The sequence below is a fragment of the Musa acuminata genome, chromosome BXJ1-5 (assembly GCF_036884655.1).
Source record: "Musa acuminata AAA Group cultivar baxijiao chromosome BXJ1-5, Cavendish_Baxijiao_AAA, whole genome shotgun sequence".
In the NCBI taxonomy this organism is placed as follows: Eukaryota; Viridiplantae; Streptophyta; class Magnoliopsida; order Zingiberales; family Musaceae; genus Musa; species Musa acuminata.
In genome coordinates this window covers 2,458,783-2,589,251 of record NC_088331.1, presented here as the reverse complement: position 1 = coordinate 2,589,251, position 130,469 = coordinate 2,458,783, and the positions used below count along the sequence as shown (strand labels likewise).

At 38.5% G+C, this 130,469-nt stretch overlaps 11 protein-coding genes across 23 annotated transcripts; 4 read left to right on the top strand and 7 right to left on the bottom strand.

Moving 5' to 3' along the window:
• Nucleotides 1–5,855: 5,855 nt before the first annotated feature.
• On the bottom strand, nucleotides 5,856–10,264 carry LOC135672974 (protein NRT1/ PTR FAMILY 8.3-like). Its single transcript, XM_065181567.1, has 5 exons — nucleotides 10,107–10,264; nucleotides 9,158–9,239; nucleotides 8,697–8,914; nucleotides 8,039–8,580; nucleotides 5,856–6,805 (listed from the first exon to the last, which is right to left on the bottom strand). Exons 1-5 carry the CDS (start codon nucleotides 10,158–10,160, stop codon nucleotides 5,998–6,000), a joined length of 1,704 nt encoding a protein of 567 aa, XP_065037639.1. The 5' UTR covers nucleotides 10,161–10,264; the 3' UTR covers nucleotides 5,856–5,997.
• Nucleotides 10,265–11,962: 1,698 nt separating this feature from the next.
• On the top strand, nucleotides 11,963–16,323 carry LOC103984333 (uncharacterized). 4 transcript variants are annotated; one of them, XM_018826504.2, is made up of 5 exons: nucleotides 12,018–12,158; nucleotides 12,336–12,433; nucleotides 12,527–12,611; nucleotides 15,902–15,961; nucleotides 16,050–16,323. In XM_018826504.2, exons 2-5 carry the CDS (start codon nucleotides 12,339–12,341, stop codon nucleotides 16,212–16,214), a joined length of 405 nt encoding a protein of 134 aa, XP_018682049.2. In that variant the 5' UTR covers nucleotides 12,018–12,158; nucleotides 12,336–12,338; the 3' UTR covers nucleotides 16,215–16,323. The 4 variants fall into 4 exon arrangements, with proteins under 4 accessions (XP_009400097.2, XP_018682049.2, XP_018682048.2 ...); XM_018826503.2 differs by having other exon boundaries at nucleotides 12,020–12,158; nucleotides 12,303–12,433; XM_065181568.1 differs by having other exon boundaries at nucleotides 12,067–12,193; nucleotides 12,303–12,433.
• A 4,027-nt stretch (nucleotides 16,324–20,350) lies between these two features.
• Nucleotides 20,351–23,009, bottom strand: LOC135672973 (probable WRKY transcription factor 14). Its single transcript, XM_065181566.1, has 4 exons — nucleotides 22,852–23,009; nucleotides 22,211–22,768; nucleotides 21,519–21,659; nucleotides 20,351–21,022 (listed from the first exon to the last, which is right to left on the bottom strand). The coding sequence occupies exons 1-4, from the start codon at nucleotides 22,881–22,883 to the stop codon at nucleotides 20,506–20,508; spliced, it is 1,248 nt and encodes a 415-aa protein (XP_065037638.1). The 5' UTR covers nucleotides 22,884–23,009; the 3' UTR covers nucleotides 20,351–20,505.
• Nucleotides 23,010–33,449: 10,440 nt separating this feature from the next.
• Nucleotides 33,450–35,567, bottom strand: LOC135672972 (phosphoribulokinase, chloroplastic-like). Its single transcript, XM_065181565.1, has 5 exons — nucleotides 34,818–35,567; nucleotides 34,666–34,750; nucleotides 34,480–34,564; nucleotides 33,938–34,182; nucleotides 33,450–33,848 (listed from the first exon to the last, which is right to left on the bottom strand). The coding sequence occupies exons 1-5, from the start codon at nucleotides 35,372–35,374 to the stop codon at nucleotides 33,597–33,599; spliced, it is 1,224 nt and encodes a 407-aa protein (XP_065037637.1). The 5' UTR covers nucleotides 35,375–35,567; the 3' UTR covers nucleotides 33,450–33,596.
• A 499-nt stretch (nucleotides 35,568–36,066) lies between these two features.
• On the bottom strand, nucleotides 36,067–44,786 carry LOC135672971 (uncharacterized). 2 transcript variants are annotated; one of them, XM_065181563.1, is made up of 9 exons: nucleotides 44,423–44,786; nucleotides 44,213–44,308; nucleotides 42,882–42,992; nucleotides 42,484–42,793; nucleotides 40,229–40,319; nucleotides 39,307–39,643; nucleotides 39,083–39,231; nucleotides 37,525–38,064; nucleotides 36,067–36,199 (listed from the first exon to the last, which is right to left on the bottom strand). In XM_065181563.1, exons 1-8 carry the CDS (start codon nucleotides 44,699–44,701, stop codon nucleotides 37,557–37,559), a joined length of 1,881 nt encoding a protein of 626 aa, XP_065037635.1. In that variant the 5' UTR covers nucleotides 44,702–44,786; the 3' UTR covers nucleotides 36,067–36,199; nucleotides 37,525–37,556. The 2 variants fall into 2 exon arrangements, with proteins under 2 accessions (XP_065037635.1, XP_065037634.1); XM_065181562.1 differs by lacking the exon at nucleotides 36,067–36,199 and having other exon boundaries at nucleotides 37,278–38,064.
• Nucleotides 44,787–45,432: 646 nt separating this feature from the next.
• On the top strand, nucleotides 45,433–55,732 carry LOC103983844 (26S proteasome non-ATPase regulatory subunit 13 homolog B). The gene is made up of 6 exons (XM_009401154.3): nucleotides 45,433–45,733; nucleotides 47,708–48,154; nucleotides 52,539–52,619; nucleotides 53,784–53,980; nucleotides 54,112–54,211; nucleotides 55,230–55,732. The coding sequence occupies exons 1-6, from the start codon at nucleotides 45,581–45,583 to the stop codon at nucleotides 55,413–55,415; spliced, it is 1,164 nt and encodes a 387-aa protein (XP_009399429.2). The 5' UTR covers nucleotides 45,433–45,580; the 3' UTR covers nucleotides 55,416–55,732.
• Nucleotides 55,733–56,978: 1,246 nt separating this feature from the next.
• Nucleotides 56,979–61,071, top strand: LOC135581598 (6-phosphogluconate dehydrogenase, decarboxylating 1-like). 4 transcript variants are annotated; one of them, XM_065181560.1, is made up of 2 exons: nucleotides 56,979–57,137; nucleotides 59,407–61,071. In XM_065181560.1, exon 2 carries the CDS (start codon nucleotides 59,414–59,416, stop codon nucleotides 60,866–60,868), a length of 1,455 nt encoding a protein of 484 aa, XP_065037632.1. In that variant the 5' UTR covers nucleotides 56,979–57,137; nucleotides 59,407–59,413; the 3' UTR covers nucleotides 60,869–61,071. The 4 variants fall into 4 exon arrangements, with proteins under 4 accessions (XP_065037632.1, XP_065037633.1, XP_065037630.1 ...); XM_065181561.1 differs by lacking the exon at nucleotides 56,979–57,137 and adding an exon at nucleotides 57,143–57,166; XM_065181558.1 differs by lacking the exon at nucleotides 56,979–57,137 and adding an exon at nucleotides 57,180–57,328.
• A 1,799-nt stretch (nucleotides 61,072–62,870) lies between these two features.
• Nucleotides 62,871–74,653, top strand: LOC135672970 (protein AE7-like). Of its 2 annotated transcripts, XM_065181556.1 has the most exons (6): nucleotides 62,871–63,095; nucleotides 64,457–64,634; nucleotides 69,453–69,556; nucleotides 69,658–69,757; nucleotides 74,195–74,240; nucleotides 74,352–74,653. In XM_065181556.1, exons 2-6 carry the CDS (start codon nucleotides 64,509–64,511, stop codon nucleotides 74,453–74,455), a joined length of 480 nt encoding a protein of 159 aa, XP_065037628.1. In that variant the 5' UTR covers nucleotides 62,871–63,095; nucleotides 64,457–64,508; the 3' UTR covers nucleotides 74,456–74,653. The 2 variants fall into 2 exon arrangements, with proteins under 2 accessions (XP_065037628.1, XP_065037629.1); XM_065181557.1 differs by lacking the exons at nucleotides 62,871–63,095; nucleotides 64,457–64,634 and adding an exon at nucleotides 64,659–65,819 and having other exon boundaries at nucleotides 69,461–69,556.
• A 921-nt stretch (nucleotides 74,654–75,574) lies between these two features.
• Nucleotides 75,575–79,840, bottom strand: LOC135672969 (TOM1-like protein 1). The gene is made up of 4 exons (XM_065181555.1): nucleotides 79,683–79,840; nucleotides 78,474–79,028; nucleotides 77,755–78,003; nucleotides 75,575–76,192 (listed from the first exon to the last, which is right to left on the bottom strand). The coding sequence occupies exons 2-4, from the start codon at nucleotides 78,990–78,992 to the stop codon at nucleotides 75,779–75,781; spliced, it is 1,182 nt and encodes a 393-aa protein (XP_065037627.1). The 5' UTR covers nucleotides 78,993–79,028; nucleotides 79,683–79,840; the 3' UTR covers nucleotides 75,575–75,778.
• A 743-nt stretch (nucleotides 79,841–80,583) lies between these two features.
• On the bottom strand, nucleotides 80,584–106,182 carry LOC135672968 (glycerol-3-phosphate acyltransferase ATS11, chloroplastic-like). 5 transcript variants are annotated; one of them, XR_010513196.1, is made up of 14 exons: nucleotides 105,567–106,182; nucleotides 104,788–104,885; nucleotides 104,467–104,553; nucleotides 104,270–104,367; nucleotides 101,520–101,577; nucleotides 96,779–96,880; nucleotides 96,642–96,703; nucleotides 96,437–96,547; nucleotides 94,196–94,274; nucleotides 91,279–91,398; nucleotides 91,090–91,203; nucleotides 89,766–89,912; nucleotides 81,157–81,438; nucleotides 80,584–80,821 (listed from the first exon to the last, which is right to left on the bottom strand). XR_010513196.1 is itself a non-coding variant. In XM_065181551.1 (13 exons), exons 1-12 carry the CDS (start codon nucleotides 105,904–105,906, stop codon nucleotides 89,778–89,780), a joined length of 1,404 nt encoding a protein of 467 aa, XP_065037623.1. In that variant the 5' UTR covers nucleotides 105,907–106,182; the 3' UTR covers nucleotides 80,949–81,438; nucleotides 89,766–89,777. The 5 variants fall into 5 exon arrangements, 4 of the variants coding, with proteins under 4 accessions (XP_065037623.1, XP_065037624.1, XP_065037625.1 ...); XM_065181551.1 differs by lacking the exon at nucleotides 80,584–80,821 and having other exon boundaries at nucleotides 80,949–81,438; XM_065181552.1 differs by lacking the exon at nucleotides 80,584–80,821 and having other exon boundaries at nucleotides 80,949–81,438; nucleotides 89,770–89,912.
• Nucleotides 106,183–106,883: 701 nt separating this feature from the next.
• Nucleotides 106,884–120,059, bottom strand: LOC135672967 (uncharacterized). Its single transcript, XM_065181550.1, has 6 exons — nucleotides 119,892–120,059; nucleotides 118,834–118,934; nucleotides 117,690–118,207; nucleotides 117,414–117,590; nucleotides 107,510–107,642; nucleotides 106,884–107,255 (listed from the first exon to the last, which is right to left on the bottom strand). Exons 1-6 carry the CDS (start codon nucleotides 119,964–119,966, stop codon nucleotides 107,216–107,218), a joined length of 1,044 nt encoding a protein of 347 aa, XP_065037622.1. The 5' UTR covers nucleotides 119,967–120,059; the 3' UTR covers nucleotides 106,884–107,215.
• Between the last annotated feature and the right edge of the window lie 10,410 nt (nucleotides 120,060–130,469).

The following is a 130,469-nucleotide window of genomic DNA, read 5'->3' as shown; positions in this document are numbered from 1 at the left end:
GAAAAAAGTCAAACAGCAACATTTAATGTACATATAAGGCCCGTTAGCAACAAGGAATAGTAGTGAATGTGTCACATCTTTTCTTTTCTTTTTTTCGTATCTTTCTGTAGGTCAAGTAGATAAATATTATTTTATTTATCATTCATAAATATTTATTATAATTTATTTATTCATTAAATCTGAAAATCAAAAATAAAAAAAATTCAATCAATACATGATCAAAATTCAATCTAGTAGGAACCCCAAAAATCAACTCGAAATGAATACATGATCAAAATTCAATCAATCATCTCATTAGCCTATATCAAATACTCGAATGAGCATTCCCCCAACAACGGATAGAGAGGCTTTAATCTACGGGATGAGTTTGTGTTCTCCCAATAACGGATGGAAGCAAACTCATATCACACTCTCAATAGTGGATGGAGTGGTGTCCCTCACCCGCCAAAGTGGAGACACGTTCCTCCCAACAACAGATGGAAATGAATTGTAATAGAACCATCTTCGGCTTAGAGAAATTTGAGTCTAAATTCTTGAGTTATCTCCTTAATTATCATTTGAAGATATGTATCCTCATTCTGATCTTCTTTAATCTTTTTCACCAAATGTGATTGTGCCATCAGACACGCAAGAAAACCTTTATTTGTCTCTGATAAAAGTTTAAGTTTCAAGTCTGTCAACCCTGTCATCATAGAATTCCTTTGAATATTCATACAGGCTATAAGGCTATAGGTATTTCTGCTTAAGGCATCAACAACTATATTAGCCTTCTCAGGATGATAATTGATATTAAAATCATAATCCTTTAGAGAGTCCAATCATCTTCTTTATCTCATATTTAAATCTTTTTGTGTGAAAGTATATTTGAGACTCTTATGATCTATGAAGATTTCAAAAGTTTGTCCATACAGATAATACCTCCAAATTTTTAGTGCAAAAATGATAACAGCTAGTTCTAAGTCATGGGTATGATAGTTTTTCTTATGAAGCTTTAATTGCCTCGATGCATAAGCAATTACCCTTTCGTTTTGTATTAGAATACAACCAAGCCCTTGTAGTTAGGTGTCGCTATACACTACAAAACCATCTCCCCCCGAAGGAATCACCAAGATAGGAGCATTGGTTAATTTCTTCTTCATTTCATGAAAACTTTGTTGACATTTATCATCTCACATAAACTTTATATTCTTTTGTGTCAACCTGGTCAATGGTGCTGCTATTTTTGAAAACCCTTCTACGAATCTTCTATAGTATCCGACCAAACCCAAGAAGCTTCTAATCTTCGAAACATTAGAAGGTTGCTTCCATTTTATCACAGCTTCAATCTTGTGAGGGTATATACCAGCACTCGAAATTACATTACCGAGAAACATAACTTCATCGAGCCAAAAATTGCACTTGCTTAATTTGGCATATAGTATATCTTACCTTAGGACTTCTAGAACTGTCTTAAGATGGTGTTAATGCTTTGTTCTGCTTTTGGAGTAGATCAAGATATCATCAATGGACACAATTACAAATTTATCAAGATAAGGGTGGAACACCCTATTCATGAGATTCATGAAGGCAACCGGTGCATTTGTGAGTCCAACAGGCATTACTAAGAATTCATAATGATCATATCTTGTTCTAAAAGTAGTTTTCTGTATGTCTCCTTCTCTTACCTTCAATTTATGATACTCGAATCTCAAATTAATCGATCAAATAAGTTATATATTTAGGGAAGAGGATATTTATTCTTTATAGTCACTTAGTTGAGTAATCTATAATCGATGCATAGTCGCATAGATCCATCTTTCTTCTTCACAAATAGGACAGGGGCACCCTAAGGTGATACACTAGGTCGAATAAAACCCTTGTTCAAAAGCTCCTAGATCTATTTCTTTAACTCCTCCAACTCAATTGGTGCCCTTCTATACGGGGGTTTAAAAATAGGTGCAGTGCCAGGTAGAAGATTAATTGTAAATTCAATCTGCTTGTTTGGTGGTAGTGTAAGTAGATCTTCAAGAAAAACATCTAAAAAATCCCGTATAATGGGGATGTCCTTTAATACTGGCTTCTTAAATTCTTCTCAAGAAATAAAGGCCAAGTATCTCTGACATCATTTCAATAATAATTGGGCAGCACTCAAGGCTAAAACAATAGAATGAAACTTTTCTTGAATCCCAATGAACTTGAAAGATGGTTGATCTAAGGGTGAGAAAGTAACAATCTTTCAAAAATAATTGAGACTTGCATGGTATGCTGAAAGTCAGTCCATACATAAGATAGCATCGAAATCTTAAAATTCTAGTAGAATAAGATCTACTAACAAATCGTGACTTTCAATAGTAATAACGTAGTTTCTATATAACTGATCAACTATTAAAGAGTTTCCAATTAGTGTTACTACCATTAATGCATTACTCATTGTCTCATAATTTCTATATAGTTTTATAGCAAAATAAGGTAATATAAAAGAATGCGTAGAACCATAATTTATAAGCACATATGCTGGCATACCACAAAGTGTGATGATACATTTAATAATAGATCCTGAGGCTTTAGCATCTTGATGAGTCAGTGCATAAACTCTTGTCTATCCTCACATTTTGGGTCTTAGCTGCTGCTGTCTAGTTGTTTGGGGTGGAGCTCGACGTTGATGTTGCTTCCGAGGGCAGTCCTTCGACATATGCCTCGGTTGTTGACAATAAAAACATACACGTTGTCCCATAGGGCATGAGGTGGAAACATGATATGTCTTCCCATAGAAATAACATATTATAACGACTTGATTGTTATGAGCTCCTACTTGTTGATGCTAAAACTGTTTGCCTTTGCCATTCTTTGAGGGTCCAGAATATGATCCCCCGTACGTAGATGGTGGAGAACTAAAAGGTCGCTTTCGATCCTTTGTTTGTTGTAGTTCATTATCCAATTTCTCCACTACCAGAGCTCGATTTAATACTTCAACATATATTGATAAAATTAATACTGCAACGGACTTTCTAATTGATGATCGAAGACCCCTCTCAAAATGATGAGCTCTTTGACTTTCATTGAAAGCAATATGTGGAGAGAACTTGGCTAACTCAATGAAATAATGATTATATTCCATTACAGTTCTACTTCCTTCGTGGATGCTAAGGAACTCTTGTTGCTTCTCAAAGCGAACTGAATCAAGTAAAAACTGCTCATAAAATGCATCCTTAAACTGCTCCTAAGTTACCACATTACCTCCAACCTCTAACATCCTTCTTTTTTAGGTCCACCAACTGTTTACTTTCTCTTCCAAAATGAAAGAAGCGAAAGACACTTTCTGATCTTTCCTACATTCAATAGCTTCAAATGTCTTTTCCACTTGACGAATCCAACGTTTAGCAAAAATTGGATCTGGTTTGCCCTCAAAAACTGATGGTCCCAATCTCTTAAAATGATCTAAGGTATTATTCTTACCCCGTAGAATTCTATCTCGCTCCTCCTATCGCTCATAGTATCCTCTAATAGCATTGAGGACTCCGTGTATGTCATCTTGAGCATTGACGGGAGCTGGGGCACGAGGGGCATTTTGCAAAGTTAGAGAAGCTGGTCCATAATCATTGACAGGCGTACATGAGGATTGGGTTTGCTCTACAATGCGTGGAGCTTCTAAGTTATTCTTTGTTCGAACACCTCTCCGAGTGCGTAAACCAGTAGCATTGTGACCATGAGCACCCTGAGTGACAGGACCACTAATATCTAGAATTGACTCTATTAATCCTATAATAAGTTAAAGACAATCATCGGTTAGAGTCGATCAAGAGACCTAATACACCTAGAGGCCCTAGACCATGTTGTGATACCATAAAAAGATGTCACATTCTAATTTTTTTTTTTTCATATCTTTCCACGCATTTAGGCCAAATAGATAAACATTACTTTATTTATCATTCATAAATATTTATTACAATTCATTTATTCATCAAATCATAAATATAAAAGTAAACATAGTGATGTTAACTTCAAGAATCATCTAAGTGGTTTTATATAGCGGTAGAGGAATGTCCTCTCTCCAATGGAATCCAATTTAGCTCTAGAGGGAGACTGCTTTGAAAATTAAAAAACAAAGAAAATCCAGCAACGCTGAGTAAGAACACTAAAAGTCAACTCGAAATGAATACATGATCAAAATTCAATCAACCATCTTATTGGCGTATATCAAATACCCGAAGGAGCACTCCCCCAACAGCGGATAGAGAGGCTTTATCATACGGGATGAGTTTGTATTCTCCCAATAACGGATATAGGCAAACTCATATCACACTCCCAACAGCATATGAAGTAGTGTCCCTCACCCGTTAAAGTGGGGACACATTCCTCCTAATAACGGATGGAGGAACCGTCCAACCGCCATGTTTGACGACCCGCTAATCCCCAAAGGGAATCGTCATACCTACTCTTGGTAGGGAAATAACATGATCTCACACTGGTCATGTCCAAATCGGAATGAAATAATATATTTAAAATATCTCTTTTAAATATCATCAATATCAAATAATATAAATTTGCCCTCAATTGGCTTGAACCCTAGTTCAATCGATCTAATTGAACTTAATTTACTAGAGCCTAACTGAACCGATCTCTAATCCTCATTTTAACTACTATCGAACCACCCTAGACTAGTATAATTTAAATTATATTAGATTCAATTTAGGTTAAACTGATTTGAATAAGACAATCAATTCGGAATTACCCTCAATCGATCTAGGCTAATCAAGCCTAGTTTAGTTCAATCAATATTTGGGCTCAAATCCAACAACAATATTAGGCAAGATTGGGCCAGCCCATCTACTAATCATGTGCATTATACATGATTGGGCAATCATCACACAAAGCTGACCCAGCCCTGGCCTATGGACTGATCATGTGCGTCGCATGTAACCGCCCATGATGATTGGGCTGGGTTAACTTACGGGCCAAGGCCTGACCCATAGGTTGGGCCTGGCCTACAAGATAAGCCTAATCTACTGACTAGGCCTGGCCAAATGGGCTGTGGCCTGACCTATGGGTTGGGCTTGGCCTGTGAGCAATTCAAATCCAATTAATATTAAATTTCATACCACAATATATATTTATTAATAATATAAATAAAAATATAATAACGCATTAAAAGATTTATCAGGAGATAAACTTTAATACAAGGAAATATAATTCTAAATTTGAATAAAAATCATAACACATTAAAAATAGACCGAAAGATAAACTTTAATATAAGAAAATAATATTCTAAATTCAAATAGATTCAACATATTCTAATCAAATAAATAAAAAAAATTTAGAAAAATTTTAGATAACATATTTTAATCTAACAAAAATTTTAATCCAAATAAGATCAAAGATAAACTGTAATGCTAGAAAATATCATATAAAACACATAAAATTTTAACATGTTTAAATCTAAAATAAAAACTTTAATCAGGGTCAAAGAACATTATAAAAACTTTAACTGATTAACTATAATACAATAATAAAAATTTTGATATTTAAAAAATTAATATATTTTTTTTTACGTCAGGCCGTCTGTAACTTCTCATTTCTCGCACTGTTAGACTCGACTAAATGAGGAACGAAGAAAACAAAATCTCTCCCTTTATATAAGAAGAGATGAGCCTCTATTAAAAAAAGTAAAAAAAATATTTAATTTCTAACTTAATTATTTGATTTGATTACATAATGTGCAACTATTTAATTCACAAATGGTTTCTAATGACCTTTGTTAATTTGTTCAAATCACAAGACCATCCATAATCCAATATAGAACAAGAAATACATTTCTTAGACAAACTGCCTTTAGGAGATATTAACTAAATTAATTAGTGTTTGCAGAACTCCTTAGCTGATCAAGACATTGCAATAATGTATCACAAATATTACAGAACATTGCAGCATTTATGTCCAAACATGTAAGAATAGGAAGCTTTAAAACTTTCTAAGATAAGCGACCCAAGTTTCCCGGCAATAATTTTCCTCACTCTATCTTTAACTCTCAGAAATGACTTTCTTCAGCGTATAGTTCCCTGCAAAAGCAACATACACAAAGAAGTTCACTGTGGATATGGCTGCCAGCACCAAGAAATAGTAATCCAGATGCCCTTTGTTCAGATCATCTGGGATCCAACCCGTCACCCCTCCTCTTGATGTAACATCGGCAATGACTGTGATGATGAATGAATTCAAGTAATTGCCTAGCGACATTGAAAACAGAACCATTGCTGTGCATATGCTCTTCATCCTGTCAGGAGCCTGGGCAAAGAAGAACTCGAGCTGGGTAATATTATTGAAGACTTCCGAGCTTGCCAGGACAAAAAACTGTGGGAGTTGCCATGCAATGCTCAAGGTTTCACCACCTTTGACACTTTCCAATCTCCTGCTCTCATTGTAAGAAGCTGTTAGCATTGCCAAGATCAGTAGGAAACGTCCAATTCCCATCCGCTGCAGCTGGGAAAATCCCACTCCATTTCCAAAGTACCTCTTGGCTGCTGGGGATATGATGTTGTTGTAGACAAATACCCAACCCATGACACTTATAATTTCAAAGGAGCACAAGGATGCAGGAGGGATAGAGAATGACCCAATTTTGGTGTTCATTGCACTCCCTTGTTGAATGAAAGTAGTGAACATTTGAGCAAATACAGCTGCATAGACAATACTGTTAGCCCATATTGGTATCAAGCGTAGGAACATCTTCAATTCTTCAACTTGAGTGACAGTACACAGGCTCCATGAACTCTGAGGAGAACCATCCTTCAAATCCAGAGCAGAAATTGTAGCTGCTTTATCTAAGAACCTGAGCGTATGAAGCAAAATTTTAAGAAAGCTTCTTTTTCTTTGACTCTGAAGTTAAAAATCAAATGAATAAATGGGAAGAAGTGAAAATTGAACTAGAACAAGTGTAAATCTGTAAGAAATCTAACATTTGTTTAGAAGTGAATGATTGTTATCATTTTCTGAAAATCAATCTGATTGTCATACTACATAGTGTGAATGCTCGATTTCATTGTTGGTTGATGATTACATGGAAGCTCTATATTCTGTGTTGTGCTCAGCCAAGGGTCTTGCTTATGTCCCATAGTGGGGTGGAACATGTACTAATTTTACCCTCGATAGAACTCTAACATAGGAGTTGTATGATTTTATGAAGAGAGATTAGGGTTTTAATGCTTATAAAATATGTAAGACAACCTAGATCCATATAAAATCATCATTTATTTTAGTTCATAATAGTAACAAACACTGATATCACATTTATTGCTTCACAAAGCCAATGTAATATAATGGTTTCATACATGTGTGTGTATGGGTGGTAAATTGTAGCTGGTTTCACAACAAACCTAATAATTCTGTAAAAGATAGGAGATAAATGAATAAAAAGAGATGTACATCTCCCTCCCCCACCCCAAGCCAAATAATATACTTGGTTTTTTTCCCAATCAAGGAGATTGATGAAGCATGGGTGGATTTCCAAGTTACAATAGATCAGAGAATCTTAGTTTTTTCTCTCATTGACAATTGAAGCAAGTAGGGAGAAGAAGAAAATCAAGTATCACACTTTGTTTGATGCGAAACACATCCCTTCATCTTCAATGAATCATTTCTAAGAAAATCCTATTAACTGCTTGGTTTTGCTGTTCCTAGAACTAAGAGTAACAAGAAGCAAGATCTAATTCCAACTGCAGAAGTGATAATTACACAAATAGCAAGGTGCAGTAAAGAGTGATTTAATTAACAAAGACATATCTGAAACAAAATGATAAAGAGTCTGCATTACTTAAGACAGTGAATTAGTTTGATATATGGGTTTGGAAGGAGATATTGTTCTCTTACTTTTTCAAATGAGGGGTAGGAAGGAGTTTTCTTCTTTGGGTTTGGGTTGTTCTCGGGAATGGGTGGGGGATTGCCTATTCTAATTTTGAATCAGCTATGAACTAACTCAGCATTACTGAGCTCTTTATAACCAACAACATCTGATAGGCAGTCTAACTTGAATCATCGGCTCGAAAACTAACCATTAAAAACGTACCTGAACTCATTTGTATGTGCCAATCTCTGCTGCCCCAAATCGGATGAGTTCTTGTCCGCCTCGTACAAGAGACTGCTATCCCTGGAAGTTTCAGCATTCCTCTTCTTGTAGGAGGCAACAAGTACTTGAAGGATACTTTGCAAAGGGCTGCCACTTGGCAACCGACGCCGAAAAGATGGTGTTCCTAATACAAAGGCAGCTAAGGCTGAAGCCATGCAGAATGTTGCAATACCATATCCAAGCCCCCAGTCTATATTCTCTTGTATCCAGACTATGAAAATTCCAGAAGTGAGCGCTCCCAAGGTGATACAAAGATAAAACCAACCAAAGAAGGCCCCCTTTTTTTCTCTCTCCAATGGGTTCTCATCATCAAACTGCTCTGCACCAAAAGGAAGCAATGCTGCCTTGACGCCTCCACTCCCAATTGCCACAAGATACAACCCACAAAAAAGAAGGGAACTTGCTGTCTGACATGAGCCTCCCTCACATTGATAAAGCTTTGAAGATGCAGAAAAAGCAGCGGAAGTGATGGTGATCATTCCCTACCAGACAAGAAGAAAGGCATATTAGGAAAAAAGATATCTTATCTAAAGACATGAAACATGTAAACATAGAAATTCTTGAGGAACGAAAAAGAAGGGCTTTAAATCTGACTTACAAGGAGATATACTACAAGGGAGTAGAGTATTGTCTTGTAATTTCCCCAGTAGGTATCAGCCACAATAGCTCCAAACAATGGAGTCAGGAAACAAGTTCCGCTCCAGGTACCCACATTTGCTGCATTTGCAGCATTGTTTCCATGGAGGACAGTATGAAGATAAACAATCAAATTTGCTCCAACACCATTAAAGGCAACACTATCTAAGTATTCAAATCCTGCACAAAGAGTATATACATGATACCATGTAAGTGTCAGCTTATTCTATATGATTATGACAGAAGATCCAAAATCTTGTTTATAACACATTCCACTTGATTTCCATTGACCATTTTTAGCGGACTAATGTTTATTGAATTTACTTCTATACTAGCAAAATACTTGATAACTTCAGATGACTTCTTCTCCAACTTTAACAACTTAAGTACTCTGTTAAACAAGCAGGTCATATGAAACCTTACCCAAAATAATTGCCGGTGCTTTTGAGTTACTAGGCTTGTAATGCGATCGAGGTCCATGGTGGCTCGATTCATTCTCCACATTCTGAAAGCATAATCCAATTAGTAAAGTATCTCATTGACTACAAACACTACTGAGCTTCTACTTCTTAGGCCATCTCAGTGACACAGGATCTTTTATATTTGTGGTCTTTATTTTCAATATTTTAAAAATGTTCCAATCCAAGAGAGAAGAATTGCAAAACTATGATAAACAGAAATGAAAAGAAAAGTGGTTAATAATGAGTTAAGCGCTCTGAAAGGAAAAAGAAAAAAAGGTTTGGAGAAAAAAAAAAGATCGCAACACCGTAAGCCGTCTACTAGTACACAGCCAATTTCCAAGAAGTAATGAACACCTTTCTTTTTAATCCAAATCCGATATCTTCGTGAAGGGAAAAAAAAAAGGGGGAAGAAAAGTCCCGGAAAAATTCTTTCATCCACAAGCACTAAAAATGGTAATAGCTAGCAATATATTACAATAGAGGTACTCATGTCCTTCCAATCTGGATCTAAAGTGGTTCCAAATCTTTAAGAAAAAGGAGATCTCAGCAATTAAGAGCAGATATTTCCATTCATTTGGCAAGAAACCTTCACAAGGAGAAGCACATCGTCTCCATCTCATCCCCCAGACTCATCAGGTAGTAAGGTGGGAGATTCTCATCTCACTATACCTAAGAACACTACAGGGGTCTCCAAAATCCCTCTAATTGTGAACATTTAGCTCGAGGTGCATCTGTGCACACAATCCAGGGCACAATTGCTGAAGAGAGAAACAGAAAAAGAAAACCCTAAACGCTTCCAGTGCCAGAGGAAGATGGATCCTCTTTCTTCTTGCTTGGATACGAAGAAACGAACCAAGTGAAACAAAACAAAACAAAACGACGAAGCCCAAGAGATCAAGCAAGCTAATTACCAAAGGGAGCAAGGCCCTTCCTTCTCCGCTCTCCAGGGCGTCCTCTCTCTCCATTGCTTCGCCGCACCAGCTGATAGATCGAGAGGAATGGAGCTCTCGTTCTCTGCCCGCACTCGAGGTGGATTTTAATCCAAGCTTCGCTTGTTGACTTCTTGATGCCACCCACTCTAATGGAACAAAGTTCCACCGCATATAAGAAAACCTGCGGTAGGAGATTCTCCACCCTTGGTTCAAAAAATGAACGAATCCTAAAGCAGAGCACCTAAATCTAACGGACAAAAGAAACCTTCGCAGATGAACTATCTGCGGCCGACCTCGCTACTCCTACGTAGCAACATCCGACCGTTCAACGTCTGGTGAGTTTGGTGGTGGAGCTTTAAATCTGGACGGTCCAACTAAAGGCCAAGAGAGCCATCCGACGGTTGAAAGCTGAGGAGGGCCTTGATGGAACTGAGCAACGACCGTGTCATCGTTTAGCTTCGGCAGCTGCCATGGATCGGTAGCAGGTAGTCTGTGACGATAAGGAAGCATGGCTTACAAGTTAATATCTAATGCCAACCGTGTCTCTTACCTTTTCTTTTTTCTTTTCTTTTCTCGAGGACTAATAGTATATATTCTATACATTGATTAAGCAAGAAGAAATGTCCAAAATTATTGTGACAAAACTTGAAAAGGACTTTCCCAAAATCTGCCTACCAGTTAGGTTAGAAAGAAGAAAAAACTCATGCATGCTAGGCCAACTTTTTACGTTTGACCAGTTAAATAAGAAAAGTCAAATGTACACTTGTTATGATGTTCATTTCCTGCATGCTAGTTTGATTGAAGTATTGTTGGTATGACTGAAACAACCTGGATTCAGAACATAAATGATTCAGACTGAGATGTTAGAAAGGCAACATTGTAGGATTGAATGCATACTAGGAAGCAATGCTGTTTCTATCATCTACCAACAAGCCACAGGTTGAAGTTAGGTTCCAGTTGTTTCTCCCAGTTGGTTTAAACACTGCTTTTGGATGAAGATTCTTGGACTGTGATGCCATGCTAGGCATTGTTCTACTATAAGATCATGATTTGGAGATTTGATCATGGAACTCAGTATGTTTACAATAGTTGAGATGAAGCTTTTTTAATCAGACTAAGTTAGTGATGAGATCTGTTTGTACACAAGAATAATGAACAAAGAATGCATGAAGAAGACTGTAGCAAAACAATCACAAGGGGAAGTTTATTTTATGCAGAAGATTCTATCCCAGCATGCAACATGATAACAAGAATTCATCCTTTGGTTCATCTCTGCATCATTTTCTCTCTCAAAGTGAACTGTAAACCTTTGCAAGCACCCCAAATCATTTCAAGTCCTGCAACAAATAAACAATTGCGAGGACCTGATGGTGGACCTCCATGCTGCATGGGGGAAGCCAATAAGCTATCAGATCCAAGGAAACGGCATCCATCTTTCCTCTCACAACAGCTCATACCTTGTGGTGGTCCTGATGCAGAAACATTACAAGTATAAGGCACGTTTTAGCGAGTCAATCATCAGATCAGATCCATAAAAATGGTGTATCTATCTATCTGCGGCAGACATGCAGCCCAGTAACAAGATGTGATCCTGCATCTCTCATTTACGTGGCCTGGATTCATCATCATCGACCGTCAAAGGGTGTTCCCAACAGACCGTGCTTACTCTCTTGTGGGCGGGGGCGGGGAAACATTAATATGGGCCAAGCCCAATACAATCTAACTCGGTCCATTTATTACGCGAGAAATCAATTTGGTGCTCGTGTTAGATTCGGATCACACCAAACGTCGATCAACCCCAAGTGTTGGGTCGGATCAACTTCGTCTATTTTTCCCTCTTGTCGGGGAGCGCAGTGATGCAGGCCCGACGGTTCGTCGATCTCGGTCGACGTTTGCTCGCCTCTTCCCGTCCTGCCCTCTACCCCCTCCCTCCGGAATGCCTCCGATCAGTGGCGTTCCCCGTGAACCCCTCCAGCCTCAAGCCTGTTTGCGCTGACGTGCTTCCCCCAGCTCTCCGCAACCGGCCGCCAGGTTTAGAGTTTTATCCTTCCTCTCATCTCCTTTTGGTACGTTTGTGATCCTAATCTTTGTTCTTCTTGATCGATTTTTAGTAGGATAATGTTCCAATGTGATAGACTTGTTGATTCTGTTATTTACTTAAGTTTTAATTTTTAGGCCAGTTTCTGATTTGACTGCATGTTGTTAAAGGCGATGCAAGCTCGTTTTTATGCGGCAAAGGAAAGATCCAGAGCCCCGCTCACGCCAGTTACTTCTAAAGTGAAGAAATACAAGCTCAAGTCTTACTCGTATGTTTAATTATGCTTTACTTATTATTTGGGAGTGTTGCTGTATTTTTCTTATGTCCTCTAAGTTCTTTCTGGTTTTTTCTTTGTTTTAAGGACTTTTAAGTTCAGATTTAGGACCATGAACGATGGACAAATACGGAGATGGAGGGCTGGAAAGCGGCATAATGCACACTTGAAGGTAATGTGTTTCTGTCTGATCTGTTGATCAATGTAAGAGATGTCCTGATTTTTCTGTAACTAAAATGAGAAGCGATTGTTCTAGGAAACATGTAACGATCAGCATTTTTAGTGTTATAAATTTTGGTTAAAATTTGGACTTCTAGTTCTAGACTTCTAGTTCTGAGTTTTCTTTGCTGGAAACTAAATCACTAGTTCTTATTTACCAATTTAATGGAAGTTTTGATCTCAATAGTAGATCAAACTGGATGCATGCCTGTTTCTGAGCTGGACTACTGATTCTGTATGATTCAATTTTATTTGATGTTCAACCCTTGTTTGGGATAAGAAAAAAACCTTATAGTTACGGAACAACTAAAATTAAGTGTCTTTCTTGGTAGATCCTGAATGAAGATTCTCCATAGACAATAGTGCCAATTCTGATCCTTGTCCACTGAAGGAAGATAAAGCACTAGAGTATATCCCATTTGTTCTATGACTGCAAAATTGGTTGAAGTAAACTCTTTTACCATTACAAAATTTGTTCAAGGTATGCTTAATTTATCTTATTGTTTATTCCAATGGGACCATAAGTATAGTGCAACAATGACTTGGATTAGTGGTTCTGCAAAACTGACCATAAGGAATATTGTTAAGTACTGATATGTAATTCGTTGTGATGTGTAGCATATTTTTTTTTTAATTAATGGCTCAAGCTACTATAAAGTTGAAGAGTCCTTTGTGGATAAAACATATGACCACCATATCAGTATAACTTAAAATTTTGCAGGATAATTGACTATAATTGGCACTACTCATATTACACTCTTTTCTATTTAAGGATTTGACGTCCTCTTCAAGGGTTAGCATATCCTAGAATTAGACCCTAGCATGGTGCATGTGAGGTTTTGCCCAGTGATAGCTCCACATCATGATGTGTTACTAGATCAACTTTGATAACCGATCCATTAACTTGGTTCGGTTTGAACCAAAATGTTTAAGCCCAAGTTAATTGAAGTATTACCATGAAATCCTTATTAGTCAATTCAAGTTCTTGCCCACTTCTGATATGAGACTAAGCCGGGTATTACAGCAACTATGCCTAACCAAAGAATCTCTCTAGCAAAACCCCCTGTTGAGTTATTAAGGGAAATAAGACACTAGGAAAACCAAGTGTAACTTGCAGAAATATCACCTTGGAACAACAAGCCGATAGAAACCTAAAATGAATAATTTGGGTAGTTGTCTTCAAATTGTATGATTGATCACTTGACTTTCACTGAAAGTCTGAAATTCTCCTATAAAGACAAACCTATATTCGTTTTATCATAGCTTCACCTTCTAAAGGTGGTAGTGGATAAGTTGAAAAGTCAATATCCAATGCAAAGTTCAATATTCTCAATTGACGCCAAAGAGTTCTAATACTTGCACAGTTATTTAATCCTCTGGAAAACGAGTCTTGTACACATTTCATATTCTTCATTAACTTGTGATAACTTTTTTTTTTAATTTTCCATCTGGGATTAAATTTTAATTGAACCTATTGGTTCTGTTGTTTCATTGACTCTTCATCATGTTGATTGCTCATTTTAAGGTGTATGCAATGTTTATTTATGACAATCCTGATACTTATGTCTACAAGACATGGAACATAGTAGAGTCTGCTTTGCTGGCCACACCCCGAGCTTGTTTTTTCTGAGCGTTGCAAAATCCAGCATAGTTGAGTTGGATTTAATATTTTAAATCAGGTGGCAAATCAGGAAAAGTATTCATGATATTAAATGCTAACAGATATCATCACAAAGAATTTTGAAACTATTAGAGGTACATGTAACATACTTGGATTTAATATTTTAAAACACTTGCATGCTATGCAACTTTATAGAGCTATTGCATGTTCAAATTTTGGTTCCTTTAACACAATTATGGTTCAGCAAGTGTCTAAGTTGTCTTAATCAATTTTAGGTTTACATTGTAGTTGAGTCAAGTTGATTTTTCATTTTTGATGATTTTGTCAAAGGTTCTAGTTCTCATTAGTTCTATTTAGGCAACTATTTGGAGGTTCTTATTTTGTTGAGGAACGTCAAATTCTATGTAGTCAGTTGGTTTGGTGCTATGACTGGCCTGCCAAAATAGGTAGGCTATTTCAAGTACCTATTGCTTGATATCAGCCTAGTAAACATCTCTAATGGAACTTAAACTTGGAGAATCTAAGGTATCTAACGGGAATATGATAGTGTTACATGGCAGAATTTTCTATTTCTCCTGTTATCAATTATGTGCCTAAGAAGTATAAGCTTAAAGAGGTGAATTGGCAAACAAGTTCTGTTGATAAAATTTCAGGTCGCAGGTATGTCCTTTGACTTCCTTTTTTGTTCTACTCTATTTTTCTATCATTTGCATCTTCCTCTTCATATTTAATGTCTCCATAACCCCATATGCCTTTTGCTAGTTGTTTATTGGTACACCCAGAATAATTCCTCAACCATAAATAGTGAGAACTGCTGCTAGTACCATAGTTGTTGGCATAGACAAAGAAGAATACGTGCAATCAAACTTAAACTCCTGCTACTAGTGTAATAATACATAAAGACAATGATGGTTTATTGTCTCTTGAATTCAACATTATTGTCAGAAATTTAGAAGATAATTGTTGTTTTTGTTAATAGAAACAACAGATTTTCCTGAATACTTCCACAAGGTTAACTGGACATGGAAATATTTATGAATTTTTAGTGTCTCTTATCACTTCCACTCGACGGAATGGATTTCTAGGCAACGTGAAGTAGTGTTAATGGTCCATAGACAGTCCATGAACACTCTGTTATTTTGATTGATTGGTTGTAGAACCACACTTATTCAAAGTATGGTCCCTTCTAGGATAAGCATGACCTATGGAGTCTCCATCACAAATTCAGTTCCCATGCTCTTGCTCCTGTGGAAGACCTGGGTGGTTGCCCATAATTTTGATTCATGACATGGGGCCAAATAAACAAGCCATTGATCTGCCAGCCTGGAGTACATGGTTATATATTTTTATTTTCTCTCTCCTTAAGGTCCTAGCAGACGCCACAATAATAAGTAGTAAACTGCATTAAACATTTCCTGGACGAGCCAAATTCAGATAGATAACCAATTGAGGAATAATTTTAGAAGAACGAACCAAATTCATATAGAGAAAATACTTTATCTCTGTTTGAATTGGTTAGGGTTTAAGACATTTCCTGAAATACTTTCTAAAATGGATTCTTCTTCATCTCTGCAAAGAGACGTTGAATTTATAGCTAACTGGAATGATGGTGGTTCATGCAGTCAAAGAAGGCAAAACGGAGACTCAGGAGACCTGAGATTGTGCATGCAGCTTATGCAAAGGTTATGAAGAAGCTGAACTTTTGTGCTTAGGACCGAAAAGCGTGATTATTCTTCTGACAAAGATTGTGCTTCGATTAGTAACCCTCAGGTTGTCTCAATGCAACATATCCGGGCCAAGTTTAGCATTCAGCTGCTTAAAGATCCAGGACTTGGAATCATAACCACCCTCAGGTTGTCCCTGGGCTTTTTCTTATTTGAGAGGGAAACAATTAAGCAGCAGACTGTCATTTTGTCTTATATTCCTGGTAATTGAAACAAGTCCTTGTTCTTTAGTAATTTGATTGCAATGTGAATTGACATAAACTTACATATAGTCTGACTGTGTAAGCATCATAATGCAATAAGTGTTGACGTTGGACTCAGATTAGGCTCTTAAGAGCCACTGCTGGATCTCAATCAGTCTTTGTGATGATCAGGTATGACAATCTGTTTGTTCCAAATATGAATTTGGTTTTCTACGGTTCAAATCTCCAGGATCTATAGTGATTAGCATGGCAAACACTATGGAGTCGATTGTTCTTAGTCTGGAGTGACCGAGAGAACAGCATTGTGTCCGATGAAACAGAGAGAAAGGACACGAAAAGTAAAAGATCTTGCAATCCGACTTACTCGACCGTAGTTAGAACGAAACCTACCGACCAGTGGAAACACAGGCCTTTCTCCGAAACAATGAAAACGATCCATAGTTCCTTACTATGAGTGTATGAGATACAAAATTTAGGTAAGTTTACTCCTCATCAGAATGGGAAAAAGGATAAGATGATGCTTCGCATGTGATTAAAACTGCCTTAGGCATACATCACCAAGATATTATTGTTGGTGGAAGTGTTTAAGAATGCAGGACTAATTATATATTATCATCTATAATTAAATACCTTTAGTATTTCAATCTTTATATTTTCAAAAGTTCGACTAAGTACGTATTAATTATGTCTCGTTTATCACTGAACGCATGCGGTATTTTCATCAGTATAGAATCGACGGAAATGAGGAGAAACATAATTAAATATTTTATTTTTATAAATATAGAGATCATAATATAATTTTTAAAAGTATAAAAATCGGGATATTAAATGTAGCTAATTATAGGAGACAATATGTAATTAAACTAATATAAAAAGCCTAAGCTCTTAGATTCAATGTTACAGTTGAAATTTAATATAATTTTAAAAATATAAGAATCGAAATGCTAAAGATAGTTAATTAGTATAAAAAATCGAAGTTGTTAGATTGAGATCGAAATCTATATTTCAGCCTATTAGATTTTTTGTCGGCATTGCAAAACAGATTCATGTTTTACGTGTTGGATTGAGAAATATTAAGAAAATAAAAATTATGTTTCTTGTGAAAGACTTAAGCTTTTTGAGAGAATCTATTTTGATGTGGCTGCGGTGACATGACATAGAGTTTTTTTTTCTCCCAAAAAAAAAAGGTTAAAAAGGCAAATAAATAAATAAACCTCGCTTTAGATAAACACACAAAAAAAGACAAGAAGCATTGGGTCATTCTCCTTTCCATATAAAATTCGACAAAAAATGACAATAATAATTCTCGTCCACGCCTTCCTGTTTGGCGCATCGGAGACCTTCTCTCATGGCTGTCAGTTCATTATACAAACTCCTTTTTCTACTTCAAAACTTCCTTTGACATTCACCAATATGAGTTCTTATAATAAAATCAAAATCCTCCTCTTCTGAGCGATGCTCCTTAGAAGAGCCATCCGAATTCAGTTTGTGCGAACCATACTGAGGCTTGCTCTATTTCATCCTTATATGTTGCCCTCAGACATATGCAGTGGGGGTTGCAAGAAGACATGACATACCGTTACCTTGCGGTTGTAGCATGCATTTTAGCCCGTTGAATGACAGAACAAAATAAATGTTAATCAAGTCTTCTTTTATTGCGTCTCTCCTACCTTCAACTGTGTAGCTACAGTGGGTAAGTAAAGAAGGGGGTGGGGGTGGAGGTGGAGCAAGCTGACCATGTCCACTGACCACTGAACTCATCGCTTGATGGAAGTCTCTCATACCTTGTTTTGCTGTGTGCTACCTTTGGCATCTTCTACTGGTAAGCATCAATCCAGCATCCCATTCTTAACAGAAGCTGGAGGCCCTATCACGAACCTCCTAGCTGTTGTTCCATGTCACAGGACTCGTCATATTCTCTCAGCAGCTCAGTAGTACTTTGTGGTTTGTTTGTCATTTTGCTTGCTGCTACACAGACTTTTAGTCACCGAACCATCTCATCAATAACAGCTATCACGAAGTGAGATATCTTCATCTTCCATCAAAGATTCCGGAGAGGTGATTAGTTTAAGTTTTTTGTTGGGACTCACTCTTCCAAGGATACTTTAGCTCTTAGAAGCTGCCGTCCAATCGAGATGCTTTGGGCTCGGTGTCTTGCTGTGATCCTCTCTTTTTTATGTGGACTACTGGTAAATCGTGGTAGAGCAAATGGCAAACTTCAAGCACTTCTAATGGCTACTTGTTATTGCACGCCAGCATGGCTGATGTCACAACCATACACCAATGCATAACTATGATATCGTTGTTGGGATTTGGCCATGTCTAGCAACATCTTAAAAAATATAAAATTAATATTTACTATTATAAATCATAATTTTTCAGTACGTAAGGGATTCTGCACAAGTCGAGTTTAGTGTATGAACCTACAGTAGTACGATAAGGTCTCCTCCAAAAATTATATCGAGAGCGTGCCCTATAAAAGATTCATTCGATGCTTAAATTAAGAAATTAATTGAAGGATTCAAAAAATATAAAAAGTATTATCTACTAAGTCATGGGCTTTTACGATGAATTTTTAGTAATGAATAAGAGTAATTGATCGTCAATGTATAGAATCGTTATGCGAAATAAACAATCATTTGATCATGAGAAGATACACTAAATTGTTAGGTATTATGGTATGACCGATGACACCATCGATGTTGGTTCATCCATGCATCAAACTCTTATCAATATTAAATAGGGTTATCATGAAAAGACTTATGAGCATTTGATAATGAATATGACCTCTAAAATATATCTCCTAATCCTTATAAATAGATAGATAGAGGGATCAATAGTAGTAGAAAAAAAAAATATAATTGCTCAAGTATTTATTATATAAAAAAAATCTGTCTTCTTTACTAGGACAAACATTTTGGGGCTTTAGTGGCCTCTCTCACCTCGAAGATGACACAATTTGGTTACTTCAAATACATCATTAGATCGATAAGAATGCCACATAAAATTGCATGAAATAACTATATACATCAAACAATGTATTTTCCTTGATGGTTTTACATCTTAGATTAATAATATTTTGTTATTATTATTTGAGAAAGAAAGAGTTATACTCGTACGTATCGTCGCTTTCTTCCTATTTCGGAGTGCACTGGAAACTCGTGCTGCGAACATGTTGATTTCAATCAACAAAAGCCACCTCAACATCCTTATTTCTGCACCCAAAAAAAAGAAAAGAAAATTGTGACGAATATTGATATATGACGAGTAAAATGAAGGAGAAGTCACATCTGGGAGTTTGACCTTCGTTTCCTTTCCCTTTTCCTTGCAATACTACAATGCACGGGCATGTTATCTATGGTGTAAATGCACTTGCAAGACAGAAGGACAGAGGCCGATGTATCATGATATATATAATACTAGAAATCTGTTCCCCTTCAGGTCTTAATCATTTCCATCATCTTTCACCATAGGATAGGATGAAGGTCTCGGATGTATCTTCACGCATTTTTTACGTAGATGATCGAATCACTCGTCTGAAATATGCCCTCTTGCATCATTCATATAAACTTAGTCAAAATGATATGTGAGATGAAATCTTTAGATCCTCATTCACAATTATAATTTGATTTATTTTATTTTATTTTTCTCCTTGAATATTCTAAAAACCTATGAAATAATTAAATTGCTGTGTGTACTCGATCTCTATTTCTTGCTTGAGCCATCTTACTGTGCGTGAAGAGGTTCGTGCTCAAGCAAAAGCTCCAACTGTGTCCTCTTTTTGAAAGCTTGATCAGTCAGGAACTGTTTCTTTCCCACTTTGAAAAAGATGGTGAGAGGTAAAGAGAGAGGGTGAGGGAGAGAAGAAGAGAGAGAGAAAGAGAAAGGGAAGAGGAAAGAGCTCATCGAGATATGTTTCTTAACTTCTTCGTTCGGTCACATTTCGGACGTGTACTTGTGCTACTGTTTGAAGTTTCTGTTGCTCAGCTTTATGTCTCACCCTCCAATCTTCCGAACTCGTGGGTCTCTCTCCTCTCGTGTTCTTCCTCTCCATTCACCGGCTAACACCCGGTCCTCCTTCCTTTAAGTCTCGATCTTTAGGTAAACCAAAGAGCAGGAAACACACACGCAAGAAAGGTCATCCTTCGAAAAGGTTTATAGCTAGACCTTGAACGAGAACGTCTTTTACATTGTAGGATAACAAAGCTCCACTTTTTGTTCCTTCTCTTGTCTCCCCTCTACTACTGAGGTGAGTCTTTGCTGTCGCAAGGTCTTGGTATAAACCTTTCTTGCTTTCCTTCATGAGCTCCCTGCCCAGTCGAACATGTTGAAGGAGGGGTCGTCCATGGAGCCGTCTCCTCCCCCTTCCTCTGGCTTTGTTTCCATGAATCCTTTGGACAGGATGAGGCTCAGCGGGTCGGCCTCCAACTCCGCTAAATACGCGAAGAGGTCATCGGGCTGATCCGCTTCTGGGATCGTTGGCTCGTAACTTGGGTGGATAATTTGGTGGAACCCAGTATCTTTAGCTTGCTCAGTCGTCTTCCCCATCTCATCAGCCTCGCTCGACATGGTTGCTGCCTCCTGCGTCTCTTCCTTCGGAGCCGTGGGTGAGTTGAGAATGCTGCCACCGGAGCTCCTTGAGGCAGTCTTGGATGGGTGGAATCGTAGGGATCCTGCGAGCGCGTTGCGTTGCGTAGGCCATGGGTGGTTGTGCTCGGATGTGTAGGTGATGACCAACATGTTAGGATCAGTTCGGCAGCGCTCCACTTGCTTCCTCGCCGAGCATCCTTTGGAGCTGCTGCATCTGTAATAGCCCCTGATGTGCATGCAACTCATCAGCTTCTTGAAACCAGAACACACACATCATTATATACCACGCAAAGAAAAGCGTAACTTCTTGTTTTGATTCAAGAAGCTCAAACATTGATTGAACAGTGAGAGACTAAAACTCGCCAAGAATAATCATTTGTGTGTGTTTTCTCATTCAATGTAGGATCCTCAGAGAACAAAAATGATCTTGTAATGTTCACCATCATGATCAGTTTCGGTATATGCAATGATCTGAGAGGACAACCTATGGAACGGATCCAAGCATGTCAGAGTAGAGCAAGACAAGAAAAGAAAATGATAGAACGAGAGGTTTTTTTGCCTTTGGATCTCACTGCCACTTATTCTATGCGCTTATCTTTGCAGCAGCAATGGAAGGCCTCAACTAGCCAACAAAACATGGGAAGAAGTGAAAAGACCACAACGAGTCTCTCTTGCAGATGAGGAGACTAATATTTTAGCACATAAATGATGGGAAAATGTACCTTGGATAAGGAGAACCCTTGATTGGTTTCTGGCCATACTTCCTCCAAGCCCATAGATCAGATGGAACAACCTCACCGCTGGACCTGTTGCTGGCTGCTGCTGGTGCAGGAATGCACACCACCTTCTTTGCCTGGCTTTTTCTGCATAAACAAGTCCAGACAATCTCAACCACAATTGCACAGATAGGAAGAGAAACAACAACAACAACAACAACAACAGCAGATCTGTCAAATATAAAGTTAGAATGAAGGAAATTAGCTGATGTTCTTGATTGCCGAAACATGAACTTGTTCTTGGGACTCTGTAGGTGTCTGTATGTCACCTGAAAACCCCAAGTCTATTGGTGGTGTTACCAGAGAGAAAAAGAGCCTCCCACTTTTGATGACACAAGTTCTTAGATTGCTATCAATCTTTTGTCAGTTCGGACAAGATAATTCCTTTTACTTGCATTCCCATCGAAAGAAAGCAACTAAAGTAGCTGTGACTGTGCGAACGTATACATTGAAGACTCGTACGTATCAATAGAACTCTCTCTAGATCGTCACGATGGATCTTCTGAAAACAACCCAACCCAAGCTCGAAGGATTTCAGGAAGATCAAGGAAAAGAAGAAGATCAAGAGAGGAAGACAAGAAAAGTCCCAAGAACTAAATCCATAGGAAGATCAAGAGAAGGATTTGTCGATCTCGAACCTTCGTTTGATCCCTGGAGTCCGGGGGGACGAGATCTGCACTCCACCATCATTATCCACCGGTTCGGCTATGGATCCGCTGCTCATCTTCATCATCATCATCATCTCCCCGGCCCCTACGGGAGGCGGCGTTATCAGCCTCGGTGGAAGCGGGGAAGGCTTAGTATTGCCGGCAACAGGCGAGATCTGAAGAACCCTTGAGACGATTGTACAGGGCCCCTTAATCTCCTGCTCGCCGCCGGTTAGCATCTTGGGAGTTACAAGAAGCCGCTCTTCGCCGCCATGTCCGCTGCTGCTTGCTACGACCATACTGGCCGGTGCCACCATAGCTTCTGCGCCTTCAAACAACTCCGCTCCTATATACTGATTCAGCAGAGGGTCGCGGAGGTTGAGGAAAGGATCTCCGAAGTTGTTGGTAGGGGTTTCAGTTCTCGTAGGAACAAACACCGGCTCCGAAGGGAGCTGCCACTCGGCAACCGGCTCGAACTCGGTGTTCGATGGGCCGCTTCGGCCACCGGCTCGGACTATGTCCGCGAGGTCACCATGATCGCTCTCCATCCTGTACCAGAAACAGTCAGTCACACATGTCTCTAGCTAGTTAGCAGCGCCAGAGAGATTAATTAGGGTAAAGGGAATCAGTGCCTGATGGTATCGCACCCGACGCCTAGTCCCATGCTTCCGGTTCTCAGCTTTCCTCTCCTCCTTCTCCCTCTCGAAGCATGGGAGAGAGATCAGGTGGACTAGGCGTGTGAGAGAAAAATATAACTGGAGTCTCTCTTCTTGAAACCTAAGAAAAGTAGTAGTTACTGTAGCGGAGAGAGAGAGAGAGAGAGAACAATACATATATTATCTAAAGAAGAAGCAGACTTTTTGCCGATTGTGACTACAAAGAGACATGAAGTATACTGAAACGAGTTTGATCGATCAAGCTTGTGGTGACTACCGTGTCAAAAATCTACACGTCTGATCGATCATGTAGTAGTTTCTGTAGCTTTTTGCCTTGTTACTATATCTTGATGGATTTCTCCAACAGGAGATGGTGATGATGCATTCTCCCTTCCTTTGTTTAGTGTTCTCTGGGAGGAGACCTGTCAAAATGTCTGCTTAATTAATGAGCTGTGGAAGAAGAGAGGCGGCAAGCAGCCGCAGTTCCCGGCTTTACATAGCTTCCCATTAGAAACTGCTACTGCTCTCTTCCCATTCTCCACCCACTTCCCATCCAAGAGAAAGGCATAGTTAGGGCAGAAGCAGAGATGTGCTGATACTGCGTTGAGATCTCTTGTTGCATGGAGCTCTCGTTGTTCTATTGCAAGTTCACTTCCTTCTATGTTTGATACTACATTATCAGCTTATGCATATAAAGTCTTTCATGCACTCAACGACAGAAAACAAAAAAAAAAAGACCTAGAAAGAACAATTTCCTTCTTTCATTCTTTTATGTTTCTTTCAATGTTGATGGTGTCTCCGCTTGTTTCCATGAGAACAATAACGTGTACAACTTTATATCCATCTAAGCAACCCACAACCCTCTGATGACCAGCACACAGATCTATTTAATGACTGACACCAAGGGAGTAAATATGCTTTCTCTAACCTCGTGCTTATTACCAGGTTAATTACCATCTTAATTATTGGTTTCCCTGGTCATTTGTTTATTGTATATGGTAATGCAAGAAACATGGTGTTTTCTTTTCTTATAGACAAACCTAACTTGCTTAGCTGTGAAAGGATTAAACTAAAGAAAGGTCGCATTCTTAGGGAAGTTCCTATAAATTCTTTTTTTGTGTTTAAGAACATCATCATTTCATTGTTTATCTTCTCCTCCCTTTCCCGATTAGGGAATGAGGAACTCCTACAGCCAAAACAAGTTATGGTGAATCACCTACATTCTTAATCATAAGACTTTTATCTCAGGTTTTCTTCTTCATATTTGTGGATATGCACTATCTTGTTACCACCATTGGACAAAGTGGAGATATGTTAGTAATACATAAAATGGATCATTTAGCTTGGAATTGTCTGAACTGTTTGATCTATCACCTTAATTATCTTATCTTAGAAGAAAACTAGCATATTAAAAACAAGATGGTGAAGATTAATGTGCATCCATTGACTTCATCAGAAAAGATGTGTGTGCAATGAAGACCATTTCTGGCAATGCAGAAAGTTTTGCTTAGTTTTCTTTGGTCTGAGAGGAATTTGACTGTTCAAAGTGGTCAATACAAATATTGCAGTGAGATGGAACCACTTTTTTTTTTTCTTGGTCCTCAAAAGTTACAATTCCATGCTTTTGACTCTTTGAGTCAACCAAATGAGGGCAGTAGTCCTTTCGTGGGTTTGTCTTCGTCTATATTCTCAGCAAACACTTTCATACTGGTTGGGCATTGGCATCTTCCAACCAGCTATCTGAGAGAGAACTAATTGTTCTCCACAAGCTACTTAAAATAAATTGTCTGAATTGGTTGTTGAGCATGATATAGTTTGGCCAATACAGACACGAATTTGGTGTAAGAAGATAGAATTTGGGTGATTTTTAGCTTGCAATATTATCCAATAAAAGAGAAAAAAAAAAAAAGACAAACGAGGAACACAATTTTGTTCTTGGCATGCATTTAATTTGTGGTACAACATACAACAGTTAGAATAGGCTATGGTATTATTTTTGTCAAAATGAAAATGAATAAAAAGAAGGTGGTGATGTTTTCCACGTACTTGTAATCTAAGAATTTATGGGGTGTTTGATTGCTCTCAAGTGGATTGTTTGCAAGTCATATTTTGTAGAATGTAGTTAAACCTTAAGCATTTTATCTCCATAAGTAAGTCATTTACAACAAGTGTCTGTATGTGTGATTAAAGCCTTCAACTTTCTAGTTAAATTACAACCTAATGGTTTATATCAAAATTTTTACTAGCTAGACGACCTAATGTTTTAGATGAATTTACGGTATGAGATCTCAAACCCTCAACTTAAGGTTAAATAAAGTATACACTAATATTTCAATCATTAAATTTAATGAATAAGATTTCAAACCCTTAATTTAAGGTAATGAGTTTTATACATGATTACCATATCATCAAATATAGTTGGTGGAACTCTAGATGCAATTTTTAAATAAAAATGAGAGTATGATAAAATTAATTTGTGAAGATAAAAAAAAAATATATTTTAACCTTGCATAATAACTATATAATGTCCCAGTTTTCACTCAAAAAAATTATGATAAGAATACTTGGTGATGATCAAGATTGTACTTCTTTTACTTCCAATAATAATTGTATAATGTCCAAGTTTTATCTCTCTCTAAAAAGAGTATGATCAGCCCAAAAAAATTAATTGCCTTCTAAGCCAGTTGATTACTATCAATAAAACCTGTTCATTGTTGACTAGCAACACTAAGATTAGTCATTAGATCGCTCCGCTAAAGCTAGTTATTAATGAATAATCATTTGTTGTTAATTATTTTTTCAAACACTATAGAATATTTTTTTAGTACTTTGAGGAATTTATCTAATTGTCTCAATAAAAAAAAATTATCTCATTTTCGTTGAAATAATTAGATGGAGAGTATCTACATGTCCTCGGTACATAGTATCTCTTTAATTTCCACTGTGTCAGGTAGTGAAGATGTACTATTTGGAAACACTGGCAGACCTCCACTGCTGTGCATATAAATCTGACATAGTCTACTAGCAGAATGCCACAGTAAGATCCTCTGTGGCCCTATCGGACCTGGTGGGGTTTCAATATAAAGGAGCAGTGAGATCGTTATAGCAGGAAAACTTGTTACTGCTTTGGAAATCCAGTGATAAAAATTTGATCTTTGCAGAACTCGACACTGCTAAATCCATGTAGTTTGCTGGTGGAGTGAACATAAATACAAAAAGGACATATGAACAGCACTGCTTGGAAACTGTGGCATGAGCTTCTTCATGCAATCTCTCTTCGCATTGACTACCTCAAAGCTGCCAGTCCGAACGTGGAAGGAAGCTTGTAGCGTGGCTGGGTTCAAGTTCTTTGTCCATTGTGGGTGTGTTAACATGTGTTTTCGTAGAGGAAGGGGCAAAAAGGATCAAGACAGGAAGGATAAGTTTCATAGGAAGTGTGGTGTGCTGGCAATAATATTTATAGCTAATTCATTTTATGGTTCTTGTTTTGTTTAGTTAGTGTTGGAATTTTCAATGCACCAATGATCATTGAGAGGATGGCAGACTTCTTTTTCTTATCTGATGTGACCCTTTCAGAATCTTCTTATCTCATCAGCCTATCTCCTCTCTCTCTCTCAGATATGGGGATTGGGAAACTTTAGAACCCTCCAAATGAGTGCCAACTTATCCCCACTCTCTCACTGATTACCTCAATTCCATTACGGTCACATCCTCCCAAACCCTTTGTCTTCTAGCTAAATGATATCATCTCTCTCCATCTGTCACTCACTTTTGAGACCTTGAAATGAACGTATGAAGCAAAGGAAAAGAATATTCTGTAGACTTGGGAGTCACCCCAATTTAAAATAGTTGCTATATATATATATATATATATATTGCAATGTAGTAGACAAATGTGATAGCAAAACATGACACCATGTTTCACACACACACACACACCCCAATCGATGCATAAGCATCTGTATATAATTATCTGTAATGCTAGCCTAATCAAGGCATACAGAACACCCAAATCAGAGCCTCACCAATTGATTCTCTCTCTCTAAAAAATTCTCCACTGACACACTAAAGTCATAATTAAGGCACTAAACAACACAGAATTGGACAGATTAACTTTGTTTATTCCATGAAGTGGCCACTTGGCCATGTAGTTGCAAGCCCTATATATACTTCTTACAGGAATCAGTTCCCTTCCATTTAGTCATCAAAACCCTGTCATGTGGAGTTTTCTTACTCATGGCATTAATGCTCGAAAGCATATTGCCCACGTTCTTGCATGAAGAAACTCCCACTGGGGAGCAAACTCTCACTGGGATTCTCTCTCCCCCCCCCCCCCCGCCCCCCTCTCCACCTTTTCCCTCGCCCTCCTTCAGAGCTGGTATCAGAAGCATCCCACATGCATGTGATCCAAACCCTAATTCCAATAACCTATTACGATGTTAATACCAGCAGGGCCCATATGCCTGTACAGTGTGCTGCACCTCCTCTCCTTCTGTGATGCTGACAACGAGCATCGTGATGCTTAAACTAATCTGGTGATCAGAAGGGCTTATTAGCACCACGCCGACCAATGCACGGTGACAACCATGCATGCCGATCAAAACCTACGTCACCTGCGAAATTATGTGACTCATCAAAACATCAGCAATCCAATGTTTACATATCTTCGGTTGGTTGAATAGATACGTGCGTTAACGTTTGAGCTTTCCGATTTCTGGTTCGCCTTTTCAGTTCATCATGGTCTTAACTGGACTTGGTCTCCGAGATAATATGCTTCTGATCATCATGGTCAAAAGATTTACTCACCCTCTGCGTTCGATATTTGAGCAGCATACTAATCTTTCAATAGTAAAACTAAGCTAACAGTTCCAAATCCTGTAATCCACATAGTCAAATAGAACTCTCCAGCTAGGGTAACAAGGCATGTGTCAACATAAGGCTAAGAGAAGCACCATGCAGCTTAGGGTGCCTCGAGAACAGGAAGACTGTATATACAAATGCTTACTTGCAAGTGATGAAATAAAAGGGTGACTGTAAGCATTGGATAGTGTGGCATATGGTTATCTCACATGTGATTTGAGTCAGATCGGTGGCTTTTGCTTCCAATGAGAGCTCAGTACAGCTTTTTGCCTCCATTGTCAATTCCTTGAAATCTCAGTTAGATGAATCCAGGTTCCCACTTGAATCAGACACGGATGCTGCAGGTTCAACTCTTTGGATGAACTGTGTCCATCGATCTCAAGGATGGAATCATCGGATGAAGAGAAGAATCAACATCCTGAAACAAAAAGAGGATCACAGCAAACGCATAAAATCATGGGCGTCTTGTACATATTCTGGTGGACGGCATGCGTGTAGGAATTCGTGTCATCCTCCGGTTCTCAGTGACTGGTCACGTGAAACATCTATGGATTCGGATATATTCCAGACTCAGTTCTGGTGGGCATGCAGAGCTCAATCTCTGGCATGAACATCACTGCATCTTTTGCTTCTTTCTTCCGGTAGGCTCTTCAAGGCTGGTGTGCATGGCGCTCAAGCACAGTGCATCACGATTACCCAGTGATGTATCAGCTGAGTTGTTCATTATGTGCAGTACTTATGCTGTCGCTTGCTGTAGTTGAGTCCAAGAAGGTTACGCAATTGAGAAAGACGAGAGCACAGGCAACAGTGTGGAGTGTCTCAGTCCACCGGGCCATGGCGAACGGGTGGAGTGGCCCGCGCATGACAGTCACATGATCTGGACCGGACGACAGTGATAAGATGCATCGGCGCCTCCTCTCCGCTCCTTTTCTTCTTCTTCTTCTCCCTCACAGCAGAATCCAGTCTGGTGGAGTCCCTCCCACCCCACTAAACTCCAAAAGCCAAGAACACTCTTGCAGGCTTCTTTCCCAGACAGAATGATGGAGTTTGGCAAGCAATGCATGCAATTGCGGTGGTGGGCTGGAAAGAGCATGTCCAAGAATCCCTCGTCGAGGAAAACCCACAAACACATGAAGATATCTACCTGCTGTTTGACCTCACCAAACATGACAACTTCTTGTTCGTCCTTACGGCCACCATTAAAGAGTGACAGTCCTTTTCTTAAACGAGTGCGCTTGAAATGAATAAGGATTAATCGACACGTCTGAAACAAAGTTAATTGCCACTGCTATGGCTGATGAGTTTAGGTCCCACCTCTGTTGAGCCGTCACAAGGATTGTATACAGCAGAACAGCAGATTTGATCGTACATCCTCTCAAGAATTTTTGTAGCTGGGAGTAAGACATGGGAAGAAGTTAAAGTTGCAATTACTGGGTGAAGACTTTGTCTTGGATCGAGCAGATGTGACGTGACGACTGTCACCGGCTGGATTAACACTGTGACTCTTGCGAGACTCCCCCGGTTCTTGAGAGAGCTTTCTGGAGCACCTGAACAAAGTCTCGAGTCACCAGACGATGACATGATGAATGACCTCTTTGGCAATGTAAACTTGGTCTCCTGCTGTGCCAATCAAATTTACTTTCAGCACTGTTCTACTATTATTATCATTTGTGAGTGATGTTATCATTGTTTTCGGTAATCGATTAATGAGGATTTGACATATGAAATCTAATCAGTGGCTGCTAGACATGCTATATCAGATACCGGTGTTATATCATCCAAATGTCCCTTTATCAAACTCGATTATAAGAATAAAACTATATAAAATGATCTAAGAATATTTTCATTTAAAAACTTACTAAACAAACACTTTACGAACTTTATACGCCTACAAATGCATACTTAACTGTTGGAATAATTTTACTATAAAACCCCGATATAGTCTTTTGTATGTTGGAAGTAAGATACAAAATATGGGCATCATATTAAAGTGGGACGAGAGACAAAATATAAATATTTTTCATCTTCGATAAAAATTTTCTCTCATTCTAATTCCAAATACTCAACAATTCTGGACACAACAATACTCAGGTGGACAAGGTTGGTCCAATTTTGTTAATTTGAATTGACGTTCATATTTGACCATATTAGATTGAAGTTAGAAAGAGAGCTTGAACCTTTGTCCATACTGTTAACAACCATTATGTTTGGCTCAAATAATAGCATTGACAAAGTTCCTAGAATAGCTTAGTTAATAAGATCAAATTTGATCATTAATTTAACATAGCCCCTTTTTAGGTATCATTTGTGATCCCCTAAAAATCCTAAATTCAAAATAATTGAAGCATTTATAATTAAATAAAAAAATTCTATCTCGAGTGGAATATTTATTTTTTAAATTGAATTTGATGATAGAATGATCAAATAGAAGGTTTTGTTGAACTTGATAGGAAAAAGGAATATGATTATCACATAAAGGAAGAGTAAGACAAGGTAAGATATTTTATCTTTCTCTCAAAAATTTTTATAACTTTAAAATTGTATATATTTTATGACTCAACATACATACGGTTTATGTAGTTCCCAAATATATATTATATTAATTATATTCAAAATGAATCACTCTCTTTCAATAAATTCTTTCAAGAACCAAAATTCTTTCAAGAACCAATAGCTAATTTGGCTTGTGCTTCGATAGGGATTTAATCTATTTCTCCTCTTGACATAATGAACGTTTCTTTTGATGAAATTAACTTCTTTATGATACTTTAACAAGTCTAATTTTAATATTCTCTCTTTAAACTTGTTTCATCTAACATGTCAGGTTTCTTTTGAAGTTATTAAAATATTATAAATTTAAGAAGTTTTGTAAGCATATCGATCACTTATTCACTTGTCTTCTTATTCATGAATAATAAAAACTAAGGGATTATTGAAAATATACATCTTCTTCGGTCACTCCATTAAGAAATACTAATTTGAAATCCATTTATAAAATTTTTTATTTCATTTGAGTTACTAGGAAGATAAGTAATCATATTATCTCTAGTCGAGTAACTAGTACAAATACTTCTTTATAGTCGATCTCATATTATTATTTGTATCTCTTTGCAATCAATTGGGTCTTGTATTTTTTCACCTCCTCTTGTGTATTTCTTTTTGTTTTGAAGATCCACTTAACACTAGTTGCTTAGTGGTGTTTTGAAAATGTAATAAGTTCTCATGTATCATTTTTGTTAATAGCATGAATCTTCTCACTCATAGCTTATTGTCATTTATCTTCTCTATAAGCTTCTTCGAAGGTTAATGGATCATATCATGTAACAAGATAAATAAAAAAGGTTTATCATTATTAGTATCAATCATTCCAATCACATCATATAGCTCCTAAATCGATCTTATCCTTCTTATAATCGGATTTCTTGAATCATGTGACCTAGCTATTAAGACCGGAGCGACACTAAGAGGGGGAGGGGGGGTAAATTAGTGCAGCGGTAAAGTACGATAAACTTTTGACGATTTAAACACTTTCGAAAACTTCGTACGATAAAAACAATGTTTCGTTTGAAACTGTTTCGATTGCATTTTAACATGAAGGCATACTTAAGAAGGAGACAAAGAAGTAGAGCATCAAAGTGAAGATGATTTGCAGTAATATAAATGACAATAAGATAAACATAGGGTATTGTTGGATAAAATCTAAACATAATCTTTTACTAAAAGTGTGAGATAGAGATACAAATATTTTTTTGTCTTTAATAGAATTTCTTTCATTTTTTAAGTTTTGAATACTCAACTATCTCTTTTTCAAGCACATGACAATGTTCAAAAATTACGGTAGATTGTGTAATTTCATCAAATTAAATTACGGATCAAATGATTATGGTTATACTATTATCAATAATTATAAGGACATGAAAAACATATTATCTTATTATTAATGATTAATTTCATCAAGTTATTTGGTCAATTATACCATCAAACTGAATTATAACAAATAATATTATTATCAACCTAATATTAAACATGGGGAGAGATTTAAGTATAAAATAATTATCTATAAATAATGACAAAAGCACATCACTTTGTAAGAACATTACAAGATTATGATACTACCAGTTTATTCTGATGATACTGCAAGTTAGGTGATACTTGAATTGGTCTAAGGGTTTGATACATATACAACCATTAACTTTGATTTAAATATTTTTTTATCAATAATTTATCAAATTAGTGGGTCAGTTATCTCCTTATGCTAAATTATAATAAGTGGTATTAGAACTGATTATGAGAAGGGGGTATAGGTCCATCATTGGGTAAGTCTGATCATCGTTACAATAACTTAGTTTGGTGAGTTCTCATAATCTAATTCTAAAATTCTCATGATCTGATTAATTATAAATATAATTTATATAATTCTAAAATTTTCATAATTTGATTGATTATAAACATTAATTTATTTAGTTTGGTGAGTTCCCTCTCGAGAACAATCTTCCCAAAGTACCTCCACTAGTGTTATTTCTTTTGTAAGCCAAAAAGACTTGCCTAGTCGAGATAGTTTATTGACTGTGCCCGCAAGCTTTTGATTTAGCCTTCTTAAGATAGCTTTTGACAGCTTGTTAGTGTTCATAGCTAAGAATATAAAAGTGTTGATGCTCATGGTGGCATAGTGGGCTCCAATGGGCCAACAATCCATTTCTCATACCATACAATGGTTCTGAATGCCAACATCTAGATGTCAATCTTTTTTATCTATTAGAAAAAAATATTATTAATGTCATTAGTAAAACATGATCTTGATTAGTACGTGAGGAGTTGTCCAGAATAGAGTGTGGCCTCTCCAGACTCATTACCTGTATAGAGTATAGAGACTGAAGGGAAGAGTAACTTCTCGAGTCGATCCTTCTAATGCTTAAGTAAGTCTCGATGTGCCTCAATCTAGTGTTAAGGGTGTGTTTTATACTAACGAGAGTGAATATCCCATAAATGTTCCACGAGGAAGATAATTCATAATCGACCCTAGCTGCCTCTTAAATTTTTGAAATAATATTCGTATGAATATTCCATAGAGAAGCAGTTCATAACCAATCTAAGATACCCTCGGAGTTTCAAGAATATTTCTACGAATATTCTACAAAATAGATAGCTCAGTGACTCGATAATTAACTTGTGATTCCTATGGTAATCTTTGTCTTTTAAGCACCTTTCTTTCATTGGCTCAAGAAGCTTTACATGGACTCATGGATCAACTATTCTTACCCAATTGATGCTAATCTTCTTGACAATTCTTCCAAAGAAACACTAATCAAGCATAAAACAGAACAAGTGCAGGCATGTATACAAGTGAAGCAAGCTTCAGCATTGCCCAATTCCTATGCTACGATTTAAATGTAGGTTTCGATTCAGATCTTGACATATTTCCATGTTCATCAGCCAGACATGCTTGATGTGAAAGTAAATATGCAGATTCGCATATTTTCATTCTCTCTCTCTCACCTGTTTTGCCTGCATCTTTTTTTGTTTTTCCTTCACTTGAGAGAATCTAGAGAAGTAAAACAGAGATATTTGATGATTAGTTCATTGTGTTTCTGAACAAGTTTGATTCTTGATAGGTGAAGAGTGATTTCAGTTCGGACAATAGAATCTATACTGATAATTCTAAATTATTTATATGCATGCCCAAAGTGCATGCATTTCCCTTACTTGAATCTGTCTAAAGAAACGCACAATTGATTGCTGAAGAAAGTATTCCATCTCTCCTATCTTACAATTCCAAGTAAATTACATGACGTGAGAACATAGATAGCCATGTGTAGAAGAACAGCAGATGATAAGACTGGTCTTTGTAATGGCGACTGCTCTCAGACTTTGGCTGCCTCAACGGCGGCAGCCGCCCTCTCGGCAACGATCTGCTCATATAAGTCTCTTATCTTCAAACCGATAATGGTCTGGAAGAGGCCGGTGCCGTTGTTGCTGCCGGGGAAGTCGGCGTGCTTCAGCATCTGCTGCGTCACCTCCCCGTAGAACTTAGTCGACAGGTTGCTCAGATGGCTCTCCACATAGATCAGCTCATCCAACCTGTCGAACTGCCCATCCATCTCCAACACCGAGACCTGGCCACGGACGCACACACGCAGGCAGCAAGAGGAGGGTGAAGCAGCTGGCGATGGTAACATCGATGGAAGGAGGTGCGACGGGTTACCTCGTTGGAGTAGTAGGTGTCCGGGCCGTAAGAGAACTGGATGCCGGGGTACGAGCAGGTCAGCTTCCGGCCGCAGGGGATCCAGGAAATGGTGGAGCCTTCGTCGAAGAGGTAGACGGGGCTGAAGTGCTTCACCCCTTCCTTCATGATCAGCCTCACGCGCAGCACCTTTCCTTCGTTGTCGTCGGGGATCAGCCGGGTCGGCAGAACCTCGATGACGGCGTCGGCGTACTGTTTCTGTGGATCTGTCAACAACGCACCCCCACTGAATCCTAATCATCTCATACACACATTCTCTCGAACGATGGAGGAAGAACCAATTGCACGTCACTAAGTTTTTTAGATTGAATTGATATCCGATCTCATTACGTTGATAGATTGATGTTGGCCAATTTAACTTTGTTCCTTAACAAAAATTTCTACTGCAGTGCGTATACTGTGCTAATATGGCACCAATCGAATGCCATCTCAAACATACTCAAATGTACGCTTCCGAATGAACGAACTGTGGTTTGCAGCTCATCTAATGGAAATGGAAGTACCGATATAAGCGTCGAAATCAGGCTTTCGAGCTTCTATGCTAGCTTTGATGCTTTCAAGGCTGTGCCCACGTTCCGCCATATCTCTCTGTGATTCACAACACCCGATGGATTAATGCAGAGAGCATTTCACCAGTAATCTTCGTTCATCGTCACAGAACTAGCCAAGATTTCTAGTCCTTGATTTACCTGAATCTTCCATGCAAACTTGACCTCGTTGCTGATGTCCAAGTAGATGCTGAAGTCCAACAGGTCCCTCACCCGGGCATCGAACCTACAGATGGTGAAAGATCCATCATCAGACTGTTCGCTAAATGAGGAAGCATCAAAAGCTCGCTCACATTGGGTGCAGTCCTTCGATGACCAGAATCTTGGGTGGATTGATGAGCTCAGGGGGGTCAAGCAGGCCGGTGACATGGTTGTAGATTGGCTTGTCCACGGCCACTCCTTCCTTGAGAGCCTTCACTTGGTCGTACATGAGATCGAAGTCATTGGCCCGGGGATCCAGGGCAGTGACTCCCTTCTCCTTCCTCCCTGTTCTGTCCAAAGAGTGGTAGTCATCCAGGCAAATGACAGTGGTGGTGTCACTGATCAACGTGTTGGAGTCTGGGTTGCCTCCCTTGGGCGGCTCCGCCGCGCCTCCGAACACACTCGTCAGCCTCCTCATGAAGGTGCTCTTACCACACCCCGAGTCCGCCGCCAGTCCTATCACCACCGTCTTGGCCTCCGCAGAGCAGGAGATCTCTGAGCTACTCCTCCCTCCTCTGCTGCCGCTTCTCCTCCCACCGGTGAAGAAGATGACCTGCCTTTGGTGGAAGCCCAAGTAAGTCTTGGCCGGACCGGGGAAGGAACACGAGGAGTGGAGGGAAGGAGCAGGGTAGACTGTGCAGGTTGCCATTTTCGGTGTCTTGCTCAGGAATGGCAGCGGAGCTGCACAGTTCTTCTCCCCTACGAGAAGGTGAAAGGCGAAGTCTGGGGAGGAGGGAGCATAAAGATAGAAGGATGGTGTGGTCTGCCTTCTTCTATTCTTTGGTGGTGGCCATGGGTTTGGACACGTTTGGAGAGGCTAGAAATAAGATGAATCACAAGCATGTAAGATCTTTTTTGTGCTGGGTGTGTGAGTTCTGCAGGCTTGGCTGCAGTATGGTTTGTGGTCGATAGGATGAGGTTTTTGATGGTTAGGATGGGGTGGAGAAAGCTTGGTGGACATTCCATGATAGAAGATGTGGTTGTGCCACACGGCACAAAAGGCATGGCTGGTTAGAGATTAGGGAATGAGAGGGGTGGGATTTGAGAAGATAGGGTGGCCATGTTAAATTATTTATTTGAATAAACTTGGCATCTATAGTCTAATTAGCTCCACGGAGGGGAGATTGCATTTCATTTTACCCTCGAGGAAAATAGAAATGGAAAAGAACATTAACATTCTGACTTTAAATGCTTAACAATGGAATTTAAATTTGGATAAATTTTCTCCCAAAAAATACCTTATTTTTACTTTTTTTTATTAGTGCCCCTTTTTCATTTATTCTACCTTTTATTTTTTTAAAAAATAAAAATAAAATTATCTCTGACCTCTATTATATGATCCCTTGTCTTCGTCGGTGTTCTCGCCCATGCTCTCACTGTCATCCTTACTTATGCACCCGCATCTTCGTCGTTGTCCTCACTCACTCGTGTGCTCACATTCTCGTCGTAGTTCTCACTTGTGTGCCCTTGCCAGCTGAAAGAGCGAGAGAGAATACGAGTGAAGAAGGTGAGAATATCGATGGGGTCAAGGTCGATAATGATGCCACGGATGATAATGTTTTAGTCATTGATGCTGATGGTGGGATGAGAGTCGAGCAACAGACTAAAATTATTGAATAGGAAGAGGGTATAGAATTAAGATGGCACTTGGAACGAGATAAAAGACGATATAGGAGGAAGGTGATAGGGTGGAAACTAAAGATAATTTCAACTTCTATCTTTTATAAAATAAGAGACAGAATATGAGAATAAATAGAAAAGAGGATATTAATAAAAGAAAAAGTGAAACTATAGATTTCTTTTTTTTTTTTAGAAGTTAGCCTTGAATTTACCTCATCATCTTTTCTTTCTGGACTAAAAAAAAAAATATTTTCTACTTCATTGCATATACATTCAAGTCCGGTATCAGAAAGCAGAAAGATCTTCACTTGTGATCAGAGTTATATAAACTCTTGCCATCTTGCTAAGGGCTTGTGTTAGTGATTCAGGTATACTTTAGAAGAAAAGGTAACCTATGGTGGAACTTGCTTCTTGAAATTTTATAGGCTGGAAAATATAGATCACCGATATGGTAGAATGACAATAATGATACAAAACAGACATAATATAATTGAAGAAACAATTACAAAAATCAAAGCAGTTAAGAGAATATCTACTTACGAAACAAAGCAGACAAATTTTTTTGATAATAATAACATGTGACATGGAACTTCTGGTTGGAGATCAAATTTATTGGACTATTTGAGATTCTGAGAAAGATTGGACAGAGTTTATAAACTTGCTTTACCACCTCTCTCCGATCCATATTGTATTTCATGTGTCCATTGGGTAAGTATCATTAGAATTCTAATTGGTGTTATTGAACTAATTGGACAAAAATCAAATCCAAAAAACTCATGATTAAGTATGTTTTTCAACTCTTAAGAATTCCTACTAAATGAAAGAATTTCCATAATTAGATATGATTAATTTTAACATTCCAAGAAAAGGTTCCCACACAAAACAGACAAAAATTTGATGATTGCTGTTTGCCATCCAAGAACAAGAGCAGATAAACAAACTGACATCATCTTTGCATAGAAGTGTGTCTCCCCATACACCTTGGTAACTCATGTTGTTGTTAGAAGAAATACAAAAAGCTAGACCGGGGCTAATCTTTTCATCATGGTGAGACAAGATAAAAATATAGCAGTTTCCTAGTTCGCACTTGCAGTAAAAAAATCAATTTAACGTAACAAAATTCCCTGAAAAGGGCTGATAATATTTATTATTCTAACATGAAGAAATCAGAGAATATACCTGTTTCTCTTCTAACAAGGAAAAAGAAAGGATTAGGCACCTCCCTCAGCAGCAGCAAGTTTTCTCCTCTGTTGATGCTCTGCAGCTTTGTAATCCACCACCTCCCTGAACAAACCAGAGGTGAGTTCACAGTCCTTGCTTCCGTAAACTGCAGCCTGGACGCTGGCCATCAACTTAGCAATTTCTCTTCCAGAGAAACCCTCGGTCTTAGCTGCTGCTTCTCTAATTACATCATCTGATATGCCTTTGATCTCTATTATCTGTGGCTTAGGCCGAAACAAACTAAACCAACTGGATTTGCTTTCCCCAGCCTTTGCAATGTATTTGTCCATATACAGCTTTATTAGTTTGAACCGCTCCTCTTCCCTGGGCAAAGGGAACTCAAGGACCTCATCAATGCGGTCAGCAACAGCAGAGTCAAGATCACCAGGTCTGTTGGTGGCAAGGGCAAGCACAATGTCCTTAGACTGGTCTCCTGTGCGGAAAAGGAGAGCATTAAGAGCACTCCTCTGGGCTTCACTCATGTATGTCTTGTTGCGCCTAAAAAATGAAGTTACATGTAAATGAGATACATCATCAAATGCAGTAAAATGCAAGGAAAAAAAATGGAGCATTTCAAATTCATACGTGCACGTGCACACACACACGCATGATGTTATAGACTCAAAACCATGGGTTATGCCATCACTGCTTACCCACTTGATACAGTAACCACAAGAAATTAGTGCATAATGCCTTCAGGATCTCAATATTTGCAACTTTTTCTTTTGATTGAACCCCTATCACTGGCAAGAGGTGGTCCTTAATAGGAATAAGAAGTCGGTGGAGAAGAGATCACATAGTAAAGAGAGAACCACAGGTCTTGAGTGAAAAGTTATCAGAAACAGCAAGCTAGTTTGACCAGAAAAATCAGAACTAAGCCTCGGGTAGCTGGAGGAAACTTGCTTAAAAACAGGCCTAAACTGTTAAGATGCAACTAGAAAAGAGGCTAAACCCTCAAAACCTACTTGAGTAAGTCACTGAGAGAACCCTAAGTGGCACTCCTTTTTTTTGTTCCAGCACCATCCTTCCTCCACTATACCACTTGGTCTTCTCACATCAAGAGTCATCTCCTTTAGTATACTCATCTCTAGTCTATAAATCATTATGACCCTCCCATTTTCAATGTGGGACAAATTATAGTGGAACAATCTCACCCGCTTAAGAGGGTTTGACAACCTCGTCACAAGGCCCAGTGCAGACCTCAGTATCAGTAACCTAGTGGATCACATGAGCTCAGTATCAATATGCTCCAGCAGCAACAAAGGTTTCGGTTTTTGGGGGGTACAGTTTGATAAAAATATGCTATGCTTCTTCAACTTCTTTTGTTGTTTTGTGCTGTCACAACTCACAACTCAATACCCCAGCAAACTCCATTCCAGCAGCCAACCAAAATGGTCTGTACCACTGGACCTTCTGATTGTTTCAAACAAAAACAAAAGCTTAATCTAGGACAAACAAAAAGTTGTTCTAATTCAGTTATTTAAAAACAAAAACACTGGAATGGGAAATCACTTACTCGCACAAAAATGCATCTGCTTCATCAACAAAAAGCAGCAAACCTTTTCTAGATTTTTTGGCCCAATCAAATAATTGATGTATCTTGGTAACTGCTTGTGATCCCAATGGTGCAACATCACCACCGGTCATCAGCGCATAATCCAGGCCCTGAAGAACATGAAACAATCAATAAAAAATGATCAACATATTCACTCAAAAAAGAGAGTTGTAAGAGCAACATACAGATTGACGAGCTAATTCTCGAGCTGCCATAGTTTTCCCTGTACCAGGAGGGCCATAAAAGAGCATGTTACGAAATGGGGCCTGATGGGCTTTCGTGTTAGCAGTTGCACTTGCAAGCTGTTCAACTCTTTTTTGAAGGGAAGGATTAAGAATCACATCACCAAAACCATTTTCATTTTTCCCACTATTGTTTCCTCGGATCATTTTGTTTGATGTGGAGCTAAAGGCACGAGCAAAGAAACCGGACCAAGGATATTTCCCTCGAGATGACTCTCTGATGAGAGATGGTTGACCTAAAATCCGATCGACATATCCCCAGACCACTCTAGCACCTTCTCTGGTATGAAAAGCACACAAAAAAAACCAGAAGTTCTTGTCAATAAAAAGGCTCTCACAAAATAAGTGAAAGAACAAAAAAGGTTATGCCACAAGGTTGTTAAGAAGCCTAGCAAATTGTAGCATGAATTGAGGTTCACACAACTTACAAAATTGTCATTTTAGGACAAATATGCAAAAGTGATCTATACTCTGTGAATGGAAAAGGTATTCGAATTTGTGTTACTTCTTTTACCAATAACCATTATGTAACTGGGACCATATTTCTTGTTAGAAATATGCTTTATCTTTCTCATGTATATTAGATATATGTTTGGACTCTGCAATCCATCAAATACTGACCGCATAAAAAGTTAACTTACCACATTGACAGGTCCCTATTAGCATCTAACTAATAAAAAACTTGAAAACATTTGTTTAGTTTGGCTCTAGAATACAGCCTTTGTAATTTCTTCAATTTTTTATGTTTCAACTTCTTTATCTCCTCTTAAATACAGTAACCACGAAAAACATCAAATATATTCATATGGCAACTGCGTGGAAAATAGAAGGCACAGAACCTTTCCAATGTCTGTTGAAGATATACCTTGTTGTGTATATCCCAGCAGCAAGAGCTGTTACACCACCAACAGCTACAATTAATTTGTTCTGGTCAGTAAGTATTGCCCGCAAACCACCTATAGAACATTAAAAAGAACATAGTTAAGCAACCAAGAAGTAAACGAGAACTCATACTTCACTAGCAGCAAAGTAAAAAAAAATACCTTTAGCATCATTAAGAGTCTATGATGTTATTTGAACATTACAAAGTATTGTTTACTACTCATATGGTCAGGAAATACTACAAGAAGTAAGAAAAAAAAAGATCATAAAATACAAAGGAATGAAATAGAGCTGAGATAGATCAGTGGGTTGGATTATTGGACAACATCGATTTGTCATAATGGTGCTAGATATGACTACATAATTATGTGTCCTAGGATAATTATGTATTTTTTCCTCATGCATATTGTCATATATAGCCACCTCAAACCCAATTTGGATCCGTATTAGTTAAATGTCAGATTCATACCCACATATATATTAGTATCTGCCGAATATCTACTTAAGTTGGCATCTGGAAACTAAAAAGTGGATATGACCATAAAAAAACACTTTACCAAGATATAAGATATCATGACCCGAACCTGATAAGCTAATTGGCCTATCAACCTTGTTTGACCTAAATCACTGGTCAAAATGCTTAAGCTGAAATTGATAGTAATACATTCATCAAACCCTTACAAGTCAATCTCAACCTTACCCACTTCTCATGTGGGACTAATCGAGATGTTACAATTTTCCCCACTCAAGGGACTATGACGTCAAGGCTTGTCATAGTCCAGATCAAACCATAGCATAGTACATGTGAAGCGTAACTCAATGGTAGCTCCACATCGTGATGAGTCTTCTGACTCCATCCACGAGTATCCATTTCCTACTTAAGGCCCCTCACTATGCCGAAATACTAGGTCGGCTTTGATATCAAATATCACGACCTGGGTCTGATAAACTAATTGGTCCATCAATTTCGTTTGACCTAAACATTAGTCAAAATATTCAAACTGAAGTTGATAATAGTACACTCATCATACCCTTATGAGTTAATCTTAGTCTTGCCCACTTCTGATGTAAGACTAATCGAAGTGTTACGCAAGCTACATCAATAATTACTTCCATAGTTTACTTACATTGAGAACAATTTATAGACAAAATTACAATAAATTGACAAACATTCTGTCTTAATCTTCCCATGCAATTGGCTCCAAACCAACTTAAATATATAAAAGTTTGAGGAAAAATAGTTGAAAAAATAAAACGAGCTGATAATGAGCTAGTCACCGACTTGTTATGGTAACATTAAATATTTACCATCACCAAGACACATTCAGGTCAAGGCCAATAGATGCATCATGAAAAGAGAAAATATTTCTTATGGGCATCATGCTTGTTCAAAGTTGTTCATATGGCAAAAACTAGAAGACATACATTAATACATCATATGCAAAACACAATTTTAAATGATGGTTTCAACACTTTGTGATGTCGTCAACCTCACAAAGTTTTTAAATTAACAGCTTTAAATATTGGCCATGCCAATGTAAAGACATCATAGAAGAAAAAAGCATATATTTTCTTTAATAGCTAACTTTAGAATACAATGTTAAAGCCTAATTATAAAGTCAATAAAGCAATGTGGCCACTCCTAGCATGCTCCTCATAAATGCTGCCTCTTATAGCAAGACAGTTTTTCATTAAGAATAACAGTGTAAAATCTAAGCAATCATATAGGCCACATTGGAAGCCCCATTGAGGTGATAAGTACTAGTAGGACCTGAACATCCTTTGACAGTTGAATAGAGAAATTGAAGAACTGGGATTCCAAAATCTGCAGTTCCTACTTCTATGATAGTGTAGTTTACGGCCTCATGAGTTATTTTCTTCCAACAGCAACTTCAGTTGACTCTCTTTCACTGTCATTAAAGAGCTCCAACCTCCCTCAGTTATATCTCGAAGACGCTTTCTCACATTCAAATAAGCAAAAAATTAATGTACTTATCATAAAACACATTAAAATGCATTCATGCATGTGCACTCCATCGACACCCTATTTAGGAATTGTTAGGCCAACCACAAAACTGAAAACAAGTCACCTATTGGCATGTATATCTTTATCAGTTGCTGCATACCCTAAGATTTGGCTGTTAAATAAAAAAACATAACAGCTGTAGTACCAAAGAACTTGACTCTATTTTGCAGCATAAGTTTTGGAAATTTTAAAATACATCATTGCAAAAGTACCTCCAATATGGTCAAAGGTTGTGTTGATTGCTGATATCCATTTGTCTCTCTCTGCATTAGCTCGCTCTACTAGCATTCGTCTATTTACCTCTTCAGCTAATTTTGCTTCATGTGCTCTTCCTTCTGCTTCAGCCAAGGCTCTCACTCTGATCGTTTCACGTTCTATCTCTGCCTTTTCCTTTTCTGTCTGTCTTCGCTGGGCTTGAATCTGTTCTTCAGTAGCACGGCGAATTTGTTCCTGCCTGATGGATGATTCTTCTTGCATTTTGACAAGTTCCTGATTTCTGCCCCTTTGACTTTCATGCTCCGCCTGACAGAGACAATCGAAGATGCATGATTTTACTGGAATGGAATAAATAAAGGGGTCTTTCTACTAGTCAAAATAAAATAAGGTTTGCCTGCATTCTCTTCCTGGCCAATTCATCCTCATATCTAGCCATTTGGGCTTTTGTTTGTGCCTGTTGTTGAGCTAATTTTTTCTGCTCTTCATAAATCACACGTTGCCTATCCTGCAAGAGAACGTGTAAAACTACCATGACTAAGAAGGTACATGCATCCAAGGCAAATATATAGAATAAAAATCAACTTCAGGAAGAAAATAAAGCAGCCAAAATTCAATTAATATATAGGAAAAAAATGAATAATTCTTGCATATAGGAAGTATAACCCCTATATATAATCCAAGTGTCACTGCATGGTTCACCTTCATTGACAGGTCAATTTAACTATTTCATCACCTGAAAACGATCGTCCTCAAAAAACCACTGACAATTCTTCAAGCAAATGTATTCAAATGTTTTGTGACAGTTAAGAGATAGAGGTAGTATTCTATCAAGCTAATAACGTCCTAAGTGAGAGGATATGATTTCGTTTCCTTTTCTTAAGCAACAAGTTTGCAATATTTTGAAGGTTCCATTATATGTGCATGAGCTTAAATATGCCATTCACAATATATCCAACAAGATATTTCATAGTTGTATTTGTCATCTGATGAAGTTCTGTTTTGCTTTCTAGCACTCATGGATTGCCTTACCAAGTATAACATACATGTACACTCGAGTACTGGTTACCCTGCTATAACTACCTTGATACACCCTTACAACATGGTTGGCTTAAACAGGTGGTCTTTTTTGTACTATATTAACATGTAGGCTATTTGAAAAAAAGGCAATCCCTAACTAGGACAACTTAAGTATGATGTTATTGGAGAAACAAACTCCATCTAGTTATAATCTTCACTAAAAGAATATCATTATAATGTATAACTGCAGATAGTTGATTTCAAAGATTCACATAGACCATAACACCAAGAATAAATGTAAGTTAGTACAGGTGAACACGGAGAATAAACAAACACCATGGTTGCAAAAATCACATGCAACAACATACTTTATCAAATATAGATTCGTAATGAGTTTTTCAGATTAAAGTTACATTCAATTCAAGATACACATCAAGGAATATCGTACAATGTGAATCAACATTTAAGAAAGGATGTAATGACAATCCAATACTGTATAAGTTTATAATCAGAGGATTAAATTCTTTCATCATGGTATGTCCTTGTGACCAGATCAGGCAGGAAAAGAATAAGCATATTATATTTCATCCACCAAGAACGTTATGTACCTATTCTTATAGTGTAAGTCCTTAGAGTGCCTGATTCCTATAAGGACGGTCTCTAAGGACTTGCCATCAAGTGATGTACCAGAAGTACGTCCAAACTCACCGTTTCATGCTGAGCCTGGATTGCCTGGAACTCCGCCTTCTTTGCAGTCAATTCCACCTGCCTTGTCTCTTCTTGCTTCCTCATCAACTCAAACACCTAAGCCATCACCAGCACCAACCCCAAGTTGAGAAGCCGAACTCACATTGAGACTTCTCCTCACACTACTAGAACGAACGCAAATGAATCAAGTTCAACCAACAAAGATGGCACCTTTTTGGCCTGCGACGAGCTGTTTATCTCCCGGAGGGCCCTGGCCCCCCTCTCCAGCGCCTCGGGATCGAACCCCGCGGCAGTGGTCCGAGGGTTGTCATTCCGCACCCTAGTTTCCTCCTTCACAACATCGTCCGGAGGAGGGCCACCCTCCGCAACCGACTGCGGCTGCGAGGAGAAGGGGAAGAAATTGAAGGTCCCGTCGGCATGGACGTGCTCCGCCGCCATAATCGCCGAGGCCAGGACGGAGGCCGCAGCCGCAGCTCGAGACATCACCATCGATTTCGTCGGAGACGGTAGACAAATGAGAGGAGAAAACCCCCAGGGCAGAAGAGTCGAGGGGCCTCTTCTGCTTTGGGAAAGAGTCGAGGGTTTTGGAGTGGGAGGCCACGAAGGGTTTTAACGCAAGGAACCGAGGTGGTCCACTGGGGCTTTGCAAGCCGTCGATTGATGTTTTCGATGGTATCGGACGGTCCGGGGCTCTGTTGTTGATGTGTCTTGCGGCGCAAGAGGGACGGGGAGGTGGGTAACTCTGACCGTATGGCAATTCCATACACTACCTTAAGATCCATCCATAACCGTCCATTACCCTTTTCCCTTCTTATCTCGTCCCTTACATTTTAAATCAGATGATACTTCAACGGACAGGATTTGTTGATGCGATGGCATGAGCACACGAGTTCCGGCTCCAGCGCTCGTCGGCCCGTTCACATGCGGCGCACGTGCCCTAAGCTGGAGTTCGCAGAGGCATCGCTTGGGCCACAAGCAACCCCGGGCAGGGAGAGCATCACGGTGCCTTATACGGCAAGCACGTGCGCTCGCCTTACGTGTCGTCTTCATCTCGTTTCGAAAACGCTGTTAGCTGTTTAAATTCTTGCAGCTATCCAGAACCGCCTCCTTCGTTCTTTGTGGGGTCCACCGATTCGGAGCGTGTGGATTCGTCTGATTCCTTATCGGACGACGGTAAATCCCCGAAGACGACGCTTTATTAATCTCGGTTCGCTCAAGGGCGTAATTGTTGTTGGAAATAAAGAGAGAGGCACAGCCGAGAAAGGGCAAAGAAAAGAATCGAACCGAAGAACAGGCGGAACTAGGGTTTAAAGATTTCGTCCGGCGTCGCACCGATTTCTACTTGGGAGGAGCACGATCGGTCCATCAATGGCGGGAGCGCTCCAGTATCTAGAATCGCAGCGCGACGCGCAGCCGGAGCTTGCGGACTGGTACAACGCCCTGGCGGATTTGTACCAGAGGAAGTTGTGGCATCAACTCACCGTCAAGCTCGAGCAGTTCGTTGCCTTAGCTGTAGTCCAGGTCGTCCCCTGCTGCTACTCTGTTCTTCTTTGTTCGTTGCTAGGTTTCCGAGTCATCAGTTTGTTTGTATTTTCATCTTCTCTTTTGTTGTCTTCTCCCCTGGATCTTGAGATCAATCTGCGTTCTTCCGGTGATTCCTTATCCAATTTTCACGTGTCGTTGATCCATCGCGTGATTGGTTGTTTGATGTGAAAAAAAAGTCGATTCAAGGTAGAGAAAAACTTCGCAACTATGAAACTTGCAGAATATGGTTCTCGAGGACTTTATTGATCAAACAATTTTTCTTTGAAGCTGATGGGTTTTTTTTTTTTGCCTACTTGGAAATTCCTCTATAAACGACAGGGTTGAGGTGGCATTACACGATGGCAACCATGTCCTAGGTCGTGAGTGGTGAACCTCTTTTTTTTTTCTTTTTCTTTTTACTGGGTGCTTGTCTTCTCAGTTCGTAGATGCACTTTAAGGTATCAAGGATGCCTTATTCTAGAATAATAATACCGTTGTCATCTTATTTTACCTTTGCAATTATTGAATTTATAATTCGGTGATTGGTTGAAGAATTCAGTTCTACAAAACTATTCTGAACAGACATTTATGTTCATATGTGTGTGTAACACACATTTATGAATTTATTCTTGTAAGGAGACCAATAAAAACAGCAATTTTTCAAAATGTTCTAGATCTCTAGCTTTTGTGCCTGGCAAATAAGATCTCTTTTGCTTTCTTCTTGAGCTTGCATATGCTCTCTTGGTTTCTTTGATCACCAAAGTTCCAGTTTTGATGGGTGTGTCTCTTTCGCATGATTGTTCTGTTTAGCTATCTGATCAGGTCATCAAGATCGTTATGATGGTAGAGTGATCCATTAAAAGGATATTTGGTGTGAACATGGCCATCTTCTATCTATAATGTTTGTTGCTCGCAGTTTTGTGTCAATGAGAGCAGGTAGATGAATCCCTTTAAAAGGTGCCTATTATTTCAAGTGTAGGTTTAAGATAGTTTGGATTCTTGATTTCAGTTATTCAATTTGACTTTGATCATCAATTGGTCAGTCTATCAATAATTTGTACTAGGAAAGTAACTGATAAGGATTTGACTATGCTTTAATCGGGATAGAAGGGCTGCGAATGACTATCCTTAACAAATACAAGATGAGTATATCTCTACTGATGCAGATATCAAAGAAAGGAACTGCTTCATACATGGGTATTAAAAAAGTTCATCTGCCTGTTGAAGAAACTCAAGCACACCTTAGGAGGTCTTTACTTGATTTACCTTGGCTGCATCTGATTTAACTGGATGTGATGCTTCTAATCTTGCTTTTAACCTTAAAGTGCCCCTGAAGTCTTTGACATTTTTCTAGTTCAGTGGTCAAATAGCGATGGTTGTCAACTCAAGCTTCCCTCAACAATCCTTGCTTAGAGCAACTCAGTTGACCTTGTATGACTTGTCTTTTGATGTAATCATATGAATTCGAGGGATCCTAATTCATACAGTGTAAGGATTTTGTTTTGAAGTGCAACATAGTTGTTCTTGTTGACATATTGTGTGATGTCATTATATGTAGTTTGCAGCATTCTATTCTGATTCAGAAGCAGCATATGGATTTTGGTTTGAATGGTATTGCAAGCTTTCACCCTTTCACAAACAGCTCAGTCATCTGTTGTATGGGCTTTCTTAGTTATGTGAGTGTGTCATCATTCTAATTGTTATTGTTGTTGTACTTGAGTTTAGTATAACAGTATCTATTTTAGGTATACCGTCAAGATAATTGTCTTAGTTTGCATGTGTTGTTCATGATAAACAAATTGTACGATTCAGAAAGTAATGTAATTTCTTTACATTGCCAGAGCAGTATTGCTAGCAACCTTAATTGGTTATTATGCCAATTTCCCCATGTCTTTGTCCTCATTCTTCTCAGTCTAGTTTTGTGTATAATGTATAACTGAGTAACACAACCTTTTCTTTTACATTCTGTAGGCGGGTGATGTTCTTATACAGCTGTATCATAACTTCATTATGGAGTTTGAGACAAAAATCAATCTCCTGAAGCTAGCTCACTTTGCTGGAGTAATTTCACGTCAGTATTCAGAAAAAGAAGCTGCAATTAGCTATCTTGAAGGCATAATTGAAAAACTGCATGCTACTAAAGAGTTACGGATTGAGGAACCTATCCTATATGTCAAAATGCAAATTGCCGCATTTAATCTTGAAAAAGGGAGTCAAAAGGAGTGCAAAAAGCTTTTGGAAGAGGGAAAGAGCATGTTGGACAGCATGACTGATGTTGATCCTACTGTTCATGCTAGCTATTATTGGATATCTTCTCAGTATCATAAATCCCGTCAAGAATTTGCGGAGTTCTACAAGAGCGCCCTTCTTTATTTGGCTTACACTTCAGTAGAGTCTCTTTCAGCGCCATTCAGGCTGGTATGTTGATTAACTACTTACGTTGATGAACTTCAAGATGCAACTATTAATTTTTCAATTATGTAACACTGTTATTTAATAACTGATGTATTTGGTCATTTAATATTATTAGTATTGGAGAAGGAAAATGGGATGTGATCAATACATCATGATCATGAAACTATGTTTTTGATTTCATTAGTTACTTCTTTTCATGTGAGTTAGGATGGTGGTGGTGCTGATGACAGAGGGTAGATCTTGATCAGAAGATGCATTTTCCTACAGTTCACTAGGAGTAGAAGTCTGAGCTTTAAAATCATTAGATGGAAGTTTCAAATAAAAGGTGCTCCTAAATGAATAAGCTTGACCTAAAGGAAAGAGAACAGTGTGAACATTGTGTTCCGTAACAAGTTCTGTACCCAAAGTTACAATCTTAAGTTTCTTGATGGTCATATCTATGTAGTTTTTCTGCTTGCACAGATGTGAAAAATTGCATTAATACGTGTGGAGTTGAGGCACTTCTGATTTTGGTTGATCGATCTTCGTGCAACTAATTTATCTTGTGAAGTGTAGACAGAAGAGTTTATTAGCATGTATTTCATATAATATGTTGTTTTCCAAAATTTTGCTTATTAATTTTTTTTTATAGAAGAATAGAAAAATTAGAGGAGTCTTTTCCCTCAGCAGTTTTGACATACTATCATGTTATTATGCTCTAATACTTACATGGCCAAGTGATAATAAGGTTTATTTAAGTTGGGCAATGAGAATTATCCCGTTTTTACCTTTATTTATGGTATCTTGAACATGAGATGTATTGAATAATGAGATCTTATGATAGCATACATGGTGGTTGTTTTTTTTTAATTTCAACTAGTGATTACAATAGGTGCTCGGACGATCGCCTAGGTGCTCGGGCGAGGCAAGGCCCGAGCGCCTCGCTTCATTTTTAGGCGGTGCGCTTCAAAGAGGGGCGCCGCCTGGGCGCTCGCCCGAGCCCAGGCACCGAGCGCTTCGGGCGAGCACCTGGGTTAAACCAAGCGACCAAATCAGATATTTAGGTTTGGTTGGTCTCTGGTGCTTTAGTTGGTTCAATCGAACCAACTAAATCACCGATATCATGCTCCCTCTCGCGATTTCCTCGACTTCCCCAACCCTAACACTCACGATTTTGCTACCGAGATTTCTTCTCCGCTGTCATTGCTCTCTGCTGTCGCTGCCACTATCGCTGCTCGCCGCTATTGTCGCTACTCGCCACTGCCACAATTGTTGCTCGCCGACTACTCGCCACTGCCACAAATGTCGTTCGCAGCTCTCGTTGTCGCTCGCTGCTCTTGTTGCCGCTCGTCGCTCCCGTTGCCGTCGTCGCTCCCGCTCCAGCTACGGCTGTCGCCTGCTACCACTGCCGTTGCCTCAGCAGCCTCGGTCTTCTCACACTCTTCTCACTATACGGTTAACAGTATATTAATAGTATACTGCTAACTGTATATTAATAATAGTATTTTTATTTATTAGATTAATAATATATTATTTTGATTTTAAAACTATTAATTTTTATTTATTTAAAATTATTGTTAGGTTTCAGAATAAATGGCAAGTGTTCAGAGCAACTCAATAGATTTGATGTAAAATTTTATTGTTTTGATTTTTGAGATTTTTTATTAATGTGACATTGTGATTTTGTATCTGATTTTCTTAATTTAATAGCATATTTTTTATTTAAATAATTATATTATATATTTTTATATTTTAGCGTCTCGCTTCGCTCGGGCAAGCGCTTAGCGCGTCGGGCGTTTTTGGACCTTGGCGCCTTTTGACGCTTAGCGCCTTTTAAATCACTGATCTCAACTTAATAGGTTTGGTTTATGGTGTTCAATTGGTTTAGTGATATACTTGCTCTATGGACTACCACTATATAATGGTGCTTGAAAATTGCATAGTGACATAAAGGAGCAAGGCTGTAGTTTTTGGTTATTTGATTGTTTGATCAGTATATTTTGTGTAAAAGTCCTACAGACTTTGTGGGCCCACAGGGCCCATTAAGATCATGTGTGATCACATAAAATATCAAATATATGAGTTTATCAACTTATATTTGTTGTTCCACAATGATCCACCTTCATTTTTCTTGGAGCTTCTCAGTGGATTCAATTCTTTTAAGTTTCTGTTGGTCTCAAATTTATGTAAATTCCTGGAATTTTATTGGACTTGTTGCAGCGTTTTACCTAGGTGAAAAAATCAGGTTTATAGTTCTACAACATTCTTTTACTTCTCAAGCAATCTGCACTTGTCATAGCCACCAAATAGTTCAATGAGCAGGTTATTTATGTTTGTGAAGATAGGCTGTTTTTAGACCAAATGACATTATTAGTCTTGGTCTTTACTTCAGAAGTTAATGCCTCAGATATATATTTAGCTCAAATTGATCCAGTGAACACTCCTGATGGATTTTCTATGTTAAGGCATTAAGATGCTGGTTGTATGAACATTCCTCGGGCAAGTGCCTCGAGCGGTTTGAAACCTTTGCATCTTTTAGCATAATATTTATGTGCTGAAGATGAACCAGATACAACTAGTGCATATCACTTGAGCTTAATAATTATGCATATGTATTGGCATGTGAGAGATACAAGACATGCTACTTTATGTACCTTGTGCAACTTGATGTTTCAGCTGATACCAATGTGGTTCAGTTGAAATGCACTTTCTATGGCTGATGCTGATCTAAGACTTAGATTATCAGCTCTGGCTAGTTGGTGGCCCTCGGTCACAATTGATTATTTATTCATGCTGTTAATCATGATCATAGTTGGTTCCAGCTAAAGCTAATTAGTTTTACTTCTAAATTCTGTTTTTAATATATTTATGTGAAGTTGTTTGTGCTTTTACTAGATTAACATACTTTAATCATTACCATGTCTAAAGAAAGCTAAGAAAAAATGAGTTATTTGATGAAAATTGAGTTTTTTTTTGTGTCCAGTTTAAGTTTCAACTGCCCCAAACAAGAAGCTTTTGTTTGAACTTTAGGCCTTAGTTGAGGTATTAGAAAATGTTTAGGTTTAAGATGTAGTATGATTTACTTTCTGTGGAAAGTTAATTACTTTGCTATGAAGTGTAAATTGATTATACTAAGATTATGCTCTTTGCTATGAAGCTGATGCTAAATAAAGATAATTTGTGGTTATCTTAGATGCTCTTTTTGAAGCCAGGGGTTGAAAGTTATTGGCTGAAATGGAAAGAACGTGTAGGGGCAAGGAATGAGGATAGGATAATGTAAATTAAGGGGTTAAAAAAAGAAATTGTTGCCTGTGACTTTATGATTTTTCTACAACATAATATAAAAGTTCATGATCAAACATATAGCAGAAGTTTGCAACTCTCATTTCCTTGATAACTGTGATAGAGAACTACAAATTAGCCAAACTTATTATCTGCATTGCATGTCTTGATTGACAAAAGTCTTGAAACCTTTATAGTCAAAAGTCTGACCCAATCATGAGTTTGGACTGATATGTCATATGATGGTGTGATAGTAGTAATGATTAAAGTAGTATTGAGAGAATGGATTTTTCATTGGAAAAGTGTCCTAGAGACTTAACTAATGTCATTGCTTGGACGGATGTGATAGGAGGGGTTTAGTTGCAACAAAGTATGAATTTATTGGAAAGATATATGTACATATGTTCAAACTTTGTTAGTCGGTCTACCCCGCATGTGGAGGCACCACTTAGCTATTCTGATATGGCTGAAGTACAACAAAAGTAGAAGAAAAAATTGTCATAATTACTCTCATTATTCACATAGATCGGATTGAGTAGGTAAAAAAGGAGGAGAACGATTTCTGTGGGTTTTATCACAAAATGTATTTTACTTCTGGGTTATAAACTATTGACTTTATGTTCCACAATAGTGGTAGGGATTTAAAATCCATCAATTAATAGTGTTTTTAATTAATATATAAATATTAAATCTCAAAATACTGTTAAACAAACTGTTGTCTATACATGGAACATTGGTGTCAGCTTGTTCAAAATAACAGTTACTATGGTAGGATATGCGTTTACTGATAAAAGCAAAAAAATGTTTTCCTTTTCTATGAACAAGTCAGGAATTATACAAATTTTTACAAATTTTTTGGTTGATCATCATATTACAAATTTTTAATTCACATCCAGTATGCTATTGATCTATTGTCTAGAAGAATTTTTTATTTTCTTGCTTCTTTAGTTAATCCTAATAGTTAAGATAAATCTGGCTCAGATAAATTACCTCTTTTACCGATCTTCCAGAATATCTTATAATTCTTTGATTATGAGAATTTCAGTGTCTTCTTTTGGAAATGTTAAAGCAGTATTTTGGTTTATCAATGCTTGTGCTTCAATTCTGCTTATTTCCTATTTTTCAGGATTTGGCCTTTGACCTTTCCCTTTCTGCATTGCTGGGAGATAATATATACAACTTTGGGGAATTGCTTGCCCATCCAATTGTAAGAGAAATCTTTAGATACTGTTTTGTATAATATAGTCAATTACTTGTTTCTATTGAGTTGAAGAAACCCATTCAGATGTTATGGATTTAAACTTTGAATCGCTCATTTAAACAATCAATGTTGACTGTTTGTTTATTGATTTATTCGTTGGGATACATCATCAAATCTTGATTGTTTGTTTAATTGCCCACATTTATTTCTTCTTTGCTTTGTGGATGATGTTTATGGATTAGGCCAAAGACTATGGTGGTCATGAATAGCTCATCAGCATGTCTTTAGCACTTGAGTGATTGATCATGTGTTTATATGCCTGAACCAATCCTGTAGGGTTATAAGTTATGGACTGGTATATCTGGTTTGTGTCACTGCCTAGAATGAGGTTGTTTGAGGCAAGTAGTGCTCAATTTAAGAGGTAAACAACACTGAGCTTATAAAGAGATGACACTAATTACTAAAAGTGGCTGTTCTCCTTTTCCTTTTTGTATTGAACTAGAATGACACTGCTGTTTGGTAGAAAGCCAGGTATTTCTGAAAGGTTGTTTCAGTATAATTAGTATAAATATTTTCCATGGTAAATTTTTGGCTAGTTGCAAGTCTGACTAGAAGAGTGTTATCAGAAAGACCAGCTGATATTATTGGGGAGCTTCATTTGAGAAGAAATGATGATATGAATTGAATGAATTAATATGTTGGACTAAAATATGGTCAAATTACCTAAGATATTCAAAATTCACTGTTCTCTAGAAGGTGGGTTTGTTCGTTCGGGACATTAGGCAGTCTGAGAGTGCTCAATGGAAATTACACCAGATACTCCAGACTAATTACGTAATGGTTGATCAGATAGAGTTTTAGATTGAATTTTGTGTTCACTGATATCAACTTGATCATTTTTTTCTAAGCCTAGTATTGTATATGATTTTTTGAACTCTCTGAACAGACAGATGAATTCTTTCTGTTTAAAAGTGGAACTTAAATGAGATCTTAATGCAAAGACTAAGATAATGTGTCAATATTTTTGTTGGTTATTTTCTACTCATACGTACAGTTTCTTCTAGGTTCTGCACATGGGTATATTTAAACAGTTCCTCTTTTTATCTCAGAATTACCTTAATTGGAATGTACCATCTCAAGTTACATTTCTGATATCCTGATGCCTTGCAGATCAACATTCTTATTGGAACAAAAGTGGAGTGGCTTTACCATATTCTTCAGGCATTTAACTCTGGAAATCTGGTTCGCTATCAAGAACTATGCCGAATCCATAATGCTGAGTTGAGTGCACAACCTGCATTTTTACAAAATGAGAGGAAGTTACTTGAAAAAATTAATATTTTGTGTTTGATGGAGATTATTTTCAGGTGAGGACTACACAATGATCAATTAATCTAGGATCTTTGTTAGTACTTCTTATGCTCTCTTTCTCTTCTATTTTATGTGTCATTAATACTTTTTCAATCATTACCATATTGATATTATCAATTTTATGCAGTCGGCCATCTGAGGATCGAACCATTCCATTAAGTATTATTGCTGAGCAAACTAAACTTTCTATTGAAGATGTGGAATATCTTCTTATGAAAGCCCTTTCCGTAAGTCTAATCTTGTGTCTCACCCTTGCTTTTGATTCTGTTAACATCAAATTTGGAACAAATTTAATAACTACAGCTTCTCATGTTTCTTCTCCCTTTCCATTCTTTTGGCATGCAGAACTATGGTAATGTATAGTGGTAATGGGTAACTTGTTTCCATAACATGTAATTCAACTCCTTTAGATGTGCAGTTGATCTCTAGAAATGTATCGTGGTAGGAAAATAAATGTATTCTCTTTTTGGATTCACTAGGTTTCTGAAGGAATTTAATTATTCTTGATTATTTCACAATTTCTACTGAATTTACAAGGTGCTCTCTGTTACTTTTCTGATTGCTACATTAGTGTCTGTTCTGCATTTTCTTCATTTTGAATAAAACATTTCTTACTAATTTGTAGATAATGCATTAGCTTCTTTTCTTCATATTTGTTGATGACTTGGAGCTTCTCAGCTCACTGACATTAGATTTCTCTATGTACTTTTTAGAATTAACTTTTAACATGTTTGTTAAACATGATCAGAGTCATATTTTTTTTGTGGGTATTAAAAGAGTCATGTGGGTGCACAATTAGAGGTCCACCAGAACTCTGTTACTGGCCTTGTCAGCATATGCGACAAGGAGAAAAAAAAATTCATTATTCATGGATTGTGCCACTTGTCATAGCACTGTCTTTGTTAAGATTTACCTTGGTAAAATGTATGCAGTAAACAGGAAAAATAGCAAATCACTGGTTTCCTACTATAGGTTTCGTGGTTGGGTTGGTCAATAGGAGTGTGAAGGTAAGCATTATATTAGCCTCTGCTAGTTTCCAATATTCTCAATTGAATCTTTGAAGAAAACCGAATTTTAGCCTGCTCTGAAGCTCTAAGTTGAAGCACCATAATATATCCTGAAAAAAAATAATCTTTTTTGGAACATTTAGTTGGTTAGCAAATGTCAGTTTGAATTTGGCTGAGTCTTGCTACTGCATTGAATACATTCGTCGAACTAGAGTAATTTGTGGGGAGCTTGCTACAGGTTCATCTTATTGAAGGCATAATAGATCAAGTCGAGGGCACAGTATATGTCTCATGGGTGCAGCCAAGAGTTCTGGGGATTACACAAATCAAATCTTTGCATGATCGTTTGGATGGCTGGGTGCAAAAGGTGCGGACAGCCTTGTCAACCGTCGAAGCCGAGACACCTGACCTGGTGGGTTCATGATCTGCATTTTAACATCAGCTGTTCGACAATCCTGATGTAACATGGCCCAGCTCAGAAGACCTCAGAAAAGGAAACATTGGTCCTGCCATTATTGGGGTGCTACCTCTCTTATTTCCTTGATAAACTTTGCACGAGGGGTTAGCAGCTGAATGCTGGCTGAGTTATGTTTTTCTTTCCTTTTCATTGTTTAGAGTATTTCGAACTCCAAACACGCCTTGCAATCGTAACGATATATAAACTGTCTCTAATACTTGAGTGGTTTCAGATTCAGATAATTTATTTATTTTGTGATTAAGGAATGATGCCTGTTGAGCTTCTATGCTGGAAAATAATTCTCGTGTTCTCATGCTCTCCCCGTTTTACTCGTTTGGTTTGTGATTGTCGTTTCTAAAAGTCTGGCATGATCTCCAATCTTATACTGGTATCACAATACTGCATCATGGTCCGACACTCAAAATTATGAATCTCTATGATTGTTGTCTTGGAGATCTCCATACTATTCTACTGCTTCTTTTCTTATCTTGTATGATTGTTAAGTAACTACGCCTGTGTTCACTATAAGATTGTTATGTAAAGATAGTACACGTCTTCGTTCTTGGTTCCACCTATTCTTGCATGAAGCTTCCCAAACTATTTCGGCTGAGTAGCTTCAGGTGATGGATATAAATCCAATCTAAAATTCTTTATAGATATGAAGAAGGTGTTGGTGTTTGCTCACTTGTTTACACCTAAAACATTAGTCTGGAACGAGGATTTCGGTAGGAGAATAAATTAGGAGGATATTGACCTAAACATTTGAAAAGGCATAAATGGCATGAATCACACCTTTTGTGTGTGTATATATATATATATATATATATATATATATATGTCCTATTTAATCAATGATTTGACCAATGATTTGATGATGATAATAGCAGTATTATGAATGAACTTGAATTGAAAGATCATAACTCGACCTATACAATAATTGGAGAAACCTCCTTCCCTAATCTATACGCTTATTTATCTCCTATTATTGCGAGCGGCAACAAAAAATTGTCTTTTTATTTTATTTTCCCGGTCCACCAACCGCCGCCATCACCAACCTCTTTCTCTCTCCCTCGCCTACCTAACCACGAGAGCCACGTGCCCTCCACGACTCTCCCTTGGCAGCCCCGGTAGATTTGTCGCCGACAGAATCTTATATCGTAACCACTGATCTCACTTGCCTCCGGTTAACTAGGTTGACTTGGATCGCACATAATAAGAGGCCATTTCGACTAGGCATAGACTTGCCATCGTGAACATTAAGATCACAGACGGTTAACATAAATATGACATTGAAAAGTCCACCCTTTTACGCACCTTGGGCCAGCAATGTCAACCCGATCTCCTCCGTGTTGAAACCGTAACCTGGTCGAAGCCAATTCCCACCTTGGAAGAGTCCTTGAATCCCGTAGTTAGGTGAAGAGATGCAGCGGGGGCCTTTGATTCCATCGCTCACCGACTCCACCAACCGCAATTCATAAGGAAATTGAGCAGCCGCGATTATGTGAAATCACAATGCTAAATCATGCCTGTCTTTGACTTTTTGACTTTGACCAAATTAACGACGGGAAAAGAAACATGAAATAGAGGGTGTAGGGTGTGGTGTGTGGTGTGCCCTCTATTTATGTAGGCTGCCCCCGGAAACCTCTCCCTCACCTAACTGGGATCGCTTGTGAGGGAAACACTACCCAGGTTTGATCTCTTTTTCTCTCTCTTCTCAGGTCTGTTATTAGCTCACATTTGAATCTGTTAGATTTTGGTGCTTTCATGTTTGATGGGCTTCGCTTGGCCACGAGTTTTGGAAAGATCTCTTTTTGTTGTGATTTCGGTGTAGTGCTCATCGAAGACGAGCGCTTTGGTTTGGGTGTTATCAGAAATTTCGTGTAGGGTTCCGTTTTTCTTTGTCTCACAGAGTGTCCGTGTCATTTAGGCGAGAAATTATTCGTTTGTTTGCGTTTTATCTACTTTTACGCGATAATCTTTTGGGGTTTTTACTAGTCGGATTTGGAGATCTACTAGTAATATGATTATCAGTATCTTCGGATCTTGTCGGCTGATAAAGTTTGTTGATTTCTTCTTTCTATTTCACTTTCCTTGACCAACCTGTTGCTGTTCCAGCATATAGGCTCCTGTGGCTTGTCCATGACATCAGTATGTTTAGGTATAATATGGATCGGGGAGAAGATCTTGTTGTTGCTTGATAGCATCAAAAAGTTGGTTTTGGATCCAAACATACATTTGTTTCTGATGACAAATTAGAACAAAAGACAAAAACAGCCTCTGCTTGCTACTTCTGGTTATGGTGCTGGATTCATTTAGAAGTTCATATGGATTACTTATTGGACCATAGTCTCATTCCATGCCTCCAGTATGTTTAGTGCTGTTTAATATAATTCAGGGAGAAGATCTTGTTGTTTCTTGATAGCAAGGTTTGTAGTTTATGGGTCCGACACATACATATATGCAGGTCAGGGTAAATTGGGTGGTATGCCAGGTATAGGCCTTGTACCATCCGGTACAAGGCTTATACTGTCCGGTATGCCGGTCCTGTACCATCTTGTACTCAGTCAATTTGTCAATTTTTTAAAAATTTTCAGTTTTTTTTCCAAAACTTGATATGTATCCATGTAACCGGTGACACTTGTCCATCCATATGGACTGGTACGATATTGATTCAAGCCTTTAGTATCGATTCACGAAATTATGAACCTTGGTTGATAGTATCTAAAAGTTGGTTTTAGATCCAGACGTACATTTGGTCCTGATGACAAATCACAACAAAAGGTGAAAAAGCCTGTGATGGCTGCTTCGGTTTCATATGTTGAATTAATTTAGAAGCTCATATTGATTACTTATTGGATCATAGTCTCATTCCTTTTACATTGTGATCCTGTTTGGGTTTCTTCTTATTACAACAAAATGTTCCTTTTTCTGACATTGAGTTCCCTCTCCCCTATATTTCCTTTCCTTTTTCTTTAAATACTATGGAATAAAGAAGTAGTGACTTCTGTTTGGTTGAGATAGCAAATGGAACTTGCATTCTGCTAAGTTCTATGTTAGACACTTTTTGTAATTTTTTCAGAACCTAATTACTTTATGCTATATGTTTTTGTTTGTTTTTTGGTTCTTCTCTTTTGGCTGTAGGCTGTGTTTTGTTAAGGAATAGGACTGTCTTTTGTGGTTCTTATGCTTCATAGAATTAGATGTATGAATGATGCATAGAAGCTCACTGTTATTACGTTCTTTGTTCATTTTTTACATATATGTGTCGATACATGTTCTAGAACCTCTATCCTGATTGAATAAAAAAACTGGTAAACTCACCGTCTTTTATTTAGTATATGATGATAGATTTGTCTAACATTCTTACTAGGATCTAAATGAAACCATGTGGGGCCTACAAATTATGGTGATTGATCTAGTTGTAGTTCAAGTGTTCAACTATGTTTTTTGTGAGGATAAAAGAAAGTGGTCTAGGAGTTTGTATTCTATTTCACTTGAAGCATCTTTTTGGTGCAAATTCTCTTTTTACTTGGGACATAAATACTTGATTTGGGTGCCTCCAAACACAGCTGCCTTGTCTCGGCTATTATGAGGTTTTCTCTCCAGTTTTAATCAGTTTCGGAGTGTAATAATTCTTTTCTGTTCTATTAGAACATTCTATTATATCTTATCTGGCATTGGAAACTGGCTTCTTGAGTTGTCAACAAAACTTCCAATCTTTCCATTGACTTCACATTAATTTTCTCAATCCAATGTTTCACCTGGAATTTTCTAGTATGTCGGGGAATATCCTTTTCATCTGCATTTTATAATGTTTGCATCTAACTTGGTAAGAAAAACCCCACATATCTACAAAAAGCATGATAAGATTTATGAGCTCTACATGTTTATGTTAGTTTTATTTTTTTCGCTAAATATGTTTATGCTTTCTCAAACTCCCATCAAAATTTCATACCAGGTTAAACATGGCTCTCACAAGAATTGGCCTTGCTGGTCTTGCTGTCATGGGGCAAAATCTAGCCTTGAACATAGCTGAAAAAGGCTTTCCTATATCTGTGTACAACCGGACCACCTCAAAAGTTGATGAGACTGTTGAACGTGCCAAAGTCGAAGGAAACCTTCCAGTTTATGGATTCCATGATCCTGCATCCTTTGTCAACTCGATACAAAAGCCCCGTGTCATTATCATGCTCGTGAAAGCTGGTGCACCGGTGGATCAAACCATCGCCACACTTTCAGCTCACTTGGAAAAGGGTGATTGTATAATCGATGGGGGCAACGAGTGGTATGAGAACACAGAGAGGCGCGAAAAGGCAATGGCCGAACTTGGTCTCCTCTATCTTGGAATGGGAGTCTCTGGTGGAGAGGAAGGTGCACGAAATGGTCCTTCATTGATGCCTGGAGGTTCGTATGAGGCTTTTAGGTACATAGAAGACATTCTTCTCAAGGTAGCTGCTCAGGTACCGGACAGTGGCCCCTGTGTTACATACATAGGCAAAGGAGGTTCTGGCAATTTTGTAAAGATGATTCATAATGGAATCGAGTATGGAGACATGCAACTGATTGCTGAAGCTTATGATGTACTGAAATCTGTGGGGAAGCTCACCAATGATGAGTTGCAGCATGTTTTCTCTGAATGGAACAAAGGGGAGCTTCTTAGCTTCTTGATCGAGATCACAGCTGACATTTTTGGGGTCAAGGATGACAAGGGTGATGGCCATCTGGTCGATAAAGTCTTGGACAAGACCGGGATGAAAGGTACTGGTAAATGGACCGTGCAACAAGCAGCTGAATTATCAGTGGCTGCTCCAACAATTGCAGCATCTTTGGATTCCAGGTTTCTTAGTGGACTAAAAGAAGAAAGAGTCCAAGCTGCTAAGGTTTTTCAGTCTGGTGGATTCAGCGATGTCTTGGAAAGCAAGCCTGTCGACAAGGCTAAGTTGATCGATGACGTGAGGCAAGCTCTTTATGCCTCAAAGATTTGTAGCTATGCACAAGGCATGAACCTGATTAGAGCGAAGAGCACCGAGAAGGGATGGGATCTAAAGCTGGGTGAACTTGCAAGGATATGGAAGGGAGGTTGCATTATCCGTGCAATTTTCTTGGACAGTATCAAGAAGGCCTATGATCGGAACCCAGAACTATCCAACCTCCTGGTGGATCCCGAGTTTGCAAAGGAGATATTAGATCGCCAGTCTGCTTGGCGCAGAGTTGTCTGTCTTGCTATCAACCATGGCATAAGCACTCCGGGTATGTCTACTAGTCTAGCTTATTTTGACACCTACAGGAGGGAGAGGGTTTCTGCCAATTTGGTCCAAGCTCAGAGAGATTACTTCGGAGCGCATACGTACGAGAGGGTCGACATGCCTGGATCTTTCCACACTGAATGGTTCAAGATCGCGAAACAGTCAAAGATCTGAGACCATGTTAACGAGTTCTTTTTCCTCAAGAGTCAAGTGTGTTAGTAGTAGTAGTACTTTGGGTTTTTAGAACCTTTGGAGTGAGCAAACTCTTTGTTATTTGAGCAAAATAATGTCCAATATTGGGACCTGATAACCCATTAAACTATTTACATTTCTAAGAATGCAATTCCAACGGTCTTCATTCGAAGGCCGGTCACCAATGTCTTTGGGTCATCTAATGTCATGGTGAAAGGAGTTCAATGATTCAGCTAAGTATTCTTGTTGGTTTCGCCTATTTTTGTGACGAAAGACCAATTTTTCATTGAGTTACAAAGTTCTTCTTGTCATTTATTTTTATAAAAGAAAAAAAATACTTTGTACTTTTTCCTGAAGACAAATTCTATGTCAGAAGAAATCATAATTACCATTTATATGATTTTCTGAAGACAAAATCTTGATCTGCTAATTCTAATAATTACTAATTATTAAAAAATCCTAATAAAATTACATTACATTAATATGACCTAATAATAAAATTATACTACTAAGTTGGCTACAAAAACATAAGCATGAGTTGATGTAAAATCTACTATATATTTCAACATTTAGCAGAGCACATTTTAAAATTTTAATATGAATTTATGTCCTAATTCGATTATAGAGCTTCAATTTCATAGAAAAATCTAGCAAGAATAATGTACCACAAATATGCCCTCAACTTTGTGGTTTAACCAAAGAAATAAAAGGCTTCCAGATTTGAATACATAACTATAGGTGAAATAGACATACAGACTTCAAAGTTATGTCAAATAAGGACAATACACAAAAGAAAATAGCCATACATCTTTCACTCAATATTGTATATCTGATGTAGAAAACACTTGAATTATAGACTTCAGTTCCATATCGGCCCATGACAACCACCTCTAAGAGTATGAATACCTCCGGAATCATATACACTGCTTGTCTTGACTGATCTTTTAGCAGTTCTTCTTCCTCAGAACCTTACTCTGCCTGGAAGTAACTCCAACCGCAAAATTGCCTCCATCTTCTCCAGATGCATTATACCTTTTTTGCGCAAACTTGATCAATGTGCAGATTCCTTGTTCATCTTCTTTCTTCTATGCCTCTTTGAGTTTTCTTTTGAATCCAAACCGAGCCATAGTGTTATTTATGCATAACAAATGTTGAAAAGCCACTTCCACAGCACAGTGCAGCTTCATGCATCAAAGACGGATAAAAAAAGAGTGGAGATATAGAAGAAACAAAATTGTAGCATCATAGGCTTCAGAGAAGAGGAAAGGCATACAAGGGATCAAAGGAAGAAAGAAAACGCCATTCCAGTGCATAAAAGAGACGACGGACATTAGACAAAAAGGTGTTATAAAGGGAATTGAATGGTTATTATAATCAAATCAAATCAAAAAGGTAATCAAACAAATACGAAGCAAAGATGACTACTATTTGCATATAAAAATTGGAGTCGTCCTCATCTTTCCTTTCATCGAACACCCCCCCTCGGAATACCACGATTCGATCACGTCCTCGCGTATCTACCGTCAATTCTCGGGGGGCCCATCAGGTTAGGACGGAAATGGACGTGGCCTATCATAGACGTCCGTGATCTAAGACGATGAACAATGGACGTCCATGATTTGAGAATAGAAAACCCAATCCAATCACGTGGTTGTAGAGGAACCTCACGCGGACAAACAAGTCATATGTTCCCAAACTCGTTTCATCGACTCAGACCTACTCGCCTTGAGATCAGGAGCTGCGATGCCGCTGTGGAGCCCCTGATACCGCTAATGATAAGGCAGGTTAAGTATCGGGTAAATAAGTGCTTGGCCGCAAATTAAAATAAGGCTTGAAGCATCCCTCATATATTACCCGTTTGAATCACCCATCTGGTGATTGGAGGCGGCGGTTCTTGTGGGCCCTCCTGGGCCGACGGGAAATACGAGAACTTGTCGTTACGCGGCCGTTGAGATACGATTCCTGACGATATATGGATGCGCAGCGTGCAAAACAAACCCCAATCCCTACTTGGACCGATCTCTCCGCTCCACTTCCTCTTCCTCTGCCGTCTCGGATCCAAACCACCGGGCGGGGCACCCCTTCCCCTCTTGGTTCTTCACCTTCGGCCGCACGGCAGCATAGGCGGTGGCAGCCGACGTCTCTCCCTCCTTCCCCATAAAACCGATCTGCGTTAAATTCTCGCTGTCTTTTGACCACGGTTCAGAAGGTTTGTGATTTCCCGTTAGTTTCCGCGCCTTAATGCAATTGGCTTCCTTTTATTGTGTGTATGTCTTTTGACTAGGGTTATTTCGATGAGATTGTATTTGTTTCTATCTTTCGTTGGGGTTATATTTTTAGTCTTGTGGTGATCTGGTCACCGAATTATTATAATTTTTTTTTGTACATATAGGTTGATATTCGACAAGCACGCTGGATTTTGATGGCTATATGGTGAATAGCCTTTAGTTAGAATTGAGTTTTTCTTCATTTAACTGAATTTATATCTGTAAAGATAATTTATACACGTCTGGGAGTTCACCTTTGGATCTTGGAAAAGGAAAAAAGACATTAAGTAAAGAAGGATTCTATTTTATAAGTAGAGAAGAATTATTATAATTTTATTTTGTACATATAGGGTGATACTTGACAAGCACGCTGGATTTTGATGCCTATATGGTGAATAACCTTAAATCACAAATGGGTTTTTCTTCATTTAACTGAATTTATATCTGTAAAGATAATTTATACACTTCTGGGAGTTCACCTTTGGATCTTGGAAAAGGAAAAAAGGCATTAAGCAAAGAGGGATTCTTCATTGAATTTCAGTAGGAGAGTAAGTTGAATCTAGTTAGATCATATGATTTTGACTAGTGATTCAGAATATTAGAGGTTAAAAGTGTTAGGGTCTGGCTTATTTCTTTGAAGAAAGATGTCCAACTCTGTTTAAAAAAAAAGAATTCCATTATTTAAAAGTAAAGACAACAGTCTGTTTTGGATTCACAGTGATTCAAATGCAATCCAATGTTTCTTGCAAAATTTATCAAGAGACTTCTATTAAGAAAAGCTAAACAATTATTTGTTTGTATAGATTTACAAGAATTTAGGTCTGAGTAGAAGCATGCTGGAATAATTTTGTTAGCTGAGGATTGGTCTAGCCCAACTGTGATCCACGGTTGAGATCCACGGTTGAATTACATTCGATTTCATTACAAAATACAAAAAAATAGATAGTAGTTATATGTTTCATCATCAATTTTTACGTTATTGTTTGATCACTCATGGCATGCACAAAAAGGGGTTACAACTTACAATGACCTCCTTGAGATGTATTATGCTAATGAATTTTTTATGATATTAAATGTTCAATGCTGTTAGAAGCTTGAAATTATACAAGTTAGAACTGTTAGAGGCTTAGGGAGAAAACTTCTTGTAATAAATATTTGATTGATTATTTTGTTAGTAAATATATTATTAAAGAGTTTAATGAATATCTGGCTTGTTGCCTCATTTGTTACAATTCGACTCCTATTCATAACTTTTCTGTTAACTAATTAACTAACCATACTATTGACTTTTTTTTTTTTGAAGGCGTATAAAGAAGTTGGAAATTTCATCAGGTTTTCTTTTGAATTAGTGGAATATGGCATCTGGATTGATAAATGCTAATCCTGTAGTTTATGAAAGAAAAGAGCGCCAGGTTCGGAGTGTGCCAACAATCATTGATGAGGATGCTGAAGAGCTAATTGATCAACAGGAAATTTTTGATATCCTAATCTTTAGAACTCTTTTAATAATTTTCTTTTGGGGTTTATGTCAGCAAAGGGTGAATTCAAGTTCTTTCATATAATTCTTTTGGTTGTTGTTTTTTTTTGGTCTCAATGACTTAGAAGTGGGGACAGAATGCTCTATGCATTTTGAAAAATAAATGTTAAGTGTCTAGCATCCCAGAAATTTGTTTTCTTTATTTTTTTATTTCATTATTCATCAAGGATAAGTTGAATTTAGATCTTATAAAGGGATGACATCCAACTTTCTTTATAACACATTTAGGCTCAATAGTTTTTGGAAGTTACATTCTCAAAATTCAGCTGAAATGTTATTAATAACATATAAACATATTGCATCTTCTTTTACTGTTAATTTTGACCTGAAGTGATGCTTTCCGTAAATGGAATTCAGCTTTGACTTAAATCTTTTTGTAACTTCTTTAGTTTCAGAAACTTCAGATAATTTGACCTAATAAATAATGAGTTTTGGCCTAGCAATGGCTACTTTAGTCATTGACTTCAGCTAATGCTAACTGGTTTTGTTAGAAACATGGAAAAGTAAATGAGGATACTCTATATAATTTTTATTATTGACGTTTTGGGAATGAATGTGCTGATGGTGATACTTTGAGCATTATGAAACATCATGCATTATTGTACTTGATTTTTACAATTTCTAAGTGAACTCATGCTAAGACTACCACTTATTCTGTTTATGCTACAATATTGAATCTTAGTACTGACAGATATCTCTTATCAAATGCTTTTTCACTATTCTGAAATTTCAAATTGCATTACAGCCATGTTTGTGTCAAGAATGACTAGGATATTATAACTTTTAAATGTATGGCAATCTGCCAAAACAGATTTTAGATGTACTGAAGTCATTTAATTTAGCTTAGAATGTGGTACAAGCTTTCATAAGTTAAACTGTAAAGTTTGATTGGCTGATTAATGATATGAATCATTACGAGTAGCTTACACAAGAACACATTTTAATTCTCTTATTGCAATAGTCTTTATATCTCATTATGTACGGATGGATGTTTCTAGTAGTTCAAGTTTCTTCTTGTTTTTTATATTTGTTATCAAATTACATGTGTTTTGGGCAGCATTTTCAAAAGCGCTAGGCGCCAAGGCACCAAAATGTTTGAGGAACTAGGTGCCCACCCGAGCGAAGCGAGGTGCTTCACAAATATTAAAATTTAAGAAATATATTATCATTAATAAATATGATAACAACAATAAAAATGACATTCATATAAAGTACCAAGTTTCATTGCAGAAAATAACAACAAATATCAAAGTTGTGATATTTCTACATTAACATGATTTATATAGAGGTCCTGCATATACAAATCCAAACCACCAACAACACAAAAACAATCTCTCCACATGGAGATACCTTAAAGATAATAGTAATATTTAAAATAAAGAAAGATAAAGAAAGCTCCAATAAAGAGAATAACATGGGTATGGTAGCGCCATGGTACCGTAATTGTGGGACTTCCGTGGAGTCATCGATCCCTTGCTCTTATAAAGGGAGAGCGCTCAGTCGTGAAAGTACTGAGACATGGTTGAAGAGCAGAGGCCAGGGAACTTTGTAAGACCGCTGTCAACGGGCTTCTCATCAAGATAGCTGAAAGTGGAGGACTTCGGATCGATGCAAGAGTGCTTGACCAAGGAACAAAGTAGGCACTGCTTAGAGGAGTAGGCGGTAGAGATGATGGAGAAGATGGTACAATCGTAGGGGCGACCAAAACTATTAGAGAGTTGCTCCAAGTTGGGGTGAAAACTTCTTGCATTCCAGAAGTTCGATGACATTGAGAAGGTGAATCATAATAGCTAACTCAATGCAAATAGTGCAAACACTTCGAGTGCTTCGGAAGTGTGAGCAAAGAGCAGGCGAAGGCTAGTAACCAGCTCGATATGGGGAATATAACCCTTGAGGAGGCAGGTGAAGTCAAGTAACCTTTACCTTTTCAATTCTTAAGAGAATGGGTGAAACCGAGTACCTCAATTCTCTTATCTACAATAGAGAAGCTCTGTATAGATTCAAAGATCTTTCGAAGAAACCAAATGAAAGACAATAGTTATCAAATCATCACCAATGGTGATCAGTGCTACTGAGAGTAGATTGTCCGCTTCATTTCCCAACAGAATGACAATCGAAAGCGGAACTGATGCGAACTTCTTTAGTTTCAAAGTCTGCGAGGCAATACTCATTAAAGCTCTAACAAACATTCACCCAGTTCAAGCGATATGAGGCATTTGAGAGGCTAGCGTATACCAAGGATAGTCTTTTCCTTTATCTGAAGGATCTGCAGGAATCAACAGGGATTAGCACAACTCAATCAACCCCACACCAGAGTCAAAGTCATTGGCGAGTTGAAGCAGCATGACAGATCAAAGTTTGACTACTCAACAACAACGGTGGAGTGTAGTTAGGAGCCAAGAGGCATGTTGTAGTTGTAGCTGAAGATTAAATACTCGGCAATGGCGAGGAGATGCAACATCTGCAAAGGCTTCGACGAGGACGTCGAAGGAATAAGTGGGGGTCAATGCCACGAACAAAGTTGTAAAAAGGGTGTTTGATGTAATGCTCATGTATGTCCGTGTTTTTTAGTTTTGTTCATGCTTTGCACAGCATGTAAAAGGCTAACACTAGGCTTAGCAACCCCATTTTGGTTGGCTTTAGTGGTCGTTTTAGGCTTATAAACAAAGGTTGTGTCATGTGGGCACTTGTGGGGATTTCGGTTTGTAGTGGATCATTTTGAGCCCTTTGTTGTGCGACCGTTCAGAACTTATGAAGTCTATATTTATAATTTGCATTGACTATGAAGTGTTTGTATGGTTGCTTGTGGATCTCGAGTGAAACGTTTTCTTTGACCCGTTTTATCTTTTGTAGGTTCTAAGAGACCATATGAGGTTTCGGGGAGGCTGACCTTTGCAGATAGACTTACAAGGGTGCTGCACGACTTAGGCAAAACCAGCTAAGTTCGTGATAGTATGTCCGTGTTTTTTAGTTTTGTTCATGCTTTGCACAACATGTAAAAGGCTAACACTAGGCTTAGCAGCCCCATTTTGGTTGGCTTTAGTGGTCGTTTTAGGCTTATAAACAAAGGTTGTGTCATGTGGGCACTTGTGGGGATTTCGGTTTGTAGTGGATCATTTTGAGCAAGGTTTGCCGTACCGGACTGTACCGCCCGGTACGGGCGGTACGTACCGGTCCGACAGGCCAGCGGTACGCGGACCGCCCCGCCCCGTACCGAGTACTGTAGCAGTGTACAGTATCACTGTAGCAGTGTACAGTGCTCGGTACACGTGAGTGTACCGCTCGGTACACCTGGGTGTACCGAGCGGTATACCGTACCGTACCGGTACCGAGCCTGGGTCGAAACGCCGGTACGGTACGGTACGACGAACCTTGATTTTGAGCCCTTTGTTGTGCGACCGTTCAGAACTTATGAAGTCTATGTTTATAATTTGCATTGGCTATGAAGTGTTGTATGGTTGCTTGTGGATCTCGAGTGAAACGTTTTCTTTGACCCGTTTTATCTTTTGTAGGTCCTAAGGGACCATAGGAGGTTTCGGGGAGGCTGACCTTTGCAGATAGACTTGCAAGGGTGCTGCACGACTTAGGCAAAACCAGCTAAGTTCGTGACAGTATGTCCGTGTTTTTTAGTTTTGTTCATGCTTTGCACAACATGTAAAAGGCTAACACTAGGCTTAGCAGCCCCATTTTGGTTGGCTTTAGTGGTCGTTTTAGGCTTATAAACAAAGGTTGTGTCATGTGGGCACTTGTGGGGATTTCGGTTTGTAGTGTGGATCATTTTGAGCCTTTTGTTGTGCGACCGTTCAGAACTTATGAAGTCTATGTTTATAATTTGCATTGGCTATGAAGTATTTGTATGGTTGCTTGTGGATCTCGAGTGAAACGTTTTCTTTGACCCGTTTTATCTTTTGTAGGTCCTAAGGGACCATAGGAGGTTTCGGGGAGGCTGACCTTTGCAGATAGACTTGCAAGGGTGCTGCACGACTTAGGCAAAACCAGCTAAGTTCGTGACAGTATGGTGGAGGAGGCTTACAACCTGATGATGTGGAGTGGAGGAAGCTTGTGATTTGGTCACTGTGTAAGGCAAAGGAAGCTCGAAATTCAATGGTGGCAAAGGAGACTCGCAGCACGACAACGTAGAGTGGAGGAAGTTTGCGGTCTTGTGGCATAGTGCGAAGGAAGCTCATTGTAATAGTTGGTTCGGTTGAGCCAACTATGTCAAATAAGTTGAGTTCGGACTTGTTTTTGATCGAGTGCTCAGCTGAGTCGTCCATGCTTGGGCCCAGGTGCGCGCTCGAGTGGAACCTGGTTCACATGCCTCGCCCGGCCCAGTTATGAGGTGCTCGAGCCTCGCCTCGCTACCCAAGCACCTAGGCGAGCACCCAAGTGCCTTTTGAAATTACTGGTTTTGGGTGTTGTGTTGATATTAGTCTTGTAAAAATCATCATGTTTTAAAGAAAGGTAGAAAAGATTTAGGACTATAAATGCACTGGTTAGTCGAGGCAAACTTATTAGCATTATTCTGCTACAAGACATAGACAGACTTATGAATATCATCAAGAACAATAAAAAGAGATCTCTTAGCTCATAGTTTTTCTAGCAATGTCAATAGTAGGAAAAGATCCACATAACCAACGTTGAATAATTGGTGCTCATCTTTATTGTTTAGCTTGTAGTCTTATCGCTAATGGGGCCTTCTTTCTTTGCCTTATTTCTTGGATGCCTCCCTCAGATTAACTAATATTCCTTAACATTCTTAAATTATATTAGAGATATACAGGATCCAGAACACCCATATACACTGGAAGAGTTGAAGGTGGTAACAGAAGATTCAATTGAAGTGAATGATAAACAAAGTCATGTTAGGTGAATGCATGTCTTCTTTGAAGTATTGAGTTTTTCTTCTGCAGGATCTTAAATTTGAATATTTACCAGGCTGTTCTAAAAATTATTTACCTTTTTTTCAGTGTTACTTTTACACCAACGGTTGAGCATTGCAGTTTGGCAACTACTATTGGACTTTGCCTTCGTGTTAAACTTATGCGTAGTCTCCCTTCTCGTTACAAGGTTTTTTTCTTTAATATCCAATACATCTAAATTGTTTCTATAACTTGTCTGGCGATCTTATTGTGATAGGATTGGCACTGAAATATCAATGTTACATATAGAAGCTGCTGTGCTGATGATCTGGATAAACAATTAATTTATATATTATGTCAACATTTCTTAAGATTGTTTACTTTTGAAATAGTATTCACCATTGTGCTTGTTTCCTCCAAGAATGGATAATACACTTTGAAGATATTTTATATGGTAAAAATTACTGGAAACTGTTTGATGATTTGATTTTCATCTGATGATCATCAAAACAAGCTAATTTAAGTTGAACTAAGTAGTTATTTGGAGTAAGGGTCTTCAAGTCCAATACCGGAGAACAATGATGGTGCGATTGATGTTGTTGTGTGTTTAAGGTCATAAGTGTAGGGACTCCAAATGAGCTGAGGTACATTCTAAGAAGGTCAATTTTAGTTGAGTTAGGGTGCCAAAAGTGGACAAGTTAACGGAGGAGCCTATCTTAACTTATATTAAGAATTAATTGCTTTCCCTATTTTGTAACTTAATTTCTTCAAGCTCCTAATACCCACATGTATCCTGTGGACTTCAAAAGGAAAAAAAAATTTATTGACAAAAAAGTATTTAGTATTTCAGATGTCTTTTACTTATGTCAAACATTTATTTTCTACGCTTCAGTTTATTTGCTTATCAAGTCACTATTGACTGACAGAAATACCCACTCAATCCTAGTGTTAGGGAACATGGATAATAATTAATATATTCTCTTTAGTAAGCGTTGGAGATGTTTGGGCTTTTGGCATTAATTTCTAATCAGTAAAATTGTTATTGACTTCCATTTTCTTTGTCATGTTTAGTGATTGGGATATAAAAAGTGGTCTTATTGAGAAACAATAATTTATTGTTTAATAGAAGTGGTCTTCTTGTGATCTAAAGGAAAATTATTCTCCCTTTGATATATCTTAAGATCTACATTTGCTTTAACATTTTTGTTGTTAGTGCGTGTAATTTTAATATGTTGTTGTATTTTGTATTCCTAGACTTGTGTTCCTATTTTAGATTACACATTTATTATTGAGGCACACATTCAGAAATATTGTCGGAGTCTATTAAGTACATTTTATGCCATACAACTTCATCAGAAAAGGCTTATTGTCTTTTATGAATACTTTAAATCAGGAAGGTTTTGGTTCTTAATGTATTGTGATCAGTGTTGTTAAAAGGCAACTGTTCGCCTAGGTGCTTAGGCGAGGCGAGGTGAGGAGAGAGTGCCTCACACAATGCTCGAGCAATGCGCTTTAGTGAAGCACTACTTGGGCGCTCGCCTCAACCCAAGCGTCGAGCACCTCGGGCAAGCACCTGATTTGCGTTTTGAGTGACGCAGGAAGCTTCGATCAGGGAGAGACAACTAAAGCAGGAAGAATCATGTTGGGCCGGAGCAAACATGTTAGAAGATTGGACATCGGGCCGAAAGATCGGTCGACGTATCGATAGAAGGCTTCGGGCCAAGAAGAGCGGATATTGCAGGATATCGGAGTTACGGAGGTCAATTGGCCGATTGGGCAATTGGCCGCAAGAGAGGACGATGTGCCGAAGAATCGGACGAAGCATCGATGGACCAATGACATGCCGGACAACATGATTTATACTTAGTAATAATTATCTAGATCGAAGTGTGTTTTATGTGTGCAGGATTAACTACGATAGCAAGACAAAGCAAAATGAAGCCTCGGAGTCAAGAACATAATTTCGTTGGGAGTTTGAGAGTTCGTCGGAAGTTCGGATGTTCGTCGGAATTTCTATCGGAATTGACCGAGAAGTCCAGGAGCTTGCCAAAGAAGCTCATCGGAACTCTCTAAGAAGATCGTCGTGAAGTCCAGGAGCTTGCCGGGAGTCCGCTGGAACATTGCCGAGAGATCGTCAGAAGTTTGCCGGAAGATCGTCGGAAGTTCACAGGAAGAAACCTAGACTTACGGACTTTGTTTTAGCTTAGTAAATGTCTTAAAACTCGTAGTTAGCACATAATTGGGATTAGAATTGGGCCAACCTAATTAGGGGATAGTTGGGCCTAAGTTTGGGCTGTGTTGGGCCAAGAGAAAGGCCTAAACAGTGACCAAACAAGTGAAACCGTCGTGGCACAGTCTCCGAGACTATGTCAGGCGCTAGTACCGCCGAGACAGTCTTCTAGGCTGTGGTACCGCCAAGACTAGGTGGTGGTACCACCCAGTGTCAGACTACAGGCGATGGTATCGCCCAGTGCAGGCGATGGTATCGCCCGTACCCTGAAATTTCGGGGGATTTGAATTTTGACTCTATTTTTGAAGTCATTTGGGGTCTATAAATACCCTAGCTATTCCTGCATGGAGATGCAAGAAAAGTAAACAAAAACTTTGTGTTTCTAGAGTTGAAAACCCTTGTAAAGTATAGAGTCCCTCCTCCTAAAGTTTAGAGACCATTCTAAGGGAGAGTGTGAGGGTAGCTTTGTAAAAAAGGGGTGTAAAGGTTCTCTCCTGAGCTTGCAAAAGGAGAATAAAGTTGTAAGAAGGAGGTTGATCTTCGCCTATTAAAGGAAGATCGTTAGTGGATGCCGGTGGCCTCGACAGAAGAGGAATCGGTGGAGTGGATGTAGGTCACGACGGCCGAACCACTATAACTCGGTTTGCATTTACTTCTTGCAATTTACATTTACTGCAAATTGCCCTTCTTTACTTGCTTTATATCCACTACACTCTTCCGTATGCTTTCAAGCTAGTATCTTCCGAAACGGGTTTAATCGCAACGAGATTTTCAAACCGATGTAATTTTTACCGTTGTACTAATTCACCCTCCCCCCCTCTTAGTGCCGACTCGTTCCTAACATAAACCCCTCCCCCCAAACGACCCACACACACACAATAAAACCCTAATTACTATCACCTCTCCCCCCCCCCCGATGCACCTATGCTTTGCCATCGCTACCTCCTTGCGCAGCTCTCTTCGTTGTCGACGGACAAGTCTGATGCTTCCTCTATCGTCAACGGATAGGTTCGAAGCTCGCACCGCTACAACTCTCGTGCGTAGTTCCTTCCCCCGTTGCTGCTTTCATGTGCAGCTCACTTCGCCGCCGAGGGACAAGGCCACAACTTCCTCCACCTACGAACACATCTGAAGCTTCCTCTGCCCCCGACGTCATCGTCCACAGCTTTCTTTGTCATTGTTGTTGTCCACAACTTTCTCCGTCGCTCGTAGCTTTGTCTATCGTTGTTGTCACCCTCCATTGCTTTCTTTGTCGTCGTTGTCACTGTCCGAAGGTTCCTCCATCATCGTTGTCCTCTTCTTCCCCACCTTCCATCGTCGGTGACTCTTCTTCTCACTATTGTACACTATTAGAACTGTTAACCCTATTAATCCTTTAAAATTGATATTAATCTGTAGAACTATTAACCCTATTTAGAACTAGCAATCCCTATTTAGCATTGTTAATCTCTATTTATTTAGAACTATTATTAGAATATGGACATTATGACTTGGTACTTTATATATTTTCAATTTAATGTTGTATTTTTTATTTTTATAATCATATTATATCTTATTTATATTTTAATATTCTAGAATGCCTCAATTTGCTCGGATGTTATTTATATGCCTGGGCTAGCGCTTAGCTCCTTGGGTGTTTTGGGACCTTGGCGTCTTTGGGCATCTAACGCTTTTAAAAACACTAATTGTGATGTGACATCCAGAATCCAGAAGATCAAGAAATTAATTGGTACTTGTAATGTGGCATTATAGGATTTTTCTGGTGAATATACAAATGTGCCACTTGTCTGGAGCAAACATTTTATGGTTAGCATCATCTTATGTGATATAAAGTTCTAATATTTGTTTGTTGTCAAACTATATTTCATGTTATATGATAATGATTTTAGACAAGCCTGTTGATTAAAAAAAAGTAGTGTCTGAAATGAAAATCTGAAAAATTTTTGATCTGCTTAAAAGAGCAAGAGAGTGTGGGTTGGGTATTATCTGCGACTCTGATCTTCTAGTTTTTTGGCTTTCCTTAATTTTTAGCAGTTTAGACCTTATATTATCTGTTAGGGTATGCAAAAAAGCAGAATCTTCTTCGACACTTCGACTATAAGTTGAGTTACAAGCTTGATTATGCCCTGATATGGCTGGCATATGTTCTGTTTGTGGCAGCAGTATATCATATTATGGTACGTTGTAAAGAATATAAACTGGTACTGATGAAGGATGAGGTTGATACAATGAAGCCTTTCTAACTGTAGTTGTATGCAGCCAACTGTTGCCTATGCAATGTCCTTTATTGTCACTACAGCTTCAGTCGCTGCAGTAGAAATTCTTGGAAAGCAATTGTAATTTTGTTTTCATCTTTATAACATTTTGTTTTGACAATTGCTCCATTAATTGATCCACCAATCTGTTTTCTCATAGGTGGACATAAGGGTGGCACCTGGGACTCATGCAACTGAAGCTGCTGGTACTGCAATGATCTTGTTTGTGTATCTGCCTATACTGCTATCCCATTCTTCTCTTCTGTTGGTGGTTTACATTTCTGCTCCTGAAGTCGTTTAATTTCTTGTTTTCTCAGTGAATAAGCAGTTAAATGACAAAGAACGGGTAGTAGCAGCTCTGGAGAATCCTAATCTAATGTACATGATCGACAGGTGCTTAGAACCAACCTTTTATTATTGATCTTGGTTGGGACCTCCTCCCAGAATTATAGAGACCACTGTTTGTATGTTTCTCCTGCCTTCTATCCCACCACTTTATCTTACTGCTGTTTTGAATATTTCAAGGATCTCACTTGTATAATTGTATTGATTTTTGGGAACTATGATTATTTCGGAACATAAAAATTCCTGTGATCAATAAAAGCAAATAGTTTTGACATATGTTAAGGTAATTGAGAGACATGGCGCTCTCACAATTTGTTTCTGTGAAAGAGCAGCACAGTGCAATCTAGGATGGCATGCATGCATGCAATCGTTGTTTGTCTATAGATTAACATGAGGAGAGTCAATGTAAGTTTATTCTCCTATGTGGCAAAGGGTGATGATAAATGATATTTATTTTATTTCCTTTTTCATCGCATCTCTACTCTATGAAGTCAATTTAGTGTTATTTATTTATTTATTTATTTTTCATCGCATATGATTTCAATCGACAAATCCAAATATCTTAGCCATCCAAGAAAGTGGGCAAAAAAACATTTTCTCAACTTGTGTACAGAAACTAACGAAAAATGAAGCTTTTTTTTCTTCTAATATTTAATCTGTTCCTTTGTCTGTCGTGTTTGATGAGAAATCGAGTGGAACAGAAAAAGAATCACCTCATCGGCACAGATAAGTGGCTCTTAGTGTTGCTAATTTTGAGGCAAACAATAACAAAGAGCGAACAGAAAGAATATACGATGCTCCGCCGGTTCCGTCCATCTGATTGGTGTTCTTAATGCACTTAGAAATCATGATCATATTTCTATCTAATATTTTTTAAAATTAATTTTTTTTATATCATATTAAATCAATTCGTATGAACTCGAGCATGAGACTATAGATTATCTCAGTAGAGATGGCACTGCACACGAACCTAATTCTCGACACCCTTGTTGGATTCGCAGTTAAAAGGCCAACCAAGCCAAATTTGCATTCCGAAGAAATAGGCCATTAGATCTTCATTTTTTTTGTTGATACCTAAAAGATTTTAGGTCGGAACTACAACCTTCGGAATGCAACACACCTAAAACACAAAGTGTGAAGTCATCTGAAGCGGCAAACCAACACTCAAAATGGTAATGAGAACGGATCTGAGTGCTTGTCTCTCACATTGTCAACAATTATTTATTTCACTACTATTTAAATGTCATCGTATAGGGCCTGTTTGGTAAATCCACTACGGTAATTTGCATACTCTATACAAACAAAGTGTGCAGACGTTCTTTTTCAAGCCCAATAGTGGTAAAATAAATCCATTCAGGCATAAGATCACAGATTCTTCGTGAAGCACTGATGATACCAGCTAGAAGGTGATTAGATTGCTCTTCTGTTGCTTATGCTGTTTTTCAGGATTTTGATCCTCAGAAGTGCTCCCTCCTATTTTACCGAAGATCATCTCATCAAGATCAAGGATGCCATCATCTCCACCTGACCTTGTTTCGGAACCTGGTGGTTTTCTGATGAGGGCATCTTCTCTGGTCGCTCGAGGAGACTCCTCAGGTTCCACGGCAACTGGTATCACTGCGGGCTCTGGTTCAGAATTCACAACAGGAGGCTTCCGCAGCTCTTCATACTTGGAGAGGATCTTCTGAAGTTCATCATTTACATTCAAGGCCTCGAAAAGCACTGCCTCATTATCACCTGCTGTCTCTATAATTCTTTGGACAGTGCGTTGACTTCGTTGGCATTGCTGAAAGAGGGTAGTCGTCAAATCATCCTGAAAGCAGACGAAGAATGATGACATTCAGAGACTAGACAAAAGTATCAACATGTCAACAGGCAGCAGAATTTGTAAATTATTATTTTTAATCCTGTATAGATAACTATGACAATAATTTCTGAACAGCCAACCGAAAGGAATTACAAGAGAAGTCTGTTGTAGCTTAGAATCACAAAACTTATCCATAACACTTTGACCGTCATTACCACTTCTAAAACTCCAGCTTCATCAAAATAATGCATAGCGTTCAGTTGACCTTTCTTTATTAGATAACTTCTTCTGTAAGTCTCCCTTCTAGTAACAAATATACTAAAATCCCTATATGCAGGATTGCTCTAGCATTTTAAGAATCAAAATTTGAAAAGATAAGGAAAAACAAATTATTTCTGGTCATATCCAAGTTTATGTCAATTTTATTAAAAAAATAAGGTCTTGATTGCATATTCTTTCTGAAAGCCCAAGCAATGATAATGCAGTATGTCCCCTAGCATGAACTCATTTGTTCTAACATGACTAATGTAAAGAAAAGGCAGGGAACCAACAACAAGGAAGGCATAATCCATGCTTGCATTAGTTGGCTCTAATATGTACAAGATGTGTTAGACAGAAACTGATTCAGTAGTGGCATGTCATGTATTAATCCTTGGATATAGCTGCAAAATCATATTCAGGTTTACTTGCCACCAGCTGCTCAAAGGATGTGTTTGAACTGACTTCTCTCAGTTCAAACATATCTGTAGAAATTCTATTCAGGCATTAATTAAAGTAACTCTAATGTTATGTTCAGTCGTAAGATGACCGGATACTAATACTATTTAACTCTTGCACAAAGGACACTAGGACAGGTAGTATGTCTATCCTTAGTATTCTAGAAAACCATATTCTTCATGTAGTTAAAAAAAGCAAGAAACAAAATAACAATATGATCACACAAATTCATACTATGGCAATGGCGGGAAGGGATGAATAGCAGAAACACAGGCTCAATAATATCTACACAGTTCTATATTCACAGAACAAAATGCCCATAAGCTATCCCCCTGTTCTCATGCAATTAATTAAAAACATATGAAATCAAATTAGTTTTTATTCGCTAATTATTTTAATACTCTTATGTAATTCACCAGATCTTCCAAATCAATGGTAAAACGGTGAGCTAGAAATGTTGAAAGTTCACCATTGGACTCAACAAAATCATGTTTCAACAAGTACAACCATGCACCATAAGACAGTGCAAAAGAACATATATGAATATAAGGAAAGATCAGTTCGAGAATCATAGAGCCTTTATCATGTAGAGAGAGCAAAAGTATCGAGAAGAAATAAATTGCAAAACATAAACTAGGAGTCTAAGACGAGAGCTATATCAATCAACTTGTATTGGTAACAGCTATGTGCATAGCAGTTTGCTATTTGCTGAAACAAAGCACAGTGCCAGAAGATGTATTGCTAGTTAGATGAACAGTGGAAAGTAAAAGAAAAATAATATAGGACATATCTACTGATTCCACTGTCCAACAGTTTAAACAAGAAAGCATGGATATTAAGGTTTTAATCACCTGTAAAGCTTCTTGATGTGGCGAAGATGATAAAATGGTGGACAGAAGTTCAATGCTGTTGCGAGCCACATCAAATGCTTCCTTTGTTTCTTCAGCAGTGAAACTATGCACATGAAAATCATTATATGTTTGCTGTTGAATAGCACTGTTATATGATTCTGTCTCTGAAACTGAACGTGGAGGAGTAAATATCGGAGCTAAGCTTTCGACATCTCTTCCAGGAAAGCGAACACCTCGAGATTTCAGGCTCTACAAGAAAAAGATAAAGCTGCTCATCAGGTAGAATATACATAAATATTGTACAATATATGTCATTAGAACAAGAGTGTGAGTAATAATCAAACATGGAAGCAAAGACAAAAATTGAAATATCGATTATTCTTTTTATAATAATAATAATTTAATTACAAGGCACAAATTAGTCCAAAGCTAAGTGGACAAGCAAGCTGGACCATGACCAAGGAAACCATAAACTTTCTTGATCTGTTTGTGGTTAAACTATAGATAGCATCCATTGTATGTGCTGTCCAACCGATGCGAAAAGATACCTTTTACCATTAAGCAGCATGAAGCCTACTGCTGCTACAAGTTACTAGCGAAGCTAAATTATTGCTAGATACTTACCATTAAGTGCGAGGTTCTAACAGCTAAAGAATTAAATCCACAATATATGGAAATAAAGAAGTGCAACTTCTGATGCAATACATCAATAATCTAACCTTGTAGGTTTCTTCAAAGACTGGCAAGTATCTGAGTTCCTCTCCAGATTCCCCCCATGCTTCAATCATGACAAGAGCCTTGTTCCTATTATTCACTACAGTCTGTGGATCATCAATCAACTTGACCATCTCATCTAGGACTCTCTCAGCAGCAACCTCAGAAAAAGCCTTCTCACAGTTTTTCACACAGGTCTCAAGGAGAACTAAAGCAAGATATTGGACAGTGGGATTCTTCAACATAATTCGCTTTTTGATGCCACGGATGAATTCGACGCTGTGGAACTTTTCACTGTTAATCATGTCACAGATCTCAAGGTTGGCAGACCAGTTAGGACCATCCAAGTTTTCTGAGGTGGCATCCTCGACTATTTTCTCAACTTGGTTTTGAACTTGGAAGAAGTCCTTCATCTTAGAACTCATAGAGCTCATGCCAGCCGTCATCTTGCGGCTTACCTCAGACCCGCTAATCTTCAGACGTTCGCCAAAGGCGCTGACCTTATCCATGAGGTTGTCACCCATCCCAGGATGAGAAACAGGATTCGTATAACAGAAGTCCTGTAATTCAAGAACAAAGCATTCACCTCAAAGTTCAGAGTTTCAGAAGCAGAGGATATCAAGCGTACATCATAAACCTTTTCGATATACTGAAACAACATGGACCAGAAAATAAACAAAAAAGAAAGGGAAAAACCAAAATTTATCATAGAGTTCCAATTGCTAAAGCGGATTTTTATGTCCTCGATGTAGAAAAGTACACCTGAACTCCAATAAGAAGACTACCACGAGTTGTTCGTGTAATACGAAAGATAATCTATGTTGTCGGATTGGTACTAGGCGATCGAAGGAGTCTTTGACCTCAACGATTGAGGAACTTGACCACTAACCCCTCTTCAGCTTCAGTCATGTGAACAACTGAAGAAGATTGTATTCCGAAGCAATAATCTATGGTACTTGATGGAAAACTATCAGCTTTGATTAGCAGTGGAACAGGGATTCTTGGTCCGAACAGACAAGAATTTGAGATCTCTGTTCCGGAACCACAAAATCAAGGAAAAACAATTACATTTATCGAGGAATCAATCGATTCGCTTAGCATCATGAACGATGCTTATACTTATACTTAGAAACAACCAACCACGGAGCGGTTGGGGTTCCCAAAGTCGATCACAAGTACGGGGAGAAGAGAGTCGCCAAGAAGATAAATAGTACCTCGGGATCAGAAGGCGATGGAAAAGATAGATGTCTTCTTCTTCTTCTCCTTCTTCTGCTTCAGCTTCTTTGCCCTTTTGCTCTTCCGTACTTTTCTGCGAGTCCTTATTTCTCGTGCTGCCCGCTGCCCCCCCGGCCGTGGACTTCTCCTTTGACGAGTCAGGTTTGGACTTTGAATAGTACAGGATCACTTAGAAAGGGTCGAGGGATTGTAGCCGTTGGATCAAGCACGGGGCTTGCGGATGTACGGCATCGTTCGATCTCAGCATACACTTGGACGGTGGAGAGAGCCGATGACGAAAAGGAACGCCTGTTGGTTGAGTAGAAATGAAAGCGAGCAGGCTTATATTTTCTTTTATTATTTACGGAATCAGCGGTACATAAGATGATTAGTGCCCTTATTCTATTTGTTGAGAATTCTATGAGATTTTAGATATTTCATTTTTATAAATTTTTAACGAAACCTAACTAATATTAACTATATCTAATATCGGTTGATAGAGTTTATTGAATTTGTAAGGAAAAACACCAAATTCGATATATATTTTCCTTTTTGCAAAGGAATTCTATTCCTCAGTTTAAAGTCAAAAAGGAATTCTTTGACAAATAAGTCAGCAGACGTTTTCTCATATTTTTTTTAAACCGCTGTGATAAAGAAAATCTCTACCGAATATTTGAAATTTAATAGAACCCCTATTTTAAATAAAGTGCGTTATAAGAAATTAATTTATCGATTGGACATTTAAGAGCCAAAAAAAATCATTAATTAAATTATTTTTAATAGTTATTAGATTTTTTTATTTTCATGAACCTCCTCCTTAGGAATCATAAAACAATGAATTAAGGCCGAAAATATATGACTGTAAGAACAAAAAAAATGAAAAATCATATTAAGCCCCTCACCACCCATCGATGCATAGTAAATTTGTAAGGAAAAACACCACATTCAAAGATGTGTCGACACAGTTTCTTGTCTCGACAGTTAGTCTTCATACTAACTGTCGATCTCATCCTCAATAGAGTTCAAAAAGATCCCAGCAAGAGGCAGAATCAATGAATCAGCATAAAAGTTCTTACATACGAAAAGCGGGATTGATTGGGCTTTGGATCCCATGAGCTTTTCAGCTTCAAGATTTTATCTGCTTTCCATTGTCAACAAAAAAGAATAAATATAAATAATTTGAATTAAACGAATAACAGAATACATAATTTGAGAACGATTTTCTAAAGCTTAGGACAGACAGTCTTCAGTCAAAATAAAGAGAATCAAACAAACTCGTTAACTCTCATATTTGACTGGAAAACTAAATCTTAGTTAATAAAAAAAGAAAAAAGAAAACTAATGCATCTGACACCGGCAGGAAATGCTGTCATATCTAATTCATCGAGAAATAAGAAATTGACATGTACAGAAGGAATTTGGTCATGTTAGCATTAATACATGTCAGATATATGGATCCTTAGAATGTCTTACCCTCGATAAAAAGAATAGAGCTGGCGCTGCTTGTGGACAACGCGCCTGGAAACTACTTTATACACGGTCCAGCAGTTGATGCAAACCGCATTACTTGTAGAAAATATATGGCTCCTGACTCCTGCTCAATATTCTTCGTTAATGCCCTATTACTTGTGTCCCAGCAGAAAAAGGCCCGACGGCCCCCCCCTTTAAAGGCCCTTCACCTTTTAAAGGGTGCAGAATCTGTGCAGAGATACCATTAGCATACTTGGTGCAAAAGTTTCGGAGGGCAAAATTGATCTGTCAGCCAGAAGAGGAAATTATTTTAGTATTTTGTAGTCCCAAAGTATTGCACACAATGAAATTCTTAAGAAAGCATGCATAGAAAATGATGAGTATCTAAACAAGCAGACTTGCCATAAAAAGACTATATACGCTTCCATAAAATTTATAAGAGCACATGTAGTGACACGAGGGAAGAATGTTATAGATAATGAGGATGACAAACCATCAGGCAGCGTCAGAACTTTACGACTAATTCCAAAACTTGCATGATCAAATCTCTCCTTGCTTTCATACTAGGCATACAATTTTATCCAAAGAATTTCAGTTATCACACTGTATAATCAGTTAGTTGGACATCAGAGGACCATGAATGTTTGAATGGTATTTGATCTTATTTACCCACAATCTATAGGATGTCTATTGGTTGTAAAAGCATGGTATTACAAACTGGTGAATACTGGATGATACATTGTTTCTTTTCTTGTAGTCAATCTTTTAAGTAGTGTCTTTCAGACAGTTCAAACGATGGACAGTTGGAAACAATGTCAAGAAAACTAGCGGAGTTTGATTCAGCAAATTTAAGTAGATCATGAAACGAGAAGTTTGAACATAGCACCCAGCATAATAGGATGCTAGTGATTTATGATGGCTGTATAGGAATTGTCCTGTTGAAACTGAAAGTGACAGGGAATATCCAAATTATCAGTGGAAAGCAGCAGGAAAGAAAAAGATGTAATTGCTTCAAGAGTAATGGAAAACAAAATCTGAACAGACTTGAATAGCTAAAAAGTTCACATGTAGCCATCTCAAGTAGTTGACTCAACAACTTGACCAAAGTTTTGTTTCAGTGCAAGTTTATTCAGGTCAAACATGTCATGATACAGAATGTGGTTAAATTTGTCGGAAGAGGAAAGAAACTATAATTTTAGTCCAATTGACATCTTTTCCACTAGATGATGTGGAATCTGACAATACACACAACTATGCCAGCATAAACATAAAAATGTGCCTTGACAAAAACTAAATAGCAGAAACAATCCATGTAATGTGGAGTCTGATGATGCAAAGAATTTTGCCAGCATAAACATGAAAATATGCCTTCACAAAAACTATATAGCAGAAACAATCCATGTCACCACCCCCAACTCATGAAAGTCAACATGGTGTTTTCCAATTTTGCAAGCCCATTTACATTTTTCAGGTCACATGGTAATAGATAATGTACACCATTAATAACAGTAAAGCACAACACCCCAATGGTCCAAGAGCCTATGTCTAACAATACAGCTTTCATTTGCCATTCTATTTGTATGTTTTCTATTCTTATAACATCTTAGCAAATTGCTCATCTTCAATCTCTATGCTCATGATCAACCTTTCTAAAGAGTTTGCGGTCATTGGTTATCACAAGTTTAACGCCGATGCACTTTTCTGTTAATTCCAAATTTGATTGTAAATCTACCTTAATTCTGTGAAGAATGTTCAGCATATTCATACATATAAAAAGAAGGAACAAATGTACGAACCCTAATATCTTCACACTATTTCCACGATCCTTCAAGGAATTTTAACATCATGAGACCTACAACAATGCTATATCCAATTAGTTTTGTCATAAACAAATCAGCACTATTTCCTTCACTTTTCTTGAGTGTTTCCAAGCCTGAACTTAAGCCTTTAACCCTACGAAAGAACAGGATTCTCTTCGTTTCCAGTTCACACATCCAGAATGCAACACTTCACTATTGTATGACAAATTGAAGAATCGATTTGGAGAGCAACAATACTGCCTGGCATGGACTATCGTACTGCCTGATGTGGTATTAAGCAGGTGGTATATACTGGTCCCAAAGCTGGTTAAGGTACGGATCAGTCCGCTCCAATTTGTCACGGGCAAATCTGTACAAAGGGTGTTCGATGTAATCAGTAATTTAAAAAGGCGCTCGGGCGCTTGCCTAGGCGCTCGGGCGAGGCGAGGCGAGGCCCGAGCGCCTCGCTAATCTCCCAGGCGGCGCGCTTCAAACAGGCGCCGCCTGGGTGCTCGCCCGAGCCCAGGCGCTGGGCGCTTTGGGTGAGTGCCTAGGTTAACCAAGGCGACCGAAGCAAGATTTTAGGTCTAGTTCGGTCTATGATGGTTAGTTGGTTCAATCGAACCAACTAAAACTGATATAAGTGACAACCGAACCCTAACCCTCGTCACTGCCGATCCCGATCCCTATCCCGCTGCTCGCAAACGCTGCCGCTATCGCTGCTCACAAACGTTGCCGCTGTCGCCGCTCGCGCCTCCCGCTGCTCGCCGCTCCTGCTCCCACTGCCGCTGCTCACCGCTGTCACTACTCGCAAACGCTATCGCTGTCGCCACTCCCGCTCCTGCTCCCACTGTCGCTACTCGCAAACGCTGTCGCTGTCGCCGTTGTCGCTTCCTCTTTTCTCAGTCAGCAGGCTTAGCACCCCTTTACACTTCCTTTTAATAGTATACGTATACTGTATACTGTTAATATTATTAAGTTTATTTGAAATGATTAATTTTCAATACTGTTAATAGATTAATAATATATTATTTTGATTTTAATACTGTTAATTTTTATTTATTTGAAACTTTTTGTTAATGTGATATTGTGATTTTGTATCTTAGGTTTTCTTAATTTAATAGCATATTTTTAAAATTTTAAATAATTATATTTATTAATTATATTATATATTTTTATATTTTAGCGCCTCGCTTCGCTCGGGCGAGCGCCTAGCGCCTCGGGCGTTTTTGGACATTGGCGCCTTTTGGCACCTAGCGTTTTTTAAATCACTGGATGTAATATTTGTGCATGTTCGTGTCTTTGGGTTTTGTTTATGCTTTGCACAACATATAGAGGGCTTAATAGCACCGTATTGGTATGCTTTTATGGTCATTTTAATCTTGTAAACACGGATTGTGTGCAGTCGTCGAACAATGGTAAAATTGCTCAAAAATATACCATCCAGATAGTCATTTTAGAGGTTTTCTAGCTCTACAGAGTGGTGCAGAGTGCCAACCAATACAATACCATAGAGCTACTTGAGTGACACATGGCTGCATGGGCTTTTGGGGTATTGTCAAGGGCTGGTTCGTTACATTATTTTGTAGTAGTGTCATGTAGGCTCTCGTGGAGACTTTTGATCATGGTGAAGCACCTTGGACCCTTTGTCACGCGACCGTTCATAGCTTGCGAAATCTATATTTGTAATTTTCATTGTCTATCAAATGTTTGCTGAAATGTCTGCTTGTGGGATCCCAAGTTAAACGCTTTCTCTGACTCATCTTTTCTTTTGTAGATCCTTAAGGGACCATAAGACATTTCGAGAGAGCAGCTAGCATGGACGACCGTTTAGGGAAAACGAACGTAAAAACATATGGAAAGAAGTCACTCAAAGGAACAAGCATCCGAGATTGGTATTCACAGAAATGGTTGACCCTCTACACAAGAGGTACCAGGAGGACAAGCGAGTTAGGAAGAACGTGTAGCGCATAAAGGTTGTGATGGCTAAGTTCGAGCTACGACTTGATGTTGATAACCAAACTTGACGGTGCTCAAGGCAAGCGGAAGTGTTTGACAAAGGATAAGACAGTGCAAGGAGAGATGGGTTGCTCGGCGACTGAAAAAGTTATGCAAAGCTCATAAAGGCGAGGGGAAATGCTAACTCGTAGAATTTAGTACTCATGCAAGGGCTTGTATATGGATGATGGATTGTCCGTGGCCATCCCAAAGGGACTAAAACTCAGCACCATAAAACACGAAAACTTTCTCTTCGGCATGGGAAGGATACGTTTGTAGGAGGCTAAAGTGTTGTAGGTTCAGTATGTTGCTAGGTCTTAAGGGGCATAGCGAGAGCTGTATTGGTGAAGAGTCACAATCTACCTAGTGCATTCATGATGGCAGAACAATACATAATTTGTTCAGCAAGGCGGAGTAGTCTAAGAATACGATGGCCTCCGAAACTTCTAGAGGAAAGGATGTAAAGAGAAAAGTTGCTCCAATAGGACAAATATCTAAGAAAGATAAGTCTCAGTTCTCCAAAGGAAGAATCATGTGCAATGGGTCGTACGTGTTAAGGGGGATACCTCAAGACATCTCCATAATGATAAATAGATTAAGTGAGCGACGAGGAGTCGTAGCATAATCTCACATAAGATAATATGTTGGTGGCCAGTATTGCGAGATCAAGTGAGAGAGTGACCCTAGACAACACCAAACGAAGGCACACTTAGAGCCAATATGGAGATCAGACTCAACGAATAGCTAACCCGTAGAATGGTGGGCACTAGAACCACCATCAATTTAATACAAACTGAGGAACAGAGCAACTTGGGTGGAACTTAGTTGATTGCCCATACCGCATAAAGGGAGTCAACATAGAAGATGGAACATGGAACGGAGGCGCGAAGCTTTCCTCGGACAGAGGTCAAGGACATAAACTCTTGCAGAGGTAAAAGCGAGATCATGTCATTCCAGGGTTCCTCGTTCTAATGGAGCGAAGAATGGAGCGAATGCATCTTAGATGGTGCCAAAGTCGAAGGGAGTTTCGAGGCACATGCACCTTATCTCGGCAAAGCAATTGATGAAGAGACTAAGGAGACTCAACTTGTGAATGCAAAAAGGATGCAAAAGCGAGTACTTTTAAAGAAGATACCATAGTGCTGTCATTCAAGTTACTATAAAGGAAGCTATGAGCAGTGGAGATTATGCTAAGGCCAGGGGTCTAGGATCCAAACGATGGTGTACAAATTTCAACGAAGTCGACGGACTTCGAAAGCTACTCGACGACGAACTATCATAGAGTTCGCATTTTGTCCGTGTGTGACCCAACTCCCAAGAGCCGATGGTTGAAGATCGATTACCAAAGGAGTAAACACAATCGAAGGTAGCATAAGCCCTATGATGTGCTGGTAAAGGCCACACATGAAGAGATCGCAATCCGAGTTTATCCTACAAAGATCATAATGCAATGAAGATGTTACCAGGAGAAGACATGGTGTAGTGGATCGTGGTGGAACGGTTCGAGGCAATGCGACACGGGATGTGAGAGACATGATCATATGTAGATATGATCGGGAGCTACTGGGAGCTCCACTTTGGTAAGCAACACCATAGTAAGAATGACTATGGATTTAAAGAGTGAATGTCATGGTACCACAAAAGGAAGGTCTTCCTTGCGTGCATCGAATTTTGCATCGAATGAAAGTCTTTGTCATCAGCATATGAGAGCTGTGTACCACTAAGGGAGATTTCGGATGAAAGCCTTGTTCTAAGTCGGGATAAAATTTTGCTCTTTTTGGTAAAACTTCTTGCATTCTTGAAGTTCAATGGCAATGAGGCAAATTACAGTAGTTAACTCAACGTAAAGAAAGCAAATACTTCGGGTGCTTCAAAGGTGTGAGCAAAGAGCAAGCAAAGACTAATAACCAACTTGATTCATGAAGTACAACCCTCGAGGAGGTGGGCGAAGTCAAATACTTTTACCTTCTCAACTCTTAAAAGAATGGGCAAAACCAAATATCTCAATTCTCTTATTTATCCAGTAGAGGAGCTCTGCACATGTTCAAAGATCTTTCGAAGAAACTTAGTGGAAGACAATAGTTGTCAAATCTTTACCAATAGTAATCAATTCTACCAAAAGTAGATTTTCCGCTTCATATCTCAATAGAATGTTAATCGAAAGCAAAAATGATGCAAACCTACATGGAGGTCACAACAAAGTAGAAAAGGAATCAATTAGCAAATTTTTCAAAGAAAGGATCTTAAAAACTTCAAAGTCTACGAGGCGATACTCATTAAAGCTCCAATAGGCATCCATCCAGTTCAAGTGATGTGAGACGTTTAAGAGACTAACGCATAACAATGAAGGTTTTTTCCTTTATCTAAGGGATCCACAGGAACCAACAAAGTTCAGCACAACTCGACCGACCCCACACCAAAGTCAGTCACTAGCGAGTTGAAGCAGCATCAGTGGATCAAAGTTTGACTACTCAACAACAGTGGTGGGAAGCAACTAGAAGCTGAGAGAGATGCGTTACAGCTAAAGTAAAAGATTGAAGATTCAGCAAAAACGAGGAGATACAACGTCTGCAAAGGCTTCAATGAGGACATCGAAGGAATAAGTGGGAGAGAATATTATGAACAAATATATACAAAGGGTGTCCATTGTAATGTTTGTATATGTTCGTGTCTTTCAGTTTTGTTTATGCTCTATACCAAGGATTGAAATTTCGTATCATATCGGAATTTCGATATTCGTACAGTACGGTACTTACTATATATCAAATGATATTATAATTATATATATATATATATATATATATATATAAGTTCTCCACAACATCGCCTCTCTTCTCCCCACGCGGGAGCGACGTCGTAGAGGTGACGTCACAAAAAAAAAAAATGCGATGTCGCCTCGGCAACATCGCCTATATATATATATATATATATATATATATAAGGTTTTCGCCGAGGCATCGCCTCTCTTCTCCCCATGACGCCGATGATTCTTCTCCCCGCGCGCAGATGAAAAGTCGCCAACAAATGAGGAGAGCAGCGTCAATCTTCAGGTTCTCCTCTTCTTCTCCCTTATCTTTCTTCCCCTTCTCGCTCTTCTTTCCTCTTCACCCTCGTCTTTCTTCTCCCTCGATCACCGTCCGATTTAGGACGATAACGGAGCGAAAACAACATCGATAAGCCTCAATCGACAGTACCGCTCGATAGCGAGCGATCCGTGTACCAGTCTGTTGGCGAACCTATACGTACCGCCCAATACGGGCGGTATCATTCGGTATTGCAAACTTTGCTTTACACAACATATAGAAGGCTTGCAGTAGGCTTAGTAGCCCCATTTTGGTTGACTTTTGTAATCGTTTTAGTCCTATAAATGCAGGTTATATGCAGTCATCACGTAGAGGCAATACTATCCAAAAATAAGCCATCCAAGCAACCATTTTAAGGGTTTCTAGCTTTACGAAGTGGTGCGGAGTGCCAACCAGTACAGCACCATAGAGCTACCAGGGATGCACATGGCAAGCCAGCTTGGACCCTTTGTCACGCGATTATTTAGAGCTTACAAAATATATGTTTGTAATTTTCATTATTTATCAAGTGATTACCAAAATGTCTACTTATGGGATCCCAAGTTAAACACTTCATCTTACTCATTTTCTCTTTTGTAGGTCTGTAGTGGATTAGTACATGGTAAATGTGAGGTGTAGCGATCGTGCCTCACTATCGCCCAATATGATTGAATTCTGACCATTATTGACCCCTACCAATCAATAATGGTCGAATTTCGACCATATTGGTATTATTTCAATTGACATCGGGCCTAGTGGTAAAATGACTATTATGAGCTGTTTTGGCCTTATAAGAGCCCTTTCCTCCCCCTCTTTTATGCACTCTCATCTTCACTCTATTTTTTACTCTTTCTCACTCATTAAACTTGTTTGATCTTTCTATTAGTGATTAATGGAAATCAACCCCTTGATTTGGATAACGGAGGAATTCAAACCGAAGGTTGGATGGAATGTGTCTCCCACTGAACGTATTTAACTTCTCTCTATGTTTTCCTTATCATGTCATGTAATTAGCATAAAGAATATTGGTAACTCTTGACTGATTAGTGACTAATAATTAATGAAGCCTAATTAGAGGAATTTAAGAATAATTAGCATAGATTAACCACGTACTATCTTCTTGCATGATTTACGAGCTTATTCTATGATGTTTTATAGGCAATTAGAAGCTTATTAATGCATGTTTAGGTATCAAATTTAATTTTTATATCAATAAATTAGGATAAAACAACCCTGAAATAGGGTTTTTAATTTCAGCTGATTTTTCAGCCAGTACCAACAGGTCTAACTAGGGACCGATAGACCTGGTCGACATGAAATGATGAACCATGTCACCTAGTATGGTAGGTATGGATGGGTACCTAACGGTTTGATAGCCTAGGTGGTATACAGCATGTACCACCTGAAACAGGGCCTGTCGTAGGTAGTAATTTTTTTAATTTTTTTAAACTTTTTCGGAAACTCAATACGTACCAGCATACTGATGCATAATATGCCGATACAGCTTGGACCCATATTAGTCCAAGCTAGGTGATCATACCCTCCTTGCAATCATCAAACAAGTCTCTCACAAGTGCCATAAAAAGGCCAAACTTGAAAATTCTCTAAGTGCCTATGTCATGCAAATTAGAATAAATTTATCAAGAAATAAACAAAATAATATCTTAAATTTGTCCAAGGAAACCTCCTTGTAGTTATGAAAATCTTAAGCAACTAAAGCAAGGAAAAATTAATGCCTTAATGACAAGAAAACCTGCCAAAAGATTCATAACCATGGCTGTGAAAGTGAGACAATGGAGTTTGATGCATTTAGTCCTTTACATCCATATATAGCAGTTTCAAGAACATTATAATGTTCAATCATGGAATCATATGCAGCCTGAGAAAAGACCTCCTTAGCCTGCAAGTCAAGAACGTAATAAAAGAATTGACATGACAAATAATATGGGTTGATGCAAAGAACTTCCAAGGAGAGAAGAAATTTGGGCACCAAATGTATATTTGACTAACATGAAAGATTCTTATTACAGGAAGGTTCAAAAACAATTAAGAATGGCTATATGGATTAGGATGTGCACATTTAAATACCAAGTAGAAACCACAAAAGTTCAAACGGAATTAGATATAGATCAAATGTCAGTACAGGAACCATAATTCATGAGAACAATTTCAAAATAACAACTAGTCAGCTTACAACCCAAATTCTTGAAATTTATTAACATTTCTAATCCTTCGGTTGTTTCAGTAGGTGAATATTCTGTTAATTCTGTAAGCAAATTCTGATCTAGAAGCTATCATTTGGTGCTATAACTCAAAATATGGCATTTCAAGGAATTACACAATAAATTAATTTTGTCAAATCCAACACTATGCTATCTAAAGAATTTTTCATCATATTCCTATTATAGCATATCTTACATTTAGAACAAGTTTTGAAACCCGAGCAATGATACTCATTTGCAACATGGGGATCAAGGGTTTGAATCATTGAAGCAACTTCACCTATAAGGGTAAGGTGCACCAATTAACTCTCTGCAGACAACTAACAGAAGCCTCATGAACTGAGTCACACTTTTTTTATTATTTCTATATTTGCAACACTTGCCCATTAGCATATATGTGCAGTCCCATTAGTTCAAGTATCTCTAGCTACTTGAACTAATTCTAGCAATTGTCTTAAGACTCTTAACACAATGTTCAATAGTTGGAAATAAATTAATGGTACATGTTTGAAGTTCAGGTAAATTATTACATAAGTCATCATCTTCAGAACTTTTTTATGAACCTCAAGTGCAAATTGTTACACATGGATATTAACTGTCCCCATGCTTGTTTTCTATAATCAATGAAAGTTTACGTTGACTTAACACCTGAGAGATCTTTTTCAACAACAAACCTTAATAAATTGCACATCAATTGTAGTAGAAATCTAGCCACATCGCAATACAAATTAATATAAACTTTAGCTAATTTTATCATTAGGGGCATTGAAATTTGATATTAGAACAAGCACACAACTATATCAAAAAGAACATGTAAAATCTGTAGGATAGTAAAATACAAAGATTATCACTAACCTCATCAGGGTTCTCACAACCAGCTGTGATTTCAGCGAAGTTGATTTTTGGAGCCACGGATAACCCAATTCCATGAAAAGAAATTTTTCTTCTCTCACCAATTTGCTTTTCTACCTAAAATAAATAAATGTTAGAAGATCATGATACAGTGTGCCAAGTCTAGACCACAACTCTTTAAGTAGATCATACCTCTCGTGGTGGAGGCATAACCTCATAACACAGCAATGCTAGGGGATACATGTGCCCAACTACACCAGAATGGTCCAAAAGCCTCCTCATATTGTCCATTGAAGATGCATCAAATGGTGCCTGCACTCATTATTATCAGCACAAGTGATCAATTGATGAAGAAAACAAAAACAACTGGGTCCTAAAAGGAAATATCATTAAACATCAAAAAAGGAAGAAGGATTATTAGACTATCATATAAGTTGTATGAGTCATGTTAAACCTCCAGCATAGACCAAAATGAACATGCTAAACAAATTAACAATAAATATTTAATTAATCCTTGTTTTGAAGTCATTAGTCTTTCTTACAAGAAGCCTTTTTGCAGTTTGACCATGCATTAGATGGGTTTTTATGATATTCAATTCTTTGCCAAGTAACTTTTAGTCAAGTAGGACAAATATAACAACTGATACTGAGAATCTACTTGTGACCTAGTCTAGGATGAGTTAGGGATATATAACTTGAAACCCGCATGGTCATGCCTGACCTGTTGTAGCACCCCTGTAGGGATTTCTTTATTTCTAAAGGGCAGGTTGTCATCTAAAGTTTCCCAGATGCCCATATCTTGGTGGGTGAAAGACACCTCTCAAATTTGAAAAGGCTTCCACAAAGCTAGTTGTAGGAGGTTTCACATGATCCACACCTCAACAACCTCTATGTCCCACAACAGACAAAGCTTATAGGGCAAAAAGATAGGGCATGACCATCGGATTTTCAAGAAATTGTGTCTACTTACATCATAATATAGATGAATATAAAGATTCATAATTTCTTAGAGATCTAAATGATGAATGAATCCACAATAAAATTTAAAATGATCAATTCAAAGCATAATTTAAACCAAGGATTGACGTAAAGCTCGAAATGGTATGATATGGTATAGGCAATACATACCAGTCCGATAGAATACTGAGACTTGAACTGCCCTATATCAGGCGGTATATATATGGGGGGGTTGTATCAGGCGATACAGCCTGCGTAATGGGTGAAACAGCCAGAATTTGATCGATACCAGCCTGTACCGATCGACAGTGGTCGGATTTCAACCAATATGGATCAACAACTGAGATTCATCAAAATCCAATGGTCAATTTGACTGTTGGACCTGCGTAATGGGTGAAACAGCCAGAATTTGATCGATACCAGCCTGTACCGATCGACAGTGGTCGGATTTCAACCAATATGGATCAACAACTGAGATTCATCAAAATCCAATGGTCAATTTGACTGTTGGACCACTTTCAAACCCAATTTAAACCTTCACCCTCCCCCTCTTTCACTCTCACAACTTCTGAACTCTCTTTTTCACACATTCTCACTCTTATTCTCAATTAAAGCTGATCTTTGGTAATTAGAGCTTCATCTTTGAGGATTAACGCATTCTAACAAGTGATTTAGAGAAGGATTACTCTAATTCAAAGGTATGTATTCTCTTACTACTTCTTGGTTAACTTCCACATGATTAGCTCCATATTAGATCCAATATATCTAGTTAATGATGATTAGGGTCAATGACATATTTTTAGTTCTAAATTAGGGGTGATTAGACATAATCGCAGCTTGTTAATCATGTGATTAGTGGCATTAATTTGAATGAGAGTACTTTTAGAGTTTTAGCTAGCTTTTGTCATGATTAGATCCATAGATCCATAATAGCACCATTACATCAACTTATCAAGTTAATGATGATTGTGGTCAATCTCTTACTTTTGGTGCCAGGTTAAGGGTATTTAGACCAAGGTTCGTCATACCGTACCGTATCAGCGTTTTGACCTGGGCTTGGTACGGTATGGTACCAGTGTGCTGGGCGGTACATCAGGGAGTACCGAGCAGTACACCTTGGTGTACCGAACAATTTTATTTTATTTTTCATACTGTAACAGTGCTACAGTATAGTACTGTAGCACTGTACGGTACTGGGCGGTCCGTGTACCGGTAACCTGTTGGACTGGTACGTACCGCCCGATATGGACGATACGCTTCGGTGTGGCAGACCTTGATTTAGACATAAATGCATCTTGTTAATTGAGTGATTAGTGGCATTAATTATGTTCCACGCATCATTAGGGACATTAGTATACTTTTAGTTAGTTTTTTATATGATTAGCTCCTTATTAGTTTCATTATATTAAATCAATGATGATTAGGGTCAATCACTTACTTTTAGTTCAAATTTGGGGGTGATTAGGACTAAACGCAACTTATCAATTGAGCGATTAGTGTTCATAATTTGAAATTAGGCACAATTAGGGTCAATCAGCTTACTTTTAGTGCCATTTTAGGGGTAAGTAGGCACCCCAAATTATTTGATTTGTTTAAATCATAAAGTTTTGACACGTAATTTAACACTTCAACTCGTATCTTTGTAGATGATTCAATATCAATGGAATAACCATTCAGAACGTGTCGTAAAGCTGCTCTTCAACGTCCAAAAAAGATAAATCCACTATCCCTTCCTCATGTTGGATAAAATTTATTGAAATTGTACCAAATTTGCATTAAGTTCTAATTAAAATGCTCTCATTTATGTTTTCTTCTATTTTCCAGGTTTTTTATATAATTTTTTAGCCTTTTTTGGATCTTTTGGCACACGACGTACTAACACATGGTATGCTGGTACAAACTAGTATGTACCGATCCAGCCATGGACCAACACCATCAGTCAGCATGAGACTATAGTCCTTGATTTAAATGCTAAAAATGGGCTGAATTTGCTTTAGAATTGATAGAAATATGCTGAAGATAGATAGAAATATTATGCTTTTAAGAGAAGAAAGATATACTATACTACCCATTTGAAAGCTAAAAAATTATGAAATGAATCAAAGAGCAATGTATTGAAGAGGTGAAGCACAAGTTTTCCAAGAAAACATACTGGATTCCATTCCCCTGTGAGTGGATCAGGTCGGTCCCTACCACCACTTGGTGCAATCCATATTACCTGTGATCCACTCCTATTTGATAATTTTGAGTCAGTACACACAAAAGACAAGTAGAAAAATACAGTCAATTGGATTTTATAAGATGGACAAATAGAGATAATTATTAAATGTACCAAGCAAGATATATCTTTAAGATAAAATTCTATGCTTGAAATGTATCTCAACCTTAGAGGAAAAAGAATCTAATGACAAACTCAGTCAATGCTAAAGCTTCCAAGAAACTATCAACACATTGAGAGAAACTCAAAAGCTCTACAGATTGCATATACAGCCGTCGTGCAATTCACATTAAAATTTAAAAAAAAGCCACTGATTTAAAAGGAAAACTGATCAAAGATTAGAAGCAGTAAGAAAACAAACATCAGATCTTAATAAACAAAATTTACCTTGATGATGGAGGTGCGAATAATGAACCAAGTAACTTGCTACCAGGAACTGTATGCAGTGCACTTTGTCTGTGTCATGAAATGCTTAAGCCCGATAGATCATTTTAAGTCGAGTACACAAGTCTATCTTTTCTTTCCTGATGTCATACAGATAAGATACCAACCACATTGTTTACCAATTCTTTTAACAGATTATTCTCCACAACCTTTTAATAAAATCAAACTCTCATATTTGTCTCACAAACATATTAATTATGGTACCAAAAGGTCCAAAACTCTACTTTTTAATTGGTCATTCTTATAATGTTCTGGCATATATATTCAAACCAGAAGTAACAAACTATGAAGCCAGAGAAAACATGAAAATACAGGTACAAGATATGGGCATGGGAAAATGGCAACTTTTGAAAATTTATCATACAACACTCGAATAATTTGTTAAAAATAAATCACATAAGCTTATGTACATGCATACAACTTATTATTCTTATTTTAGCTTAGAATATGGTCAATGAGGCATATAAAAATGTGACATCAAGTAATACTAACTATTTTTTGGTGAAATCAATTAATTCAATAAATTACCATAGGTTGTTACTACATTGGTTTGGGAAAGGCTGTTGCCAGTGGCACACCAACCCTGCTATATAAGAGATATTGGGTTTGATTATATTAATGAGCCTAACAGGATGCAAGCGACTCATGAGGTGTCAGAAGTATAAAGACCACTTCTAATCTATCCTTATCTTTATCCAAAAGAAACAATGCTAGTAAAATGTTTCAACTTATTATAGCATGAACTCAACCATGCATGACATTTAGAGCAGCGTGTAGCACGACCCCTTGGAAAAACATTAATCTTTATCCATCAAAAAATTGACAGGAAGTAAATGCATTTACTACCTGTTTCATGACAGGAAATAAACTTTTGGTGCCTAAATAGCCATGCCATATTATCCTATACATGTGATTTCGTCAATTAATTAAGGAAAAGAAAGGGAAAGTGAGACACTAAGGAGGGCATCTCTCTCATTCTTTTTCAAAGATATCTCAGAAACTCATTCTAGGATTAATGGCTTAATAAGGTGTTCTGTAGTTCATACACTCAGATCTCTGTAACCCTGCAAATCTTTCCACTGAAGATACCGATATGTCGGCATGCCTCCTATGAGGCCCATGTATATTTCCATCCAATAAAACCATTACATTCCTTTATGTCTTTGCCTAGTTGCAATCAAGAGGAACAGCTCATGCACAATAAGTTGACCAGTTGCAGAGTGCTGACATTTTCTTTGCTGCCATTGAACTTGATAGTCTCTGAAACAAGCAAAAATATGTAATAGATCTGAGGAGATCACACATCAGATTGTCAAACCAGAAGTGTCTATTAAATCAAGTAATCAAAATTTTAGGTGTCTACCAAAGACCTATTTCATATTTCAAAATATACGTGATGCAGAATTATGAAACAGGATACCCAATAACATTATCAATCATCACCAATATCATCAGTATTATGAAATGAAACAAGAAATTGATGGATAATTCCTAATGTCTAAATTGTTCATTACCATCTTCATAACACTTGCAAATTTAGGCTGCATTCATTTCAAGTACTCTTTTATGGAGCTAGCATCTGCACGAGTTGCTTAATAAAAAGAAAGAAGCCCAACATGCAAAAGAAGGCCACATTTTGAGAACACTTAATAAGGAGAATCTTTGAAATCTTTTATTACCAAAGAATCATATATTTCGCTTCTTGTAAAGTGCATCAAAACACAAGCAAACCTCAAACGCAAAGCCATTTCCTTTAAGCTTCGAGTATTTGCTCTCCTTTTCATTTCAATAAGCTCAGGAACATCATGCATGTGCTTCTTTGAGTATACACAAATAAGATTTCTGGCAGACAAGCAATAAATGAGTAACTCAAATAACATTAAGAATGTTTTACAAATATTTAGTGGTGTTGAATCATAAAAGAAATCACAAGGACCTTCCCATGCTGAAGGGCTTGCAAAGTGGATCTGTAACCACCCTATCTCCTGCCACAAACGCCTGAGGTATAAAATAGAACACTTTAATAGAACTGAAAATACTTGCGACAAACAATTGGCACTATCATTAGCTTACCATTTTCTCAGCAAAATATAAATTTGTTCTTTCAAGCAACAGTGAAATGAGTGCTGGATCTGCTTCTGTCTGATGGTTGGAGAACAAAATGATGTTATGGCCCTACATAATTCAGAAGATACTTATTGATCGAATATCAAGATACCAGACAAGAAACATCTTAGAAGGAATGCCCAGAAAGTAAAAAAGGACCACTAGACCCAAAGCCAGTTTATCAGAATCAACAGCTCATAGCAACACTAAAGAAATGGTTGTCTATTAAAGAATCTAACCGTTGGGCAGAAAAAAATGATTTGGTCATTACAGTGAAAGCAACAATTAATAGACAAATACCACTAGTAATAAAATGTATTTGCCAAACATTCTACCACAGTCCCAGCAGGAAATTAATAAAGCAATGTCATGGTCATACATATTTCTGAAGATATTTATTGATCGAATATCAAGATATCAAAGCTGACTTCCAAAGGTTTAAATTGTGATTAAATTATTTTGTTTAGACTATAGTCCATAAGCTAAGTTTTGAATTAATGATATCAAGTAATAGCTAAGTTACATGTGCTTAAGCATACTTGGAAGCGACTTATACTTACTTGGATGTGACTTACAAAGGTTTGATGATAAATGACCACTATAAATTATTTTCTCTTGTAAAAGACAAATTTTGAATTAATGATGTGTGATTTTCAAATACACAACAGTGATTTAAAAAGCGCTAGGCGTCAAAAGGCGCCAAGGTCCAAAAACGCCTGAGGCGCTAGGCGCTCGCCCAGGCGCTCGCCCGAGCGAAGCGAGATGCTAAAATATAAAAATAATATAATATAATTAATAAATATAATTATTTAAAATTTTAAATTAAAATATGTTATTAAATTAAGAAAATCTAAGATACAAAATCACAATGTCACATTAACAATAAGTTTCAAAATTCAAAACAATAAAATTTTACATCAAAGTCATTTATCATAATCAATATTATCGTCATTTTCACATAAATCATCTTCATTGAATTCGTCTTCTTCCTCTTGTCCTTCGACTCTTTCCTCTTTATCAAGATATGTTCCATTCTCTATGCCTTCAAATAATTATACTTCCATGCAGAATCTTTTTTTGATGTTATTGGAGACTCTATTAAGTTGCTCTGTACACTTGTCATTTATCTTGAAACCTAGCAATAATTTCAAATAAATAAAAATCAACAATATTAAAATTAAAATAATATATTATTAATCTATTAACAGTATTAAAAATTAATAATTTTAAATAAACCTAATAATATTAACAGTATACAGTATACTGTTAACAGTATATTGTATACTATTAACAGAAGGAGAAGAAGGAAGTGTAAAGGGGTGCTGAGCCTGCTGATTGAGAAAAGAGGAAGCGACAGCGGCAGCGGAGTGTAAGGAGGCAGCGACAGTGGCGAGCGGCGACAGTGGCGAGCGGCGACAGCGGCATCGACAGCGGCGAGCGGCGACAGCAGGAGCAGGAGCGGCGAGCAGCAGGAGGCGCGAGCGGCGACAGTGGCAGCGTTTGCGAGCAGCGGCAGCGGCGAGCAGCGACAGCGGGATCGGGAGTAGGAGCAGGAGCAGGAGCGGCGAGCAGCGGGAGACGCGAGCGGCAGCGTTTGCGAGCAATGACAGCGACGAGAAGCGGGATCGGGAGCGGCAGCGGCAACGAGGGTTAGGGTTGGGTTGTCACTGATATCGATTTTAGTTGGTTCGATTGAACCAACTAACCACCGGAGACTGAACCAGGACCGAACCAGACCTAAAATCCTGGTTCAGTCGCCTTGGTTAACCCAGGCGCTCACCCGAAGCGCCCAGCGCCTGGGCTCGGGCGAGCGCCCAGGCGGCGCCTCTTTGAAGCACGTCGCTTGGAAGATTAGCGAGGCGCTCGGGCCTCGCCTCGCCTCGCCCGAGCGCCTAGGCAAGTGCCCGAGCGCCTTTTTAAATCGCTGATACACAACCTAATTTGCATTTAAATTGTGGTAAGATGATGACTTATAGATATTCAAAATTTTGATAAGGATTCAAAGAAATTATTGGAGACACAAGGCCCTCTTGAAACTGATCTTTCACATCCATCACGAATCATGTTACCATGCACATGTCAGAAAGACAAAGGAACAACAAAGTAAGTGTTTCATAATATATCTAACATAAGGTGAGTAGCTGTAATTCAAAATGGACCAAGCGCTGCAATAAACCTAGATATACATAATAAAAGCAACACTAAGTAATTGTTTCATACTTTATAGCAAGGATCGTAATTTCGTACAACACCGGAGTTTTGAGCGTAGCTCAGTACGGTACAGTACAGGTGTAACGCTCGGTATATATACATGTATATATACATATATATATAAGTTAAAAAAAAGGCGATGTCACCTCCTTTTTCTGCCCACGTGGGGAGAAGAAACCGAGGTTTCCTTCTCCCCGCACAAAAAAGGGCAACGAGGCAACGTCGTGGCCTTGTCGCCTCATTTCTTCTGCCCGCGTGGGGAGAAGAAACGTCCCCGCAACGATGTTGAATCTCGGATTTTGATGATGAAATCAATTGATGAAGTTATGATCTAATTAGCATTTGAATGATGCAGGACTAACTTCGATCATGGAAAGACAAATCGATTAAAACAGGAAGAATCAGACGTTGTGTCGAAGAGCATCATGTCAGAAGATTAAGCGTCGGGTCGGAGGATTGGTCGATGTGCTGGAAGATAGACTTTGTGCCATGAGTTTGAGCATCGAGCCAAAAGGATCGGACATTGCGTCAGGAAGATTGGATGTTGCAAAAGGCTAACATGCCAATGGATCTGGCAACACGTCGAAAGAGAGGACGATGCGCCGAAGGATCGAACGAAGCACCGGATGAACCAATGACATGTCGGACAACATAGGATTCATGTTTGTAATCGTGTGTCTTGATCGAAGTAGTTTAGGTTGTAAGTGAGTTGGTTTTGAGTGTAACCATACTAACTCAATTAAGGGCTCATTGGGCCTAAATCAAGACTGATTTAGGCCGAATGGAAGTCCATTCAATGACCCACAATTGGGTCAGGCGGTGGCACCGCTAGACCAAGCAATGGAACCACTTATGAGCTGGAACGTACGAAATGTACGTTTTCCGGAAGACCCGACGGTGGTACCGCCAATGTCAAGCAGTGATACCACCCGGTGCAAGAGGTGGCACCGCCAGTACTTCGAAAACCCAAAGATTTGAATTAAGTCATTTGGGATCTATAAATACCCCAGTTATTCTTGCTTGGGTTAGCAAGAAAAAGAGTAGAAAGGGGAAAGAATTCTTGAGGAAAAAAGAATTGTAATCTCTCTTAAATTATTCAGTCTCTTCCTCCTAGAGTTAGAAGTCTTCTAAGGGAGGAGTGAGATCTAATTGTAAAAGAGATGTGTGAAGGTTCACTCCTGAGTCTATGAAAAGATGAAAGAGTTGTAACAAGGGTAGTTGATCTTCGTCCGTTGAAAGAATATCGTTAGTGAAAGTCGGTGGCCTCTGCGAAAGTGGAATCGGGAGTGGACATAGGTCGCAACGATCGAACCACTATAAATTTGGTGTGCATTTCCTTTATGCTCTTCATTGCTATTGCTTTCTAATTTAATTGCTTATTACACTTATACTCTTAGTCAAGCACACTTTCAATATCAGTTTTCATCGAACGAATTTTCAAAATCACAACTTTACGAAAGCACTAATTCACACCCCCCCCCTTCTTAGTGTCGTTACAATCCTAACAAACAAGGCTCTGTTTGTTCTCCCCGCGATGTCGCCGAGGCTTCTTCTCCCCACGCAGATAAGGAGAAGTCACTGACAACACCGAGGCCTCGTCGCCTTAGACGAGGAGGTGGCGACATCTCATTTGCAACGTCCAACGAGGGAGAGCGGCAATAGATCGGGATCGTCGAGGGAGAGCGGCACCGGATCTCCAAGATCTCCCTTCTCTTCTCCCTCTTCTTTCTTCTCCATCAGCTCTCCCTCAGCTAATACCACCCGATAGCGGGTGGCAACGATCGAAATAGATCATCACCGACCGATTTAGGGTGGTAACGGGGCGAAAGCAGCCCCAATCAACGGTAGCGGGAGGTCCGCATACCGATCTGCTGGCGAACCAGTACGTACCGCTCGGTACGGGCGGTATTATTCGAAATTAAAATCCTTGCTTTATAGTATAGATAGCATGAAGCATGTAGATGTAATTGACAAATATATGCCTAAAAGCTATACATAATATTAACCAATGTGATAAGACATACAAATATATGATAAATATTTGGTGCATAGGTGTAATTGACATATAAATGACAATTCTGTCAGGATTTTCTCCAATTCAAGAATAACAATCAGCCTCCTAAACAAGAATATGAGAGAGAAAAAGAGAAATTACTACTAATCAACCACTTCTTTGTCACATAAAATATATAACCAATCTCAAGTGTAACATTTAAGTCTTACAAGCTCAAAGATATTGGAGTTTTCAGGAGAAAATATTATCATCCACAAATTCCTATGCAAAAAAGACTTCAGAATAAACAGACAAAGAATCAATTCATGTTTCTTCCAAGAATAAAACATTGTATGGTACCAAAAGCCTACATGATTAGCCATTACATATGATAAGACAAACAAAACTAAAATAGAAAGTATAATAAATACATAAAAAAATTTAGCCAGGAAACAACAATAGTTGATCATTAACAATAATAAATAGTCAATGATGCTCACATACCCGCTTAAGCTTCTCTTCCATGTCAAAGAAAAGGGAGAGGTTGCCAATATATGATGTTCTGAGGATTAGAAAAAAAAGATAAATTTCATCAAGCTATTGAAAAAGGAATGCAGTCTCACCACCAGAAGTTAGTCGAGAAAAATTGAATATTTGATTCACATGATTCTCAAGTTTCCAATCATGCATGCCATTACGAAGAAATAATCACCTTTTGGCACTTAAAGCTGTATAACCAACATCAATAGTTATATTCAAATTTAGTGATAACAAAAGACTATGATAACTGTTGCTTTAGATGATGAAACATCAAAAGTTATCTGAATCACTAATATAATTGGTGCTGATATCCTTTGCCAAGAAGTGTCAGGCAACAAATGGACCTGATGGCAAAAAGATCAAGGTAATTGAAAAGATTCAACAATGTTGGTTACTCAGTGAAAAGAACATTCAATCAGTGAAAAAAAAATACTCAGCAAATTTTAATAAGAGAACATGCAGACAATGACAAACAACTGTCAGAAAACAGGACCACAAACACCATTCTTGCACCAACGCTGCTTTACCCTTCAGAAACAGGAACAGGTCAAGTATCTTATTCATGCCTAATACAAAATTAGCCAAGGCCTCAACAATAGAGATTAAAAGTATATCATGCAATAATAAATTAAGTGAGACAGATACTCCCACACTAGATAGACATAAGTTGCATCTTAAAAGACAAAGCAATACTGATCTTGAACGTAATCAACTTGTCCGTGTAAATCCTTTCCAAGGAAAACCTAGTTCAAACCTGCATCAAACTTAAACTAAAATATAGAAACTTACATCAATATCTTTTTTAATTATTGCCTAGTTTCCCAATTATACCTACAAGATACTCTCTGCTGCAGCCAACATAAAAATAAATAGGTTTGAACCAAGCAAATGAAGATGCTACAGACTTTCAAAACTGTAAGGATTAAAATCTCATACACTAGAATTGCCCTTTATTCCTTGTCACATTAAATAACGTTGACATTAATAGCAAAATAACACACTCATATATGTATGTGCAGCTTGTATCCCTTCTAAATAATATCTTGAAGAAAACATAAACTACCATGAAGTTGACTCTTGTTTCCCATCTAAATAATTTCTAAATAATATGTTGAAGATGACACTAGTGGAATACTATGAGATAAAACATAAACTAAATGAGAAGGCATAATTAACTACCATAAGTGTTTCTTACAGACAAACTAACAAGCAAAAACCTGTCCTCCAACTAAACCTACATTATATATGTTTTACATGAAAGATGATAATTTTGATGCCCAAATAAATACTAAACAAAGACTCATTGAGTAATATTGACCCCACAATCCAATCATAGACTAAGAACACGAGATTAATAAATTAATATAGCTTAGTGAACTAAACAAATTCACCGATCCCAATCAAGATCAGTGTTTTCAATAGGTACTCGAGCGAGGCATGGTGAGGAGCGAGCACCTTGAAATAGGTCGAGGCAAGTCATTTCAAAGAGGCATGACTCGAGCACACGCCTAAGCTCAGACACTGGGTGACTCAAGTGTGCACTATTCGATTCTGAGAGTCTGGGTTCAATCAATTTGAATTAGTTGGCTCAGCCAAACCAACTAATTCGACAACTAACTCCTCCCCCTCCACTTGATCCAATGAAGGAACCCTACACTATCGCAGCGGAAAAAACCCTATATCACTATCGTTGGTTGCCCTATTCCTTCATAACCGTGACCTTCCTCTACCCTATGTCATTGGTTGTCATCTTCCTTTGGCTTACATCGTTGAGCGTGTGCCTTCTTCGCCCTACATCGCCGTGTGCAACGTCTTCCTTTAGCTTACGTCATCGACCATGAGCCTCCTCTGCCCTGTGCCAATGCGACTTCCTTCAGCTTACATCGTCAACCACAAGCCTCTTCCACCCTACGTCATCGTGTGAGGTTTCATTTCTCCACTGTATGCTGCTTATGTCATAGACCAACTTTGTTCCATTGCTAGTAGCCACCTTCCTTAGCCCTAAGAACCACCGTAGTCACGTGAACCCTTCCAGAGTCGGAGAACCCAACATTACTCCATCGTGCATTGCTGCCTTCCTTGATGCCATGCTCCATAGACTTTCGCCAATTGGTTACTTCTCCATCTCCTCATCTTTCTTAGTTTATGCATTCGTTAAATGATCTCCAAGTTCTTACACCATCTTGAGCACTTCGTTTAATGATCTCCTACTTAACTTTGTTAAATTGTTAGGAACTTATGAACAATGTTAGGTGGGTACACTGTTAGGAGTTAGCACATAACAATACATTGTTAGGTAGATAAGAGGAAACACTGCAACTTTGATGAACGAGAGGAATATAAATCAGCTAAAGAGGAAGATGATGATAAGTTTGAGAACGATGAAATTGATATTGATGATCATTGAAGTTAATCTCATTTTATTTTGTCATTTTTTTATTATATTTGGACAATGCAATTAGTACTTTAAATGAATGCAATTTGATGTGTTATTTTTTATATTTTTGTGATCATATTTATCAATCATGATATATATTTTTTAAATTTTAATATTAAGGAGCACCTAATTTCGCTCGAGCAAGCGCCTAGAGCTTTTGAAAACCCTGATTAGGGTATAATTTTGAGCAAATGTTCAAAAACACATGGGGCATTTAACATACCTCATGTGAAAGAGAAGATTGAATAGAAGATAAGCAAAATGAATCTTAAAGCACCTGAAATCTATCAATGGCCGGAGATAATTTTGACCAAACATGTAGTAGTCAAAAGGCTCTCGTATTGCCTTATGACAAGGCAAAAAGCTAAAAGGATCCTGCAAGATATACAGAGCTATCAAACTATTTATGAAGAACATTAACAACATACATATTTTAAATAACAGTCTAAGAACAATAAAGGTGCATGCCAAGACCTCAACATCCAAAAGAACACGATCAAATGCAACAGCCATATTGGAAAGTATGATCTCCTTTGCACTTGGATCTCCACTTTGCATGACCTGAAATTAAAAATTCACACATTTTCATGTAGTTTCCTTTCTGAGACGATGGGCAGTGTACCAACCAAGAACATAGGGAAAAAAACACATTATTCCTATGAACAGCAACAAAATGAAAAAGAACAGTCATCAACTCATTTATATATAATTATCCAACTTGTTCAACTACAATTACTCCAAAATGAGAGTCCTCTGCCTTTCAGAGGAATTTCTCTATTTCAGAGCTGAACTTACAGCATTCCGGTAATTATAATAGAGTTCTTCCAGTCTAGTCGCAATTTCTGAAGAAAGTTTTCCAGCTTCAACTTCCCTCCTTATACAAAAAAGCAGCTCTGCAGATAAAATTGGATGAAAAAAAACAAAGTCAAGATAATACTTCTTGTGCTCCTTTTGAGCAGATCATTGACATCATACAATGGGGTAACACAAACGTAGACCAAAAATTGTCAGCCATTGCTGGGTTAAATGTTTGCTGAATTTAAAGCTTCCACTAAGCAGAGACAAATTTTCATGTCAATTACTTAGTAAAAGAATGTGACAAACAATTTTTTAACATAATAACAGGCTAGAGATGCAACTTAACTAGGCATCTTTTTGTCCATGGGAAATTGAATAAAATCCTCAAAGTAACTTTGTCAAATCCGCAAGGATGTAAATTTGGCATGCTACAGGTGATATTCCGAGAAGTGCTTGCTGCCTATGGTACACTGAAAGAAAGGTGAGAAGGTACGAAACTTACTCTTGATTTGGGAAGTTTATACCATCATGCATATCATATCACCAAAAGCGTAAGATGGACAATGTGTAGTACCAAATTGTGCCAACCAAAATATAACGCGGAGAAATGGTATTGTTGGACAAAAATAGCAAACATAGTATTACCGTAAGATCACCTAAGAATCTTTAAAGCTTCTCAAATGTAATGTCGAAACACGAACATCCAAAGCAAACGTCACCGGAAAAGAAAGAATAACATCCAAGAAAGGAGCAAAGAAATCAGTAACAGGTCGCACCTTCTCCATTCCGTGCCCTAAGAAAACACCTGGAATAGCCAACCTCCTCCTCCGCCCCCATATCCCAGGCAAGAACCGCCCTTCTGGTCACGCTCCCGCAACCCCTCCCAACCGGCCGAACCACCACGCTAGCCTTCGGGCCACGGATCTCCCGCTCCCGTCTTGACGGATCCGAACAATTCAACCAAATGCTGCTCCCCGAAGTAGAATCACCAGCAGAACGACGAGCACTCGGCAGTGTACATCCCGCGGAACATCCAATAGTCCGGGGGAGAGCGGAAAACATCGTGACTACAGCCGTCGTCGTCCAATAGCTCGATGAAGCAACAGAAGAAATCATCTACGGTCAGAAAAATTGCTTCGAAGCCTCCTCCGAGCTCGCAGCCGATCCCTCTAGCTTTCTCTTCGCGGAGCGTTCAGTGAAGGAGAGAAGAAGGGGGGAGAACGGAGAGATTAGAACGAACGGAGCCCTTTATAGTCGGGCTAACGAGTGTATTTATTCGTCGATCGCGAGTAGGGATTTAAATAGTATTCAAAAAACGAAAACTAATTTGCAAGGAGGAGCGAACCGGAGCGCCTGGCCGTTGACGAAATTTCCTTTTCCTCATCAGTTCATGCTGCCCAAAAATCTACCCGCCTCGCAACTGGCCAGAAAAAAGACGGGGAACTCGTGCAACGTCAACCTCGCAGTGGGTTCTGTTTGAACTGCTGTGCAATGCTCCGGACCGTCTGATCATTTGATTAAGTTGGAATTGGTGGCATATAAAAACAAACGTAAATAAAAATATTGCTGCCAACTACTGAAAAAATATATTAGAAATAAAAATAAAAAATAATGATGCCAAAGTGACAAATGGTTTGGTGAACGAATACGAATTAAGAAAGCATTTTTTATCATCAGAATTGTTGCGTCGAAATATATTAGTAGCAATGTTCACGATAGAAAAATAAATTTAAAAAAACATATTTAATGCATTAGGCTTCTGTTAATGAAAATTTTAAAAAGAGTCAATGTATATAATTTTATCTTTAAATATTTGCTAAATAAAGATATGTTCAATGCACAAGACTTATCTCCTAGAAAGATGAGAAGAATCAATATACATAATCTTATCTTTAAATATTTAAAAAATATTTTCGTAATTCAAATCGAAACAATTTTACCATTGTACCGTGATCTCTTAGAGATAAACTATCGTATATTAATATGCTACATAATAATTAATTAAACAAAATATGAGAAAAGTCAACGGATATAATTTTATTTTTAAATATTTAAAGAAATTATTTTCGTAATTCGAATTCTGATCTTTCAAATTGTAAAGAAACAATTTTACTGTTGTACCCTGATCTCCCAGAAATAAACTATCGTATGTTAATATTCTACATAATGATCAATTCAACAAAGATCCCATAAGAATGGATTCTGTATAATCCACATGATGACGAAAACGAACCTAACTCATTAAGCGCAAGCAACATATGACTCTCCGTCGTACATTCAAAAGATAGAAAGTCCAAGTAACCGGGACAAAGACATTACGAACATCTCTAGACGCTAAATACTACTAGTATTAGTAGCTCTCCGTGTTGACATCATACGACTAGAACTGTTATCTTCCACCCAAGACGTCATAAAAGTTAAGATTCTATTGTGATGCTTTTCGCCTTGATTGCTCCGGCAGGTACCTATTTAACACATAAGATTATTGCCAATCGTAGTTAGTTCAGGTACTAATGGAAGAAATTAAGCAAGATATATCTGGTTCACAGACATCCAGCAAAATTTATTCTGGCTATTTATAATAAAGTCAATGTGTAATATAAATCTAACTTAATTGTATATGTTCGAAAGATACGTGTAAATGTTTGAGAGGTAGACAGTGAAAACCAGAACAAGAATGCAGGGTTGTAATGTCTGGTGAACAAAATAGAAATCTTGCCTGCCAGAATGGAATCCTGCAGAATACCATGCACTTAGGACAACAGCAAGATCAGTCTCCTGGCTGATGACTCCTGATGCCTTGAATTCATCTTCACCGGAAATTTCTCCTTTATCCTTCATGTTCTCCTTCTCTACAGTCATAATAGGAACCAAGTTGCAAGCATTACATCCAAGAAAAAAATGTTTAGGTTGTAGAACAAAATATTCAGTCTATAAGAGTTCTTACAAAGTATACCAATCATAAATCTGAGGCAAATAGAAGATGAAAATAATAATGGAAGGCTATAATAAAGATGAATACTGGAGAACAGAACCTTCAGGTAATATTTTTTATGTATATCCACAATCATCTGGCACTAATTATCCAAGTTGGAGCATATTGTCACGAACGGTCGTCGCGCACCCGCAACAACTCCGTTCAACGAACCGTTCGTCGCTCACACCCGCATGTACAGCTGCTTGACAGCATGTTTTCTCATGGTTTTGGGTCATTTTGCTGTAATATGTAAGTTCGAACAAGCTGCAGCGTTGCAAAAGCGATCGCTCACCGAACCGAGCAAAACAGCCCCAAAACAGCCCAAAACGGCTCCGTTTTCGTGTGCCGCGGGAGGTGAGCGGAGTGCTGCCTCCGCTCACCAAAATGTCAGCCATCTCAGCACCCAGGAACCCCCCCGGGTGGCACATGGCTGGATGGGGCTTCGGTTATATACCGGGCGTTGAACACTCTTTCGCAAGTTCGCACGTGACCTTTACGGGAACTTGGTGTTGCGCCTGGGACCAGGTGAGCGGCTGTTTGTGGGCTTGCAGCTGTTCGTTCATCCTTGAAAGCCTTGTTTTCCTCCCTCTCCCTCTTTTCTCTTGTGCACACAAGGTGTTCGACGATTTGCTTGTAAAGCTTCCCTTTTCGCGAGACTTCGGGACTTGTCCGTTGCTCGTTCTTTCGATCTAACTTTCTTTCTCTTTTACAGGTCCTTCGGGACCTGCGAGAGGTTACAAAGTGGCTGATCCTTGCGGAGCAAGATCGCAAGGGCGAAGCGCGACTTAGGCAACGCAAGCTAAGTTCGCGTCTTTGCCGCACGGGTGACCCGCGACTTTGGCAACGCACGCTAGCTTCGAGTCTTTGGCCGCAAGGGTGCCTCACGCCTTAGGCAATTCCAGCTAAGGTCGTGACATTGTGGTATCAGAGCGGGCAAGCTCTTCGATCGAACAGCGAACGAACTTCGCAACTTCGCCATGGCAAAGCATCGTGGCGAATCAAGCAAGACAGGGCAAGCCGGAACCTTGCCCCAAGCAACCGCAGGTGGGCTGCATGTGCACACTCGCTCTCATGCTGTTGGAGCCGCTCACGAGGATCGCGGCAGCGAACAGGATGAGCGAGAAGTTGGCAAATCTCCGCGAGCGGAGGAAGCGCAATCTGGTGCGCTAACGGGGAAAAAGAGTCATAAAGAGAGACTCACGACGGCGGAAACCCGCCTGGATGTTCTGGAAGCGAGCATGGAGGAACTCTACCATGGCCAACAAAGGCTTGTTGGGGTAGAGAGCTCGCAAGAGGAAGCGGAGTCCAGGATCGACAAGGTCGAGGCCCTAGTCGACCGACTGTCTGATGACACCAAGGACTCCGTGCTACACTTACAGGATGTTGTGGCGGAACTCACGGCAAAGGTGGCTATGCTCACAAGAACGCTAAATGCGGGAGGAGGCAACACCCGCGTTGCACCGCCACAAAACTTGAGGGCACCTGAGCCCCATGGATACGAAGGGGCTAGAGATGCCAAAGAGCTCGAGAACTTTTTGTTCGACATGGAGCAATACTTCCGAGCTACGAGGCCCGATTCTGAAGATACCAAAGTTTCTATAGCAACAATGTATCTGAACGGAGATGCAAAACTTTGGTGGCGAACTCGTTGGGAGGAGATCCAACAAGGTCGGTGTCGAGTCGACACATGGGAAGACTTGAAGCGGGAGTTAAGAACTCAGTTCCTACCGGAGAACACAGAGTTCGTCGCAAGAAGGAAGTTGAGACAACTCCGCCAAAGTACCACCATCCGAGACTACGTGAAGCAATTTTCTGCACTAATGCTGGACATACAGGACACGTCCGAGAAGGACAAGTTGTTCAGCTTCCTTGATGGTTTGAAACCATGGGCCCAACAAGAGCTGAATCGAAGGAATGTTACCGATGTGGTCGGGGCAATTGCAGCTGCAGAAAGGCTCACCGACTTTGTTTCCTCTGAAGACCCGGCGAGAAGGAAACAATCTTCAAGCAATCGCCCTCCAAAACATTCTCGAGGGAAGGAGCTCGGGGGCGAACAAAAGAAGAAGAGCTCCCACAAAGGGCCGAACCCAAAAGGCAAGGCCTCAAAACCTGGAGGATGCTTCTTGTGCGGAGGACCGCACATGGTAAGGGAGTGCCCACAGAAACAGGCACTCAATGCTTTGACGGCTTCCATCCACCCTCCCCGATCGGACAAGGGCAAAGCTGTTGCTCTTAGCTCGAGCAGTTCAGAATCCAGCAGCGATGACGAAGAGTCGCAAGGACCCCGAATGGGAGCAATGCGTTTGTTGAACGCTATGCGGGGTCAAGTGGGGGAGAACAACAAGACAAAGCAACAGAAAGCAGGAAGTGGTGAGTTGATGTACGTAGACATCAAGCTGAATGGCCAAATGACCCGTGCAATGGTGGACACGGGCGCTACCCACAACTTCATAGCCGATCGTGAAACACAACGACTTGGGTTGATCTTGGAGAAGAGCCCAAGCCGAATGAAAGCGGTGAACTCGGAGGCCAGGCGAATCTCCGGGTTGGCGAAGGGTGTTCCTATCAAAATCGGGACTTGGAGCGGAAACACCAACATGATGGCCGTGCCACTGGACGACTTCCAAGTGATTCTTGGAATGGAATTTATGCACGCGGCGAAGTTGGTGCCGATGCCGTTCTTGAACTCCCTATGTATGATGGGAGGCGATGACCCCTGCGTGGTTCCCGTCTCTCGGAGAGGAACCAAGGAGCCCCAACATATTTCGGCGTTACAATTGAAGAAAGGGGTGCGAAAGGGCGAACTGACATTCGTGGCTGCTATGAAGCTAGAGCCACTCAACGAAGAGGCCATTCAAGAACCTGCTGTGGTGGCGAACGTCCTGAAGGAGTTCAAAGACGTTATGCCACCCGAGTTGCCGAAGACTCTTCCACCACGCAGAGGCGTGGATCACAGTATCGAGCTGGAGCCAGGAGTGAAGCCTCCAGCGAGACCACCCTACCGCATGCCCCCACCAGAGTTGGCAGAACTCAGAAAGCAGTTAGGTGAACTGCTAAGCGGTGGTCTCATCCGCAGCTCAAAAGCACCTTTCGGAGCTCCAGTTCTCTTCCAGAAGAAACAAGATGGGAGCCTCCGATTATGCGTCGACTACCGAGCCCTCAACAAAGTAACAGTGAAGAACAAGTATCCCATCCCGCTCATTGCGGACTTGTTCGATCAATTGGGCAAGGCAAAGTATTTCTCAAAACTCGACCTTCGGTCGGGATATTGGCAGGTGCGCATTGCTGAAGGCGACGAAGCAAAGACTACTTGTGTGACCAGATACGGAGCGTTTGAGTTCTTGGTGATGCCTTTTGGCTTAACCAACGCTCCGGCCACATTCTGTACTCTCATGAACCAGCTATTCAAGGAGTATTTGGATAAGTTCGTGGTCTACTTGGACGATATCGTCGTCTACAGCCAAACGCTCGAGGAGCATGTCAAGCACCTTCGGACGATTTTCAAGGTTCTCAGGGAGAACACGTTGTCGGTAAAAAGGGAGAAATGCTACTTTGTTCAAACTGAGATCCTATTCTTGGGGCATCGAATCGGTGATGGCTCCATTCGGATGGACAAGTCGAAGGTGCAAGCAGTTGCGGAATGGCGAACTCCAAAGAAGGTGCCAGAGTTGAGATCCTTCCTTGGTTTCGTCAACTACTATCGACGCTTCATTGCCGGGTATTCGAAGCGGGCAACCCCACTGACGGAGTTGCTGAAGAAGGAGCAGCCTTGGAAGTGGTCGGACAAATGTGAGATAGCATTCCAAGACCTGAAAGCTGCTGTCCTAGAAGAACCAGTGCTCAAATTGCCAAACTATGGAGAGCCCTTTGAAGTCCACACAGATGCTTCGGACTTCGCTATTGGAGGAGTACTCATGCAGGAAGGTCATCCGGTGGCCTACGAGAGCCGCAAACTCAACGAGACCGAGAGGCGGTATCCAGTGCATGAGAAGGAGATGACAGCAGTGATTCACTGTCTACGAGTTTGGCGACACTACCTTCTCGGGTCGCGATTTGTGCTGAGGACAGACAACATCGCCCTGAGTTATTTCCAAACTCAGAAGAAGCTCTCCCCAAAGCAAGCACGGTGGCAGGACTTCCTGGCTGAATTTGATATGGCAATGGAATACAAGCCCGGGAAGGCGAATGTCGTGGCCGATGCGCTGAGTCGGAAAGTGGAATGCGTGAATGCTGCACAACTGGAGGGCAGAGGCCAAGCAAGTCAGTTACACTCCAACTTCCTTTCCCGAATCAGAGATGGACTGTATAGTGATCCCCAGGCAGTTACCCTGATGCAGCTCATCAAAGAAGGCAAGGCACGACGATTTTGGGTCCAGGAGGGACTTGTTTACACAAAAGGGAATAGGGTTTATGTTCCCCGAGTGGACAATTTGAGGCGTGAACTCTTAAAAGAGTGTCACGATTCCCTTTGGGCTGGACACCCCGGCATTCACAGAACGTTGGCTCTCGTGGAGAGGGCCTTCTACTGGCCAAAGATGGGGATTGATGTGGAGGAGTATGTTCGAACATGCCTTACTTGCCAACAAGACAAGGCGGAGCAGCGGAAGCCGGTGGGACTTTTGGAGCCGTTGCCCGTACCAGAAAGGCCATGGGAGAGCATTTCCTTAGACTTCATATCAAGTTTGCCACCTGTAGGGGGACTTGGATCGATACTCGTGGTGGTCGATCGGTTTTCAAAGTATGCAACTTTCATTGCTGCCCCCCTACATTGTTCAGCTGAAGAGGCGACTAGACTGATGATGAAGGGTGTAGTGAAGTATTGGGGAGTCCCACACAATATCATTAGTGATCGGGATGCTCGGTTCCTGGGACGATTCTGGACCGAGCTATTCAAATTGTTGGGGTCAAAGTTATACTTCTCTACAAGCCTCCACCCCCAGACGGATGGTCAGACTGAAAGAATAAATTCGCTTTTGGAGCAGTATCTCCGGCACTACGTGAGTGCCAATCAACGAGATTGGGTGAAGCTGTTGGACATCGCCCAATTCTCCTACAACTTGCAGCGGAGCTCTGCATCCAACAAAAGCCCCTTCGAAATTATCACGGGACAACAACCGTCGACCCCGCACACTATGGTAATTGGGTATACTGGGAGTAGTCCATCAGCCTATCATTTCGCAAAGGAGTGGCATCGAAATGCCGATATTGCGCGAGCTTACTTGGAGAAGGCGGCAAAACGGATGAAGAAGTGGGCAGACTTGGGAAGGCGACCACAAGAGTTCAAAGTTGGCGATTTGGTGTTGGTAAAGCTCCAACCAGCATCACTCCAATTCTTCAGGAACAGAGTTCACAAAGGATTGGTGCGTAAGTATGAAGGGCCCTTCCCAATTATCAGCAGAGTAGGCAATGTTTCTTACAAGTTGCAGCTGCCGGCGTGGTTCAAAATTCACAACGTTCTTCACGCCAGCAACCTGAAGGCCTACTATTCGGATCCGCAAGACGCTTCTCGAAGTGTTCCAACTCGGCTTCCTCCCATCACAGCCTCCTACGAGAAGCGAGTGGAAACCATTCTGGCGGATCGTAAGATAAAGCTACCCAGCGGAGCGGAACAGACAGAGTACTTGGTGAAGTGGCGAAAGCTTCCCCGAACTGAAGCCGGTTGGGAGCCTGAAGACGCCCTGCGACATGAAGAAGAAGTCATCAACAACTACCAACAAGCGTCGACGAGGGCGTCGACAGTTTAAGTGGGGGAGAATGTCACGAACGGTCGTCGCGCACCCGCAACAACTCCGTTCAACGAACCGTTCGTCGCTCACACCCGCATGTACAGCTGCTTGACAGCATGTTTTCTCATGGTTTTGGGTCATTTTGCTGTAATATGTAAGTTCGAACAAGCTGCAGCGTTGCAAAAGCGATCGCTCACCGAACCGAGCAAAACAGCCCCAAAACAGCCCAAAACGGCTCCGTTTTCGCGTGCCGCGGGAGGTGAGCGGAGTGCTGCCTCCGCTCACCAAAATGTCAGCCATCTCAGCACCCAGGAACCCCCCCGGGTGGCACATGGCTGGATGGGGCTTCGGTTATATACCGGGCGTTGAACACTCTTTCGCAAGTTCGCACGTGACCTTTACGGGAACTTGGTGTTGCGCCTGGGACCAGGTGAGCGGCTGTTTGTGGGCTTGCAGCTGTTCGTTCATCCTTGAAAGCCTTGTTTTCCTCCCTCTCCCTCTTTTCTCTTGTGCACACAAGGTGTTCGACGATTTGCTTGTAAAGCTTCCCTTTTCGCGAGACTTCGGGACTTGTCCGTTGCTCGTTCTTTCGATCTAACTTTCTTTCTCTTTTACAGGTCCTTTGGGACCTGCGAGAGGTTACAAAGTGGCTGATCCTTGCGGAGCAAGATCGCAAGGGCGAAGCGCGACTTAGGCAACGCAAGCTAAGTTCGCGTCTTTGCCGCACGGGTGACCCGCGACTTTGGCAACGCACGCTAGCTTCGAGTCTTTGGCCGCAAGGGTGCCTCACGCCTTAGGCAATTCCAGCTAAGGTCGTGACAATATGGTACATTACATTATATTTGATGCTCGTCATCCATAATGAAGTGAAATGATCGTCTCGCTTCCAAAATTATGCCAGATTATAATTGAACATCATTGAGCTCTCCTCTTTAGAGAGACTATGGTAAGAGAAACAAGTGATAATTTCAATCAGTAAGGATGCCAATTGTAAGTTTCTTGTGATGATCAAAAGCTCTACTATTTGTAGGACTATTATGCATGAAAAGGGTATTTACACATGCCCCCAGCCCATTTAGTTGAAAATTAAACCATAAGATGCCAATGATAGCACTTCTGTTTGATGAGCATAAGAATTAGGTGAAAATAACAACAACATCTATCCTCACCCTAACATCTACCCCCACCCAAGAAAGAGAAGAAAGAGGCTCTACTTGCTCTACAGTTCCGCAACAAGAACTCCTTTTTTAATAATGAAAGAGTGATTTGAGAATTGCTAGGGTCCTAAGAATCATGTAAACACAAAAGCCTGATCCTTTTCCTTCATCATTCTATTAGGTCCTTGAGGAAAGATAATGACACTAGTACCAAGGTGGCAAGACCGCCTCGAATACTTCCATTCTCATCCTCAACTTGTTTTATGAACCAATGACAATGAGTTACAATGAGATAAAGGAAAAAAAAAGATTGAGAATACATCAGAGAGATCAAGGTATTATTATTAAAACATCCAATCACTCTATAAAAAAAGAATTCCACAGTAAGGTAACAACTTTTGCTTTATATGGTACTATCACTAAATTATCCAGTAATCTAAACAGGGATGGCCTAGTGCATGAGTTTCCCACTAATATATATGGTCGTAGGAGGGTATATACAAAATATTGTTGAGGTTGTTCTCATGACTTGAACAACTCTAAAGGAGCAACTTTATCATGGAAACAAACTCATTCTCTACTAAAATATCTAGCAATCACTTAAAAAGTTCATTACAGTCTAAATTCACTAAATTATCCAGTAATCTAAAAAGGGATGGGCTAGTGCATGACTTTCCCACCAATATATATGGTCTTAGGAAGGTATGTACAAAATCTTGTTAAGGCTGTTCTCACGACTCGAAGAACTCTTAAAGGAGCAACTTTATCAAGGAAACAAACTAATTTTCTACTAAAATATCTAGCAATCACTAAAAAGTTCATTACAGTCTAAATTCATTTGTTTTGGTTTTAAAATTATCATGACAATGGGGGATGAAGCAATTGGTCACCGTTCTCCCATCATGATTCATGAGAATGTCTATATCAATGCACTGCATAGTACTGCATTCCCATTTTGTTTCTGAAAGACCTTCCTTTGGTTCATGTGGCTATTGGAATTCACGATTTTACTTCTTTTGACTATTCATGACACAGAAACAGTACATCTTTCATTCTAAAAGAAGAAAGAGATCAGAAGAGTCAGGTGCACTTCATATGTCAATATCTAATCTCAATGGTCATCTCTCTCTCACTTTTTTATCAGTGTTCATTGCACAATAAAGCACAGAAGGATGACCCCTATAAAGGTCAAGTTTGATAATGTCCAACTACTTTTTTACTTTCTCATCATCCATAGTTCATACTTCATAGTTAACTCATAAGGCAACAGTAACACAGCAAGCAGAGGGACCTGATACATGGTTCTTGAATGCAGCAGTAGAATCCAAAAGTTCACTTATATCACTAGAACAACATTGTCACTTTTGTAGATGTACATCTATACATGAACAAAAGGTTTTAACGGTTACAAAAACTTCCCAAACAAAAATAAGTACAAAAACATGTTATCAGATTTGCAAAAAGAATCGTATGACCCATCTGTAGTGAATAAGAAGAAAGTAATCAATTACATTTTTGTTCAAATAGTCCAAAGTCACCACAAAGCGTCCAAGTTGAGTGCATGTTTGTACATGAACTAAAAGAATCAGATAGTGTTTCAGAAAACAATTTTATAGTGTGCAGTGTGCACCATGAAAGAGGTTGCGTTTGGAAACACATTTGCATTTTTAATGTACAGTTGGAGAAAGAGACTTGAGTGAATATGTAGTTATAGAAGACCTTAAGTACTTGGTAAACAATAGATAAAAACTGCATTTTGAATATGCATTGACGTAAGTGTTGTTTGGTAAAATTGTATTTCAAAAGTTCATTGAATATTTTATGACAAATTTACCCTTCTAATATTTTTAATATTTATTCCAAAATGAAAATATTTTTTATTTAAATTAATAATTAAATAAAGAAATGTAATCTTATAAAAAAATTTGTATGACCCAAATATATAAAAAATAAAAATATAATCATATAAACAATTTTAAAAAAAATTAAAAATAAATAAATAGAATTTTATCTTATAGAAATATATATCATGTTGGTTTTTCACTAAATCATTTAGACAATCTTGTAATTTTAGATAAAATCAAAAAGTATTTTCGAAATCTGAAAAATTATATTAGCATCCTGCAAATGCTGAAATACTAATACTACCCTAAGATAGTATCAACATTTGAGCATTTCCAATGCAACATCCAGGTTAGATGCAATTTCAAAAAAATTAACCAAACACCAATTCCCGTTTGAAATGTACATTGAGCCCTCAATGCACATCTCTTTAAACGTGTTCCCAAACGTGCCCAGAATCAAAACATCTTAGATGCATTCACCCTGAATACTAAAATTTCAATGAAGCAATAAAATCTCAACTGCAACCACTTCCACATTTCATAACCTATTCTACTTAAATATTCTGGTCACTTGTCTCTAAGAGGAACATTTGTAGGAATATGCATATGCCAACCATGTACTTCAAAGGGACCAGTCCTTATTCGTTGTGAATAATATCAGACATATCAATATTGGGCAAGCAGACGCTATCATAAGCTTGCATTGACCAAAATGATTAAGGATGAATAAAGATAAGGCATGTCAAAAGAAAAGCTGCAAGAAAAGAAAGGATACTTAACAAGAAAAGTCATTTATTATATATAGGGCAACATGAGATGACTTGATTAAACCCTAAATACTATACTAAATAATAGCATCTCATCATAAAGTTGAAACCGCATAAGTAGGTCAGCATAGTCCCAAAATATGTGTGCCTACCTTGACAGATATTAGAATCCACGGATATTTCTTTTTTCAATGAACTTAATGCTTTTTCAGCAGCCATCATCCCTATTCTGACAACTGGATCATCCGTATTTGTAGTCTGCTTTGATGGATCTACTGTGAGTGATCCTCCAAGAGAACAAATACCACTTTGAACATGATCTTGACAACCTTAGGCACATAGCAAGGAATGATAACCACATAGCAAAAAGAAAAGCTAGATTTACAGGAACAAGGATAACTGCTCTTGTGAAAGAAACAATGTGTCACCTGAAAAATGATGCAGAACAGATGTAGAGCAGCTTTGTGGACAACAATAATAGCCTCTAAATGAAGGACCACAAATGGCACAAGCAGAAGCTGGGATCAATGAAGCAGATAAAGAATGGCATGAGCACAAGGAACATGGAGGTTGTGAACAACTTTCAGAAGCATTATTTCCAGGAAATTTCTCTGCCTGATATTCGCCGGATTGAACTGGGGTTTGGTAATTCCAATAATTTGCTTGCTGGAGTTGCTGAAGAACCTTTTGCCTCTCCTCCTCGAGTTCATAATACTGTTTAAGGAGATGATTGTACTCAATACTTTGCTCATCATTATGGTAATCGATTTCTGTAGTAGATACAGGGAAGTCCGATGAGTTAATTTTCATGGCACGTATATTCACACCGAGACTGTCTTCTTCTAACTGATGGCCTTCAGTAGATGATACATACTTGTAGTAAGGCATATTAGTCTCTGTTACATCTTTTAGAACATTATTCTCACCAATGCCATGCTCGATTTGCCTTCAAAAGGAGAACAAAATAGAGAAAAGTTAGGAACTTCAAAACCCACCAATCATATGAAGAGTATAGGCAAAATGAATATAACTGCTACAACTTTAAAGATTGCAAAGAAATAGCTTCAAGATTTGCCTAATATACTTTAACAAATGTTCATCATATGGACCTTAAAATGCATTATAATACAAAAAGGGTAGGAGAGAAGCTTAAGAGCAGAAATGATCCTTGATAATCTGTCAACACTTCTGCAGCATAAAATCAATGGATAATATGTACATCTCATAATTGGTTTCAGGTCCTCAGTAGAAGATACTTTTCAACATCAATATTCAAAGGAACAAGAGGCAAGAGATAGGATGGGTGTTCCATGATCAAATACTATCCTCCATTTGAAGGAATATAATAATTGTCTTCAACTTAAGTTTCTAAGACATGAATATACTAGTGGCATTACATACATTAATTTTGCATAATAAGGATATGGCTAATAAATTTTCTAATGTGCAGAAGAAAATTCAATCATATATAAGTCTTCGAATATCTGAAGATACGCAGAACTACCTCCTGTTACCCCATAAACTATATAAATAAATAAATAGATAGACAAATAAATAAATAAATAACACTACCTTTTCAAATTCTCACTATGAACAGGCTCATCTTGAGCACTTTCACCTATATGTTTTTCTTCCCCCAGAGGATTGGCTGGATAGCTTTCCCTGTGCACTGCCTGACAGAGTGCCATAATTATCAGAAATATATACTACACTAAATTTCCTTCTTGAAAAGTAAAGAAAAACCTGAGGAAGGTCAAAATCAAGGAGATGCTCGAAATTCATGAAAATGCAGAACATAAGCATTAAACTTCTTATTGTCAGTCTATCTGCAGTTAGAAACAGGAAAAAGTGCAAACAAAGTCTGAATAACATGATTTAGACAGTAAAATTAAGAAATACAGATCAATAGGGAAAAACACATCTGGAGCTTCTCAAAGCAAGCAAGACCTATTATGCAATAATAACCTAATTTTATGGTGGGCAGGTAAAATCAGGAACAACATTTGTTGCAAAGGATGGGAACAAATCGACTAAGTTGTATTAATAAGCATAAAACAACATCTAGAGCAGAATATAGAATCCAGGAAGCAATTTGGTGGCACTATTTAAGAAAGAAAGTGATAATAAAAAACAAGAATTAAATCTGATTTACATTTTTCTATTACACTGGCACCAAGACCCAAGTTCTCTTGCTAAGGCTCTCTCAATTGCTCTGAACGTAAGTTTTACCTACTGGGCCATTCTAAGCAAGAAAGAAGCACATCTACCATGCTAAGATGTGTCTAATACTAATTCTGGAACATACACTTGCATTTTCTCATACTTACAATCTGCAAATTTCCCATTCCAAGAAACCTCTGCAGCTTTGAACACGATATAATCAACACAGCAATTTATCAGTATATATTTGAAGGAGATGGGTGAGATGAAGATAATAATCCATGGAGTTGAACCCTAATAGTAATATTTATCTTCGGTAAAATCTAATAAAGATCGCGAAGTAAACGCATCGACTGACCTACAAAACTACACCGCAAGAGAAACCTATTCATGGAAGGGAAAAGGAACACCCCAACGATCGAAGATAAAAGGAGGAGAAGGAAGAAGGGACTGGAGCCAGAAAAGCGGACCTTGTAGGTGGCCATGGCGTGATCAAAAGCATCGATGAGAGCGGAGTCATCCCAAAGATCAGTTCCTTTCCCCATCCTCTCTCTTCTTCGCCGGTCTTCTCTCTGCTCGAAAGAATGCCCCCGTGAACTGGAGATTTATGTAGACGCCTCCACCACCCTAAGCGTGTATTGTTTTGGACGCGGCTATCATCTTAGGCCCAGGGCTATTCAAATAGCTCGATGGTGGATGACCCGCGTCCGTGCTTGTGTTTGACTTAAGTTTAGCTCGTTCGAGATTGGACTCGATGAATCATACTAATTGCTTTTATCGATCGTACTTCACTCGATTTCGGAGGTATAAATAATATATATATATAATCAAATATTAGATCTAGTGGACAAAATTTTAAATTTTAAATATTAAATTATCAAACATTCAGTCATATTTTTAATGTATTAAAGAGTCCAGCATCTGCATGCATGTCTTATTCCTCTTTTGTTACAAGAAGATATGATCTTAAAATAAGAACATCAAATAATAAAACATCCACATCTATGGCATATTCAATTTAATCGATCATTTCCATTTTTTTCACTTTATAACAACATCAAGCTTATGCACACTATAAAATTGAAGGCTTAAAACTCCTTACGATATTTTAACTATTAGGTGTCTTCTCGACGCCACGTCATATACGTCCTCTGTTCCTCGTGTCTCCTCGAAGCCACATCATACGAGTCAAATCCTGCGCACTCGGCCAGTCGTACTCCAACGGATTTCGATTCCCTCCCTAGAATCAGAAACCACCCCGTTCCGTCGCAGCGAACGACCCACAAAATATCGGACTCCATCAACGGTCGTAATTTGATCTGGAATCTACAGGCTCGTTTCTGGTCGTTGGATGATGTAGTCTTTCCTCCTTTTTTTACCTCCGGTCGCAGGCAAGCGAGGTATCGTCGGCCGTTGTCCGTTGCTTGTAACCGCCCGCCGTTCGGCCGGCCACGCTGTCGCTCTACTTGCTCTTTCTCGTTATTGGGATATGAGGGCCTTCTTACTCCGGGAAGATCGAGGAAGGGTGGGAACCTTTCTGGCGGAGATGTGCTCCTTTTTCCATCGGTAAGTCGATTGTTCTCTCCGATCCTGATGTTTTTTTGTTCTTTGGCTTGTTTCTTCAGTGCGATCGTCGTTGTTCCTTCTTATTTTTCTAAATGTTTGTGTTCTGTTGAGTAGTATTATTGTTCCAGATGACTTTTGTTGTCTTTTGTCTGCGTTCGGCGGTGATTCTTGTGAAAATAGAATCTGATCTTGCGGCAGTGGGGTGAAATTGAGTGGTTGAGCAGTGCTATTTGTTGTTTGATCATGTGACAAAGATGATTAATTGTTTGTTCTTATTTTGGTTGGTCCATGAAATTCTCAGTTTCAGGGTGTTAATTGAACTTGATGATATTTTCTTGATATCAAGAGAGCTTAAGAACCGATGACACCAATCCACAACTGCCCTAAGATATGTATCCTTGAAAATTTTGCATTGTCATTCTGGAATCTTAGTGGACGCAACAAAAAACACGAACGATCCTTTTTCCTCGCCATAAGAAATCGAAAGGTTCACAAACCAATTAGTCTTCTTTGAACACAAAAATTTTGCTAGTCCACAAACATCACCGACTGTGCCTTTGCCCGGCACCTGGTTCCTCTCTTTATCTTTGAGAAGTTCTGGATTCAATATTTCTAAGAAGATATTATAGTGGTTAAGACGAATTGTGTGCAGTCATGAGGTCGATCAAATATTGAAAATAATAATAATAATCCCAGCGTGGTGGTGCTACTCTAACGCGATTCACCCCCCAAAATACTTTTCTTAAAGATATAAAAGATTACAAACAAGGGATCTGACTGCAGCTTTTGGATTGATTACAGACAAATTCTGATGGGAGCCTTATGGTCGCCAGGCCATTCGTGGTTACTCTCACTTTTCTTAGCGCAGTAGTTATTTGCATTCCATCCGGTCTGCCATGGCCTTAGAAAATACAGCAGAAATCATCGGCACAACAGAGCAATGCTTGCCAAAGGAAAGTGCAGTTCAGTTTATAAACCCTATTCAGATGCACCACTGTTGGGCTCAAAAGTCCCAGCAACATTAATTTTGATCCAATCAATCAGAGTCGGGCCCTTTAAATGAGTGTTGCTAGCTATACTCTGACGAGATATTCCGTTAAGTGAATTTGGTGGTCTTCATGGGGACAAGCCCCTTGAAAAGAATTAGTCAATGGTTGATGTATGCTTCTTGGAGAAAACGGAGTGATGGTTACAAAGGTATTGGCAAAAGTGAAAAAAATCATGCACACTCTGAAGAGAAAGAGAGAACCTGATGCAATTTTAACTAATTTTGGCCATGGCATTGTAGCACATCCAAATAATGCAAACAAATTTTCTCCAGGGGATTGGGACTCGATGCATTGTGAAACTAACTTCAACTGCAGTTTTCAGAGCCAGGTTCTCAATAAATATCACAATTTCGCAAAAAGTGGGTTGCCTGGTTAAGTGCTATCTTACGAGGAAGGTGTATGAAAAGATTTTCCTCAATATCATTAATTTGGTCCAGGAAGATTTCTGGCTAAAGGAGTTACTGAAGCAGACGTTCAGAATTTTTTGTTTAAATTTATTCTCATGGTTCACATCAATTTGTAAACAGGATTACACAAACCAATTTCTTGGATTGATGCAGATAGCAAATGTTTCTTCCCAGGAGTTTGTTTTGAACATTATGAATTAAACAGGTACTACCATTTTTGCAAAGGTAAACAAATACACATTATTCTTGATCCAAATGTGAAACATGATATTGATGCCCATATTGAGATATCTGTTAATGCAGCTGAAAGCTAATGTTCACGACCTGATAATGGGGATGCGTCTAATGTCAAGATGGTCAAGAGCGAAGAAAATTCTGTCATTATGAGAATAATTGTGCCGAAGGCAACGAAACTGTCACAGAGAATGATCCATGTTCATTCCTTACTTCCGATATCTCTGCTTGGGGAACTTGGCAAGAAAAGTTGTTAAGGCCTGCTAGTTATCAGTGATTCAACAGTGCTCTGCAGGACATGTTGCTGCATGGTTTAATTAAAGTTATTGATGTTGAGGACATCATTCGAATTCTTAAAACTCCAGTGAATGGTGACTCGGGTTTGGTTCGATTTAACCGTTTCCAAGAGCTGGTTGCAATCGCTGAAAAAGTTGTGGCAACGCGAGTGTCCTTATGCCTGGCTTGCTTCCTCCAAAAACGCTGTGGAAGAGATGATGTTGTAGGAGTTCTTGAAGAAACCTGTGTTTGGTATTGGCATTCATCTTGCACCAGCAAATTGCTCTAATATATGGTGACATTTTATTTCAACCTTATGATAAGTACCTTTTGGCAATAACTTGAAGACCCTAATTTCTTGTTCTAGAAGACTGCAAACAGCTTTCTATTTTAGATTTCAGGGTTCCTGTTAATCATGCACTATTCTGTTTTTTTCTTTTTGTTGCCAATGATCTATGTTGAAGAGATGCACATATATTAACCATTGCCAAAGGTATTTTTCTTAGAATATCTTTTGTTGATTTCTACAGATTTTCCTTTATTGCAAGCTATATTTTAAAGCATGTATTCTATATGCGGCTCAAAACTTATTAATGATACTGAAAATAAGGATAGATGGAGAGATTGTTTTTATAATATAAATTATTTAATGAACATTTCACAAATAACTTAACCCAAAATATAAATAATAGTGGTAGAATTAACAATAAAAGTAGGTAAGAGTGCTAGACTTGATGACATCCCTATTGAGGTTTGGAAGAGGTTAGGAGATTGAGGTATAGTTTGGTTGATTGTTTTATCCAACATCTTGAGATCTAGAAAAATGTTCTGAAGGGCCTTTTAGTACCAATTTATAAGAATTTATAAGAGTAAGAGTAATGTCCAAAAATATTGTTATTATAGAGAAATTAAGGTTATGAGTCACATTATGAAACTTTGGGAAAGAGTGATTGAAACTTGAATAAGACATGAAATAAATATTCTCGAAAATCAGTTAGGTTTTATGTTTGGAAGATCAAGGGTGGAAGCTATCTGAGATAATAAATGGAAAAGTATAGAGAGAAGAAGAAAGATTTTTTATATATATTTAGAGGAGGTCTATGATAGAGTTTGTATTGATTTATTATGATGAGTTTTAGGAAAAGAAAGATATTTTTACTAATTATATTGATGATGATATAAATTATATGTATGATAGTTTAATCATTAGTGTTAAGACTACATGGACAGCCTATTAAGTTTCCTATTAGTATAGAACTAAAAAAGGAAGTAATTATCTTTTCATATTAGTAATGGACAAACTTATAACTCATATTTAGGATAAACCTCTTAGGTGTATTTTATTTGATGAGACTTTAAACAGAATTAATTCTCCGCTTAAGGTATAGTTTTTAATTGAGTAGGATTAAGATTAAATATATGAGATATAATTTTAATAATATTGTAATTAGAAGTTATATTAAGTAAATAATTTTATATTTTAGATTAATTATGTAACAAGATGAAAAGATAGATGAAGAAATTGTTCATAGAGTAAAAACTGGATAAATGGAGAGGAGCATAAGAAGTTTTACATAATCATTGGGTTTATCTTATATTAAAAATAATTTTATAAAATTATTGTTAGACCAATAATACTTTATGGATTTGAGTTTTGCGTAGTTAAGAAATAATATAAACAAAATATTTGTATCGCTGAAATGAGGATATTGAGATAGATGTGTGGAATTATAAAAAAAAGATAAGATATGAAATATTTTTGTTCGTTAATAATTTATGACTAATTAGGTATAGCTTTGATAAATGATAAGATGATGACAACAATTTATAATATAGACATGTGATAAAGAGTCTCATAATTGCTTAAGTTAGAAAATGTGAATCTATGAATATTAATGATATGAGGAGAGGTAGAGGGAGATTTAGAAACTATAAATAAATATTTAAACAATATATTTTTTTACAAAGATCAATAAGGGTAAAGGATCATGTAGTCGATCTTAAATAGTTGAGATTTTAAGGTTTTATTATTGTTGTTGTATTTTATATTGTACATAGATTATATATATCTGCTTTGAAAAGTTTTGATTCTATACATGGCTTATTTCAAGTTTATTTTACAAATTAATATTATTTTTTTTCTTGCAAATGCTTAGAGTCTAGGTCTTAGTCGATTAAAATCTTGTATTGCCAAGCTATTCAAATTAGTTCTTCAGTTTACAAATATATATTTATGATTAATTATTTGGTTAATTTTTTATGTTGTTACTGTAAGTCTGTAACATCATGATTAGTCTCACGTCGGAAGTGGGTTGAAACTAAGATTGGCTTATAAAGATTTAATGGATATCCTACTATTAACTTTAGCCTAAGTATTTTGACCCAGTGGTTCAAGCTCGATGAAGTTTATACGTTAGTTATCCTATTAAGTTGGATAATAATATTTGGTATTAGAGTTAACCTAGTATTGAAGTATGGTATGAGGCTCGGGTAGAAAAGAGCTACCAATGGATGGAGCCAAATGGTACGTTAATGTGTGGAGCCACCACTGGATTATGTCTTACATACATCATACTAGAGTTTGATTTTGGACTATATCGAGCTTTTACGAGGACATCAAGTCCGATCGTAACATCTTGATTAGTCCCACATCAGAAGTGGGCTAAGACTAATACTTTTAATTTCAGCTTAGGCATTTTGAGTCACTAGTTCAGGCTTAACGAAGTTAATAGATTAGTTATCCAATCAAATTGGGTATATTTCTTTAAATTATGTAGTCTCATGCTAAAAGTTTTTTTTACATTTGCATGACAAAGCTTCTGAAGGTGTTGATATCTGAACCTTCTCCATGTTCAATTAGTTGGTATTTAGATTACAATAATGTAATCTACCAAAGTCCTTCAGATTACAATAATGTTTGTGATTTTATTTCATGAAGACATGAACTATAGTACTACTTTTTCTTGTTGCCAATTATTTGATTGTGTTGCCCCCGTTGTTCAGTAGGATAGGTCAGCCATCACCACTTTTGGGAAATCAGTCTCCAAGAACTCCAACCTCACCATGGATGCCATTTTCAATGTTTGTTGCAATTACAACTAAATTGCCTTCTCTAGACATAGGCTTATTCACTACACATTATGAAGTATTTAAGGTCATAATTTCCTTTGACAAACTACTATTTAAGATCTCATGAGACTTCATCATCCTAAATGACTCCATATGGTCCTATTTCCAGAAGTGGAAGATCAGTAGGAATGACCTGGTTAAAACACAGAGGCAGATAATTGGTGATAAACTATTGGTATCTATAATACTGAGGCTAGAACACTAGGATAGTAAGTCTTGATAGATGCAGGTGTAGTATCCATGGAAATTTTGAATTTCTATGCTTGAATCTGATCTTTTGGTGTATGCATAAGTTGCAATAGCATATGCCGATCTAACATTTTGAGATCTTCATTGCTCATTCTTAATGATATATTTTGGTCCTGCTGGCTCTTATGAACTTCCTGCTAGTTCTGATCCATTACAATCCTTTATGGTAGGTAGGCATTAGGTTTTGCTTACTGCATGCACTGTTGAGAGTGGTTATATACATATTTTTTCATTTATGTAGCATCTTTCTATCAAAGGTGTTCCGTTTATTCGTCGGCTATGAAAGCTCAGTGGGATATTTTAAAAGCTTATGTTGTTGAATTCAAAATTTTGGACTTTTGTTGCTGAGTACTTACCTTTGCTGCTATCTTGACTGCCTTGTTCACTAAGAGGTTTTGGTTGCATGTATATCTCTGACAAGCAACTTGATGATCAATATGAAGCTCATGATTTCTATTTATCAAACAAGATTATAGTGTTCTGAAAGTCATAAGGTGATTGGGGCATCAAATGTGTTTGCCAATTCTGTCCCATATCTGGCTTGATTTGCATGAACGAACTGAGATATCTCCCACTTTATTCGCACATGTTTGTGTTAGAAGTAAGCATCACTTCCTATATCTGAGACCTCTTTTGCATATGGTGTAATGTTTATACACTTCACGTGTCCTTGTGCCTCTCATTTATTTTCCTAACGGAGTGATTGCTGATCAAGTAGCAGTCTCTTCCCTCCTAACATCTTGGTTTGTTCTTTTTTAATCTTTCTTATGTTGCTACCCTATTGTTTCCTTATATTTGCTAGATAAAAGCACAAATTGGTTCCTATATTTTAGACCTAAGAGGCATCTGCTATGTATAATTTGCTTCCTTGTTTTAATAATAAAAATTCACCAACTAGCAAGATTTGCAGATGGCTCCAGTGGCAGCCTACCTTTTTTTTTTAAGTTTCCATGATCAATTTCTCTTCTAATTATTTGCATCCTTTTTGTCACATCTTTGCTGTCTCACAGGCCTTCTCTGGAATTTTATCTCAGCTGGGAAAACCAACAGGGTAAATTATTAGGCAGTACTATGGATGTGGCAAAATTATGGCGCATTGTACGCTGTATGCTGACTCTTATTTTTGGCAAGATAAAACAAGCATAGATATTTATAAATATTTAATATTTTTTTCACTAATTATCACCCAAACCTCGAAAGATCAAGGAAATTTATATTCATGTTATTATGTGTTTTGATGCATCTGTTATTAATTGTAGGCAGTGGCTGTATCATGCAGTTGCCACCTGTGGCGAGAAATCAACCTTCTAAGAACCTGTAGAACGAGCATTGACGTGGTGAAGGCACCTCCTCAGCTTACAGCACGCTTGCAACGTTCATACAATGGCTGATGTACTTGGTTAATTGCAGGTACGGGTAAATTTACTGGTTATTATCTTGATGATGTTAGAAACCCTCAATAGGTTATATGATTTAGGAAAATAGTTCATACCCTGTGTAGAAATGTTAGTTAATTTTTGCTTTCTTACTTAGAAGTGTCTGTTTGTTGTTGGCACCTGGGAACGGTATTACAATAGTACGCTTGTTTGCCGGTTAGTATACGCTATCCATCAGAAATTGAGAGTTCAGTAGTTGCTCCGCTTGGAGTCTAATGAGAACAGGGAGGCATAACTTGGAGTTGATTGAGTTGGACAACTAGATAGCAAGGATGCAAACTCTATCAGTCTGCATCTAACCACACATGCAATGTTATGATTGCTTAAATATTTTTTATTCCGTAATAAAATCGAGATTGCTGGGAGGATTAAAATGGAAAACAGAATACTTATATATATATATATATATATATATATATATATAGAGAGAGAGAGAGAGAGAGAGAGAGAGAGAGAAAAGAAAATATTAATAATTAAGGTTTGTTGCTATGTAAAAATCCTATGCTTGTCAAGATTTTGGTACCAGGATGGTGTCAGAAAAAAGGACAATTTTAAGTGCTTATAAGATTTTCTCTGGTAAATTTACAGCCATCGAAAGAAAGTTCTCTTATATTTAAGTGAAGGAATATACAAGAAATTTTTTGGTTGATTCAAGATAATATTTTTCCTAGTATTGAAGAATTTGGATTTTTATTGGTTGAATGTCCAACCACATGAATCTAAATAAATTGTTTCTTGAATTTATATCTTGATGTTGATTCTCTTGATTGTTCTTTTAGTATGAAGATCATATAATATGTTTAGACGGATCGAGTATTTATAGATTGAGGTTATAGTTTGGTGATCAAAGTGTGATCATTACCAGAGGAGCTGGTCCTACATCTCTTTCTTCTCAAAGCCTCCACCAAAACCCATACTCAGAGACCTGGCAACCACCACCCCCCACCATCTGCGCTCTTATCCTCTGAAAGCAGGTGGAGGACCAGGAGAAGGTTCCCTCGAGCCCACAAGTGAGTGAGTGGCGAGACAAGAACGCAGGATCCGTTGGTGCTTCACAAGGTTGGTATGGTACAGCTCATCATGCATGCTGCCTCTGTGTCGTATCCCAGCGAGCCGAGTTGAAGCTCTCTCTCTCCCTCCCTCCCTCATCCTCTCCTCTTGATTGCATGTGGACAGCTCCTGTTGAGCTACCATTCTCCCTCAATTGGTTTATTCTTCTCGGTCCCCAGTTGGTAGGACGTCCGTCATGTGTCACCCAAATGACGCCTGGTGGATCCCCACCGGCCACCTTTCCAATCAGTTAGTGACACGTCCCCGTGCCACTTGGGTCAACTTCCCGGGTCAGCGTCTTTCTTCTTCTTTGGGGATGGGAATCTGTGGTGGCGCAGGTTGGTGGTGTGTTGATGTCTTTCCCCGTCAACATCTCTCTGCTTTCGCTTCTGCTGATCTCCAAAAAAAAAAAAACCATATATATTTTGATGTTCCCATCACATTCCTGCGTAGATAAGCACAGAAAATAAATAAGGTTTCCTTTCCTTGTGGCAATACAGTTGTTCAGTGGGTCCACTTACCGAGTGATGTCGATGTTTGGTGCACCTCGCCTGTGACAAGAAGGGGACTTCCGTGGCCTGTTCGAAATATAATCATTGATGTATTATCTTATTTTTTTTTATTATAACTGTAATTGTAATTGGTAATAGGATTGGTTTTTTTTTGGGGGGAAAGGAGGATTCAACTTCTAATTTAAATGTTTTGGTATGCAAAAAAACTTATAAAAATAAGTGATGAAAGTTTTAATCGGTTAAATTAGTTCGTACCTTCAAAAAAAATGACGGATGAAGTTTTAAATCCTCGATGATGAGATTTTGAGAGTTGATATTAATATTTTAGGTGTACTCTTGATCCTGTATGAAAACATCAGTAGGTGGTAGATAATATTGAGAAATAATATCTTATAGTTGATTGGCACAGCAAAAATAATTATAGTTATAATGTTTGTGTTCCTTCAAAATGCGAGAATCGAGAACAAAACAGGTATTTTTATTTTTAGATTATATAGTACCTGTGATATTTTCTTCATGTGTACTCCTGTTCTAAGCTGGTGAATTGAAGAAACGGGAGGTTTTAGGTGCAAATGATAGCCAAGTTTAGTAGTTGGCGTGTCCTTCACAGTCTCTCTCGCCAGTGAAATTTTGTCCTGTCCTCGATCGGACCCAACTCTTCTTCGTCTCTTTCTGTGCCCAAGGTTGCATCTTCATGGCACCGTCTTTTGGTTAGCTGCATAGAATAGTTTCTCTTGCAAAAACCAGCATGACAACGATGAGCTACTGAATGGAAGGTAGCCTATCTTATTGCATTCAATTGCTTGCTTTCTTTACCTAAGGGAGGTTATGATATGAGTACGTAGAAGGTGGGTTCTTATTGGCCTCTCTCTCTCTCTCTCTCTCTCTCTCTCTCTCTCTCTCTCTACACCCCCGTGGCAGGAGAAAGAAGCTTTTGTTTCTTCACTAACAAGGCACTTGGGGATAGGTGGAAGTCACTTTCCTCACACGTAAAGACGTGACCATCCAACCAAGTTGTACCTCTACTTCCATGCATTTCTAGGGGAACTCCTCTTCTACATACACAGTTTGTGCATACTTGGTCAAGCCTTTACTCGTTCAAACTTGACTCGTTCACAAGCTTAATATTAAGTTTGATTT

What these genes read in the sequence shown, in the direction of transcription:
- LOC135672974 (XM_065181567.1), bottom strand. Translation starts at nt 10,160, where the DNA reads ATGGAGAGAGAGGACGCCCTGGAGAGCGGAGAAGGAAGGGCCTTGCTC. An exon ending in GAAGGGCCTTGCTCCCTTTG is followed by an intron (nt 9,240 to 10,106) that starts GTAATTAGCTTG and finishes TTATGCTTTCAG; the next exon opens with AATGTGGAGAATGAATCGAG. An exon ending in AGCACCGGCAATTATTTTGG is followed by an intron (nt 8,915 to 9,157) that starts GTAAGGTTTCAT and finishes CTCTTTGTGCAG; the next exon opens with GATTTGAATACTTAGATAGT.
- LOC103984333 (XM_009401822.3), top strand. Translation starts at nt 11,984, where the DNA reads ATGCAGGCCCGACGGTTCGTCGATCTCGGTCGACGTTTGCTCGCCTCT. An exon ending in CTTCCTCTCATCTCCTTTTG is followed by an intron (nt 12,194 to 12,335) that starts GTACGTTTGTGA and finishes ATGTTGTTAAAG; the next exon opens with GCGATGCAAGCTCGTTTTTA. An exon ending in TACAAGCTCAAGTCTTACTC is followed by an intron (nt 12,434 to 12,526) that starts GTATGTTTAATT and finishes CTTTGTTTTAAG; the next exon opens with GACTTTTAAGTTCAGATTTA.
- LOC135672973 (XM_065181566.1), bottom strand. Translation starts at nt 22,883, where the DNA reads ATGGGACTAGGCGTCGGGTGCGATACCATCAG. An exon ending in ACTCCAGGGATCAAACGAAG is followed by an intron (nt 21,660 to 22,210) that starts GTTCGAGATCGA and finishes TTGTTTATGCAG; the next exon opens with AAAAAGCCAGGCAAAGAAGG. An exon ending in AAGGGTTCTCCTTATCCAAG is followed by an intron (nt 21,023 to 21,518) that starts GTACATTTTCCC and finishes CATGCACATCAG; the next exon opens with GGGCTATTACAGATGCAGCA.
- LOC135672972 (XM_065181565.1), bottom strand. Translation starts at nt 35,374, where the DNA reads ATGGCAACCTGCACAGTCTACCCTGCTCCTTCCCTCCACTCCTCGTGT. An exon ending in AGTTTGCATGGAAGATTCAG is followed by an intron (nt 34,565 to 34,665) that starts GTAAATCAAGGA and finishes TGTGAATCACAG; the next exon opens with AGAGATATGGCGGAACGTGG. An exon ending in ACACCTACTACTCCAACGAG is followed by an intron (nt 33,849 to 33,937) that starts GTAACCCGTCGC and finishes GTCCGTGGCCAG; the next exon opens with GTCTCGGTGTTGGAGATGGA.
- LOC135672971 (XM_065181563.1), bottom strand. Translation starts at nt 44,701, where the DNA reads ATGGTGATGTCTCGAGCTGCGGCTGCGGCCTCCGTCCTGGCCTCGGCG. An exon ending in TCCAGGCTCAGCATGAAACG is followed by an intron (nt 42,993 to 44,212) that starts GTGAGTTTGGAC and finishes GTTCTCTTGCAG; the next exon opens with GATAGGCAACGTGTGATTTA. An exon ending in GCTGGGATATACACAACAAG is followed by an intron (nt 39,644 to 40,228) that starts GTATATCTTCAA and finishes TTTTCATACCAG; the next exon opens with AGAAGGTGCTAGAGTGGTCT.
- LOC103983844 (XM_009401154.3), top strand. Translation starts at nt 45,581, where the DNA reads ATGGCGGGAGCGCTCCAGTATCTAGAATCGCAGCGCGACGCGCAGCCG. An exon ending in TTTCAGCGCCATTCAGGCTG is followed by an intron (nt 48,155 to 52,538) that starts GTATGTTGATTA and finishes CCTATTTTTCAG; the next exon opens with GATTTGGCCTTTGACCTTTC. An exon ending in AATTGCTTGCCCATCCAATT is followed by an intron (nt 52,620 to 53,783) that starts GTAAGAGAAATC and finishes GATGCCTTGCAG; the next exon opens with ATCAACATTCTTATTGGAAC.
- LOC135581598 (XM_065181558.1), top strand. Translation starts at nt 57,213, where the DNA reads ATGTTTGATGGGCTTCGCTTGGCCACGAGTTTTGGAAAGATCTCTTTT. An exon ending in GGTGTTATCAGAAATTTCGT is followed by an intron (nt 57,329 to 59,406) that starts GTAGGGTTCCGT and finishes ATTTCATACCAG; the next exon opens with GTTAAACATGGCTCTCACAA.
- LOC135672970 (XM_065181556.1), top strand. Translation starts at nt 64,509, where the DNA reads ATGGCATCTGGATTGATAAATGCTAATCCTGTAGTTTATGAAAGAAAA. An exon ending in ATCAACAGGAAATTTTTGAT is followed by an intron (nt 64,635 to 69,452) that starts ATCCTAATCTTT and finishes ACATTCTTAAAT; the next exon opens with TATATTAGAGATATACAGGA. An exon ending in TCATGCAACTGAAGCTGCTG is followed by an intron (nt 74,241 to 74,351) that starts GTACTGCAATGA and finishes TTGTTTTCTCAG; the next exon opens with TGAATAAGCAGTTAAATGAC.
- LOC135672969 (XM_065181555.1), bottom strand. Translation starts at nt 78,992, where the DNA reads ATGGGTGACAACCTCATGGATAAGGTCAGCGCCTTTGGCGAACGTCTG. An exon ending in TCTTTGAAGAAACCTACAAG is followed by an intron (nt 78,004 to 78,473) that starts GTTAGATTATTG and finishes TTTTTCTTGTAG; the next exon opens with AGCCTGAAATCTCGAGGTGT. An exon ending in CACATCAAGAAGCTTTACAG is followed by an intron (nt 76,193 to 77,754) that starts GTGATTAAAACC and finishes GTCTGCTTTCAG; the next exon opens with GATGATTTGACGACTACCCT.
- LOC135672968 (XM_065181551.1), bottom strand. Translation starts at nt 105,906, where the DNA reads ATGATTTCTTCTGTTGCTTCATCGAGCTATTGGACGACGACGGCTGTA. An exon ending in TATATTTTGCTGAGAAAATG is followed by an intron (nt 96,704 to 96,778) that starts GTAAGCTAATGA and finishes TTTATACCTCAG; the next exon opens with GCGTTTGTGGCAGGAGATAG. An exon ending in AAGCCCTTCAGCATGGGAAG is followed by an intron (nt 96,548 to 96,641) that starts GTCCTTGTGATT and finishes CTTGTCTGCCAG; the next exon opens with AAATCTTATTTGTGTATACT.
- LOC135672967 (XM_065181550.1), bottom strand. Translation starts at nt 119,966, where the DNA reads ATGGGGAAAGGAACTGATCTTTGGGATGACTCCGCTCTCATCGATGCT. An exon ending in ACGCCATGGCCACCTACAAG is followed by an intron (nt 118,935 to 119,891) that starts GTCCGCTTTTCT and finishes GCACTCTGTCAG; the next exon opens with GCAGTGCACAGGGAAAGCTA. An exon ending in GCAGGATTCCATTCTGGCAG is followed by an intron (nt 107,256 to 107,509) that starts GCAAGATTTCTA and finishes TGTGTTAAATAG; the next exon opens with GTACCTGCCGGAGCAATCAA.